The 132,256-nt window shown below is 41.0% G+C and overlaps 1 protein-coding gene, 1 long non-coding RNA gene and 1 pseudogene across 2 annotated transcripts; 2 read left to right on the forward strand and 1 right to left on the reverse strand.

Moving 5' to 3' along the window:
- Positions 1–60,342: 60,342 nt before the first annotated feature.
- LOC147002565 (uncharacterized) lies at positions 60,343–63,550 on the reverse strand. The gene is made up of 3 exons (XR_015048511.1): positions 63,458–63,550; positions 62,348–62,712; positions 60,343–60,491 (listed from the first exon to the last, which is right to left on the reverse strand). It is a non-coding gene; the product is annotated as an uncharacterized LOC147002565 (long non-coding RNA).
- Positions 63,551–65,954: 2,404 nt separating this feature from the next.
- Positions 65,955–116,833, forward strand: Txlnb (taxilin beta). Its single transcript, XM_021174748.3, has 10 exons — positions 65,955–66,099; positions 68,755–69,200; positions 76,229–76,320; positions 79,522–79,692; positions 92,004–92,198; positions 94,574–94,693; positions 97,610–97,684; positions 110,110–110,202; positions 112,581–112,676; positions 113,841–116,833. Exons 2-10 carry the CDS (start codon positions 68,768–68,770, stop codon positions 114,621–114,623), a joined length of 2,058 nt encoding a protein of 685 aa, XP_021030407.1. The 5' UTR covers positions 65,955–66,099; positions 68,755–68,767; the 3' UTR covers positions 114,624–116,833.
- LOC115032151 (chromodomain Y-like protein pseudogene) lies at positions 80,360–83,442 on the forward strand (annotated as a pseudogene).
- Positions 116,834–132,256: the final 15,423 nt, after the last annotated feature.

The raw sequence follows: 132,256 nt of genomic DNA on the forward strand, positions 1-132,256 counted from the left end.
TTCCAGAGAATTCTGCTTGGCTAGCCCAGGACCTGTGAATGGCCTATGGCAGATCACAGATGAGTGATGGGTCCTACTGCTTCCTTTTGGTACTGTTGGTTTAGGATGACCTGATCTGAGCGATTAGCAAAGCCGCTGTCCATCATGGGGTGAAGGTTGAATACCTTGAGTCACAGGTTTCTTGGCATTTTCCCAGAGTACCCCAGGCATGTTCATCACTAAAAGCCTTCCCTCTCTTCCCTTCACTGTAGAATAATTAATTGGTGACAGGGATTGCAGAACTAAGCCGGGAGGGAGTCTGTGTCTCCGGAGGCAGCAGCCAGGTAATGTTAGCTGGTACCATCACCAGTGATACAGACACAGAAGGCTCAAGGAGCTCTCTCTTGGCCTGGAAAGCTGGGTAGAAAATAAAATGTAGGCTGAGGGGAAACTCAAGCTAGTATAAAATAACAACAATGTTAATAATAAAGAAGCTAACTACAAGATGTTGATGAACGAATGAAGGACAGTCACAGCCAAGTGGGTGGGTCATGGCTACTTGAGCCCCCTCTCGTTGTGTCTGCTATGGACCTGGCGGCTGGCACCTTTAATCCCCAAACCTAAGAGGCAGAAGCAGGAAGATCTCTGAGTTTGGAGCCAGCCTAGTCTACAAGACTTTCTCAAACTTTTCTCAGATGATGGGACATGGATTTTTAAGATGGCAAGAAGCACACTGTTTAGTTTGCCTGGGGCCAAATCTAGCAAGTTCCAAGACAGTCAAGACTACACAGAGAAACCCTGTCTGAAAGCAAAACAAAACAAAATAAAACATTAGTTGTCCACAAAGATTATTTCTATCCATTCATTGGTATTGCTATTTTTTGCAACGTGTAGTTTTGGACTTGGTTTGCAACCCCCCACCACCGCCCCAATGCACACAGGATTAAGCTGTGAAGCCAAACCTTTAGGCTGCCAGGCAAGCACCACCCTACTGTAGTTATTTTGCAAAGCTCTGTGACAAAGGTTGACTGAGATGTCCCTTCCAGGGTTCTCTCTCCATGTGACTGTGCTGCCTCTCCAGTTCCTAAGATAACCATCCTGGGGTTCTGAGATCCCTGTTTTGACAGGGATCGGTTCTTAGAACCCCTCTAAGAGGTAGATCATGAAAGAAAGAAAGAAAAAAGCAGTAACATGAAAAAGAATTCCACACGGGTTATGAAAAATATTTAAATAAATAGGTTAGTAAAACAAAATCAAGGGAAGTCTCCGTTGTGGGTTTTTTTGTTTGTTTGTTTGGTTGGTTAGTTTGTTTTGGGGGTTTTTTGGTTTTTGGTTTTTGGTTTGTTTTTTGTTTTTTGTTTTGTTTTGTTTTTTGTTGTTGTTGTTTTTCAGATTTTACTCGGGCAGTGGGATGTGGGTTTTAAGAGGGCAAAAAGCACCCTGTTTAGGCTCCATAGGACCAAATCAGAGCGAACAATCATAACCGATCTCTTCCTTGACACTGAGTTTCTTGTGGCTGGCTCAGTTGAGTGCCTACTGTGCTTCAGAAATTGGAAGAAGGCGCCTCACGCGTGCACACTTCTCTAATACAGCAGTCCTGCAAAACCCGTATCATCCCAATGTATGTTAAGAATGTGGCATTCAGAAACGAAGCGAAACGGAGGCTGTGGTGGGACTTGGAGACGGTGCTTACACAGCACTCTTGAGATAAGCCAAGACGTCTTAAGATGGCACCGACGGCACAGGAGGAAAAGCTCTATATTTGCCGTTCTCAACCCGAGAGTTTCAACCCTTTCACTGGAATCACCTAAGAAAACCCTTAGAAAACGCAGATATTTACATTACAGTTCAGAATACTAGCAAAATTAAAGTTAGGAAGGAACAACAAAATCATATCAAGGTTGGGAATGACCACAACATGAGGAACTGTATGAAGAGGTCCCATTATTAGAAAGGGTGAGGACCCCTGCTTAAATGGTCCTCAGCTATAAAGCGCACGGCTATAAAACAACTACAGACGTGTCTGCCCATTCGATTACACATTTGACCTTTTAGGAGTCTCAAGATATGGCTGTACACCTTTCCAGACCCAGTCAAACTATTCTGCAAGATACATGTGACTCTGAAAGAACACGGACTGTCTAGTCTAAACCTTGTTTCACAGTTTTAACCTTGCTAGAACTTCAAGTCTGATCAAAGCAAAGTACAATAGGTTGTAATTTTGTTTCCCTTTTTACTGAATTCCATGTTGCTGAATGCGGCCTCCTTTCCCAAATTAAGCTAATGCCTTGGGTTTGCCAATTCTAGAACCGGATGAATAAAAATGTTTGTGGTTAAGTTCTCCCAGGTTGAGAAAAAAAAATGACCACTTTGTAACTTGCCCCAGTGGCTGATAACAACTATACCTGAGTATTGATTATAATTCTCAGAATGATATTGTGTAAGAAAATGAATCTCTCAAGACACAAGAAATGGCCACACCATTAATCCCAGCACTTGGTAGCAGAGGCAGGCAGATCTCTATAAATTTGAGGCCAGCCTGGTTTTCAGAGGTAGCCCCAGGACAGCCAGGACTACACAGACTCCTTGTCTTGGAAAAGAAAACTACTGGAGATGTAGCATCCGTCAGTTTACACTTACATGATCTTCTTGGACATACCCACACTGTCTGCTATTAGGGTGGGCCCACTGGCTCACTTGCTCTCGTCTGCCACAGACATGAAGGGTTCTTCTATTAATAGTTGTAGTGAAATGAATAGTAGACCAGGATTTAAAAGCATGGGCCTTACTCTGCAACTAAATAGCTGTGTAATTTAATCACTGCTGGCTTAAGTTTCTTCATCAGTGAAATGAAGATGTTTAATTAATATAAGTTGTATCCAAATTCTCATGGAAGAAGCATTGGCCTATTCCTATCGTTTTTCTTCCTGTGGAAAGATGGACTCCGAGGTGCTGCTTCAAATCCTGTTACAGCATTTCTTACTTTTCTGTTTCCAAGGTAAATGGGAGCCTGGCGATGTGCCACAGACTTGATTCAGCTGGGCTGATGCTCTGAGCGTTGAAGTCATCTGTGTAAACATTCCCTACATTGTTATAATAACATTATACTGTTGTTGTCGTCTGCTGAGATTTACTGGCCTTCAAACAAATATCCAAACCTTACCAGCCATGAAGGATTTCTTGTGCACAACGCTTTTAATGTTTTAAGTGACTACGAGACAGCCATTGCCGGTACAGTAGTTCCAATTATGTGTGCTACAATTTTTAACCAACTCTTTATTTCAAGTTCTGCCTCACGTACTCCCTTACATATTAATAATTTGGTTACTCGGGACTTAGAAATAAAAGGCATTCAATCAATATTGGGGCTCTGACTTCTTCAAACAACTCCACCTGATCCACGATTATCATCACCATCACCTTTATTGTTATTTAATTTCTCAGAAAGAAAATTCTATAATTGATGCTAACTTAGAAGAAGCAAAGCAAAACTGTGAGTTTTAAGCAGGAAAGAGCTAATAGTCTAAATCTGTTTGTCTAGTTTCTCTTATCCAACTTCCCACCAGCATAGGCCTCCATATAGCCTCAGTTACTTGGATAGATGACAGACTGATATGTTAAAACTAGTTACACAAGAGGAACTGTGTATCATGTGTGTAACTATCCAGGAAATGACTCTTGATTTTACATGCTAAAGTGATGCTTCTAGTACATGGAAGCATTTCACTAACTGGCCACCAGGTGGCGCTAAGGTCCTATCAATTTTATTAGCACTTCCTTCTGAGCAGCTACCAAGTCTAGATTGACACTTGCTTCAAGAATTTATCTCCACCCCATTTGCTTTTAGTGAACCATAACAGATTCGGTATGACCTACCATAAACTTCAAAACAGAACCAAGTCAAAGATGCCTGCACACACCCTTCCCCACCATCACTTCACCAAAATTAGAATTCACGAAAGGTGGCCTTTTCCTAGGGGTCTTCTTCCGTTTTGAAGTATTCTCTTCCTGACTTCCTTTCACTCAAGTGCCAGTGGCTCAATTTGATGGCCTGCTAGGAATATTTATATCTTAAGAAAGACTGACTGAACAGAAAGAAAGTTTGAATGGTAGGACTTAGTGTATTACTCCAAAAATAAGTATTGGAAGGCGTTTTGTGCCTCCCTCTACCTTTGTCTGATCCTAAAATCACACCTGTTTCTTCTCTCATCCTGCAAGCCAGCCAGCTCCAAGGTCAGTTTTGCTCCTTTGCTAGGTCTTAGATATGGATATTGATTCCTGTTTCACCGCCAGCCAATTCCTCCATTACTCAAGGTCAGTGATCTTCATCTGTTGTCCCTCTGCCTAAATCGAGTGCTCCAACCCAAGACTCAAGAGGCCTTGGTCAGACTTTGTCCCACAAGGGAACAGATCCTGGACACTACCGTCTTTCCCCCCATGGAGCTTAAAGCTCTTCAACCTTACTCCAGTTTGCCCCTTGGTCCTTGGTGTGTGTGTGTGTGTGTGTTGACAAATCATTTGACATTCATCTCATCAGATGATGGCATGGTATGGCTTCCACAGACTTGGGGTTTCACCCTCTTGAGCTTTCTACCACGGGACTTGCCAGGCTCACTCAGAAGAGACCGCACAGTTCCCTCCAGCTTCTCTCAGGACACACGCCTTTAGAGCCCTGAGCATACTGAATCCCACTACCTTGAGGCTGTCCGGCTGTGAGGAAGTCGGGTTACATGGAAAGGCCACGTGGAGTTGCTCCTGCCGCCAACACCCAGGGAGGTTCCCAGTCGGTGACCTGTGTGAGCCTCCGTACCTGAATGAAGATGACGGCCGGCACTTCCCGTCTCAGCTACTGAATTAGCCTCCAACGCTGCGCCTTCCCAGCTCAGACACTGTGTGGCAGAGAGAAGTGCGCATCTTTACTTCCTTCCCATTTATAATGCACAGAATTGGCGAGCATGGCAAAACCACAGTTTGAAGAATCGGTTGGTAAATACCAGGAACAACGCTCTCCATAGTTTCTCTTAAAATAAATTTTCTAATTAGAATGTGTTTTAGGTTACTGTCCTTAATTCAAAATACAAGCTCTATGAGAACAGGCCTCTTTGGTTTTGTTCATTGCACATCAGCCTAGAGAAAGCTAGCACATGGTAGATGCTTGGTAAATATTTACTGTTAAATTCACTTATTAGAAAGAATCAATGATTCCCCCCCCCCCCCCCCGTGCTCCATTTTTATTCTCTCTATGGCATCCCTGCTGTCTTTGTTCAGAAATTCCTTATTTCTCCCTAAATGTGGTCTGAACAGATACTGACCACATACGTCAGAAGGTGAGAAGGTAAGAAAAAAATGTGGTCCTTTAGCTCAGGCCAATGAAATGAATCTGATTAGCCATGCTTATACCACAGTAGAGAGAGTGAGCAGGCTGCACCACAAACCAGGGCCTCGTAGGACTTAAGAATGGAAGGTAGTCCATGACGACCAAGAAAGTTGTAGGAGAGAGAAATGATCTAAAGAAACTGTAGTTGAGCTGGGACCACAGACTCTTACTGAAGAGCAGAGGAACCGGCTGTCTGATGTCAACAGACCATGGCACTATTACCAGATCAAAGCAAAACTAAGGGTTCATACTCTAAACATTGGGAGAGAAGGCAGACAGAGGAGATGCATCTGTATTTCACGAAGCTCCATCTATTCCAATCCCCATTAGAACCACAGACCTTGTGAGGCACCCAGAGAACTTTCTTTACTAATATGAGTGGCCTTGGAACTCTGTTTGAGAATGCTGCTTTGATTAGACACTCTTCGCTCTGCCCAATAGGCATGGCCCACCCTCAACCCCGTAGTTGAAGAACCCTTCATCAAAGACTTACTCTGAGAAGGCTTCTCCCATAATTTCCTCCTTCACAACACTACTCGAATTAAAAATACCTTTATCACCCATACGTTACACAGAACTTCGACTTTGTAATTCACCCTCATGATAGAAATTTTTAGCTGTAATTTATGATTATCTGATTCTGTTTATACTCACTCTTTTATCTATTCTTAGTCAATGAAAGGGCTGCCATTAATTGGTTAATTCCTAACTCATTGTTGGCAGGAACACCAATGATTTTAATCACCTCTCTATAAGGGCTCTCCTCAGTGTTGACCCAAACTTCAGCTAGTGATGGGTACAGTTAGCCGACCTTCCATGACGTGAGCCAGAGAAGAGCTTCTGTAAGCGCAACCATCCCTTCCTGTATCAGGTGACACATCCACTTCTGAATCAAGCTCTGGGGCAGGGTTATCTTAACCTACCTACAACAGAACAGTCAAGAGTAGACAATCTCTTTCTGAAAGTTTGGCTTGAAAGCATAGATTCCTTTATTTTAAAACCCAAAACTGAATAAGAGCTATTTTTAAAACAGTTTTTATATTTTCAAAGTGTCTTCATATAAGAAAGATTTATAGTTAATAGAATTATATTATAAATCATTTAATGTACATTTATTTGAAAAAATTAAAGTGTCTTTCTATAAAACGACATTTGTTAATATAAATAAATATCCTCTTTAAAAGAAGAATATGGTCATTATGTCTTCATTTTAAAACCCTTCAAAAAGTCCCTTGTTAAGATGATTAATAAATAATTTCTCTGAACTAAGGAAATCATGTATGCATTGGCAGGTGATTAATCTCAGTGCAACGTGAACAGAATCTAGTATTTATATCCTGTATTTATGAGTAAATTACCAGTAGCTATATGTTCTATTTCCTTGGTAAAGCACATTGGTAAATACAGCAAAGCAAAAATAGATGATGAAGTCAGACAAGATCGCAATAGGAGAAATAAGAAATACCTACGATGTGGTCACCTTATATATCCAAGACATAGCTCTGTCTAGACTTTGACTGGCCTACTTCAACATTAAACACTCTTTCTCTACTGTAATCATGCATCCATGTGTGAAGAGTCTTATAATCATATCTGAGAATCCTCATGAGTGTATCTGGCCCTTCTCCTCCCCACTGTGGCAATGGGCCCAACTAAGGTGGTCAGAATAACTTCCAATATGGTGATTGGTCCATTGATAGTGCATCATGCTAGAAGCACCTGTCCCTCTAAGTATTCGACTTGAGAGCAGATTATCAATAAACTAATCTGAAACTAAAGATGATGGGAAGACAGAAGAGCTCAGTGGGACACAGGCGACTCTACAGGAGCACCCTGGCTCCAGAGCCTCTCATGGTGAGGACGGAGGACTTCTGAGGCTGCACTGAAATCCACAGGCTTCGCTCCAAAGCAATGTTACTCCTCAGCAGTCTGCCCTCCATGTCAGGGCTTGCTTCTGAGAAACTTCCAAGAAGAAAGACAACACCTATTAGAATATGCAAATTGGGACAATATAATGGGGACCTACAAGAAAAACCCACTAAATACTTAATGCCACTTGAAAACTTGCCAGCATTATGATTTTCTGTCAGGCATTGTGGAGAACTTAGTGGAAAATAAGCTTTATTCTTAAGCAGCTCTCAGATTCACTGGAGACAAACAGCTTAAATGTTGTCTTCATGCAGCTTAGTGATATATCAGATGAGGAAGGCTAAATGGAAGACAAATTGTTAGGAGCTCAGTGACTCATAAACATTGAATAAATGAATGGACACTATATATATATATATATATATATATATACACATGCATATACATATACATACACATACACATATACATATGAGTTGGGTTAGCCACTTGAGACTAAGTCACATTTACCATAGCCATTTCTTTTGTTCCGTATTTCTCCCTGGAGCCCTGGAGATAGCCACTTGTCCCACGCTGTCACAACTACCTCTCAAGACTGGCTGTAGAGTGCACTGGGAATGGGGCATCCTGAGGTAGAGGAAATGAACTGAAAAAGCTACTCCTATTCCCACCACAGAATAGGATGTTCTTCCATGTTTTGATGGGCAATTAGTATCCCTCTGGGGGTAAGAAACCCAATGAGGCTGCTCTTCAGAATCATCAGATGTGGCATATGTGGACATGTGTAGGCAAGTCTGCACATACTCTGGGTATTTCTGCGAGCCCTAGGGAACCTCATCCCGAGTCCTAGGCTTTGCCATTCCTCTCTGAGGCCTATGTGTCAGCCCTAAACTCACTTCATGTATGTGCCTGATCTGCCTCACCAAGTTCAGCCTCATAGTGAGAGTGCAGCCCAAATGCGATGAGCTGAAGTGACCACAGGCAACAACATGCCTCTCATACACTTAACCATAGCCTACCCTTCACAGCAAAACATGGGATGCTCAGCATAGACAAACACAGCTGGGGTTGTTCCAAGGGAGCAGCTCTTTCTCCATGCGCCACAATGTAACCGGTCTTACACCCACAGAGTTGCTGAAGTGGACTGGACAAGCCCCCACCTCACAGGTGACTTGTCAAGAAAGAGCGCTAACCTACTAGCTGCAGAAACTATAAACTGACACTTCCTTCACTAAGTTTCCATCCATCCAGTGTCTCGTTGTCCCTAAATGTACCTTACTTTATCTTCAGGTCATTCTGGGAGGTAGGGAAAAAAATAGATATCACTAAATCTTGCATTTCCAGATCAAAAGACTGATGTTTCAACGATTTACATGTTAGGAATAAGAGTAAAATTGAAATCTTACTCGAGTTTGCAGCCCTGTTGTTTTTTACATACACGATTTATGGAAGTCTCGTCTATACTGGCAGTTAGGACAATTCTTTTTCCCATCAATTTCTACCCCACCCCCTTTATTGTGTCAACAATAAAGGAAAACACACTTTTAGTTATAGTAGCACATTAATTCAATAATGGTTAAATCAAGATGAACGAACAGAATGAGTCAGATTGCCTAGGTCACTCAAAAATGGTGATTTGCATATAAATCTTGATTTAGAAAGCAGAAATGAGTGCAATTGACTGTACTCATTTTTAAAAATATATCTATTCTCTGATGCATTACACCCTGGCTGCAATTTCCCTTCCCTCCTCTCCTCCCAGGCTCTCCCTCTCCCCTTCCCTCGCCCTTCAATCCCTCTGCCCTTCAGAAAAGGGCAGACCTCCCATGGCTATCAACCAAACATGGCATATCAGGTTGTAACAGGACTAGGCACTTCCCTTCTTATTAAGGCTAGAAGAGGCAACCTAGTAGAAGGAACAGGATTCTAAAAGCAGGCAACAGAGTCAGAGGAGTCCCACAAGACCGAGCTACACAACTGGAACATATGTGACAGCATTCATTTTGAACAAGTATGTACTTTGTATGTTAAATAGCAAATATCTCTCATGCCTTCCCTTAGAGTACTGTTGGCAATCCTACAGTCAGTCCTCCGGATTACAAACTAGATTCTACCGGAAGCTCTTTTCCTTTTCTGCTCTGCTGTCCTACATGGCACTCTATTCTTTCCTGAGATGCTCCATTTATGATGTCTCTATCAGCCTGTCCTTTGTAGGATGGAGATGAGGGTGGCATGAAAATTGATGGGAAAAGGAATTGGGCTGTCAGTTCCCACAATGTACCTTCAGCTCAAATGTGCTGTTTCCTCCACGTCTTCTGCCAGCATTTGGCAAACACCGTTTTGTTTTCTCTCCCAGTTACCAGTGAACTGAGGTCATCCCTGCACAGACATGATTTGTAAGGATTGTCCTGCTGGATAACTTGGTTTTCTATTCTCTTGTCTACTCTTGTTTCTACCTATTTACATCTCATTGATTCTCAGGAATAACATCTGACTCAGCTGCACTCCAGCTGTTCAGGCAATGAAGGTTCTGTTTCTTACGCATCCTATTCCTGAACCTGAGATCCATCTCGGCAGCCTCACTTATGGACAATATGACCTTGGCCAAGGCAAGTATCTGTGCACTGGCTTTATCTTCCTCCTCTACACAGAGGGGATAATTATAATTAATTGCCCTGCTTCTCTTTATACTTTGAAAAATCACTGTGGCTCCGTAGGCTGAATGGTACAATTCCTGGTGATGTATTTACACATAGTACCTAGAGGGTTTTGATATATATATAGTTTGTCATCTAAATTTGCAGATGTTTGACAATGAGACCTGAGATGGTCACTTAGTTGGACCCTCATCTCTTGTGCTGTCCAATGATTGTATCAGAGCCAAATTTCTCACTGGTGACGACTCATGCCAAAGGACAAGAATGTTGTTGCTTCACTAGGACCTCCAAAGCCAGCCAGCTGTTTGTAATGCTGGAAAAGATGATGAGAAAATAGCAAAAGAAGATGGTCATTATCACTTAGAAATGTTCAGCGATGAATAGCAAGTAGAATGTTGGATTGAGTAGCGTCTAGACTCTATTATGAGCAGGGTCCTGCCATATTTGCTCAATATGGGGGGGGGGCGACTGAAGCAATCATTTCAGCAAGCGCTTCAGCAACACAAATATGGAAATGTGCAGGGGAAAACGATGAACTAAAGCAGTTTTGCAACTTGCAGGGTTCCAGATGGGTTCAGATGTTCCTCTCTCGAATGTTAAGCACCTGCTACACAAAGCAGTGTGTTAAGGCTGATCATGCTATTTTTGTCCCATCCACTGAGGTTGTATTGAGCATATCAGAGTTAGTTTTTAAATTTTTTTATTGCTACATAAAAGACTAAGTACTTTTAACACTCTGGGGTTCAGACTTCATAGTTTTAACTGGGAAATGGTAAACAGATTGGATTATTTTGAAGGATCTAACATATCTGCCTAGTGTGGTATTATGACTCTAGGAATGTCTACAACCTTTAATTTTCCCCATTTATGGATGTGCCCTAAGAAAATAGCCTATAATATAAAAAATATTTCTACATTAGAATATTTAAGTACAGCGGTTTTTAGGTTTTCAAAAAAAAAAAAAAAAAAACAAATCCTGTCTCCTACTTAACAATTTAAGAGTTGTTTGGTAAACTGATTTTAAACATAGCAAGGAAAAGTATATAACCATTTAAAATGATGTGTTCATACACGCTCCTACATGTGCACATATATGCGCATGGTAGAGACAGAGTCTCTCAAAGAATCCAGAGCTCACAGTGATTGGCTGGACAGGCCAGACAGCAAGCTCCAGGAATCCTCCTGTCTCTACTTCCCCAGTATCGAGATTGTAGGTATGTAACGCCACGCCTGTGGGTTCTGAGAACCATCCATTATGCTTATGGCAAGGACTTACCTACTTGAGCCATCTGTCTAGCCCCTCAAAATGATATTTTTTAAAAATCTAATGAAATGCTGTAACAAACATTTTTAAAGAGGTTCAAGGTTAAAATGTATTATGCTGTTTCAGATCAGTTATATAGACACACACACACACACACACACACATATGCATGTGCTAGCAAAAGCTTAAAAATAAATATTCTACAATATTTTGAGCATTGAATTAGTTCTTAAATGACAGTGTTTGAACACTTGCATTAAAATGTTATGGTTAATATATTTTCCATTAAAATAGCACATGGATTCTATATTTAGAATGACTTATGAAATTCTCAAAGAGTGAAAATATTTTTAAAAGAAAAAAAATGAAAAAAATCGAAATATCCTATTATTTGTAAGACTCTGTCTTTCTAACAATATTCCTGGCAGATGAATATGTTCCAAATAAAGTAGTTAATAACTCAGTTTCAGAAAATAGGTGTTGGCTACCTACTGCACCATGCTCTACAGCCACACAAGCAATGTCTTTCACCCTTTTGTCTGCTACCTGTAATATCTGTTTACAACTTTGGATTTTTTTCGTAATGATTCAAACAAAAACTGACATAATGACAACAGGAAAATTCCCAGATGCTGTCTTTTATTACCTAAGGTAGGTGTTCATTTACAAATAAGTACGTCTTTAATTAGATACTGGCTACTTTGTATGTCAGGAAACAAGTGTCTAGTATCACCATTAGCCACTGCCCCTTCTGCCCACTCACAGAGTCCTCTAGTAACTAGCCTCCTTCCACATGGGCAAGGTCATGTGACTACCTCTGTCCACTAAAATGCCAGCAAGGCCAGCATGTGCACTTCCAATCTGAGAAAGCGCTGCTTTACTAATCTCTAACTGGGGCGGGAGTTGGGGGGGGGCGATAGAGCGGGGGGTGGGGGCGAGAGGGCGGGGTTGAGTATCACAGCTAGGTCACTGGGTCACCATATGGATAACAGTTGCTCTGAAAAGTTTCCTGCGCCTGCAGCAAACACTGCATGGACAATGAATAAATCTTTGTTGTGTTTATCCATAGAGGATTTGGGGTTATTTATTATGTGTGGCAGTGTTAACCACGTTAGTCAAGGCTGCTACCATTATGGCACAGTCCCAGAGAGATGCACTCCCTAGCACTATATGTTGGCTTGCACCATCTTCTTCTCAAATGGCCACATGACATGCATGCCTCTGAATGTCTTTCTCAATCTTATTTGTTCAACGTCTGGCCATTCTTCTCGGGATGTTAATATAGGCATCTTTCACTTTCTATCAGACCACAATCTGCTTATTTCTACATCTCTGTCTTATAAGACTCCCCTACTTCATGTAAAAATTGCAGTCTCCTGTCCAACATGAAGGTTTTTTTTTTTTTTGCTTCTCTTAAACCCATCATCAAATCTAGTTTCCAAGCATTAAATAAAGAATATCAAAAGAAGCCACACACACACAAAGAGACCTATCATGTTACAGCACAAAGTCAACCAGTTCCAGAACAGTGCCAGAGGAGAAGACGTGGGCATTCCACACGAATATTCACAGCTATGTGTGCACAGACCACAGTCTGTTCAGATGTTCCTCACTATCCGCATCCATAATCCATATGTTCATAGGTTAGGACCGGAACAGCCACCCTCCTCCAACAACCATGCAGCCCCAAGATCCAGCAATATTTCCAACCTCAATGAGATATCAGGACCTACACAACCTTTCCTTCTTCGTATGGAGCATCCTAGTACTTGCATCAGTCCTTAAGAAACCAACCAACCCAAAGGCTTTCCCAATTTCCCATCTCCCAAGCCCAGCCAACAAAAGATGAGACAGTCATTTATCTGCACTGTTTCCTTTTGTGTCTGTGAGTGTATAAAGTCCATTTTTATATTATAACAGGTTTTATTTATTGAAGAGGATTTCCACTTTGAAAAACCCATCAGCATTCAGCTCTTACTGTTCTATCATGGACGGGACCTTTGAAACAGACAATTTTTGACTACTTTGTTCAAAGCTGTGTAGCTCTTCTGATCAAGATTCCTGGCCATTTTGGAAAGTTAAGTCACATACTGTGGTTGAGTTAATTTTTTTCTGATATTGCTAAGCATTAAAATTGATATCTTTCTAAGAAAATCATATTTTGTTTATTGCTATCCTAGAATTTCCAGTGATACTTACGTTACTAAAGTTCTTGGTGATTTTGTGCCTCCGACCCGTGCTCTCACCCCATGCAAAAGCAAGAAGTTTATTTTCCGGTGCATTGGGGTCAACCCTCAACAGTCCCTCAAGGTGAGTGACTAGAAGGTGACCCTGAATGGCTATATCAAGCAGTTTGTATATTTTTAAGGGGCACAGGTTACATCAGCAAAGTTACAGTTCAAACTTATTGGCTAAGCATAATGACCTTTAAATCTATTGGCTAGCAAGCATGACACGAATTTGAACTCTGTCTGGGACTTTCCATAGAGTTAGGTGACTATCAGTCAGTACATTCTTCGGTTTTCCTAAGAATTTTTACTCAAGAATGCTCCTGTGGGTGGAGAATGGAACTTGCCCTAGCCTTGACCCCAGGTGGGAGGGGGAAGCTGTAAGGAGGGTGTGGGACTGGAAAAAAGCCCTTTAGGGTCCCTCATTCCCCTCTTTTTCTTGTACAAGCTCCTGGAGTCAGGGGTCTTGGGTAACTCATATTCTTCAGGTCCTGTCCTCAGAGTCTCTTATTGTTGGCACAGGACCATCAGCTGCCCTGCTCCTATTCTCTCTTTTATGAAGGCTCTAAGCTTGTTCAATATGCAGGGTCCAAAGGTCAAAAATATCAGGAGACCAATTAGGGGTCCTAGCAAGGTGGATATGAGGGTGGTTAAACAAGGGGAGTTAAACCAAGACTCGAACCTGCCCTGACTGTTCTCGTTCTCTCTTCCACTTGGCTAGCCCTGGTCTCATCTTGGCCATGCAATCCTTAACTATCCTGGAGTGGTCTCCAGTATGTGCTTCTTGATATTTCACACCCCAGGTAGCACAGAAAAAAATGGTTGCCCCGCCCCAACATACACTGATGAGCCTGCTGCCGGCTTCTCCCATCTCAAGAACACACATATATTGTGGTTTCTCTCAGAACACTCCTCAACTACAGGTGTCTGCACCCTAAGCCCCACTCTCCAAGGCCAATTCTGGGACACGGTTTAGATTCGCAAGCCCCTCGTCCCACACATTCGAGTAATCCCTCCCCCAGCATCTCTAGGGTGGGGATATCCCAGGAGTCAAGGCCTGCTGCTAACTTACAGAGATCAAAGACAAGGTCTGGACCCCAGGTATAAAGCAGGTGTCCCTCTGTAGTGGACCAAGCTACATCCCCAGTGGCTGAGAGTACTTGCCAAGTCACTTTACTAGTATTGTGGGGGATGCTGAGGCTCAGCGCCTGAAAGAAGATATACCATAGCCATCTCATGGTTTCTCTGGCCTTGGAGAAGGGCAGGTGATCTTGAACTTGAGGGCATTGCTCGGGTGTCTAGCTGCTATCCAGTTGGCATCAGTCACAGGTGCTGGTTTGACGTGAGTTGCATGAGCCCAGGCAGTTACTCCATCCACTTTAACAGAGGTTGAGGTAATCAACAACACCAGGAATGGCCCTTTCCACCTGCATTATACAGGGCACTAAGTTTAGGCTACAATTCCTGGTGGCTGATCAGTGGGAGCCGACTGAGTCTTGCTATAACCTGGTTTCTGTGCTCATGGCAGAGGCAAACTGTCTGTGTGTTGATTGTCTTTCTCTGCGTTCTTGGACTTGGACTGACATTATTTTTGAACATGGACAGACTGAATCTACCCCATTAAATGTCCTAGTTACCCACTGCAGGAAAGTGAGGGAAAGAGAAGAAAACTTGTCAGTAGTAAAGAAGGGCAAGTTAGTTACTCTCTGCTTCACCCATCTTCGGAGAAGGGTGGCCACCTGTAGGGACCTTTGACCTGCAGGTGACCAAAGCAGTAGAGGAAAGAGGCTTTAGACCGGGATCCTTGGGCACCCAGACCAAGTGCTCTGGAAAGATCTAGTGGAGGACCCCACCTTTTGGATGAAAACCTTTTTGTCTCCGAGACTCTTGCAGGTCCTGGCCATGAAGGAGAAGAACCCCGCCATAGAGACCAACGAGTCTGTAAGATTTTGTGTTCTTTAAGTGCATCCTAGAGTTGTTTTTTTCATAAGCATTACTTACCAATAATGGGGAAGAGAATGTTGAATGATCAACCAATGGAGTTTGAGGAAGCCTATCCATGAGAAGACCTAAGGACTTCCAACTATAGCCAAGATGGAGTAAGAGAGATAGTCAAAATTAATGGATAAAATACATTAAATAATGGATTCCTAGTTACTAGGTATCTAACAGTAAAGATGGGGAACAATCAGATAAAATGCTATGATTGCCTCAGTTTCCACTCTTGGGACTTTTTAGGCCAAAGCACAAGGAAGGGAGCCAGGGATGTTATTGCAAACTCCCTATGCTGGGATATGAAACCAAGGTTTGAAAGGGGAGCAGCTATGGCTAGAATTCACAGGTCAGACGACTGGAGATTGCTGTTTGGAAAAAGCTGTCCAAAAGATTGGTGTTAACAACAGCAGGGGCTCACTTACAGAAACTTAAACTTACAGAAATCTGTCTGCTTGCCCCTGCCTCACAAGTGCTAGAATTAAAGACATGTACCACCACATGACTATTAAAATATTTCATACCAAATTAAAAAAACTACAATGATTAGCATCCAAGGTGTGCAGAAAGGCAAGAGTCTTAATGAAGAAAGTTAATCAACTGAAAATAGGAGTCATTTGTTGCTTTTCTATCTGATTAAAAGTTAAGATGTGAATGTCATAGACCTAACTCAAACTTCAAGTGATGAAAACTTTAGGGATAAGACAAAAACCACACTGAATTAAGATAAAAATCAGATATATCACAACAGTGTCAATGTACTCAACAGTACTGAGCTACACACTGCAAATGGTGAAGCTGGGAAATTCTGTTATATGATTTTTTTTACCACGATGCAAAATTAAATAATAAATTAGAAATTACAGCAAAAAAAAAAAAAAAAACAAAACACTGTACTTGAAGCCATGGCAACAGAAACCATCCAAACTAAAAACAGGAAGAAAAAAAAAAGAGACGATTGTGTCAGCCAGCAACGTCAAAATAGTCTGAACGTGATGAGAAGAGAGGGTAACAGAATTTTCAAGGGGAAAATAATACCCAAATGTTTTCCAAATTCAGCAAAGACTATGAACCCACATATCCAAGACCCAAAAACCCAACACAGGAAATATCAGAAAATATAGCATGTTATACCATAGTCAGATTTTTATAAGCCACTGATAAAAAAACATAAAAGCAAAGAAAAATGTCACATTATATAATGTGATAAAGCTAGCATAGTAGGTTTCTTGTAAGGAAAAAATACAAGTAAGAAGACAGTAAGGTAATATGTTTCATATACAGAGAGAAAAGAGCTATCAACCTAGAGTTTTATATCAAAGACAGCTTTCAAGAACTGAGGTGACATAAAAACCTTTTCACACAATGTGTAGAACAAAAGAAAAATTGCTAACAGCTTTGCTTTACAGGAAACTGTTCAATCAAGAGAGCAAGGGAAGGGGAGAAGACAATGGGAAAAATAAGATAAATGACAAGATAGCAGACTTACCCAATTGTATTGTAATAAATTAAGTGTAAATTTTCATAATACAAATGGAAATTGATGAAACTACTCAAAAGAGAGAGACCAAGTAAAAAAATTACAAGTTCCAGCTATATGCTGCGTGTAAGAAATGTTCTCCATGTATAAGCCTAAATATACATACATGTATATTGATTTACAAATGTATATACAAAAGGGTAAATATATATCATAAAACCCCAATTAAAAGAAACATGCCTATATTAATGTCAGATACAATAAATTTCAAAGCAAGGAGTATTTTAAGGAAATTTTTCCTATTTCACAAGATTGAATGATAGGATTAAGAAAATCAAATATTTATGTCTCTATTAAGAAAATACATGGCACAAAAATAGATAAACAATAAGAAATGTAGACACATCAAATTTTGGTTAGAGATTTAAATATTCAGCACTTCATTGAAAAGGAAGATACCGCATCTATGAAGACAAAGTTTGTAAAGACAGAAACACAATATATTCAACTTGACTACACTGAGATTTACACAATGCTCCACATTGCAATAGCAGAATGCAGATGTTTATCAAGTGTACACAACGCACCTATCAGTCAGGATACGCTATAAACATTTATTTATTTATTTTAAAGAATTCAAATCATATGCAAGAGGATATTTGACTTTAGAATTAAATTTTAATGTTCAAAAGATCTCTACAATACCTTCATATATTTGGAGACCAAATAATATTTTTTCTAGAACAAAACTATGAATAGTAGGGAAAGCCTGCAGCCCCAGCAACAAGAGGACTGTGGGTTCAAGGCAATCCTAAACTACACAGGTAGACTCTGTCTCAAAAAGGGACGAACGAATGGACGATCAAACGAATGAAGAGACAAATAGTGAATTAGAAGAGAAACTGAAAGTCATTTGGAAAGAAACTGAAAATTGAATAGTTTTAAGTGTGTGAGATAGCTTGAAGCAAGGCATGGAGGAATTGAGAGCATCAGAGACCACTAACCTATGCACAGGCAGTAGGACTCAGTGGCAGAGCCCTAGACAGCATTAGGCAGGCTCTAGACTTCACGAGAAAAAAAAAGGGGGGGGGGGACTTAAGTAACAGAAAATGGGAAGTTTATATCAAGATGCAGTTAAGTAGAAATATAAAATCCACAAGTAAATCAATAAAAATCTAAATTTGCTTCTTTGACTAGATCAGTGAATGTGCCAAGCCTTTAGCTATACCCATGGGTAAGAGAAAGAGAGAAATCAATAAATGAAATAGCCTCATACCTATAAACATTTAAATCCGCAGTATAAAAAGCCCTTCCCTGTGCCCATGTTTTTACTAAGGAAAATCTGCCAAACATCTAAGAAAGAGATAATACCAAAGCTCTATGATACTATTAGAGAAAATTGAAAAAGAAATAATTCTACTAGCACTAACAAGTGACTTAGCAAAATTACGGAAGCCAAATCAGTATAGAAAACCTACTGGTGTTCTAGATACTAGAAACAATCACAAATTTTACAAAATAATATGGTTTTTTTGTTTGTTTGTTTGTTTTTTTTTGGGCATCAGCAGAAAAGCTAACACAACATGCGAGAAAAGTCTAAATGCAGACAGAGGCAAAGATGTGAGGAGAGCAGGGAGTGCTGGCAGGGGCTAGCTGAACTGAAGCCAAGTCTATTGGAATGTAATACTTTGTAGGCTAATTAAATAACACAGTTTTTGAAAAAGAAATTTGATGCACAGTATGCTGTATTATGGATAATGATGCTTCCATAGGCTATAGATCATGAAATAAAAATCCCAATGCCAGGCTTGGATACCTATCTGTGAAGCGTTGATCAGGAAGGCCCCAGAGGACCACTGAAGACATGAGGCTATTGCCATAGATCTTGGCTGTGCACCTGAGCAAGAGGGCGAAATGCTATTGCTAAGGACACCACACACTGTGGTTAAGGGACATACAGAAATCAACATGGAACTGATCTGAGAACGTCCTCCTCCTGACAGCTTTACAGTGCTGGAAGAAGCTTTGCAAGTCACTGAGGAGAGAAAAGTGACAGTAAGTGGTCTGACCCAGTGCTGCATGCCAAGCAAAACGTGCCCACTGTGCAACGGTGGTGTGAACAGTATGGGGTAACCAATCACTTTCCAGATGAATTCCAGGCCCATACTATCTGAGGGATTTCATCTCTAGTACTTTAAACAAACAAACAAACAAACAAGGTGTCCAAGTGAGAAGCCTACACATAGGCTGCTTTCAATCTTGGTCAGAGAAGCTCATTTTAGCAGTGGTTGGTTATTAATACAACTTATAACTAGTCAAAATGTTCAGAATAACTGACCACTGAGTTGTGGAGCCTGAGTAGGACATCTATATCACCTCCTCCTCTCAAGGCTCAGGGACTATCATGGAAGAAGGGGCAAAAACAACTACAAGAGCCAGAGAACAGGAAGGAGTGCTGGGAACCATGTCTTCTAGACCTGGCATGGCTAGTCCACTCAGACTCGCAGCAGACTGGTCACCTATATAAGGTCTGCACAAGATAGTGTCTTGCCAACATTCCAGCATGGATGGGAAAGAGCACACATGGCCCTACTCTAGGTGAGGAGCTATTGGTAGTTAATGGCTCCTGGAAGAGAGGTGGCCATTTTTCTTCAGGGCTTCAGCCACTGTTAATATGTCCAAGATCTTGTTGACACACCCATGCACATGAAAGTAACCTTCATTAAACCACCATGTCAATGTGTGCATGTGTGTGTGTGTGTGTGTGTGTGTTTGGACTTTTAAATAAAAAGACAGGATGGGCTATAACCTTAATTAAATCAGCATGTATACATGCTACACACACACACACACACACACACTCACACTTTTTAATAAAAAGGTGGCTCAACAAGTATTGATGTCTGCCTTGCAGGCCTGGTACCTCATCTCTCTCTCTCTCTCTCTCTCTCTCTCTCTCTCTCTCTCTCTCTCTCTCCCCCCCCCCCATGCAAAAATACAAACTTCAACCCATACTTCTCACCATATTTAGTCCATATTTAGAAATTTAATTCAAGTGGATCATAAGTGTCAAATATAAGCCTCACAACTACGTGGCTTCTAAGAGAAAATGTGAAAATATAGGGGAACAATTTGGTGACCTTAGGCTAGGCAGAGCCAGACCCTCAAGCTAGGAATCAAAGCCAAGGCCTTACACATGCAAAGCCATTGCCCCAGCTCCTGATTTTATTGTTTTACTTCTTAATATTTGTTCTTGTTGTGAAGTCCAGGCTCATGGTCAACCCACCTTTACCTCCCCAGTGCTGGGATTTCAGGGACGTGTCACTGTAACTGCCAGCCCTTAATTAAAACAAACAACAATAACAAAGCAAAAACAACAACAACAACAACAGGAAAAAATCTCCCAGCTTTCTAAAGTTTACCAATCTGATGTTTACTAGTAGATAGTTTGCTTTGAACCACCAACCTAAACCTCACAAGGTCTGTTTTGCTTTGGCTTTGTGTTTGTACCACCAAGGGATAAAATGGAGACAGACTCATTAGCAGTTCAGTAAGGCCAAACTCTTTGATTAACAAACCTTAGAAGTGTCCTTCTCTTTAAAACCATTTAGAACAAGAAAGCTAAACTTTCCTGTCTCGGTGGCATTACTACCCACCATGCTTAAGACACAAGACAAGCATGGCCAGAACCATTTGTCTTTCCCTCGGGAACAAACCTGTGCATGCGCAGTAATGTACACTTGAAATGAGCATGCTCGGGATTCCTGAACAAAGTCCCGGCGGTTCCTTTGTTCACAGGCATTGCTTTAGAAATAATTCCTACCTTCTGTAGCTGATAACCCTGTCTCCACATTATTGTGTGTTGTAAGGTATGGCCACCCACTGGTTAGGGCTCTGCACATGAAATGGGCAGTCGACACCTTCACCTCACCTGATCACGATCTGATTTCTCCAAGGCCATCTCAGGCTGTTTATAGTATTATCATCTGCTCCTCCGCTGTACTCACGTCTTTGCACGTCTCCCAGAATGACATAATGCCATCAATGATAATTTGGAATTCTAGCACCAACTTTGAGAAAACTATAGATGTTTTCAAAACCGTCCCCCTTCAATATTCCTATAGCAAGCAGTGAACACCAGTGTGCAATGTGTTGGCCTTTTGGCTAGTGTATAGAAGATTCTAAACAAAATTCCAGTTCTGTAATAGTGCTTTAATTACAAAGAAATCTCTCGAAGCCCCATAGCGTATTGCAGTCTCTCTTTTGATCCTAATGGCAACGACTTACCTTGCCTTTAGGCAATCGCAACCGCTGCCAACTTTGTGGCTCTTCTACCCACTCCATGTCACTGGGTTTTATTGTTGTTGTTTGTTTTTTGTGGGTTTTTTTGTTTGTTTTTATTTTGATTTGTTTGTTTGTTTTGTTTTGTTCTTTACTAACGCTATGTAAGTTGGGACTTAGCAAAGAATATGCAACATTTCCTGCAAGCTGCCTCAATCCTGTGTGACAGTCTTACTTAATTCTTTGCAAATCCCTAGCCATTGTTCTAACACCTTACCACTTGCTTTTTCTATTCCCTGAAAAAGAAATGCATCCTATCTTGGCTTACATGGTTCACAATGCCTTGGTGACGTTAGATGCCATTTGGAAAAACTTGAAGTCCAGGCAAAGAAGATTACACTTAATGCGCTCAGCCAAGAAAGCTATCCAGATACTAAATGAACAGTTTTCTGGCTAGAGAGAATTTTGAATTGGCAAGAGAAAAGCAATAGGATTTTTGAACTGCCTGGATATGCTGAGGTGGAAATCCGAGGGAGCCAAGAGGGTGTCTAAACTTGCTTCTCGGCTTCTCTGTTCAGTGTCATTCCCTACAGAAACCCAGCAGGGCTCTGTTCAGACTGGTTCTAAGAGTGCAGAAGTATGGCCCTGCCTCCAGAACATCACTTCATCTGCTTTTGTTGGGAGATGAGCCCCTTAAGCTTCTTTTTCCGTTTTGTGGACAGGGGCTGTGTCTCAGCTCCCATTCAGGAGGCCCTGGGTGCTCTCCTCGGCCCTATACAAAACAGAGCGCTTCTAGTTAAAACATTTACTCATTTTCCCTGTAGTGAGATTCAGTTTCTTTTCATACTTACCAATATTCAATAATTTTTCATTATTTCTTCTTTTTACCTTGACTAATTCTTCCCAGCCTTTCCCCCCAGACCATACTCCTTCTGTCCTAACAAAACAGAGTGACAAGATCAATACAATATATCCAAGGAAAGCATTTTGAGAATATTTTTCTAGGTTCCAACCTTACCTATGTGCTACAGTATAAGATTATAAAATCAATACTAGTATTTTTCGTTTGAGACAGATTTCCTCATCACAGCGAAGAAAAAACATCAGGTGGTTTTAGTGTTGGTTTTGTGAAGCCGGGGAGGCCTTGGAGAGGTCTGATGGGTGAAACATGAGTCACTTTTGGCAAAGGTTTAAATGAAACAGTGAGTCTGATGAAGCTGTCCAAGGTGGAAGAATATTCTGACACCTCTGGGTCCCCAGAAAATCCCCACAGACTTCCCCAGGGACAAAGGCCTCTCTGCCATGGCTCCAAATGATTCCCACATAACTTCCTACAGATGCCACTGAAGGGATTTCTTTCCTCTTAGTAAGACGATTAGGTAGCTCGCCAGATTTTTCAGCATAACAAAATTATAGGTCATTTCTCTCTTGGGCATGCTGAAGTGGCGAAATTGCCCAGAGAAAATTGAAACCCTGATAATTGATTTTCTTGCTGTTTTCAAAAAAGTCAAACCTTTCCATGATTAAATTGAAACTCTCAGGACAAGCACAGTCCAAACCACGGGGAATGTCCCCCGCACACTTAGAGCAGGTTTCCAGCTAAGATCCACATGAGGCGTTTCTTCACACAAGATTTAGAATTAAACTATTTTTCTAAAGTAGAGCTTTCCTTTTGAGCTCATGCAGAATCCACTAATTGGACTGTGTGACTCATTCTGTCCTTGTTACCTGGGGTCTTGAAACTGAAGATGGGAGGAGGGGAAACCACAGGGAAATCCAGCCTGTGAAGCAAATGCACCATGCCACAAACTTGCTAATAAAAAAACTGTTCTCATTTCTGTCTTCATCATTGACTTAAGATAAAGACATGGTTGACAACAATGACTGAGTTGTAAGACTTCTAACTTCTGCATGAAGTATGTGACTAAATGATTCTATTTCCAAGATGTGTGCTGCATATATTTCCAAGTCAAAAAGTCAGCGCAAAAGAAACAGGTCCAGCAGCAGGGCTAGGCAGATAGGTGTGGACAGCTGAAGGGTTATTTCACAGCTGAAAGCTGTTCTCACAAAAGCACTTGGCGACCTTTTTCCAGAATAACTCCTTGTACTCTCCCAAAATAGTTGAGCTGTTAAGATTAGCTTTTTGAACCATTTATTTCTCCATAAGATTTAATTACTCTGCTGAGGATACTGTAATAAAACACAAAGTAGGTGTCTTAAACTAAAGATGTTTGTTTCCTACTGTTCTGGAACCAGGAGAGTCCAAGGACAAAGTGTTCATGCATTCAGTACCTAGATACGATCAGCCTAACTTAGTCAACCTCCTTCTTCCTGCCCCTGAGAACTCCCATTAAACTCATCATGAAGGGATTTATCTCAGGGCCACATCTAAACCTATTAAAAATCTCCTCTCCAAATTTTATCACCTTGGGGCTCTAGCTTCACATAGGAATTAAGGAACACAGTTTAATCTGTGTCAATGACACAACAGCATCAAAATATCTCAATTCATCTTCATGTCCTTCGTTCCTGAAGTTCTAGATTAAAAAGAAGGACTTCATAAAGAGGCCTACGGAGTCACAGGTTTTTAAACTCTACCATGGGAACATTTTTGTTCTACTTCTAAGTGGATACACATTCTTTCTTGCCAGAGCATCTGCTCCCTCTTAGATGCACCTCAGCTGACTGACTGCACCCCTGGCATCCTCCACTCCCCTTTGTGATGTTAATAGGTTCTAATTTTTCATGTTTTAATTTTTTATTAAGTTTTTCATATACTATGTTATGATCATGTTCCCCTCCCCACCCCCTAATTTCTCCCAGATCCTCTCAACCTCTCTACGCACACAACTTTATTTTCTCTCTCTCTTTCTGTTTCTCTCAAAAATGACAAAAACAAAATTACTAGAAATGAAAACAGCAACAACAACAAACAAAGCATCTCACAAAAACAAAAAACAAACAAACAAAAAAAAAATCCACCAAAAATGCCAGCATGGGCTCAGCTCTGGGGTGGGGTTGATATACCCAGAGTCACTTCCTTGGAGACAACTGATTTTCCCTTTGCCAGTGGGTATTGGTTATAGATAGATTCTTGGTTAATGGGGGGATACCATGTCCACTTCCCCCTCCTATTCTGTGACTCCATTCTGCCTTGAACCTGTGCAAGCCTTGTATATACTGCTGCAAACTCTGTGGGTTTGTGGACACATCTGTCCTGTTTTGTCCACGTGTCGCCCAGCGCTCAGACTCTTACAATCTTTTTACCTCCTTTTCCATGTAAAACTATGAGCTTTGTTAGATGGATTTTGATAAGAATCTCATTTAGGACTGAGTACTCCCAAGTCTCTCACTCTCTGCATATTGAACAGTTGTGGGTCTCTGTGGTAGTTCCCATCTACTGCAAGAAGTTTCTCTAGTAAGGGTTGAGCAAGGGATTAATTTATGAATATAGCAGAATGTCATTAGGAGTCTTATTTATTTATTTATTTATTTATTTATTCATGTCGTCTTAGCAGGATAATAACATTAGGTCTACCTCTGTGTTCACGACCTATCTAGTCTCAGGTTCTTTTCCTTGTTAGTCTAGGTCTGAACTCCATCTCACAGAGTGGAACTTAAATCCAATTTTTAAAAGTGGTTGGTTACTCCTGTAGCCACTGTGCCACTATAACTTCAATATATCTGGTAGGCAAGTCTCTGTTGTAGGTCACAGGGTTTGTAGCTGGGTGACATTGATGAATATTTTTCTCCTCTGACAGTATACAGAGTATCTTCCCATACAAGGAATGCTAGTCAGTGAAGTGAAGTTTCCAGTTAGGCCCCAGTTTGACTTTTCTATGTTCAATGAAATGAGTAAGTATTGTCTTCAATAGAACACTACCACTAGGTTGTAGAGAACAGCCAATAGCCTTGGGCAGTAGCTTGTGTTGTTTGCAGGGTTCCATGGGACCCTTTTAGCCAATGACAGCAGAATTCAAATTTTACACTGGGTAAACAGCTCTAGTTTCATCCCTGATCCTCTCATGTCTGAAGTTACTTGATTCAGTAGTAAGCTGTAAGCTAATGTGCTGATTTCAGCAGCGTCTTTCACAGTCTCAGGCAACAGCTACAGTGATTGGTTAGAGAAATGGATGAACACATGGACCCAACTGAGAGAGTGTGCATGTAAAACCAAGAATTTTCAGGAAGCTACAGAAATCGAATCTATCCCTGCAAAATTTGAAAATACCTCAGAACGTGATATGACCTTAGTGCAGAGCCTGGGAGTAGAGACTGTGACATTGTTGAAGTAAACTTCTTACAACTAGGTCTATTACTGGATGACTTTACTGCAAGAACAAATACAAAGGCAGAGTTTTATTTTAAAAAAAAGCGTTAGCAATAAAAAACTTAGATGATATTGATCATCTCATTTATTCATGAGGTAACATATGCATCCAATTTTTAAAACAGACTTATTTTTCTTTATTTAATGTATGAGTTCTCTATCTGCATGTGCACCTATATGCCAGAAGAGAGCATTAAATCCCATAACATGGTTGTGAGCCACCAGGTGGTTGCTGTGAATTGAACTCAGGACCTCTGGAAGAGCAGTCAGTAGTGCTCATAACCACTGAGCCATCTCTCCAGCCCCATAGCCATCCAATTTGATAATTCTTAGTGCTACCTTTTCAAAAGACACTCACTAAAAGGAAAAAAGTATGATTTATAATCTGATGACTATATTTGTAACTTATAAAGCATATACATGCCTACCAATTTTGTAGTTAAACTGAAATGTATTGAATTTTAATATTTAATCTTCTAAAGGAAGATGCAAGAACTTGACTATAGTGAACAGGCTCAACAAGTGCACATCTGAAGTTATGGTTGCCGAGAAACAGCATTGTGAGATCTCACAATCCAATTTTGGCCTACCTAGCCTATTCTGAACTTCACAGAACTCTCTCTTCATTCTATAGCTCCAAGCAATCCTCTCTCTCTCTCTCTCTCTTTCCTTTCTTTCTTTCTTTCTCTTAAGATTTATTCATTTTATTTATCTGAGAACACTGTAGCTGTCTTCAAACACACCAGAAGAGGGCTTCAGATCCCATTACAGATAGTTGTGAGCCACCATGTGGTTGCTGAGAAATGAACTCAGGACCTCTGAAAGAGCAGTCAATGTTCTTAACCTCTGAGCCATCTCTCAGTCCCAGCAATCTTATTTTTCAATAATTCAGCATATAGGTTAATATTTTCAGTTAAATGATGGTGTCCATTAGTCATTTCCAGAGGGACAGAGACTCAAGAAACAATGTTTCCCCTGTAGCGTCCTTTCAAAATGGTCCTAAAACCATTTGTTTAGAGGAGCACTTAGGAACAACAAAAAGCTTCAGTTGCAGTCAACCATTCTCTCTCATTGGTACCTCAGTAACCGTCTCCACAGATAGGGTTAGTGTGCAGTCAATCTTATGCTGAAAAGCTACCATAGTGTATATCACTTCCTTTAAGAGTCTAGGACAGATTTCATATTCAGGATTTGGTTCCTCAATTGGTAGAGGGGAAGGAAAATCCAAACACAACCATCTGACTACCAAACTCCTTTTTTCTTTCCAGTCTATTGAAGTAATTTGGTAAATATCAATTATATAGGTGTGCATTAAACAGCTTTACTGGATTTCTTTCCTCACGCCGTTCCTTAATGTAGAAGCCAGCCTTTGACTTCTATCCCTGCCAGTAGACAATATTCTGACAGAATTAAAATAGGTAGCAGTGGCATTTGGATAGAATTATCTGTATAATATTTTAGAAGTTGTATATATTTTAGCTCTTTCAACATGAGGGGGTAAAGCAAACACAGAAATCCTACCTCATGGTCAGGAGAGACATCCAGAACAGCCAGTGGAGGTTCAAAACTTTCAATAGTACTACACCCCACAACACTGTTTCTTTCCTACACAGAGACCAATGATGAAGTTTGATTTAAAAATTACAGTAAGTGTGGTGGTTTGAATATGCTTGGCCCATGGGAAACAGCACTATTAGGAGGTGTGGCTTTGTTGGAGTGGGTGTGGCCTTGTTGGAGGAAGTACATCACTGTGGGGGTGGGCTTTCAAGTCCTATACTCAAATCCCACCCAGTTCAGAAGAAAGCATCACCCTAGCTGCCTGTGGAAGACTGTCCCGTTCTGCTCTCTGAGAATGAAGATGTAGAGTGTTCAGCTCCTCTAGCACCATGTCAACCTGCATGATGCCATGCTTCCTGCCATGATGATAAACCTCTGAAACTGTAAGCCATCCCCAATTAAATGTTGTTCTTTATAAGAGTTGCCTTGGTCATGGTGTCTGTTCACAACAATAAAACCCAAACCCAAACTAAGACAGAAAGAGGTGAACAGAGACAACTAAGAGCAAAACAGAACCACTATAATCATGTTCTTTCTCCCCCCATCCCACCCCCAGTCCAATCTTGGCCTGGGAACCAATTTCCAGACTTGACTCAGTTTGCAGACAACACTTTCAGATTACAGATGATCATGGGTACCTGAGGTAGTAGCTAAGGGAGAACTACTATGGTGAGATTTTAGGACTCTGAGAGTGTAAAACAGACTTCAGGGCTAAGTTTCTATTCATATTTTACCCTTCTGATGAGGAAACTATTTTGGTTAAATGTTTTTGGTTATAAGAAAAATGAACCCAAGTTGGGCTAAACAAAAGACTGCTTTTTTTGTCTCATTTGAGGTTAGAAAGTTGTCCCTAAGCCATTCTCTCTTTAATTTTATATTGTCCAGTCTATTGTCTTTGGATCTTCTTGGTAGCAAGATAAGATACAACTCTGAGCCCTTCATTCCATGAGGCTTTGTGAGAACCTTAGAAATGTAAGTTTCCTCTAGAAATCAGCACATGTCGCCATTCTTCCTTGACTCATATTGGTTGACTAGGAAAAAAAATCTCTGAACCAATTAAAGGATGAGTTGTGCACAAGTTTCTGTTGCACACACAGTTAACGGATGGCAGGAAGCCAAACACTACCTTCTATGAAAACTCCATTACAGGTAATAAAAGATTATCTTTCATTTTTAAATCAGTGCAGAGCCATCTGAGTATAGCTGAAAAACAGCTGAATTCACAACTCAACCAGGGTCAGAAGAATCAGCTCAGAATCAACGACATATGCAAAATATGTTTCATGCTGAAAAATGGTTCACATCAAATTGGACAAGATGAAAAAAAAAAAAAACACTTTCACATGTTAGTTGATTGGCACAGCCATGAGTAGTGAGGACAGAGAGAGCCCTGAAGCCAGCACAGCAACGCTAAGCGAATACTGTGTGCACCCCTGCCTTGTCTTTCACTTGGGCTTTCTGGTCTCTATGGCTTGCATTTGTGGGGGACATTTTACATTATGATTCATTTGTGTCTTTACCCAGAAAATTATTTATGCTCTCAAAGAAGTAACCTTATCCGGCCTTATCCAGCATCTTCCTTGCCACGAATATTATGAAAAACACACAAAAAAGTTCCACAGCCCCAGAGTTCTCTCAGCACACCTGCCCCTAAGCAAACTCAGATACAATAAATTTGGCAACAGCTCAGATTACAGGCTTCTTCCTATACGTAGTCTACAGGACATTGCCCACAAAAACAAAAACCCAATAACAGAGTTAGCTTGCCTAAAATAATCTTTGAAAATATATAGAAATAATATAAAATTAATATAAAAGAAATATAAAACTTTGGCAATCATAAGGAGACTGGCTCACCTTGTTACAGTGAGGCCTTTTAACTAAAAAAACAAAGTTAAAACAAGGATAAAACAGTGCAGCCTGGGAGAGAGAGAGCTTTCAGACTTTTAGCCAGGCTATCTCATAAGTTGTCCTTCAACCACTGTGCATTGTTCAAGCCTTGGGAACCTGCCTAGACTGACTCACATATTTTTCTATCTGTTTAATGTCTCACTTTCGCAAAGAACAGAATGTCACATGTCAGAAATGCTTACGTAGTCTAAAGTGATTGGAGAGTGATAACACCTTTTCTCTCTGTACTTGTGACACTTGTCCAGGGACAAAATGGTATGATTTGTATTTCTTTTAAAATCACAAGTTTGCCTCTTTTGTGGAATCTGTATAAATAAAGGAATATCCTGGTGGCTAGTCAGTCAGAGATGCAAGATTCTCCAGCCACAGTCTCTGACTCATTCATCCATCACTTCCCTTCTGCCTGCTCCTTATCTCCTCTGCTGAGACCTGTCTGACTGCTGGGGCTAGATCCCCGCAGGGCTTCATTTGAGTGTTTGTGTCACATAGGACAAGTAACATGGCCAAGTTCCTCCCTCTTTGCAACTTCATCTTTCAGGTGGCCATTCAGACTTCAGTGCATGTCCACAGAAGCAAGAAAGGCTCTTATGTGCAAAGTGTATATATCAGGCTTCTTACATTACACCTTGGTGTTCCATTGGTTAAAACCAATCACAGAGCCATGTTGAGAGTCAGTGACAGAGAGAACAACTCAAGAGCGGGTACTAGGGAACGAGGCTGAAATTGTAAGTCCGCAGCCCAAATAGGGAGTTTTACAGATCTACTAACCCAAGAATACTTTCTGTTAGTTTATTGACCTCTGTGTCCCTTAAGTGGGAGGTCCTCCAAGGTCAAACTCTGATCATCTTTGGAGATCGTGAAGCCATCTGTGGTGCTGCCATCTTCAGGGAGTCCAGGCAGTAGACAAGCAACTGGGTCCCCGGCCCTCCTGTCCTGGGCTCCAGGCTTTCCACTTGGCCTGCCCTAACCAGACGTAGAGAAATGACAACTTCCCGAGACTAAGACCATCCTTCATTAGAGTCATACTCCTTTCCACAGAACAACCTTTACCATTGCACAGCGTGCTTAAGGCTCTCAGTCTGAGTTATTTGCATCCAGTTGCTGCCGTCATACCCAGAGCTGTCTTGAGTCGGAAGCTATTTTACCCTAAACTTAAATTCCTTTTCCCGTGATTCATTTCATCAGAAGTAAGTTCTGACCTGTGAGCAGACACAGTCTACCTCTTTTCCCAGTTATGAAGATGTCAGTGTAAAGCCCAACCAACTCTGGTTTTGAAGAAACTCCATTTCATTTTGTGTGAGACCAGGGGCTGAACTCCAATTCCAGGAAGAAAATCACAAAGTCCTCGAGCAAACATCCAATGGCACTCCCCACCCCCTTAACAACAGCCAGTCGGACTACAAAGGCAGGGTCAAGGTACACAGAGATAACCTAAGACATCCTGCAGAGAATAGATAACCTAGCCATCCTGTTTGTCAGATGTTTTTGCCCCACCCCCACCCCATGTTTGGTTCCTGCAGATTAAGCCAGAAATGCAGATTTTAAAATATTAACTTGCAGACCATATGAAAATTCCCCAAGCTTGCTGTAAGCACAATAAATTCCCTGCACCCCTAGATTAGGGGCTCTCACTCCAAGTAGACGGTGATGGTGAGAGTCCTTGCTTGAGAGCTCTTAATAAAGACCCTTATGTGTTTGCATTAGAATTGGCTCATATGGTGTGTTTGTGTGTGTGTGTTACATGCATGTCAGTGCACAAGTGTGTGTACGTATGTATGTAAAGGATAAAGCAAGAGGTTGCTTAATTTCCTCCACTGCTATCTGCTTTGAGACATCGCCTCTCAGCTGGAAACTTGCCCTGTTTTTAAAGCCTGGTTGGATTGTTACTGAACTCCAAGATCCCCTTGTTTTAATTATTGAAAAGGACTTTCAATATTATTGTTATTGACTATAAAACATTATTCTATTTTAATGTCATACAGTTGTTAAATCCTGTTCTATTTATATATAAGTACTAATACATTGTGACTGAAGAAATAATCATGGATTATCCTGAAACTGGAGTAAACTTTGTAAGGTTTCCAGCCTGCGGACGAGTTGGCCGTCTGCTATCCATTTGTCTCTGCTGTTTCTTATGTCACCAAGTGAACAGAAAAATGAATAAATAAAAAGCAAGAACATGGCTGGTATCGTAGAGGAGGAGGTTTTTTTGTAGATCAAAAGAAAGGCCCTGTACTGGGGCATATAAAGTTTTCAAGACCAAAGGGCCTCTATTCTCAATGATGGCCAACTAGGCCATCTTCTGATACATACGCAACCAGGGCCAAGAAGTGGGAGTGGGTGGGTAGGGGAGCAGGGGGTGAGGGTATAGGGGACTTTCGGGATAGCATTTGAAATGTAAATTTAAAATAATACCTAATAAAAAATGGAAAAAGAAACAAAAGAAAATGTAAATTAAATTAATTAATTAATTAATTAAATTAAAAAAGAAGAAGGAGGAGGAGAAAGAAGAAGAAGAAGAAGAAGAAGAAGAAGAAGAAGAAGAAGAAGAAGAAGAAGAAGAAGAAGAAGAAAGAAGAAGGGCCCTGACAGAGGTGGAACATTTGGAAGAGTCCACAGTAAATAGCCGACAACTAGGTAAGGAGAGGAGGGTGGGGAGAAGGGAAATGCAGAACAAGAGGAGAAATGTAAAACAGAAACAAACAAAATTACAGGGCAACCAAAATGGCTGTATTAAATAGGCAAGGAGTGCTGTGGGGAGGGCAGCCCAGGCCCTGGGCTGGAGAAGTTTAGAGTAGGTGGTAGGGTACCCTGAAATAGGTAGGGAATAGGGGATGCTGGGAGAACCTGATAGTATACTTTGATATGTTAAACAGTCACCTCAGTTAACCTAGCTTGTCTTGGGTTTTAGATCTAACACCAGGAATGCTGACAGACTAGATTCTGATTTTTTATTTTTAACTTTTTATTGGTTCTTTGTGAATTTTACATCATGCACCCCAACCCCACTCACCTCCCGCTCCATGCATACCCGCCCTCCACTTTGGCAACCTCCCCTCTGAGGGGATAAAAAAACCTCTTGGAAGTTGTAGTGCAGCACAGTGTGTTCCACAGTACACCCTTTTGTCCATCCACACTTCTCTTCTTGGCAAATGTTCATTGCAGTGACTCGTTGCTCTGGTAGGAGGCCTTTGACTTCCATTTGTTACTCCATCAATACTGGATCCTCACTGGGACTCCTCTTGGATATTTTGTTGCCCTGCATCATGGAGATCCTATAGTTTTGGATCTGTAGGACTCACCCCTGCATGTGTTCCAGCAAGTCATCATCAATGGAGCCAAAGTTGAGCTGGGCCAATCCTGGATCTGGGCCTGAGAGGTATCTGAGCTGGCTCTTACAATCTCATGCGCTTTGGGTCAGTTCACCAGCACACACACATTCCCCACAACCAGGGTCAGCTCTATCTACTGTGTTACCCAGACAAAGGACAGGGCCAACTCCCATGCTCTCATGACCCCAGGTCCAGCTCGCCCTCCTGCTATAGGTGTCGAAGGGTGAGGGCAGAGGAGAGTATCTCTTGTCCATGCTACACCACAGACAGCTGACAAACTTTGGGCCAGGTCTTCCAAGCACACACCCTCGTGTCTGACTCACACGTGCCTCAGTCTCAGGTTTTAGAATATGCAATTCTGAAGTATGCAACCACGAACTTTGTAACACATGTTGTAAGTTAAGGGAAGAATCCAAGCTGGTTGAGATGGAGTAGGTCTGTATGCCTAATTACTCAACAAGCTAAGGCAGGAAGATTACTTGAGACTATGAGTTAAGGCTAACCTAAGTTATATAGAAACACCCCTTGTAAAAATATGTCTGTCTGTATGCCTGTCTATCTATCTATCCATCTATTCTGAATAATTCAAGATTATTGACACTACTCTATTGTTTTTGGGTGTCATCATTTAGATGGTTTAAAATCAAGATACACTTCTGTAAGATAATATTTTTTTAATGAAAAAGATATTTCTATATAAAGTACTCACTATAAGAACCATTAGACTAACAAAAATCACCGTACCAGCCACAAGAAACCTCCTTTCCAATGATTGGTCAGGGTAATCCAAGTGATGCCCAAAACAATATAGATTATTAACATAGCCCTTGGTTGCCTCTCAGGGTTGATGGTGGGTCCCTATTACTGAAGACACCACACATTTAGGACCACACATTTCAAATGACTTGACTTGGATCTGACCTGAAAGCCTCTTTCCTGTGGTCTAGCATCTATAGTTCCAGAGAATACTATGTAAACTGCCAAGGGAGAGACACAATTAAACAGTTCTATCAGCTTCAACACCTATGACCCACTACAATTAACACCATGGCAAGATATGCATAGAGGTGCAAAAAGCCACTGGACAGGCAGAAAATCATGCTTAGTACTGAAAACCTTCTCAGGGCCACGTAGGTCATGGGTCTTCGCAAAGAAGCTACTATGGCCTCTTTGCCAGGCCATCATAATTCTTTACTCCATTCTAAATCTTATCCTTGTACCCACACATAAGACTGTCTGCCACCCTCATCAAAGATGCCTCTCTATAGCAAATGGAGGTTACCACAGAAACTCCCAACTGGATACAATGCAGAGATGAATGGATTGTGGGAAGCTCAGCCCCAATGAATATATCTGCATCATAGTCTCTGCATCTTTGGCTCAGGGGATGTTATGGAAGAGGTGTCAGGAAGATTGTAAATGCCAGAATACCAGGAAGTCTGTTGCGAAAGCATCTCTCATGGAAATGGCTGTGTGAGTGAGACTGGAACAACAATTCAATGGATGTGTTAATATGGAATCAGGGAATTTCACAGGGTGCCACCCCTAGACAAGCAACTACAAGCAACTGTTGATTGCAGGAGGAAGCAGAATTGCTCTCTTCCAGGGATAAGCCCTTTGATTGGTTATCCAATGCAGGGCCATCAGCCTTGAACGTATCCATATATACACTAGCAACAAAATGGACCCAGCATATTGTCTTCATATTCACACACACACACACACACACACACACAGAGAGAGAGAGAGAGAGAGAGAGATTATACAAATATAAGAGAAAAAGAGGGCTAGCAACTTGAAAGAAGGGGACAAGAGGTTAGAGGGGACATGAGGTTAGAGGGAGGATAGCTGGAAGATGCTGGAGTGGGGCAAGGGAGAGGAGAGATATGTTGTAATTCTATTTCATTTACAAATATTTTTAAATAAAGAATAAAAATGTAAATTAAAACAATTAAGAAGTAAAGGAGGCGATTGAAGGAGCTGAAGAAGGAGACGTCAAACCTCTCTCACCCTTCAGCATGCAGTGAACTCCTCCGGGGTAAAATACCAAGTCTGTCCATGCTGGAGAGTGAATCCTGGATCCTAACAAAATGCCAGTATTGTATTTAAGTCACCTCTGTGGCAGGCAGCACTACTACTCATTTGTAAGACTTTCTTTGAAGAAATGAGATTTTTAGGTATTATAGCACTTTCTGCCTTACCCAATGCTAAGTAATTTCCCAATACATTTACTGACATAAATGATCTTCAAGTTTGAGAAAAATTTATGAGCTCAGTAGGTTTTTAAGAAGAGACCCATACCGTGTAACTGTTACACATCTTTCTGAGACTACTATATGAAAAAGATAATAAATAACCTAATATTAATTTCATAAAAATAAAATATTATAGCTTCCTAGAAGACTCAGCCTCAGATTATCTGTAAAAGTAGAATGTGTTATGATATTGTGAAAGGGAAGAGTAGGTATTCAGGGCTTACATTTCTCCAGGAAAATAAAACTCAATAGAAAAAAATAATGTAAACTGAATAAAATGTATGTGATAAAATTACTAAAAGTCATAATTATTTTGTTGAACTTTTATAAATAAGTCACTAAATCAAGAGAGTTTCTGAGGGAGTTATTTTGGACATGGAATTTACAGAGAATCTGGGTTCTGAGCTTGATTATAAACTAAAAAGAAATGGAGCTTATAAACATAAAGTTAAATATAATGAAATGTATGGGTTTAATTATACAATGTTATAAATGTAACAAATTTAAATTAAGTTTAAATAATAAGTGAAATGATATAAAGTATTTAAAAAGACAAAAATATCTCTTTTAGTCATTTCACCATAGGTTATAGTAAACTAATTCCTGTCCACTGACTGGAGGCAAAAGTTCTTTGCTTAGTTGAACCTTCATCAGGGTCCTGACGTTTTCTTGTAAAATCTAATCTTAACAAAGAACTCTGCTCAATTAGTTGGCTGATGCCCTTCACCCTTAATATCCAACACCTGCCACCAGGATATGTGGTAGCTCCTTATCCCCCACCGCCCACCAGGTGACATCAGATGACTGTCTTTAGTGAGAGTCCTATTCAACCAGAATTTTCCCAACCCTTGCTGTTTTCTCTTAGCAGATTTTTAACCACAGATTCCTCCCTGGCTCCTTGACCATAACTTTCTATTTATCCACGTTACATTTGACCTTAAGTCCGATGTCTTATTACAAGACCCCATGTAGTAGCTCCTGCATCGATTGTGATGGTCCTGATCAGACTGCTTAAGGGTGCAGCAAGTGTCATTGAATACATTTTTTCTTTAGAACAAAAACAATGGTGATAAAAAATCTGGTCAAGTATACATATATTTTTAAATTGTTTTATGTTTATATGTTTTTGAGTGTGTGTGTATGTGTGTGTCACAGTGTGCACGTGGAGATCAATGGACAACTTGGGGGAGTTGGTTCTCTCCTACCATGTGGGTCCCAGGATTAAATTTAGTTCATCATTGGAAGCACGTGCTTTTACTCCTGAGCTGGCTCACTGGACCCAGGTCAGTAGACTTTAAAAACAAACAAACAAACAAACAAACCAGCTTTTGGAACCTTCAGAGAACAACTAAGACTGTTAGAGTTAATGGGACAAACCCTGAAAGCCAGAGAATTGCATTGACATGAGCCAGTGTTCTTTACTGGCGGATCTGTCACCCAGTTCCCTAAAGTCACTCTATGACTTCATAGAGTGAGAGGACAGCAGTGGGGAAGCTTGAGAACTTCCTGATGTCCCTTAATGAAGTATGGAAGGGTTAGAACTTCCTGATGCCCCCTGTGATGGTTTGTATATCCTTGGACCAGGGAGTGGCACCATCTGGAGGTGTGGCCTTGTTGGAATAGGTGTGACCTGGTTGGAATGGGTGTGTCACTGTGGGTGTGGGCATAAGATTCTTACCCTAGTTGCCTGGAAGTCAGTCTTCCACTAGAAGCCTTTGGATGAAGACATAGAACTCTCAGCGCCTCCTGCGCCATGCCTGCCTGGATACTGCCATGCTCCCACCTTGATGATAATGGACTGAACCTCTGAACCTGTAAGCCAGCCCCAAGTAAATGTTGTTTTTTTTTATCAGACTTGCCTTGGTCATGGTATCTGTTCATAGCAGTAAAACCCTAACTAAGACACCCCCTAACTTGCAGTTGGAGACACAGGCTACCCAATGTCATTATTTACTGCGATTTCACTATTACTGCGAGGCATGTGTTTAGGAACAAGGATTCAGTACAGAGACAGAGTGGTCTTCAGCTTTGTCCCTCGAGATGATTTTTCTGCTGACAGTGTAAAAATATACGCAATAAATAACGTAGAAAGTGGAAGCCCAGAGGTAAGAAAAGAAAGCCAACTTCCAGTAGTTTCACACTGCTTGAAAGATTTAAAAAGTAGTTTCAACATCCAAGAACCTTGCGAATTGCACAAGGTTATTTTAACCCTGGATTGGATGGCATGTAACTCCTCTTACCCTCCAAGGACACAACTTGCTTCCTAAGGAAGACATCATCCCAAGCCCTTTAATTCATCATACGCAATAACTGATGTTTAATGGAAAATTACCATGCACCCCAGGAAGTAGGAAAAAGCCAAAAGCAAAACAAATATAATGATTTGTACATTGGAGCTACCAAAGCTCTAGAGTGATAGATTTTTTTTAAATCTGAAATGTATAAAATAGTCCCTTGGAAATTATGGTTGAAAATACAAACAAAATTAACTCCACCAAGTTTAACAGCAGGGCACAGTAGCTATGCTTATTGAGCTGCTGACTGAACAGTAGAAGCTAGAAAGATGGAAAACACAAATGAACAAGAGATTGTGGTAAGTGGTACAAAGTTCTTGCATATGTGGTAAGTAGAGCCCCGGAAGAAATGTAGGAGAGAGTGGAGGATAGTAATGCCTGAAAAAGTACTGGCTGGAAGCCTTGCAAAGTGATATAAACCATTAAGACAAAGAGTGACTGTCTAAAAAACCCTAACACATCTGCACATTGCAGCAAAACTACTTAAAATGAAGATAAAGATGTAAAAAAACCCAATTATTATCATACATTATTTCCAAGAGAAAACACTTTTAGTATGATTAAGAAAATGCTTGCCAACTTACAGTTTTGTAAACGGTCAAAATTACCCTTCAAAACTCAAGGAAAAGCTATAACTTTCTCAGGTAAACAAAATGAGTGTATTTGCTGTCAGTGAAACAACATTAAAATGGATGGATATTGATATACACAAATATAAATTTATATAAATTAATAGCTAAAATGATGAATTCACAAATAATATTCCACTTTTGCACTCGGGAGGCAGAGGCAGGCAGATTTCTGAGTTCGAGGCCAGCCTGGTCTACAAAGTGAGTGCCAGGACAGCCAGGGCTACACAGAGAAACCCTGTCTTAAAAAAAACCAAAAAAAAAAAAAATATTCCACTTTTATTGTTGAGGGTTGGTCTTTTGCTCCGTATTGTTATGCTAAATATTGACCCCCAAGGATGAGAGAATCCACATGTAGACTCAAGTGGCACTATGTAAACTTCCCGCCCCCCACCCCAGGTTATCCCTGATTGGTGAATAAAGATGCCAACAGCCTATAGCTGGGCAGGAGATAGGCAGGGTATTGACAGGGATCATGGAGGGAGGACACTGTGGCCATGAGAGCTGACCAATATAAGTGAAGAGCTGCCCACACGGAATACAGCAAATTAGAATGCAGGGCTATAGATACAAAAGCATAGAGGGTAGATATCTGCCCAGCTCTAGTGCTGATTAGGCTTATTATAAATAAATATAAAGGGTGTGTGTGTGTTTGTCCAGGAACTGAATGGTCAAAGGTGGGATACAAACTCTGATTAAGAGTGAATATTTCTACAGCATTGGTTTTTTAAAATTTGAGTTAATTTATTTTTAATATATTTACTTTACATCTTTCTTATGGTTCCCTTCCTGGTCACTCCCTTTCCACAATTCTTTACCCCTCTCACTCCCCTTCGCCTCTGAGTGTGTGGGGTTTCCCCTGGATATATCCCCACATTGCCACATCAAGTCTCTGTGAGGCTAGGCACATCTCTCCCACTGAGGCCAGACAAGGCAGCCCAGCTAGAAGAACATAAGCCATGTACAGGCAACACCTTTAGGGACAGCCTCTGCTACAGTTGTTCTAGACCTACACAATGACCAAGCTGCACATCTGCTACACATGTGCGGGGAGGCCTAGATCCAGCCTGCTCTACAATATTTTTTAAGCTTACAAAAGTAAAATCTTTGTTTAAGATTTATTAGGATGCCTTTCTCCCCTTTGAAAAGTTCAACACGCAGACAAAACTTTATGGATAAGTATTTTGCACTAACTCATTAGTTTGAAGTCCACCTAAAGCATTGGGCTACCAATTGTAATGGGAAATGACAGGATAGATTTAGAAAGACTAAGCAATAAACAGCATACTAAGAAGGGTAACAGGTCAAAACGTTATCATTTAACAATGTATTTCTTTATAACTATTTTCTTCATACTTAAAATACCTTATACATTGTAGTAGTTGTTGAATATAATGTTTTGTGTCCTTGGTTTTAAATTAAAATGGTACTAAATTGTTAACTCTTTACCTGCCTAGTATTAACTTCCTTCTCTTTAAAGACAAAAAACCTGCCTGAATAAGCCAGGCACAGTGGCACATACCTTTAATTCCAGCACTTCACAGGCAGAGGCCAGCCGAGTCCAAATAGTGAGGTCCAGGACAGCTCAAGCTACACAGAAAGATACCAGGTCTCAAAAACAAAACAGCAGCAACAGCAACAACAAAATGTTGCCTAAATAATACCTTTTGGCTAGTGAGTGAGTCCCTGTGTCCTCTGAAACACACGCATGACACACATGTTGGAATTCGTAAACGCTAGAGTTTAAAATTAGATCACCAGTTTTCTTAATTATTACCAGTTTTCAGCACCAACTCAGTCTCCATTTAGGTTTTTGCTTTTCAACAAGTTCTGGAACCACAAAGACTGTTTCCACAACGAACAAAACCATTGCTTCTACAGTTATGCCAATTTCAGTTGAAGCGCAACTGTGGCCTATGAGCTCAGCTCTCCTTCCCTAAAATGCTGCTATCCTGAAACCGTGTTGTTGTTATTTTCTGAAGACTAATCTGTAACAGACACTCATCGGCTGGCTCACAGCCGTGAGTTAGTAGAGACATGCTCCTTTGTGTTCTATTTACAATGCTATTTGAGTTTTTTGCCATGCCTAGTGTGTTGGATCTTTCCTTTTCCTTTTTTTTCTTTTCCTTTTTTTTTCTTTTTCTTTTTCTTATTCTTTTTCTTTTCCTCTTTTTCTTATTCTTTTTCTTATTCTTATTCTTATTCTTTTTCTTTTTTCTTCTGTTTAATCTTCTTTGTTTTGTGTTTGAGACAGGATATCACCATGTATCTCTGACTGGCCTGGAATTCTCTATATAAACCAAACTGTCTTTCAACTCACAGATACTGGCTCTGCCTCCTGAGTCCTGGGGTTAAAGGTAACCTTCCCCAGCATGGGTTGGGACTTAATACAGAAGCAAGGGAGTTGTTGACCTGCCTGTGGTGGTTTGAATATGCTTGGCCCAGGGAGTGGCACTTCTCATTGGAGTAGGTGTGGCCATGTGGAGGAAGTGTGTCACTGATGGGTGTGGGCTTTGAGACCCCCCTCCTAGCTGCCTGGAAGTTACTCTTCTCCTGTTTGCCTTTGGAACAGGATGTAAAACTCTCAGTGCTTCCAGTACTACATCTGCCTTGATGCTACCATGTTTCTTGCCATGATGATAATGGACTGAACCTCTGAACCTGTAAACCAGACGCAATTAAATGTTCTCTGTTACAAGAGTTGCCTTGGTCATGTTGTCTCTCCACAGCAAAGGAAATCCTAACGAAGACACCACCTGTGATCTGAGTGTTTCTATGTTCTCTTCACTGCCCTAAAAGTGCATGTCAAGTGGGGGTGGCATTGGAAGGTGGACTTTCTGGAGGCGACCGAGTCATGAAAATGGTGTCCTTTGGCAGGTCAGCACCCATATGAGAGAGCTATCTGACTTCTGCTCACATAGGAGAACGCCGAGAAGGCATGGCCACAGAGTCAGAAACAGGTCCTTACCAGGTACTGACCTAACTTTCTCGTCTTCTGAGAAGCTGATTCCATTGTTTATCGGTCTCCCGGGCTATGTTGCCACATTACAGCAGCTCAATTGGACTGAAATAGATTTCTTTTAAACTATATGGACTCCATTAGCATGCTGCAGACTTTTACATTGATATATTTTAAGTCCAGACTATTCATTCAACTTTAGATTCATAATTCAACTACTTAATGACCCTTTTACTCAGGCTTATAAAACTTTACCTGTCCAAAACATATCCCTCCTTTATGTTCTTCCTAATATTCTCTACTTTAAAAAAAAAAAGGAAGAAAGAAAGAAAAAGAAGGAAAGGAATTTCAGCCAGGCATGGTGACACATGTCTTTCATTCCACACCCAGGAAGCAGAGGCAGGCAGATTTCTGAGAATTCCAGGCTAGTCTGATATACATAGCAAGTTGCAGTCAGCCAAGGCTACATAAAGAGACCTTGTCTCAAACACACTGGAGTTTTGTCCAATTCTTCTTTTCCTTTATGATGCCACATCCAATACAAAGTCTTTTTTTATTTTAATAACTTTTTTTATAAGATGTGTTTATTTTATGTATGTGAGTACACTGCATCTGTCTTCACACACACCAGAAGAGGGCAGCAGATCCCATTACAGATGGTTGTGAGCCACTGTGTGGTTGCTGTGAATTGAACTCAGGACCTCTGGAAGGGCAGTCAGTGCCCTTAACCACCGAGCCATCTCTCCAGCCCTGATACATAGTCTTGTTTTGTATTTAATACTGATGCAGAATTCAATCACTTAGCATGTTCATGACTACCATGCTGGGCCAATCTTCCAGGATTAGTCAAATTTCTTTTGGTTGCTCATATTAAAGTTGCATTAGCAACTGCTTCCCTGGCTATCCCTTAGCCGTGCCCATGGCATTGCCTCCAGTGAAACGTCATACTCCACTTGTTAGACTTTGCTCTTTAAGAAAAGAAGAATAGTTCATGTTTTACCTAATTGCTTTGTTTGTTCTGGTTTTTTTCTGGGCAGTATGCTCTGTTGGGACGGTCATTTAGTTAGGTTCACTTTCTTCTTCTTCTTCTTCTTCTTCTTCTTCTTCTTCTTCTTCTTCTTCTTCTTCTTCTTCTTCTTCTTCTTCTTCTTCTTCTTCTCCTTCTCCTTCTCCTTCTCCTTCTCCTTCTCCTTCTCCTTCTCCTTCTCCTTCTCCTTCTCCTTCTCCTTCTCCTTCTCCTTCTCCTTCTCCTTCTCCTTCTCCTCCTCCTCCTCCTCCTCCTCCTCCTCCTCCTCCTCCTCCTCCTTCTTCTTCTTCTTCTTCTTCTTTTCTTGTCTGTCTGTTGAATCTCCCAGGAATCTTTACTCACTGAGTGGTGATGGCCCCAAGATCGTGTTCCCTGAGATGATTATCTCTGAACGTCCAGTTTCCTTATATTTCTTTCATCTACTTCGTCTAGATCTTTCTGCATTTTCAGCTGCTGAATCAAGACTTCAGTGAGAGGCCAGCCAGACTTTTAACTGTCATCTCAATAAGAAGCTCCGTCTTGGGGCCAGTCCCTAAGAGTGAGCTGTCTTAGACACAGAGGAAGTCATCATTCTGTGCTGATGATTCGTCCCAAGATGAGGCTGAGCTCCAGACTGCTGTGGTTAAGGACAGCCTGTTTACAGGGAGACAAGTGTTCATCTCTTCATTTACTTGGATAGCTGGGATGAGGAGGAAGGCCGCTCAGCGCCATGCGCCATGTGCCACAGCCTGTCTGTCTCGGGATCTTTGCACAGCTGCATGTTTTCCTCTGGGTACTCGCTTACTGACTTCCGCTGCTGACTCATAATTTCTGTTTCCTGCTCAGTTTGCCACTGCTATGGCAAGTCTCGGGGCTTCCTTTTGAGTCAGTTCCCATCCTCTAAACTTCTGAATGGTTCAGCTTCTCTCAAAAATTTGGCCAGCATTGATTTCCCATGGGGCAAGCATCCACAGGGAGATCTATCTAGTGTGCAACCCATTTTTACCCGGTGCAGTCAGAGCTTGTAGAGTGTCTTGCAAAGCAAGACCTGTCACAAAAGATGTGAGCGGGGCAGGTAGGTGGGGGTTGTCCTTGATTGTCATCTTAGGGCAAACTAGTCCCAGTTCACTTATTCTATGGTTTATTTAACTCACTGGGGCATGAACACTGATTGAAAAACCCCATCTTTGTAGTTGCACACACCTTTAATCCCAGCACTCAAGAGGCAAAGGCAAAAGGATTTGTGTGAGTTTGAGGCCAAGCTGGTTTACAAACAAGCTCAAGGACAGCCAGGACTACAGAGCGAGAGATGCTGTCACAACAAACTAACTACAATGTTAATTAAAATAAAACTGCCATCCTTGATTGCCTTATTCTAGTGCCAAGTGGTGAATGAGTGGCCTTAGCACGTAAGTATAACTTTGTGTTCAGAAACCCAAAGCTTGTTCTAGGTTCCTTCAGGCTTCCTATGATGAACAGAAGCCAATGGCTTGAGCTGTGTCAGTAATTTTCTTCTTTTCTTTTCTTCTCTTTTCTTTCTTTCTTTTTTTTTCATTGTTATTCCAGTTCAGGACCACATTTTATAACATACCTTGCTCTGTGTATTATCATTTCAGGAAAGAAGATTTCTATCAAACTGCTTTATTTTGAATGTGGAGTTTGATGGGGACTTGGGCTCATCCCCAGCCCTCACATGGCAACTGATAGCTAACTACAACTGCAGATCCAGGGGATCCAATGTCCTCTTCTAGCCTGTGTGGGCACCAGACATACCTGTGGTTCCCAGACATTCATGTAGGCAAAACACATGAATGCATAAAATAATATAAAGCCCTAATTTCTAACTCAAACCTATGCTAGTATTTTCCAGAGTCAGGTGACACTACCTCAATGAGATGGCACAGAGAAACTTCTAGAATATCGTGATATGGATGGACCCTTGCTCACATCTGGGCTCAGGAAACAACGTGCCATGGTATGGGGGCTCTGAGGTCTGGTGTTGAGGTTGAACTGAAGGGCTTTGAAAGGCCTTAGGAGCCATCGCAGAGGGATGCTTCATTGACCTCCTGCCTTCCCGGCTGTCACTCTCACTGCCCCCGCCCCTGAAGTAAATCAGAGTAGCAGCAATTCCTGTCCCTAATCTAGGCCATTGAAACCAGAACCCCTTCCCTCACCCCAAAGCAATCCTACAGTCTAAAAACATTACCATAGCCTTCCTCTATCTTTAGGCATAACAACTGATCATAAAGAAATTCTCAAAACTATTCTATCTAATAAGAGATGCTTCCAAAGTAGCCTGTCCCATCCCCAGGAGATGGGATGCTATTCAGACATGCCCAGGAGAATCAGAGCAGGAAACATGCTGGGATTCCCCACTGGAGTCTACTGCATCAGCACAGACCTTTGGCCGGTCTCATTTCTAGTGGCATCATCAAATTTGATTACAAAAGTAATGGCTTTTTCAGGGTCTTTGCAGCCTTCAGTCTCAAGTCTTCTCTGCCACATCAATTGTTGGTTTGAGCCTAGAGAGGTGGCTCAGTGGTTAGGAGCACTTGAGTTTTTTTTTTTCCTCCCAGAGGTTTGATGCCCAGTACCCACATGTACTGGCTAGTTTTGTGTCAACTTGACACAGCTGGAGTTATCACAGAGAAAGGAGCTTCAGTTGAGGAAATGCCTCCATGAGATACAACTGTAAGGCATTTTCTCAATTAGTGATCAAGGAGGGAAGTCCCCTTGTGGGTGGGACCATCTCTGGTCTGGTAGTCTTGGTTCTATAAGAGAGCAGGCTGAGCAAGCCAGGGGAGGCAAGCCAGTGAAGAACATCCCTCCATGGCCTCTGCATCAGCTCCTGCTTTCTGACCTGCTTGAGTTCCAGTCCTGACTTCCTTTGGTGATGAACAGCATTATGGAAGTGTAAGCTGAATAAACCCTTTCCTCCCCAATTTGCTTCTTGGTCATGATGTTTGTGCTGGAATAGAAACCCTGACTAAGGCACCACATAACAATTATTCCTGACTGCAGTGCCAGGGGATCCAGCATCCTCTTCTGTCCTCTTCACATCCCTACAAGCAGGCACAACACTAATTCCTGTAGATAAGATAACAAACCTTTTAAAAAATGATTTAATAAATCTGTTATGCTTTTATTAATCTTTGGTAGTGGGACATTGCCTGTGCCTCTGCTCTATGAAGCCCCGTCTTCTGATGTCATGTAGAGATAAACATGAAAAAAATTATGGAAAAGAGGCGAGCTGTACACACACTTGACTTCTGTCAGCCATGTGCCATTTTGATTCTGAACACTTTTTTGTAACTTGAGGATAAAAACAAATTCATTTTTATATACTTTCAAGCTACTGCTTGGGCCCCAATGTTCTTAAAAACGCTGAGTTTCTCACACAATGAGAACCAAAATGTATCTCCTTTAAGAAAACAACAGGCTGAGCCTAACTGCAAAAATGATATTTACTTTGTAAATCAAATCTGTCGTCAACCTGTTTCTGTGGTTAGTGTGCTGACTAACTGCAGGCCTCACTCCCTCATCCTTCAGAGGATGTGTGCTTTGTGCATGCTTACAACCGCAGTTTCTCCCACATGCAAACACCCAGACTCAAATAATTGGACAGTCGCTTGTCAAGTATTTTGTCTTGCACTTATAAAACGTTTAATTGTTTTCCTTAAAATATAAGTTGTTTTTTAAGACATAGTGAAACAAACAAACAAACAAAAAGACTTCCCCAAACTCTAAACTGCATGAATCTCAAGGACAGAAATACTCCCATTTCCTGAGCGGAAGAAAACCACCTGCTTGTAGAGGCTGAGAACCACGGTAGGATTTTCTTCTGCCCAGTGCTGATGTAGTGTTACCACAGCAGTCCCTGACTCCAGCTAACCAGTCTGGGTTTATGGCTTGTGGGTGGGGAGTCTTTTCTTTGCTAATAGAACCTATTTGTGTCCCACATTCTCAGTTGCTTTCCCAACCCCTTGGTGGCCCTGTTCACCACAGTTTCTGCTCTGTGGAATGGCCCCTGCTATGGAAAGGTCACCTCCCTGCCCCAGTTCTGATCCCTCATGCTTGTGTGTTTGCCTTCTTTTTCCCAGACACATGAGTTGCGTGAGGGATGGGGAGGTATATACTTTGTTTGTGCTTGGGTACTAAGACATAACACAATGCAGGGCTCAATAACTATTGCTGACCAGTGAGAGAAGAACATGGGTTAGAGGTGAGCAGTCTAATTTTTAATAGATCGGTTCTGTACAATCATATATTAATCTTTAATTCAATAGTTAACGATGAGAGGAACTTACTCACAATATCTACTGTTCTTTGTCCTGCTCTTGGCTGCATTTGAATTCTCTGGCAGTTTAAACAGGTATTCATTTCTGCGTCAGGCCTCAGCCACCTTCCTCCCCCTTCAACCTACAGCACATTAGATTTTTCAGTTCCTCAATGCAACAGGCTCTCTTGTCTCTAGCTCTACACACCACTTGCTTGCTATTGTTGATGTCGCCAAATGGATCTCATTCCTTAGTATCCACTCTTGAGCTGTCCTCTCTGTCACTGACTCTCAACATGGCTCTGTGATTGTTCTTAACCGATGGACTATCAAGGAATGATGTAAGAAGCCTGATATATACACTTTGCACATAAGAACCTTTCTTGCTTCTGTGGACATGCACTGAAGTCTGAATGGCCACCTGAAAGATGAAGCTGCAAAGAGGGAGAAACTCAGCCATGTTACTTGTCCTATGTGACACAAACACTCAAATGAAGCCTTGCGGGGATCTAGCCCCAGCAGTCAGACAGGTCTCAGCAGAAGAGATAAGGAACAGGCAGAAGGGGAGTGATGGATGAGTGAGTCAGAGACTGTGGCTGGAGAATCTTACATCTCTGACTGACTAGCCACCAGGATGTTCCTTTATTTATACAGATTCCACAAAAGAGGCAAACTTGTGATTTTAAAAGAAATACAGATCATGCCATTTTGTCCCTGGACAAGTGTCACAAGTACAGAGAGAAGAGGTGTTATCACTCTGCAATCACTTTAGACTACGTAAGCATTTCTGACATGTGACATTCTGTTCTTTGGGAAAGTGAGACATTAAACAGATAGAAAAATGTGTGAGTCAGTCTAGGCAGGTTCCCAAGCCTTGAACAATGCACAGTGCTTGAAGGACAACTTTTGAGATAGCCTGGCTAAAAGTCTGAAAGCTCTCTCTCTCCCAGGCTGCAGGCTGCATTGTTTTAACTTTGTTTTTTAGTTAAAAGGCCTCACTGTAACAATGTGAGCCAGTCTCCTATGATTGGCAAATTTTTATATTATATTGATAACATTTTTATATATGATCAGAGGTTGTTTTAGGCAAGCTAACTCTGTTATTAGGTTTTTGTTTTCTGGGGGCAATGTCCTGTAGACTACATATAGGAGGAAGCCTGTAATCTGGCTGTTGGCAAATCTATTGTTTCTGAGTTTGCTTAGGGTCAGGTGTGCCGAGAGAACTCTGGGGCTGTGGAACTTCTTTGTGTGCTTTTCACAATATCTGTGGCAAGGAAGACTCTGGATAAGGCTGAATACGGTTGCTTCTTTGAGAGCAAAGATAATTTTTCTGGGGTATTGGGGTTACGTTGTGTGAAGGTATGCCTCTGTATATTCAATTGTTAATTCTGTACCAGCAAAGAGCTAAATAGTAGCTAGATCTTGGTATTGTTATTTCTGTGGTCCACCACTGGTTTCACAGTTTGTAAAAATTTGTTCCTTTCTCAATTGCTTAAGGCAATATAGAATTGTATCTGATTGGTTTTAATACAAATCTGACGGCCAATAGCTGGATAGGACGTAGAAGACCGAACTTTTGGGCAGAGATAGGGACTCTGGGAGAAGAAATCAGAAGCCCATGCGATTCTAAGAGGACTACTGACTAAACTGTCATAAATAGGTTGTCAGTGTTTTAAGGCTCTTAGGTTTTGTTCCAGGTTGTGATGGGGGTGACTCCGTTGGTAATGTGCTTGCCCCACAAGCATGAGAAACTGAGTTTGAATCCCCATCCCCACCCCAAAGCCATGCATGACAGTCCATGCCTGTTTAAGTCCTAGGTTAGAATAAGTAAGAAACAGGAAGATACCTATGGCCTGCTGGTCAGCAAGCATGCCAACAGGGAGGCTCCAGGTTCAGTGAGTGACTCTACCGAAACACAAGGTGGAGAGCAAATGGGACAGACATCAGTTTCTGGCTTCCACACTCACATATATATGTTTCAGGAGTTACCCTGCATCAGATGATTGATAAAATTATTGTGTGATATTAGTATTATGTTCTGTGTTGCAAAAAATGAGAAAAATCTAGGAGGCTGAGACAGATCACTATGAGTTTGAGGCCAGCCTGGTCTGCATAGCAAGCTTTAGGTCAGCCAAGGCTATGTAGTGAGACCCTGGGTGAGCCAAGGCTTTGTAGTGAGACCCTAGTCTAGCCAAGGCTATGTAGTAAGACCCTGTCTCAAAAACTAACTAAAAAAATGAATAGAGCATTTTAAGAATGGTCTAAGGCTTCTTTAGAAAAACTTAGAAAGTCAAGATAGTTGTTTCATGAAAGAGAATATTATTTCCTGTGGGGTGACTGAGAAAGCACAGGCTCTCTTCCACAGGGTAGCACAGACAAAGATTATCAAGTCAAGATAGTTGTTTCATGAAAGAGAATATTATTTCCTGTGGGGTGACTGAGAAAGCACAGGCTCTCTTCCACAGGGTAGCACAGACAAAGATTATCAAGTCAAGATAGTTGTTTCATGAAAGAGAATATTATTTCCTGTGGGGTGACTGAGAAAGCACAGGCTCTCTTCCACAGGGTAGCACAGACAAAGATTACAATCTGTTCTTTTCCCTCAGTCAGATTCACAACAATTCACAGGCTTAAAATATTGAGCCCTAGTAACTTTCCATGGGCTTCTCACTCAACCTGTCTTGATTGATAGTTTTATCTATGTTTGGATATAGATGTGGCTTAAGTTTATCAACAGCTCAGGATTTAAAATACTGAGTGCTAAATCATGATTCCAAAATGTTCAGGTAGTTTGGAAAAATGGTCCAAATCCATCATTTTAATACAAGCACAAGCTAAATCCTTAGGCTTACAATACGGACTTGGAGAATCATGCCTTACAAATCTGACACTGTAAAGCAATGTGGAACGCTCAGATACTCATGGGGCTGACGTGGAAAAACATGAATTAAGGCTAAGGTGGCTAACATAGTGAAAATCCATCTTAAAGAAAAGGAGGACAATAAAAAAAGGAGGAGGAGGAAGAGAAGGAAGAGGGGAAGGAGGAGGGAAGAGGAGAAGCAGGGGACCAAGAACTACCACTAATACTTTTTAAAAAATCTAAACTAGAGTGCTAGCTAAGTGGCTCAGCAGATAAAAGAGCTTGACACACAAGGCTAAGGACTGGAGTTTGATCCCAGGAGCCCATGTAAAAAAGGTGGACTCAGTAACATGCATCTGGAATCCCAGTAGCTCTATGTCAAGACAGAAAGCAGAGACATGAGCATCAAACAGTAGCTTACAGGCCAGCCATCTTGGAGTACAGAGAGTGACAGAAACCAGAAAAGAGGACCTCTTTCCAAAAGGCCGAAGGGGAGAACAGATTCCTGAAAGCAGTCTCTGACCACAATAACATCATTCATACTTACACATGGAAACACACACACACTCACAAACACACACAGACTCACACACACACACACACAGAAGCAAAAATAAAATGAAAAGTTCTACACAAGGACAGCATGAAACAAAGCCTAAGAACCTGAGGTGGTTGCCAAGTACAGTGTGAGCTAAGAACATGATTGTGATTCCAGCCCCAGTGATATCATCTCAGCTGCAGTGGAAATACCCTGCCCCGAGGATTTACAATTTAGTCAGGCTACCACCACATTCTATGCTCATTTCTTGTCTTACTTTGGATTTCATCACTGTGAGAAGACACCATGACCAACACAACTCTTATAAAGAACAACATTTAATTGGAGCTGGCTTAGAGGTTCAGTTCATTGTCATCATGGTGGGAAGCATGGCAGCATGCAGGCAGACATGGTGCTGGAGACGGAGCTGAGAGTTCTATGTCTTGACCTGAAGGCAGCAGAAGGAGACTGTGTTCTACACTGGGTGGGACTTTAGCTTAGGGTACCTCAAAGCCTGCGCTGACAGTGGCATACTTATTCCTACAAGGCCACACCTACTCCAATAAGACCACACCTTCTACTAGTGCCACTCCCTATGGACCAGGCACTCAATGTGGTATTCAGGATACCACATGTCTTGTATCCACAACAATATTGTTGTAGATTAAACATATATAACCCAGAGGAAGAAAGACAGGTTGTAGCAAGGTATGGAGACTATAGGTCATTACAAACTGCCTTTTCCAGTAGTGACCAAAGCCCTCACAAAAGCAATTTAAGGTCTAGAGAGATGGCTCAGTGGTTAAAAGCACTAGCTGCTCTTCCAGAGATCCTGAGTTCAATTCCCAGCAACTATATGGCGGCTCACAACCATCTGTAATGGGATCCAATGCCCTCTTCTGGAGTGTCTGAAGACAGTGACAGTGTACTCACATATATAAAATAAACAAATCTTTTTTTTTTTAAAGAATGCAATTTAAACAAGAAATTACTTAGCCAGGCATGGTGGCGCACACCTTTAATCCCAGCACGTTGGGAGACAGAGGCAGGCAGATTTCTGAGTTTGAAGCCAGCCTGATCTACAAAGTGAGTTCCAGGACAGCCAGGGCTATACAGAGAAACCCTGTCTCTAAAAACCAAAAAAAAAAAAAAAAAAAAAAAAAAGAAAGAAAGAAAGAAGAGACAGAGAGAGAGAGAGAGAAGGAAAGGAAGAAAGAAAAAGGAAAGAAAGAAAGGAAGGAAGGAAGAAAGAAAGGAAGAAAGGAAGGAAGGAAGGAAGATAGAGAGAGAAAGGAAAAGAAAGAAAGAAAGGAAGAAGGAAAGAGAAAGAGAGAAAGAAAGGAAAGAGAGAGAGAAAGAGAGAAAGAGAGAAAGAAAGAAAGAAAGAAAGAAAGAAAGAAAGAAAGAAAGAAAGAAAGAAAGAAAGAAAGATTACTTATTTTGCCTCACATCTGCCTTGTCAAGGCAAGTTCATCGAGGCAGTGACTGGGCAGCTCAGATTACGACAGCCGTACATGGCACACACTGTTCCCATCAAAGAGGACTAGAAAACAGAGCAGAAGGCCAGCTATGCTGGCTTTCTCCTTTTTTCCTTCCTGTTTGTATCCTGATCCCCTGACCAGGGCATAGCACCACCCACATTTGGGATTTTGCCCCTTAATAATCATCTCCAGCACCTCATGTGTACAAACAAGGGCGTGTCTTGATCTTCTTGGGGATTCTATATTTAGTCAAGTTGACATTGAGGATGGACCGCACAGGCATAAGTGAACAAAGGGAATGATTGAATAGAAGAAGCTGATGTGACTTTAAAATATCAGAAAGCCTGGCATGAAGAGACAGCTTGTTATAATGTGGCTGCTGATAACAAGTAGTTAGCCAGGGTCTGTGAAGAAAACTATCTCCAAATTGAGTCCTGTTGCTGCCAGGCACATTTTATACAGTGCATCCTTTTGCATAAAACATTGAGGGCTGTGTCTTTGGAGTATACCAGCAATTTGACCTATTACATCTGTAAGCATGACCTAAACCAGACACTTAAAAAAAAATCAGAGGAAGCCTAAGACACGCTGAGATGCCTGCAGGATAAAGGTTCAGAGAGCTGCTCAGGGGTACTGGGAAGAGACAGACTTTCTCTGATCTCCTCAGAAGGAGAGACTGGTAAGAACCAAATCACTACAACTTTAAAGACCTCATCCATCCCTTCATTATTCTTTACAGATCACTGACTCAGGACAGGGACTGTAGTAAGAATGCTGAGTTAAGAAGATCATTATTGTCTTTTTAAAAGAACTTAGTCTCTGTGGTTGTTCAAATATACATGGCCCGTAGGGAGTAATACTGTTAGGTGTGGCCTTGTTAGAGGAAATGAATCACTGTGGGGTGGGCTTTGGAAGTCTCCTCCTATGTTCAGGCTCCACCCAGTATGGAAGAAAGCCTCCTTCTAGCTTCCTGAGGATATCAGTCGTCTCCTGGTTGCCTTCAAAACAAGATGTAGAACTCTCAGCTCTTTCTCCAGCACCATGCCTGACTGAGTGCTGCCATGATAGAAATGGACTGAACCTCTGATCCTGTAGGCCAGTCCCAATGAAATGTTCTTTGTAAGAGTTGCCTTGGACATAGTGTCTCTTCACAGCAATGCAAACACTAACTAAGACAGTCTCAAAGGGAGACAGAGACAATAGATCCTATAACTGAAACTGATGGAACACTTGTGGGGGTGTTCACCGAAGTAGATTGTATTATTCCCTATTTGACACAAATATCAGTAGATTGCTTTTCATTCTTGAACATTTATCTATACTTAATTCTAAATCCTCCGGGGTTTAAAAGATGCATACTTATTAAGAAGATGGATGCCTTTCTAATTAATTGGGATTATTTACTATCAGAGACAGATGGAGGCTCTGGATGTTTTCCCAGCTCTGATGATACGTACAAAGCTCTACTTACAGGAACTATATTAATAATCTACAACTCTGGGAGAAGTTATCCTGTATCCGCTTTCTTGAGTTAAGCGTTATATATAATGCTTAATTACTCCTCCTTCCTATAGAAAGCCATACCTTCTACCCAGGATTAGTCACTCAGTGTGACTGGGATTGCCACATACGAAATATTTTTTCACTCTAAGCATTAATAACATAATAAAATATGCAGATGAGTTTAAATTTAACTGCTTCAGTTATTTTTCATACTTGAGCTTTTCTAATGTGCAGTCCATACTATTCAACTATTTATGAAACATTCAAAATATTAGAAAAATTGAATATATATTTTCAACTGCAAATTTTCTAATGACTTTCTCTCTTAGTGTTTGTTACCACATTTTCATTAACCATGTCCTATATAGAGATTTAAAATACTGATATTACCTATAATCTCTCTCCAATTTATTATAAAATATATGCATATCACATGTTAAAATTTTATTGAATAATTTTATTTTCACACAATGTATTTTAATCACATTTTCCCTTCTCCCAACACTTCCAAGATTATCTCCACCTCCGTACCTACCCAATTCCATTCCTTTTCTTTTTTTCTCTCTCTCTAAAAAAAAAAAAACAAATAAATCACACAGAGGAAAAAACACTTCTTAAGAACAAAAATATCAGAAACCAAAATATACAAGCAAAAGACAAGTAAGACAAAAACAATGCCCAAATAAAGTAAATGGGGTGAAAAGTCTATAAAAATGTCCCAGACCTTATTTATGTTGACCATCTCCTGCTTGGGCATGGATCCTACCCTGAAGTGTGGTTAATATACTCAGTAAGATTCCACTGGCGAAGATTTAATTTTCCATTGCAAGTGGGTGACAATTACACATAGCTTCTTGGTTAGAGGTGGACTGAATGACCACTTTCCACTCTCAGTGCTTGGACCCTGTCTGCCACAGTCTCTGTAGTTTCACATGTGTGTTAGTAATAGTGTGTCTGGAGGATACCAGTTCCTTGGAGTCATCTATCATGGCTCTCACAATCTTTCTGACTACTTTTCTGCTTAGCTTCCTGAGCCCTCAGGAGAGAGATCTCATGGACTTTGATGAAGTCATCCCGTTTAGAACTGAGTGCGCCTATATCTCTAATCTTCTGCACATTATCCAATTGTGGATCTTTGTGTTAGCTACCATCCACTGCAAGAAGAATCTTCTCTGATGAGGGCTGATAGAGGCATTGATCTATTGGTATACAAGTATGACATTAGGGGTCATTTCATTTCTATGTTCATATTTGTAAACAACAATATTTAGCTTTCCCTTACGCCCATGGCCTATCCAGTCTTAGGTCTTGGATACTCTTACAGTGTCAGGCATTGTTCTATCTCATGGAATGGAACTTAAATATAATCAGAGAGTGGTTGGTGATGCCTACAATGTCTGTGCCATGATTACACCAGTATATCTCACAAGCAAGTCATCATTGTAGGTCACAGGGTTTGTAGCTGGGTTGATGACTACCATTTTCTTCTGGGAGTGTGCAGAGCATCTTCCAGCACCAAGAATGCTAGTAAGTAGAGAAAGCCTCTATTTAGGCACCAGCTCAACTCCTTTATGTTTGATGAGATTATATTCAGCAATAAAGCCTTACCATCAATTTGTGGAAGACAACCACTACTCTTAGGGATAGCTTGAGATGTTTAGGAGTTTCCATGGTGACCCACTGGCCACCAACTCTATTAGATGTAACTAATTCCTGGCACTGCTCTTTTTATTTGATGGCATAAATGTCCAATTGTGGCTTTGCTAACATATTTAACTTTCTTTTAAAATTTGTAGTTGGGGAAAAAGCTAAGTTGATATAGTGCATGTCCAGCATACATGAAAACTTGAGTTCAGTCCTTAAATATGTGCACACACACACACACACACACACACATACACACACACTTTATAAAATCAAGTCTTTTATTACACAGCAATAAATAAGAAAAATCAGATTGCCATTTCCAAAAGCAGGATTGCAATGGTTAGTTCTACTTAACAGTGAGTGCAAGAATATACATTCAAATACTTACATTCTCAGGAATAAGTGTCACAACTTTACATAATAACTATGTTCTTATTCATGATTTTAATGTTCGTGATGTCTTTTGGGTCTCTGTGAGAAAGCAACTAGGAGTATGTGATTCCATTTGGCTACAGTTTATAGAATCAAGGTTCCAGGTCAAGTCTAGAACTGCCATGTTATCTAAATTTAGAATGAGTAACACCTATTCTGCTTAAATAAATAACAACCCATGGAGTTAGGCAAAAACTAACTCCTCCATAGTTCAGCTATACTTTGGAACCACAACTGAATTAATTTCAATTTTATATGGAATTAGAACCATAGAATGGTTTGGTGAAGATTAGAAGTGATATATCCTTCCAAGTCTGTGAACTCAAAAAAAAAAAAAAAAAAAAAAAGGAACAACATGATAAGTTAATCTAGTCTAGAGATGAACCCATCGCAGAAGAGATAGTAGGGGCAGGAAAGTTCCTCAAAGCAGACAGGGAGACAGAATGAATGCTAATGATTTTCTCCTAAGACAACAGAAACTACCAATGGACAACATTAGCCTAAGCATGTCTTCATGATGGGGGAAAGGCAAGTAAAGGAAATAATGAGGAGGTAGGATATGAGGGTATAAATATTTGCTCACATAGTCCCCATCCTGTTGACCACCTGTTGCATACATTGTCAGGGCCTATCTTGTTTGGGTATATCAAGACAACAAAATAATTGTATAGTAAAAACCATCCTCTCAGATTTAAAAAAATAAATTAGTGATCTTTAATCTATGCATTGCCATAATGAGATTTTTAACACATCATAGCAATAGGCCTTCCTTGAAACATAAATGCAACAGACTCCTTTGGAGAATTCCCTTGTGAGCAGTAGAGGAGCAAGTGGCCCATGAAGTCCTCCAGGAGGGGATAGAAGAACTTGTGATCCTTGTAGAAGAAAACCAGAAGAACTATAATGCCAGATAGAGAAATCTTTCAAGCCGTTAGAAATCCTCAAAATTCCTATTTGTATCCTTGGAAAGAAACCCTGAATCTTGTATGGGACAACACAGTGCCTGGTTTAGTTTCAGACACGTTACTCCGTTACCTCACTCCCCTAAGTGTACTATTTCACTGGGGAGGGATGACTTCTTCCCGCTAAGTATCATCTGCCCAGAATGGATCAGGTATCTGTGGACAGAACCGTAGGACTATGTTAAGAATGTACAAATTCCAGAAGGTCTTCCCTACCATCTGCATAAACAAGCAGATCCCTGCCCAGAGACACAGCCAGGAACATTCCTGGATAAGCCACTAATATATGTTTCTAAAAGGACCAAGAAGAGAAGTTTCTCCATCCTTCCGTCCTGTAGCCTTAGAGTCCTCTTATATGCAGCAGTTATGATAGGGGATGTCAGCACCGTAGCACACAACACCTATCAAAAGTCAGTGGCTTAGCTGGGTATGGTGGCCCATATGTTTAACCTCAGCACACGAGAGGCAGATTCGGAAGGATCTCTGAGAGTTCAAGGCCAGCCTGCTCTACAGAGTGAGTTCTGGGAGAGCGAGGCAACAGACAAAGAAACCCTGTCACGAAGAAACAAAAACCAAAACCAAACGAACAACAAAAACCAGTGGCTAGACAGCACTGACCACAGTGCAGCGCTCGCAGATCTCCATAGCATCCAGCAATGGAATCACCAAGGGGTCTTTAAAATTGAGGAGAAGCAGTCTTGCTGCAGTATTACAGATTTCATTCTGTTCTGCAAGAAAATATTTACATGTGCATACCCTCCCATGGAGAATACTAGCAGCAAATTCTTCTTAATTCTGATTAAGCAACAAATCAATCAAAAAGAGCTTAAACCAAAGCTTACCTGCATTATTTATCAGATGTCCATAATTAATTTGTTTCCATGAAAAAGTTTAAGTGTAATTTAATAAGGCTGTAATTTAAAAAGTAGAGATCTTTCCAGGTACATGCAATTACAGAGCCCAATATTTATGAAATTTTCAATTTATTTTACTCATGAAAGCTAGTCCACTTTACCGTTTATTAGAAATAATCTTTGTTTGCATAATTGCAGCTTAAAAGTAATAGAACTAAATTCTTTTCACATCTGGAAATTGACTGCACATAACTAGTAGCAATTAAATAGCTATAATCATAGGAAACGGATATTATAATTCAGAGCATGGTTTATATTTAAGCCTAGTTAGCCCCATTTTAGAAAAAAACAGAGATGCTGTTTGCCAAGTAGGTACAAAGTATTCAAAGATTCGCATTCCTGGGCCAAATTAGACATAAGAGGACTGTTTGATGGCTGCCGGTTTGTTTATTTTAATAACAAGAAGAAATGTTATACTGCTAAAGTGGCCAAGAACCAGAAACTAGATAGTCAGTGGGCCTATGGGAAACCTAATATTATTATTCTGTTAAAGGACCATAGCTATACACATATATCAAGGCCCTGCTCCCACATCATCAGAGAAGCCTCTCCTTTCAGAAGATAGCAATTACACAGAGACCCACAAATAGACAATGTACAGGGAATGAAAGAGTTTGGAATACTCAGACCCAAATGGGACAATGCTCAACAAGTCTCTTCCCTCAAGGCTCAGGGTTCGCTCTGGAAGAAGAGGCAGAGAGATTGTAAGAGCCAGAGGTGGTGATGATCCCAAGAGAACAGTGTCCCTCAGACACAATAGTACTACTGCACATATGAGCACACAGAGACAGTGGCAATGTGCATAAGCCTACACAGGGTCCCAGCACTGTGGGAAAAGTTATTGAAAGTTAAGAAAAAAAAAAAAAACCCACAGAAACAAAAAACAAAAATCAAAGATGGGAAAGTAGCCACGAGGTCCCATCCCTAGCCAAAAAGCTATTTACAAGTCATGCCCACCAGCAAAAGGAAAATCAGCTTTCTCTCATAGAGTGTCATTGGGTCTATCAACCACACACCAGAGGAGGCCTTATGTCCAGGAGTAGTTGACCAACACAAATGAACTCAATTGGTTTTTTTTGTGTGTGTACCTTTTGTTTCTTCTTGGTTTGGCCTCCCCCTACCCCATTGTAGTATTGGTCTTTTGCTGGTTTGTTTTGATTTTTGTTTTTTGTTTCTGTGGGTTTTTTTTTTTCTTAACTTTCAATATTTTTGAGAAAGTAAAGTTGTGTGGGTAGGATCTTGGAGGGATAGGGAAAGAGAGAAATGGTCAAAATGTATTGTATGAGAGTAAATTTTTTAATTAAAAAAAGAAATATTGGAAACTAGGCATCAAGGCCCACAATTCCATCTCACAAAAAGAAGTCCCTTTTTAGGGTGGTTCTCGATGGCAGCATCTCTGCAGAGTGTCCCAGAAGACAACTATGGAGTATAATGACAAAGGGAAATTGCAAGATGAGACTCTAGATGAGCAATATACAAATTAGTCACAAGTCTCTTTCATTCTTCTACCTCTGAGGCCCTCAGTGCTGAAATGAAAAACAAAATTGCATCTTAGACAAAATGAATCACAGACGTTTCACATCAAATCCTATTATTGTGCAACTCCAGAAAGTCAGACAGAAGAAAGGTTCCTAAAGGGTTCAGAAAGAGGGAAGGAAATAAGACCATGTGCAAAAGAACAAGAATAAAATTGACCTCACACTTCTAAGAGAAAAGGGGGGGGGGGAAACAAAGAAACTGACATTTTCACTTTTTTTTTTATTGGAGAAATAATTTCCAACCTAAAAGTTATTATGGAGGCAAGGAATCAGTCAAGTCCGAGGCAAGAAACTGGCACTTCGGATGCAAAGTCTCAGACAAATGCCATCGCAAGAAGCTGCTACACCAATGGTTCTCAGCTTTCTTAATGCCCCTTGATAGTTCCTCATGTTGTGGTGACTCCCAACCAGAACAGTATTTTCATTGCTACTTCAGAACTGTGATTTTGCTACTATTACCAGTCATAACATAAATATCTGTGCTTTTTGCTGGTCTTGGGCAACCCCTATGAAAGGGTAATTTGGGACCAACAGGTTGAGAACCTCTGCAATAGAGGCTGTGCTTTGCAGAATAAGAAAGTAAAATCAACAAAAAGAGGAAGAAGGGAAAACCCATAAATGAGACAAGAGAGGGAATTCCTAGAATGGCAGCAGGGGAAAGCCAGCCCAGTTGTGCACCAGGTCCAGGAGCAACCTGACCAGCAGCCAGATCAGTCCTATTTGGGTATGGAGATGTAATCACCACAGAAATGCTAGGATCGGTGAATTATCTAATAGTTTTTATCTTGAGAGAGATAATATAGAGACATACTTCACAGGGTTCTTGTGCAGTTTGAGAAGATAGAGAAGTTCCAATATCAAATCGTTGAAAATAGCCAGGTATGGTGGTACATGCATGGTCACAACCCCAGTTAGCAGAAAATAAAATTTCTTTTTATTGAAAATACTTTTTTTGTATACACTATATTCTGATCATGATTTTCCTTCCCCCAACTCCTCCCAGATCCTACCAACCCAACTCCATCCTTTGTGTCTCCCTAGCTGTCCTGGAATGCACTCCAGAGACCCAGCCAGCCTCAAACTCAGAAATTTGCCTGCCTCTGCTTCTGCCTTTTGAGTGCTGAGATTAATCCTCTCTCTTGTAGAGAAATTTAATCCAGCAATATGGCTACTCTGTCAAGGGATCATATCCAAAGGCCTTCTGGGTCTGTGTGAGCTGACTGAAAAATAGACAAGGCTTTGGTACACACCTTGAATTCCTCTGGCTAGAATACAGACACACCTTTAGTGCAAGCTTCCAAACCCAAACAATGACTTCTAATTGAGAGGCAGCCAAGCTGACTGCAGAGAGAGAATTGACAGAATGAGTCAGAGGTAGGATAATACCAACTCACATGGGATCAGCATAGGAAAAAGAGGCTATTTAAGAGCAGAGATAGAGATAGAGAGATGAAAGAGATAAAGAGATATAGATAGAGGTATGGTGTGTGTGTGTGTGTGTGTGTGAGAGAGACAGAGAGAGAGAGAGAGAGAGAGAGAGAGAGAGAGAGAGAGAGTTTTACCAGGACAGTTTTACAGAGACATACTGCAGAAAGAACAAGCTAGGCTCAGGTGAAGACAAAAGGAACCAGAGAATGAGAAGGAGACAGAAGATTAGAATATATTGCTAAAGTTAGTATGAGGCCAAGCAGAGCAATTTAGTCAGAAGCCAGACTGAAACAGTCAGCTTGGAGAGGAGTTTTGAGCCAGAACAGCTGAGTTGAACCATCCAGCCAGAGTTCAGAAAAAGGAACGTTATTCAGCAGTAAGTCTCCAATATGACAATTACTTCTGGCAAATAAAAGTTACATTTATACACTCTCTCTTTAGAAAATAAGCAGGCAATTAAAAACCTTCAAACAAACCATCAAACTCACACATGCTCACAAGCATACACACTCAAACACACACACAATTTATAAAATCACAGAATTGGAATATGATATATAATAATATACAAGCAAAGGCCAGTAAGACACAGGAGGGGAAGAAGAGGATGAGGAGGACGAGGTGAAGGAGGAAGAGGAGGAAGAGGAGGAGGAGACCAAACAAAGCAACAAGAGACAACGGTTCTATAAAAACATCTCTGAGTTTCTCTTGTGTTGGTCATCTGTTGATGGGCATGGAACTTGCCCTTATGCGTGGTTTGTACACCCATTGAGACTCCATTGGAGAAAACTGGTTTTCCTTTGAAACCAAAGTCAATCGCAGATAGCTTCTTGCTTAGGGAGGGAAGCCTGTGTCTTCTTCCCCATCTCAGCACTGGAAACATAGAATATGACTGAAGAACTGAGATTCGATTTTGTTGTAAAAATGAGCAAGAAGGGAGTGCAAATAACAAACACCTTTATTATTATGGGAACACAATAGATAGTGTCAAAAATTGACAGCAATACAGCTAATGTTCTGTCTTTGCCAATTCCAGACCCTCAGATTCAATCCATTACAGATCAAAGACATTTAAGTGAGCCTGATGGCTGAGGTGTAGATTATGGTGAAGTACTTACACAACGCTTTGGGTTTTATCTGTAACACTTAACGGGGGAAAGTACCTGTTGAACATGTATTATTTGATTTTTTTTCCTTTGTCTTTAATCCCTAGACAACATGCTATAACAACCATTTTCATGCCATGTGTACTCTACTAGGTATGATAAAAAACCCAGAAATGATTTAAAGCAAACAAGAGACCATAGCTATAATATATGTAAACAATGTCCCATTTTACATAATAGGTTGGAAACATCTGCAGAGTTTGGTAGGGGAGGAAGTGTTCAGAAACCAAGCATACTAGGATGTCAATGAGTGAATGTGTGAGCATTTCACTTACAGATCACAAAGTAAGTCCCACAGAAAACATCTACCATTTGGTATCTGTGCCTCTGGAGGGCTATGATCAGGCTGGAGGGAGAGAATGAGAACAAGAAATCACTGTTACTTGTAACAAACCTTAACATTGACTTCATAACTTATTTACCTATATTTACATAAAAATTAAAATGATATTTTTGAAAACTTTGAAGGTGTAGACTTATATTTTGTGTATTCTCAAGGCGTATTTTACAATAAACAGAGATGTATTAAGTTTTCTTCATTTGTTAGCCTAATCAAAATTCTGGGCCATGGGTGGATTCTTATGAGCTGCATCTTTATGAAGACATGTGACCCCATTCTGGATGTTTTGGGTAGCTATCATGTAGCTGTTATTTTTTCCCCTTGTTGATTTAACTCACACTAATAAGATACCGTAAGTTCCTACACATTAGTAGTCTTGGAAGTCCAAGATCAAAGTGTAGGCAGATTCCATGTCTCATGAGGACTTAAAGATAGCCAGTATATCTTACCAGTATAACCTCATAAGAGGAGGGAGGGCGTTTCCTCCAACCCTCTGCAGAAAGGCATTCCCAACTGAAATTATACGATGTGCATCCAAATTGCCTAATGACTTCCCAAAGGCCTAATCTCTCAACATCACTCTGGAGGAAATATAAACACTCAGAAGAAAGAGAGCAGGAGCATGTATCTGTGCAATTAAATCATGGCAAGCTGTATGAACAAAACATATGTAATAATTTGAACGGATCAAATGTGGAGGAAATTGAACCATTTCCCACTATGCATTGCAGAAAAATAGGAGGTACTCAGACTGACTAGCAGCTGACACTATATTCATGTTCCACATTACAATTTGGGTTTAGCAACTATTATCTGTCATGTAGATCAACACTGACAATTTGAATAATATTTATTGGTTTTGTCAATAAGCCAATAACTGGAGATTTGTTTCCTCTATCTAGATAAAGAGAGCAATGGAACAGTTCCTTTAGCTGAGTTTCTAACACTCACAAACTGGACTTTAAAACCCAAGACAGAAGGCCCCAAGTCTTGAATACTAGAGACTTACGATGCAAGAGAATTCTGAGACAGGACACACTGAAGTTTTTGAGCAGAAAATAGTATTTTTTTCATGCCAGCACTGGTGAAGTCGGCTCATGTCTAAAGGCTGAGCTCCAAGTCCAGCTGTTTCATTAGTTCCCTCTTTATCTCCCTTACATGGTAAGGTATGTTCTGATTGTGTGGTCTATATTACAGAGTTGCGACAGAATCGCACATGCACAGCTAGACACTGATCGTGGTATGCTGCCTTCCCTTTGGACTGGGAGAGCCCTCTCCTCAATGATTTCAAGTCGTCTGAGCCGAAGGTTATCACTCTAACTACTCAAGACGAAATGCCAGCTGCTCTTAAAGGACCAACACAGCACGGGTGACATCTCCTAAATTTTGGTGTCGGCAGTCTCAGCTCCTTACCATCAGAAGTTGTTTCAAACTCTTCCAGCAACCGTGGCTCACAATCCTTATAATCTTGGCTCCTGCCTCTGCTCTTCAGAGTCTCTTTTCCTTTGTCTTCCATAGTCTTGGCTTCCCTGCTGTCCCCTGTACCCTCAATGTCCTTAATCTCTTACAGATTCTGTCCTTGGTAGTACTCTGACCTCTTTCAGCTGACTCTTATAGATATAGCTTGGAGCCTTGGGTATCGGGGCTCATAGCTCAGGAATTCTTGGCAGCCTCCATCCATACCAGCATTGCTAAAGCCACAGTTAGAATACCTGAGGACTTGACATTCCTAACCATCCCAACCTATCCTACTTGTGATAAAAATCCCAATCAGCCAAAGACACCACTCAAGAGAAGTCTTTATTAGAGCCTAATGTTGTAATACCAGGGAACAGAGCATGGTGGAAGTTACCCAGACTCACCTGAAAAGAGTAGTCTGTTTAAACAGCCAGAAGAGGGGCCCAGATGCACATGTTCAGTCTAATTCCACCACTCCTAGTTCCACATATGCAGCTCCCGATTCCACCTGACTCAAGCCCTACACAAAGACCAATGATCGGTTCCCCTTCCACCAATCACTGTACTTTTTTTTTTTTTCTGAGTCACAGCAGGAGGAGCTGCTGAGTTCACCAAGGTTTGTCTAGACTTGTTATCTAGAATCTCCCAAATCTTAGACAGATTGTGTGAGAAGAGGTCCCAGCTGGAACATGGTCTCCCAAAGCAGACCTTGTTGGCGTCAGTTCCAATCCTGATCACAGTTGTTAGTGAAGCTGAAGTTACGCGATTCCTGGAGGGCCAGAGAAGTTTGTTTGTTCGTTTTGTTTTGTTTTATTTTGTTTTGTGTTTAAGAGTTGAGATGCCTCTTACTCCACACAGCCACGTTAAGGTAGAGAATATGTCAGCTGTCAATCGGTCAAGCAGCTGACTGAACCACACCTGACATTTAAAATATCATAGGATGTTTATAACAACAGCAACAAAAACCCTAGGGAACTAGCATTAATGATGTTTAGCAACACACAACTCCTATGCAAATATCTTTAGAGAGAGTTGGTTCATTCTGTGATTCAGTTTTGTGGAATTTTAAAGTGATACATATATGAAAATGTATATTTTATAATAACTTGAAGAAAGGTTAGCCAGGTGGTGGTGGCACACGCCTTTAATCCCTGCACTTGAGAGGCTAGTCTTGTCTAAAAAGTGGGCACTCACTTTGAAACTCACAGAGAAACCCTATGGAGTGGCAGGGAGAAAAGAAAAGGACAGGTATAAGAAAGCTATGCCTGTTTTCATGTTAGTACATATTGTATGTTGTAGCCTCCCCTCCCCCAGCCTTAATGGTTCCACTGTTTACACCTGGATGGAGCTTGCCACTCCATCGTTCTGCCACGCCCACTGCTGGAGCCCCACCCCTTTGCTGTTCCGAAGCCATCACGTGTTCACCTGCAACCTTACTCCAAGATTATTTGGCGGGATTTGGGTCCCTCCCCCTCCTTCATAACTGAGTGTCGGAAATAAAAAATTGAGCTTACCTGCTTTGACTTAGCTACATTTCTTTCTCTCGTCGCCTAGTCCCTCTTCTCTTCCAGGTTTCCAAAATGCCTTTCCAGGCTCGAACCCAGACCTGTGATCTGCTGGCCCGACACAACAGTATGTATGTATGTATGTATGTATGCATACACACAATAACATAATAAGACAGTCCAGTCATTAGATTTCCTCTTCCATTAGTTTCAATGGAAACTATTTTACTAAAAGGGCCTGTACCTCTAAGTGGGACTTTTCATGGACCCCACCCCCAGCTGTATAAATAATGACATGGAGTCATTAATATTTTAATGCCTCAGCTTGGCAGTCTCCCAACTACTCTAGCTGACTAATTCTGGCCTACGTCTTGTCACATGGCCAGGTCTACCTCTCTGCTCCGTCCTGAATCATCCCTTCTGTGATCCCTGGTGAACCTCCTGCATTTGATTGCTTCTCCCTATCTCTGCCTGGAAGTCCCGCCTTCTAGTCCCTGCTCAGCTATTGGCCATCAGTTCTTTATTACATCCAATAGGCCAGGAAGGAAGGATGAATGTTTGCAAAAATATGAGGCTGGCGATGGGCCACGGAAATAACAATACCAAGATGCTACGAGTACTTAGCTCTCTGCAGGTACCCGTTAAACAATTGATGACACAGAAACACACCTTCACAAAATGAACCCTAACAGTACCTTATTTAAAATTGATTAGAACTGATTTGCACTTGGAGATCTGAATGAGCTGATTGCTCCAATCCAGGATGTGCTGTCTTCTGATTTGTGGTTTTGACCGAACATTCACTATGTGAGGATTAAGGAGAAAATATTATTTTCCTTCACCAGCTTCATTGTGTTTGCCATGAAATGCCCGAAATTAACCTGTAAACCCCAGTTGCCCAAGGACTAGGTAACTTCCTGGAATGCTGGGAGTTGTAGTTCTTAGAAAATAACAAAGCCTCATAGGAAACTATGATGGCCTATAGGTTTGTCCTTATAAATCCCTGCTACACAGGCTCAAGGCCATTCCAGCTGAGAAACTCCAGGGAATGGTCCTGATTAAAGTCGAGGATTTGGTGGTCAGTATTTAATATTTAATAAAGCTAGCTTTAATTTGCCCGGAGCTGGTGGACTTGGGGGTTTTTTCTCTGGCAAATCCCAGGATTAATAGTCACTGCAGTGTCTCTGTCAGAGTTTCTCCTTCTCAGACTGATTCTTCCCATCATGCCTTTCCTGCACCCCTTTTCAGCCCTTTCTGTGATTGTGACTTACAGCACCCCGAGCTCAGGGAGTAGGGAAGCACTTGGGAGTGGGGTGCACGTTAGCGTCCTTTTCATTCCTTTTAATAATCTGAAACTGAGGTAGAGGCTTTTAAAAAACATGAACTTACTCCTTTACAGTGCTGGAGGTAAAAGTCCAAAATGAGTTCCATGGGGTCTGAGGTGAAGCTGTTGGTGTGGCTGCATCCCTCTGGCGGCTTGAGAGAAGAGTGTTTTGTTGCCTTCCCAGCTTCCAAGGCTTCTTATGCTCCTCGACGCAGGACCTTACTCCATGACACACCCCACTTAGATCAACAGATGTCCTGATCTGATTCTCAGCCTGCTTGCCTCATTTATAAGGACTCTGTGATTAGTGGTCACCCTCAGATCATTCTAGATGACTCTCCACCCCACAATCCTTGACCACTTCTGCAAGTCCCCTCTACATGTAAAGTGCCAGATTCAAGGGCTGCCCCAGGAGGACATGGATGTCTCAGAGATGCTGTGCCAAGACTAAATCTGTTTTGGTAAGACATGGAAATACATTCCCCAGAAAGCTTAAGACACCGTGAGTGGCTATGAGTTAGGAGGAAGGCTTGTTTCTTTTGCACAGGATATTAAGCCGTTTCTCTGACTGTCCTGGAACTCACCATATTGACCAGGCTGGCCTTGAAGTCACAGAGAGCCACCTACCTCTGCCTCTAGGCCCTAGGAAGGCATTTTTAGGATGAGCGAGCTGATGAGATGTCAGCTCTGGACACACCACACATGCAAAGACTACCTAAACCACAGTTCCAAAAGCCACCTAAATGTGCATTTCAAACTTTGCAAAAACAATAGTAACAACCACAAGAAAGCAGTGTCCTCAGAATTAGTGTCTCTGCCACCTCTCCTGTGCTGTGCCACACCGCATCTTTGGTGGTTCCTAAAAGAAACCTGATACTAACTAATCCAGGGCTGAATCATAAACCCCAGGGAGATAAACCAAGAAATAAAAACACTCCTGATGTATTCGAAAGTAACAACAATGTCAGAAAACCGCACCAGGAGGCCATTCATCTGGGTTTGAATTTTAAAGAGGGCTAAACATGGAGAGTCTTACAATTCACCAGCTGCTTTTCTTTCAAAGGATACTCCCCTGGCACCTACTGAAGCACAGGCAGACTTCTTTCTTGCTGCGTCACGGGGTGTTTCCTTCCCCGCCCCCTCCCTTTGTGGGCGTGTATGTGTGTGTGTGTGTGTGTGTGTGTGTGTGTGTGTGCAGTTTCTCCCTCCTTGTAAGAACTCAGCCCTGCTGCCTGTTCCTGCTGCTGCTGCTGCTGCTGCTGCTGCTGCTCTGACTCTACCACCTCTTTCCTCTCTTTTCTCTTCCTGCTTAGCTCCCTTCCTTCTGGTAAGTATGACAAACACTTCCCAAAGCCCTGCGAGGGGCAGCCTGTAGTCTGTAGTGTTCAAAAGTTACAGACGCCAGCAAATGGTAGAAGGGCTTTCCATTGTTCAACTTCACAAGACAACGGGTGGCTCAGGAAGGGATGGTGTGTGCGTGTATGAGCAGCCACAGGAACTGCTAGCACAAGGGAAAGAAACACTCCTCCTTCCCCGAGGGGCACAGAGCCAATAAAGTTTGTAAAAGACAGATTTTAGAGTTTCTTTGTAAGAAGAAACTTTACTACAAAAGGGACTATTTTAAGGTTCTTTGGCTTTGTTTATATTTGGCTTTCCTTCTTGTTTGTTTGTTCTGAGGTGTCTTAAAGAAGTAAATTGTCCTGTAAATAAAATAGGTTACTGTTTTAAAAGAAGGTTGGAGTTTGGAGATACTGGACATCAGTGGAGCATTTGAGGTGCTGAGACTGATACATGCACACGCATGCACACATCAACTAATATGGAACAGGAGTTTAAAGAGTATCCATAGACCTAAGCTTGAATAGATCACGTGAACGTTTTCATGTAGCCTAACCACAGTAAAATGCCCATGGATTGTTTGAATAGCTGCTTTGAACTTTGATTGACTTCAGATCTCACCCAATGATAATCTCCCCTACACTTAAAAGTTCACATATGGATTCAAACCAGTAAATGGTCACAATTTTTAGTCTGACTGAGAGCCTATTCTCTTGACTTCAGGGATGAAGGGCTAAATGTCAGAACTCATTTTAGAAGAACTTAAAATAACTTCTGGCAGGGCAGCAGGTGACACGTGTCTCTGTGTGCTTGGGGGAGGCAGGAGTTATATATAGCAGAGAGCATGGCGAGCAGAGGTCAGGCTCTAGATTGCAGTGGTGGAGACACTGCCACATTGTGTGATAACCAAGTGATTGGATTAAAAGGAGTGACCTTCCTTCTAAGTCCTGGGTGAGCCACAGGTGGGTGGGGACTGTCTCCACACTGTGTCTTCCACTCTCGGGTTGGTAGTCAAGTGTTCAACACCTACTACATTCAAGTGCTTGACACCTGCCCTAAAAATGAGCCAAGGAAGCTATGCAGTTTATAACACAGCATGTTTTTGTTTCCACTGACATGCCAACACAACCGCAAAACCCGTGAAGCTAGGGAATGCTGCCATATTTTTATGCTATTAATTAGCAGCATAACTATTGAGTTATATTTGTAAACAAAAGGCACCAGAACTTAAAAACCTAAGCCAAATCTCTCCGCCCCTCAGCATGGTAGGAGCAAAGCCTGGAGTCGTCTTTAATGCAATGTGCTGTGTTGTTCCATATTTCCCAGAGGCTCTATATTATGTGGGTGTTGTTGTTGATGTTGTTGCTGCTGGGAGACAGGATTATATAGCAGAGGCAGGCTAGGGACTCTGTGTAGCTGACGATGACCTTGAACGCCTGACTTGCCTTCCTTTCACAAAGAATAAGAAGTAGACATGCCCCAGCATGCCTGGTTTGAGTCCATATTGCATTTGAATTATTTTTCTAGCTTAAGATATACATTGCTATGTCTTAAAATTCTTATACTTTCCTGGAACTTTTTGAGTTAGAAAATTACCATCTTTTTACTTCAAAGATAAAGTCAGTTTCTAGGGTAAAAGACTGTTATAGAAATTTAAGGAGTTAGTATTATATGTGGGCTGGAGAGATGGCTCAGTGAGTAAAATTGCTTGCTATACAAGCGTAAGGATTAGAGTTCTGATCCTGACAACCATGTGGAAACTTGGATGCAGTCAAATGAGCCTGTAATTACAGTGCTATTAGGGACAGAGGCAGGAGGATAACTGGGGCTTGCTGACTGCCACCCTAGTGCCAGGTTCAGTGAGAGGCTCTTGTTTTAAAGGTAGAAGATGGATGGGACACCAGACATCCTTCACTGGCCTCCGCATGCACACACACACACACACACACACACACACACACATGTGTGTGAAAACACTCATACACATATATACACATGAAAATACATTTCTAAGGATCACCATCATTCATTCATATTACTGGCTTATTTATACATTTCTCTTTCCCTGTTTTAATTAAAAAACATTAGTCTGAAGCTCAAAACCCTCTTTTTTCTGATTGATAATTGCATGTTGCATATTATCAGGGAGAAAACACTAGAAAAGCAATTTTACCTAGTAATGTAGTAAAATACACAAGTTAAACTTTTTTACCTAAAGGTTGAAAAATAGCTTATGGATGTAACTGTTATGAATTATTTTTAGTAATCAGAATGGTTCCTGTATTAAATATTAAATTAAAAATTAAATAAAAATTAAACTTTGCATGAAAATGTCTATGTGCAAGCACTTTTAAAGTCTGTGAGGTCTACACCTGAAAATCCTAACACAAATTGACAAATATATTCATAAAACAATACCATAAATTAACTCAAACAATTTCAACAAAAAGGGATAGTGCTAAAATGTGAAGATTACACTCAAGATAGGACAGTAATACGACCTGAGTTTTAGTGTCGATGGTATGTGAAAGTTCATTTATTCTATGGCAGATCCCTAAATTAGGTGGCGCCTCTCTGAGAGATATCCTTATCATTAGTATGTAAGTGAAATTGTTAGGTGAAATATGACTGTGCTTCCCACCAGATCCCACTCCCATATGGAGATTAATCATCCTGATCAGGTCTCAGTGGAGCACCCAAATCCTCCAGGGGACAGCTCATCACTCAATCAAAACGGCAGGGGAAAGCAAGATGGCGAGCGGTCCTCAACCTCAGGCCAAGCGCCAGAGCAAGAGGGAAGCCTGCATCCCGAGAAGGGAGCCCATGATGTCGCCGAAGAGTTGAGCCGGCAACTGGAAGACATCATAAGCACGTATGGGTCTGCCGCCAGTCCCAGAGGGAAGGAGGGCACCTCTGAAACTAAGGAGCAGCCCCCAAACACAGAGGCACCAAACAATGAGGATGCTGACTATGAAGAAACCACTGAAGAGATAGACAGAGAACCCACTGCTCCTGAAGAGCCAGCCACAGCCAAAGAGCCTGTCAGCAATAAAGAGCAAAAGCTGGAAAAGAAAATCTTAAAAGGATTAGGCAAGTATTATGTTCTAATGTCTCTATCTGACATACCCTGTCCCCAACCTTGCTCAAGGGCTGGGACGCCCTCCCCGCCCCTGCCACTCCCACCCTGGCCTTTCCCTATACAATGCAGACATTCTCTCTCTCTCTCTCTTTCGCTCTCTCTGGCTCTGGCTCTGGCTCTGGCTCTCGCTCTCGCTCTCGCTCTCCCCCCCCCCCACTAGCCCCCCAGCCTGCCATTTCTCTATTCTTGGAGCCTGTGAACTCGCCTGAGAGCAGACTCCCAATAAACCTGCCTCTAATATATTCTAATCTGGTTTGAATTGGTTCCTTTCACTGGCAGAGAAATAACCTATCAGCCATACAAATATATTTGGATTAATTTCATATCATCCTTTTGTAATTTTCTAAATTTTCTATTTCTGTATTTTTCTCTAGCCCATCCCTTTTCATATTACTAAAGTGAAGGTTTTTTTACATGATGCCAATCAATTTGGCTCACATGCCTACCCATGGCTCTTAGAATTCCAAACCAAAATTCTTAAGATATTTTTTGGTCCTGTGGTCTAACCCTGACAGGCTCAAGCTTGATCTCATTTTACCGTATTCCCCTGAATCTCTTTCTTTTCCATGCCATCCCTGACCCCAGCACTACCCTAGCCATTCTCATCTTCTCTTTTAGTTCTTTGAACTTCCATGCTCTGTTCTCCAAAGGCCTGCACACATTCTACCTAAAAACATCTGCACCCTTCCAGTCCTTTGAGCATAGAACTTCTGCTTGCCATTTAGCTCATAACCAAAAGGTATTTTCTTAGCCACATCCTAACGTTGTAATCTCCTTGGGTCTACATTATGCCATGAGTCATTCTTTAGTAGTACTAACAAGCATTTCGAATCATACATTTTGGGGGAGAGTATTTGGTTAATGTAACTAATTCCCAATTGGATTTTTTTTCTATCTCAAGAACAGTGTGTGTGTGTGTGTGTGTGTGTGTGTGTGTGTGTGTGCGCGCGTGTGTGTGTTGGATATCATTGGATGTCTATGGTATAAGATAAGAGATGACAAATTAAAGACTCAATAGTAATTTGCTATAAAAATGAAGGAATGGAACATTTAAAGCAGCCTTAACAAATAAGCAAAATATGATAAATAGGGGTAAGTTTATTGATAAAATAATTGTCAATTAGATGACTTATTGTAAAATATTTTTGATTAAGGATATATCACAAAAAACTGTGGTTATATCTGCCAAGAACTGCAGAAGACATATACCTGAGCTGTTCTTCCATTCATTAATTTCATGACTATTTGTTAATGCCTGGTTATAAGGTACTATGTTGGGAGAACAAAAAGAAGAGATGACCCTTTGGTTAAGGAGCTCTTGGTACAGAGAGAAAAGCAAACACATGAACTATTACTCAGCAGAAATATGCAGAGGAGGAAATGTTCTTGAAGAGCATGGGGACCGGTAGCACCAACAGTAACTGTGGATGACGGGAAAGAATGCTAATTTTGCATACCCTGCATCCTATGACTGGAAACACACTACTGCACCTAGTGCAGCCCCCCAGTCTGTCCCCACTCATGACTGCAGCACAGCACTCCCTTCAAAGACAATTTCCCACATACGACTTGGTTAGTTTCACCTTTCTCACTTCTCCCTTACGTTTTCTTCAGCTTCTGTGATAGATGGGTAAGTTCTCAAGGGTAGTAACCACTTCTTGTTCATTTGTATGGCCTGATAGAATGAAATGCCAAGGAGACTGTGTGAGAACTGTGCTCAGACATGAGTAACAGATTTCTGTCTGTAAACCCAAGTAACCTCCACGTGGGTAGAGTACTGCTATGTACATAAAACTCTTACAAAGGCTTCTGGGAAGGAGGGTTCAGTGATACCTTCTAGTAATACACCTGACCCCTCTGCCTCTGCAACATAAAGATCACAATGACATTTAATATATTTTCGTATTCCAACAACGCAAAGTTGACTCACTCTAGAACACTGGGGGGCATAATAGTGTCCCTCTGTGTTACAGAGCAATTTTTTTTTCTCTTCTCCAATCAAATCACATCTTGGATGTTCCCCTTAGCACTGTCATGTTAAAGATCCAGAATATTTCTGAACCACTGTGTATATCATCTTAAACCTGGACATATAATATCTACAGGAGTCTTAGTGTATCTGCTGTACTGAGGGACAAAATATGAAGAAAATAAGAGAAAATTAAAGACAACCATTTGGAGGTTTCATACTCTCTTCCATGAGTTGTTTTATAAATCTGTATAATACTTACAATTACCAAATCCTTAGGACAGTTTTTCAGGATGAGAAAGTAATTACATGTTTTTCCCCTGCCACTCTCTACAAATTACTCAGCTCCAGCCCAATGTGTTTGTCTAGAACTTCTGTTTGTGCACCAGAGGCCCACTTTAGGCATGTGTGGGCCAGTGGCCTTTCTGTGCCATCCCACTCAACATCATTAGCATGTTCTTCCACACACAGTGCTGTCTCAGCTACACTCAGAGTTATAACAACATTTTCAGGCAAGCCTACACATAAACCCACCACTTCCAACTTAGATGCCTGTAAGTGGCTTTCGCCTTTCTTGGCTACTTGTAAATTAAATGGTGCTGCAATATTGTCTACAAACTTAACTGTGTGTTTAAATCCAACTCAGAATTTGTCAAAACTATGAAATGCACAGAGATTCAGAACTGGTCGACAAAAATCAGGCCAAGGAACTATGACAGTTTAGCAGAAAGCAAGTTGTGGAAAAAAAGCTTGCTAATGGCTTTGAAAACTGTTCCTTCCAACCTTAGAGTTAAAACATTCTGGCTGTGGGCTTCCCTGGGCAGATGGAGATTACCAGATGAGATATGGCTCTGCCTGAAGATGCCTGTAATTCTCTTATTATAAAAGAAAGCATGTTATAGGCAGCCCTACAACTGCAGAGGTCTGACATTTCTCTAAAGAGTAATACTAAATATGCCAGAGAAGGAGACTTGTTGTGGGATAATTTATTGACCATCACTGACTACAGGTAAGTTTCTATTTATACACCAGGACACTTTGGACTCCATGATATCTTCAGATACCCATTTACCTCTTCTCATCTTCCTTAGAACACACACACAGGTCTGATAAAAATTCAAAGTGTTCTTGAGGAAAAGATAAGAGACCAAAGGACCTCAAGGAAAAGAGTTCCTTGGTGGGACTCAAGGATAAACGAATTGGTTCACAGAGAATTTGAATCAATTAGGGCAGAATAGAGACATGTGAAAGAAACAGTCAAGCAAGTTTTGAGTGAAGTACCCCATCCTCTCCTCTGAGCACAAGAGGCAGTGAACACGTCAACACCTTACTACGCTCTCTGATTTCCTTTTTTCATGATTACTAGTAGTATAAACACATCATGAGAAGCCCAGGTCTCTTCTCTGAGTGAGAGACTGAAGTTCCAAGTGCAACTGTAATAAAGCCACTGAAATTCCAGACGCACAAAATGTCAACTTAATGGAGGATGCCATGACAGGAAAGCACGGGAGGGTAGAACTTTAAACATTAATGGTAGTATTAAAACCAAGAGAAGTGATCAGACACTGTGACCATGAGAGGTAAGAGAATACGAATTTAAAAGGTAGATCAGCATTTAAAATCCTAGGATGACAAATATCTCATCCAAACAATATGGTTATTTTCCTTTTAGTACTATTAATTGCAGGCTATAAATGGTTAAAGTGATTTTGTTTGTGGAGTCACTAAACCTTAAAGACTGAATTCAGAATCCATTTAGTCAACTCACTAATTTAATTCAATATGCAAAGAAACTGAAGCTGCAAAGTGGCTCACCTTACTGACAGCCATTGAGTTCTAGAACTTAGGTCTCCTAGCTATTGAAAACTTTCCTGAAAACACCTAATGATGTTCAAAATTGTTTTTAACACTTACTGGTGTTCAATTTTATTAGTAAGAGAACAAAAATTAACATTAAAATATGAATCTGGTTGTAACATTTGAAGTATTGTCGAATACTCTTTGACCATAAGTGGACCAGAAGAAGGAAACACAGAATTGTGCAAGTGAGTACAAGAACCAATGTTGTCCCCTTGACCAAAATTAAAATAAAAGAAACCCTTTGAAAGAGAAAAGGTGTAAGTTTAGGGATACTTTAAGTCTACACAAGTAATTAGGGCATTTAACAGAAGCAAGCATCGCTTTGCTAATAGCTTGGGAAAATTCCTGTTTCACATTTCTATGACTAATTATCTAAAATTTAAAGTTTTCAATTTCTTCTCTGAATGATTGACCAGGAAAAAAAAAGGACTTTTAAAATGTCTTTGACATAAAAATGGCTCCTTTGTATTCCAATCCAATTATGCCAATGGCCACAGTCAAATATCACAGCATTGTCCTCATTGCACGGGTGTTTCAACTTTGATATAGTTTCCAATGCATAACACTTTGCTTTGTGGCAGTCACATACCCACTGCATCAGCTTCATCAGCATTTGCAGGAAGAAATGAGGCTAACTTGGAAATGGTACATTCAGGACAGAGCAAATGATGCCCACCTGATAAAATGCCATGGAGAAAAGTCAGATTCTCCTGTTGTGTCTGATTCATCAGCACACTGCCCTGGTTCTATAGGAATGCAACAGCTTTGTTAGAAATTCAGCATGTCTCTGTTCTTCTCCTCCACAAATGTAGTGCCCTAGCCCGACAGAACCTATACAAGTTTAAAACCTACCATCTCTAATGAGTTCTGCACACGCCTCTCTCTAACTTCTTGAATTTTCTGTTGAGGCTGAGTTTTGAAGGTGTATCGATACAATTCACCATAGATAAGCATCAGTACAAAATAGCAAACTACTAGAGTAGAGCAATATGGGATTTCAATTAACATTAAGATTATACCATAAGAATAACAAAATGCCCTCTGTACAGCTACAGAAAGTATAACCTAAGGAGACCAGCCCTTAATTTGAGAAGAAGAAAGCACTAGAGTCTCTCATTTCTTTGCCCTTCCAATAATACATACAATGACTTCATATGTTAGTGTCCACCATGAGAGGTGTCCCAAGACATTAAAGCACCAGGTGAGAAAAAATGCTCACCTTCTTCTACTTAATTAGAACAGTATCATTTGATTTGCCTGATATGGCTGGCTTCGTTTCACTATATTATTAGAGGTACTGAACATTTAACATGAACCAAATGCTACATAGACCCTGGCCCTAACCTATGTACAAGAGCATTTCTTTGTTTCTAATAGCTGAAAATATCCTAGGAGAGCAGTCTTCCCATGCCTACATTCCTGCCTCTGAAGTCAAGGGTGAAAGAATGGTCTGGCCCATGCAGATCACCCAAGCTTCCAGAAGTGCTCAGCTGGAAGTACATACCCAGCAGGAGCAGATCATGGTCAGCCCCAGAGGGCAACCAATCATCTAGGGCTTTGGCGGAGCTAGGAGCTGGTGGAGCCTCACTCACAGCCAGTCTTAGGCCAGTCTCAGGTCTGAGCTGACTCACTGAGCCAACATAGACCAAACATTAGGGATGACATCATTTTCTTCTAAAGACATTCCACCTTTGATTCCCTATCTTTTTCTGCTACTAAAATTTTTCTCAGTTAAGCTTAGAGGAAGTCACCTTGGATTAAAGTCTTTACAACTTCAGTGGTAATTATGTAATGTTGGTGTTTTCTGGGCCTTTGATATTTCATCTAGAAAATTTAAACTGGCTAGCCTGAATGTCTTTAAAGATCCTGTTAGACCCAGAATTTCACAATCCTATGTAGGCTTGCCATATTTAATAGAAGAATAAAAATGTCCTCTAGAACTGAGTGTCAAGTAAAAAATGAATATAAGAGTATACAAGTATGTCTCATGCCCTGTCTTTAAAGGCAACCCTAATTTCTGACACATATGCCTCTCCAGGATAAAAGCAAGTATTCTAGCCCAGGGGATATGTTGGTTCTTAGGGAAAGGTTGCAAATTTGCTCACATTCTTTGGCAAGTTTATATCAGGAAACTCAGGCTCTCCTCAGTGGCCTGGCCTCCTTACTGTGAGTAAATAGAACAGTTTTCACGGATAGGTGAGAATGGGAAGACTTCTCCACTGTGGCAGCATGGCTTACAGATGTAATCAATGGTCAATGTGGGTCTAAGCATCCCAGACATTCCTCCTGACACTGGCCAGATGGTTAACAAGCAGTGCAGAGAAAGCAAAGCTAAAGGAGACAAAAGGAAGAAGTCAGCAAGATCCTAAATCTCTCTGGTAAACTATCAGGAACATATGAGTTTTAAAATATAGCTTGATGTCCAACTGGAGAGGGAAAAAAAAAGTCTGCTGTCAGCAGAGATTAAGACCTGGGTAGAAGAAATGACTACCTGAAAAGGCTGAGCTCAAATTCAGAGAACACATAGACACAGACACATAGGAAATATCTCCCAGGCTTAGATCTTTTCCCCTTATATATTAACTTTTATTCTCTGGTACTCAATATGATTAGAGTTACTCCCACCCAAACAGAGAGGAGGGAATTGGCTCAAAGGGGAAAAACCAAGCCCACTGGATTGTCAAGGCTCTGACTTGGGCGAAAGTACCATCAATGTCATCTACCAACACTGTTGTCTCCTGCTTCTCAGAAACTTTGATTAGCTGTTCTCTCTCTATTACTATTATTTAATATAGGATGTGGATAATCTATCATTTCATAAAGTCGGTGCTGTGACACGCTTACCTTTAGAATATTAAGAGTACACAAGGGGAAGTAATGAGAATGATGAAGACAATTTGGGGACTACTGCTTTAGCAAGCTTTTATTGAAACTCTACCATGGATTTGACTCTGCACCACGTGAGCTAATCCTTACTCTGAAAGCCAGAGTAAGGATTCTTAAACGAAGAGAGAACTTGCTGAGGCTCGGGAAGGTTCTGAGGTTTGATCCTAATTTTCGAGGAATTGATCCAATATAACAGTCCCTATCACCTGATCATATATGCTCAACCCTCATTTTTAATTTTATTTATTTATTTATTTATTTTAGGTAAAGAAGCTAACTTGCTCATGCAAAACCTGAACAAGCTGCAAGCACCTGAAGAAAAGCTTGATTTTTTATTCAAGAAGTATACTGAATTGGTAAGTGTTTTTCTGTCAGAAAGCCCCCAGCTCTAGTCAGTGCTGAGAAGAAAACATGGCTTTTCATGAACATCATTATAGAGCACAGCTACTTATCACGAACAAGCAAGCCATCACCAGATTCACAGAATGCTAGGAGGAAAGTAAAGGACAAAGAAGGCAATGCTCTCCCTGTTCAACTGTGTGTATAATTTGGGGGAGAGGGCAAGAAGGAGTACAGATAACAGAAATGAGTGGACATTTCATAAAGTTCCTGTTAGCTTTAAAAACAAAATTATCTTCTCTCTAAAGATGAATGAATATCAAACTTTCATTCAGCTTCTACATCTGTGCTTCTCGAGGGCTACACAGGGAAATTCAAAGTGGAGTTTCTGCCACCCCACAGTTTGCAGTGCACTTCCGTCTGGCCTGACCCGTTTCTTCAGGTCTCTTTTTGGGGCCCTATTCTTTCCCTTCCCTACAATGATGAAGTTGTCCATGTGAGTTGCTTAGTCCCCGGCTCCATGTCCTCCACACACAGCCTTGCTCTCCTTACTTAGGCTTCTGGGGGCAAGGGAAGCCACTTCAAACCATCCAAGAATTCCAGAAAGTCACTGTCTTCTGTGTTGTCAACTTGGCCAGAAAAGGCAAGGGCTTTGTGAACACAGTACTCTGGTATCAAGGAAGCCTCATGAAAACCTGCTGGGATACATGGGTAGAAAAAGGCAGCCGAAACATCTGAGGTCTATGGACCACTCCCCCTTTACCCGAACAAATGAGACATCTCGAGCTTCGTTTTACTTATTTTTTCTGTGTATGCTCTTTAAGAAAGCCACTGACTTGTTTCTTCTGAAGAAGCAGCAACAGGCAAATGAAGTGTGAGAAGCACAGAACTTCCTCTGGGCAGGAGTTGAACCACCTCCCCTCCAATTGGTAGATGCATTTTACAGCTAAGGATGCGCCCGGGATGCTCCAGGTGGCAACATCCCCCATCTTGGATCTGGCCCACAAGTGGCCTTTCCTTGGGAGAGTATCCCTTACTGAGTAAAGAAAGCATCAGGCCCACAAACTCCATGCCTGTTAGTGGTTTGTTTTTCACTGACTGCCGTCCTGTAATCCCCGTGTCCTTTCCTTCCATCTGCCTTGACACATTCCTGTTATGTGCAGTCATGGTGTCATGTACACAATGCAATTCTGGAATCCTGAGTGTCTGGCCAACGACTTAGCTTTCAGTTATTTTTAATCACACAAACCGCATCACAATGACACAAGAGCTCCGAATACACAAAGCAATATCTCTAATCCGTCATCTGAAACACTCTGTTTGATACGTGCTCCTTCCCAGCTCCGTGCAGCCAGAAATGGAGGAGCTTCTACCATATGCATGAGTTGCTGTTTTGTTTTTTTGGTTCATGTGGCATTTTCTCATGTAATTCTGTCTGGATAAGCATATATTGCTAGAGTTGTGTCATATTCCATTCAGTGGCCCTATGTGCTATAAAATTGATAATATTCTGTATATATTAATTGACACTGGAAATTGATATGGCTGTGGTTATTCCTTAACTAGCCTTTCCCAAAATAACCACCCAGAGACCTTTCAGAGACCTTTAACTATTTCAAAGCCTAGGCCTTAGCTGGGCAGACGACTCTCAACTAGCTCCTCTAAGTTAACCTGGCCATCTAGCCTCATCCAGCCACATGGCTAGCTAGATCTTCAAGGCCCATAATTATTTCCATCTCCTCTTATCCCACCTGGAGAAAGGGCCTTCCCCTTTCTTCTTTCCAGATTCCCCTTTCCCCTCCCAGGAAGTCCCACCTATCTCTCTATACTGCCCAACCACAGGCTTTGGCCTTTTTTGACTAATTAACTTGGGGAGCAAGGTCTGCCCAACAAAAGCTGGTATACAGGAGAATTCCCTTGTCTTGGAGCAAGCAGATCTAGGAGTAGAGAACTTAGCATTTGAATACAGCCCCAGCATTGTGCTGATTCAAGAGATAGCCATCCTCCTGCTTCAGAAGCTAAGGCTGTTGTGAACGCCATCATTTGTTAGATTTGCCCCTTCTTCTTTATGATTTTTAAGAAAAAAGTTCTAGAAATAGGGTTACTAGATCAAGCAGGATAAATGTTTGCTTTCCAGTTTTATGGGCCATGTGGCTTGCTAAAGTAAGAGTAGAAAATTACAAAGCAGTTTAACATTGTCTATTAGCAATTTAAACTAGCATAACGTAAGTTGGAGCTCAGGGATATTTTTTCCCCAAATCTGAACCACATTTTCATGTGCAAGTCACATCACTCTGATTTGTACACCTGTGTACAATAATCTTCTTTCAATGTTTTCTGTACTGTCTGTCCGGCATCCCTTCAACTGAACTACTACACACCAAGGCCATTACTGATCATTTTCTAGCACCATTCGCTGTACTTGGCAGGAAGGAGGAAGTATTCTTGACTGCCACCTGGTGCCATTTACACTGCTACCTTGCCTGGCGAAGAATTGCCTCTCCGGTCTGAGGGAGATTACTCCAAGAGCCAGGGCTACTTCCCCTGGTCCCTGGAAATTCCCTGTGCCTACTTACCGTGCTAGACAAACAGTCAAGACAGTACAAGTCTTATTACAGTTGGCATTTGTCTTATCACCTATAACAAACTAAGACCTCAGAAACCGACCCACCCAAAGACCAATTACCTTTCCATTTCAGGGAAGAAAATTCATGAAAAAATTTAATTAGTTACTTGTACATAAAAGTCTAGTTCCTTGCTCATCGATTAGGATATTAACACAGAAAGTGTCTGAAATATGGAATGAACTGTCAACTCCAATACTATAAATCTACCCACCACTCAAGTTCACTCATGTTTATGAAGCCTGAAGCCTGTAATATTATCTGGCATTGTGTTCATCAATAAATAAGGATATGTTCATTAATAAGTAAGGATACTTCCTGACTACATTCAGAAATGGCCTTAGAAAAATATTTTCCAGAATTTTCCGCAACTTCTATATACTTAGAAGGAATCACAAATACAGTTATAATGTAGCCATTGACATTAATTGTGCTTTTATTTTTTTAATTTAATGAAGAAGAAAAAGAAAGAAAATTCAGATAAAATCCTTTATGCCTATTACACATTTCCAGACCTGTGGCTATGTGAATCTTTTCTGTAAGTTGCAAAGATATCCCTGCCAAATTCCTTGCTGCTTGTACCCCCACATCTAGCTGGATGAACATCGCACTGAGCAAAAGAAGCTGAAGCTCCTACTGAAACAGCAGGCACAGACTCAGAGAGAGAAGGACCAGTTGCAGAGTGAGCACAACAGAGCCATCCTTGCTCGAAGCAAACTCGAGAGTCTGTGTCGGGAGCTACAGAGGCACAACAAGACGCTGAAGGTATGTGGCACCCCGGCTTGGAAACACGCGTTTCTTAGCGAGCTACATAGACACAATCCCTGCTATCTGACACAGTCTCACAGCTTACAACCAGAAAGCAGTGAAGTCAAATACTAGTTCTGCCACACCCTCACTTGTGATCAAATTATTTTACCTCCATGAATGGTTGCCCATCTTCTGACTATGCTCAGAAGGGGAAAGCTAAATGAGCTGTCTCATGCAAGGAGCATATACAATGACAACAGTGCAGACCCAGAGTGAGGTGTCTCTCTTGCTAGGTTGAGTTTTTTGTTTTGGTTTTAATGAATTGATTGTTTTCGATATCCCTAAGTTAAGTATCTAATTATTTTTATTTTTTACTTTATGTGTTTGAGTGTATGACCAGCATGAATGTCTGCGCATTTCATGTGTGCTTCGTGCCCAAGGAAGCCAGAAGAAGTCATAGGAACTAGCTTTACAGATGGTTGTGCTCTGCCATGTGGGTGCTGGGAATCGAACCCAGATCCTCTAGAAGAGCAGTCAACTGTCTTAGCCTCTGGACCATCTCCCTATACCTTAGTTTTCTCTTAATGATTTTTGTAAAACTTCAACATTTTATATTTATAATGAAGTCTACATGACACACATGTAGCTACAAGATAATTCTACAATTAGATAATTGACATGATAAAGGGAGGTAGAGAATCAAAGTACCAATAGTTGTCTGAGAAAAGAAGCTACTTAAATAAAAACCACAAAAGAGCACTTCAAGACTTAATTATTCAACCTAAAAATAATAGACTGATCTGTTCTCTTTTCTATGTATGTATGTATGTATGTATGTATGTATGTATGTATGTATTTTTGGTTTTTCGAGACAGGGTTTCTCTGGAACTCACTTTGTAGACCAGGCTGGCCTCAAACTCAGAAATCCACCTGCCTCTGCCTCCCGAGTGCTGGGATTAAAGGTGTACACCACCACTGCCTGGCTTGATCTCTTCTTTTATATATATATAATATATTTCATTACACCTAACACAATTTTAAAGTTTGCATATACTTTGATCATGTCCATTCCCTCCCCCATGTCTATCCAGGTCCTCTTCCCCCTCTCAGTTGTACTGTCAAGCTGCTAGTGTATGCTCTCTCCAGTTTCTTTTTGGAGGCATTCAGAGCTATGAGTTTTCCTTTTAACACTGCTTTCTTTGTGTCCCATATGTTTGGGAATGATGTGCCTTCATTTTCATTGAATTCAAAAAAGTCTTTAATTTATGTCTTTATTTCTTCCTTGACCAAGTTATCATTGCCTAGAGTGTTGTTCAGCTTCCATGTGTATGTGGATTTTCTGATGTTTTTGTTGTTATTGAAGACCAGCCTTAGTCCTTGGTGACCTGATAGGATGCATGGGAGTATATCAATCTTCTTGTATCTGTTGAGGCCTGTTTTGTGACCAATTATATGGTCAGTTTTGGAAAGGGTACCATGAGGTGCTGAGAAGAAGGTGTATTCTTTTGCTTTAGGGAGACATGTTCTATAAATATCTGTCAGATCCATTTGGTTCATAACTTCTGTTAGTTTCACTGTCTCTGTTTAGTTTCTGTTTCCATGATCCATTGCTGAGAGTGGGGTGTTGAAGTCTCCCACTATTATTGTGTGAGGTACAATGTGTGCTTTGAGTTTTAGTAAAGTTTCTTTTATGAATGTGGGTGCCTTTGCATTTGGAGCATAGATATTCAGAATTGAGAGTACTTCTTGGAAGATTTTTTCCTTTGATGTGTATGAAGTGTCCTTCCTTATCCTTTTTGATAACTTTTGGTTGAAAGTTGATTTTATCCAGTATTAGAATGGCTATTCCAGCTTCTTTCTTGGGACCATTTGCTTGGAAAATTGTTTTCAGAGTGTTTGCCACGGGATTTGCCAGGAGGACACATGTGGCCAGTGCAAGACTCAAACTGCAGGTACATCTCCATTCATGGATGCGCTAGCAGCCAACAGAACAGTCACCATACAGACATCCATAACAGGAGTGACAGTCGGAAAAAGGAAATTTATTGACGACAGAAGAGACCAACCTTTTGACAAGCGGTTGCATTTCAGTTTGAGGCAGACAGAGAGTACCTACAGATACAGAGATATTGTCGTCAGGAAGCAAGATGGCTTCACCCATGTCTTGTTATCCACAAAATCATCAGAGAATAACTCACTAAACCCAGAGGTGATGAAAGAAGTGCAGGGCACCCTGAGCACAGCTGAAGCCGACAGCAGCAAGCTGGTTCTGCTCAGCGCCGTGGGCAGCGTCTTCTGCTGTGTTCTGGACTTTATTTATTTTATTCGGAGCCTCACAGATGACCGAAAGAGAGAAAGCACTAAAATGGCAGACGCTATCAGAAACTTTGTGAATACTTTCATTCAGTTTAAGAAGCCTATTATTGTAGCTGTTAATGGCCCAGCAATTGGACTAGGAGCATCCATGTTGCCTCTTTGTGATGTGGTTTGGGCCAACGAAAAGGCTTAGTTTCAAATATCCTATACCACCTTCGGACAGAGTCCAGATGGCTGCTCTACCGTTATGTTTCTCAAGACTATGGGAGGAGCTTCTGCGAATGAAATGCTGTTCAGTGGGTGGAAGTTGACGGCACAGGAGGCCTGTGGCAAGGGTCTGGTCTCCCAGATGTTTTGGCCAGGAACCTTCACATAGGAAGTCATGGTTTGAATCAAGGAGCTGGCTTCATGTAACCCAGGTGTCCTGGAAGAATCCAAAACCCTGGTGCGCTGCAATATGAAGATGGAGCTAGAGCAGGCCAATGAGAGAGAATGTACTTGAAGTGCTGAAGATCTGGGGCTCTGCCCAGGGCATGGACTCCATGTTAAAGTACTTACAGAGGAAAATCGATGAGTTCTGATGGGCAGGCTGAGCGGGACATGGCTCCCACTTGCTACTTCATCCTGCTCATGCTTGGAGGCAGAACTGGAAACATCCAAGCTATTTATTGCTGCAGAGTTTTTAAGTACTGTAACTTTAAAATAACTACAAAGGAAAAAAAAAAAAGAAAATTGTTTTCCAGCCTTTACTCTGAGGTAGTGTCTGTCTTTGTCACTGAGGTGCATTTCCTGTATGCAACAAATGCTGGGTCTCGTTTATGCATCCAGTCTGTTAATTTATGTCTTTTTGTTGGGGAATTGAGTCTACTGATATTAAGAGATATTAAGGAATAGTGATTGTTGCTTCCTAGTGGTGTTATTTTTATGTTTATGTGGCTATCTTCTTTTGAGTTTGTTGAAAGAAGATCACTTTCTTGCCTTTTCTAGGGTGTAGCTTCCCTCCTTGTATTGGAGTTTTCCATCTATTATCTTTTGTAGGGCTGGATATGTGGAAAGATATTGTGTAAATTTGGTTTTTTTATGGAATATTTTGTTTTCTCCATCTATGGTAATTGAGAGTTTTGCTGGGTATAGAAACCTGGGCTGCATTTGTGTTCTCCTAGGGTCTGTATAACATCTACCCAGGATCTTCTGGCTTTCACAGTCTCTAGTGAGAAGTCTGGTGTCATTCTGAAAGGTCTGCTTTTATATGTTACTTGACCTTTTTCCCTTACTGCTTTTAAGATTCTTTCTTTGTTTTGTGCATTTGATGTTTTGATTATTATGTGATGGTAGGAATTTCTTTTCTGGTCCAATCTATTTGGAGTTCTGTAGGCATCTTGTATGTTCATGGGCATTTCTTTCTTTAGGTTAGGGAAGTTTACTTCTATAATTTTGTTGAAGATATTTACTGGCTCTCTAAATTGGGAATCTTCTCTTTCTTCTATACATATTTTCTTTAGGTTTGGTCTTCTCATTGTGTCCTGGATTTCCTGGATGTTTTGGGTTGGCAGCTTTTTGCCTTTTGCATTTTCTTTGACTTTTGTGTCAATGTTTTCTATATTATCTTCTGTGCCTGAGATTCTCTCTTCTATCTCTTGCATTCTGTTGGTGATGATTGCATCTATGACTCATGATGTCTTCTCTAGTTTTTTTAACTCCAGGGTTGTCTCCCTTTGTGATTTCTTTATTGTTTCTATTTGAATTTTTAGATCCTGGATGGTTTTGTTCAATTCCTTCACCTGTTTGCTTGTATTTTCCTGTAATTCTTTAAGGGATTTTTGTGTTTCCTCTTAAGGACTTCTAGCTGTTTACCTATGTTCTCCTGTATTTCTTTAAGGGAGTTATTTAAGTCCTTCTTAAAGTCCTCTATCATCATAATGAGATGTGATTTTAAATCAGAGTCTTGCCTTTCCGGTGTGTTGGAGTATCCTGGGCTTGCTGTGGTGGGAGAACTGGATACTGGTGATGCCAAGTAGCCTTGGTTTCTGTTGCTTATGTTCTTGCCCTTGCCTCTCGCCATCTGGTTATCTGTGGTGTTAGCTGGTCTTGCTGTCCCTGACTTGCTGTCCCTCCTGCAAGCCTGTGTGTCGGTACTCCTGGGAGACCAGTTCTCTCTGGGAGGAATTTGGGTATGGAGAGCTGTGGCACAGGCTCACTAATGGTCACAGAAGGAAACCAGAAGAATCCTGTCCCTGGCTGTTTCTTGGTTCCTGTGTCCTTATGGCTCTGAGCAGGTCCCTCTTGGGTCAGGTATTTTAGTAGAAGTGGTGATCTCACCTGTGCTCTCAGGTGTGTCAGCACTGGAGACCAGACTCTCTCGGTGGGATTTGGGCATGGAGAGCTGTGGCACATAGTCAGCTCTGGGGTGCAGATGGAAACTGGAAGGCAACTGATCACTTCTTTATGTCTACATGGATTTCATTAATTGCGGCATAGGTCCTCAGCAGTTTATTTAATCTGATTACCAGCTCCATTCAAAAGTAAGATGCAGGACTCGTTGAATAAGTCTGTTATTTGCATCCCCAGTTGCCGCAGACCCTTTTTGGTCCCTTGTCTGCGTAGAACGGGTTTCTGGTTACAGGTGGACAAGGAGTCAGCAAATGAATGACAGACAGACGCAACACAGGAGATTGTGTAGAATCTGAATGTAATTTGTCAAGTTGAGGATCGAACTTTTTATACAGAAGAATAACAAGAAACCAGGTGAGATACATCCGCTGAGTTACAGTGACACAATACATAAGGAATGTCTACATCAAAAGAAGGCAGGGACCAAGCCGCTGCCACTAAGAAGGGAGCCAAGCGTAATGCTAGTCTATTGTTAAGCCCACCACCAGGGGTTCTTAGTAAATGCCTGATTATGCTGTTTCTTTGGGCCTAGTGAAGAAACCTATCTCAGGGGGATTCCCTAACTCTTACATGGTAAACCCACCTATTTGCTAGGCCATTGTGAATTCCCTTGTCTGGGTAAGACTGGCTATTGTCTCAAGTAAACACTCTGCAGACCAGCCCTGAGCTATTCTGGCTCCATTCTTTGTAATGCCTAATTAGTTTCACCCTCTCTACTAGAAGTAAATTTGAATGTTACTGAATAGGTAACCTTCTTACTGAATTCCTACTGAATTCCAAGTTTGTCGCTTCAAGGATTTTCTGGGATGTTGGAACACTGGTGAAGGCTTAGCTATGTCAGAATTTGATCTTTAAAGGCACTTATAATAAAATAATACTAAAAGAGAGCACGTGGATCCATACACCAGACTAACTCGGGGATAGGTATGAGTACGCCAAGGTTCCAGGAGGTGAGTTTCTCTGAAACTCTTTGCCTCATGAGTGCTTCCAGGCTTCTTGGCTTGTCAAGCAAACGTCACTGGAGTGTGCATAGCACCCAGTCTTCTTTCAAGTGGTAGACCCCAAAGCTTCAGAAATACAGAAAGGAATCAGACAGTATTCCTACAAGGATGTTTGGGAAATGGGAAGCCAGTGTGCTGAACTATGACTCTCACATTGCAAGCTGAAGAGGAAGGGAATCTGGGATTTTTGCATTGAGTGTAGTAGAACCACCAGAAATCCTGGTTAGATGAAGACCTGGAGACAAGTGCTCCATCTTTAACTCAAGAGTTAGTGTTCTGAGTTTACAAAAGACTCCTGTCTTTCTACAGTGTCCTACAGTGAAGAAGTGATGGGTGGGAATGTGTCACTGGAAAGACTGAAAGGGAGAGGAGTGTGGCTTTGACTCCTTAGGACTGAGCACGCTATGTCATTTGTGCTGACAAATGACCTCATAAGAGTTCCTATCCTTATGGACAAGGAAACTCAAGGATTCTACTCAGTCACTTTATAGCCATGAATATTTGACATGTCAGAATAATTCAAACCCAAAATTCTAATTTATCTTTGACTATTTGCCCATGGGCTGGGTGTATTGGCTAGTTTTGTGCCAACTTGACACAGCTGGAGTTATCACAGAGAAAGGAGCTTCAGTTGAGGAAATGCCTCCAGGAGATACAGCTGTAAGGCATTTTCTCAATTAGTGATCAAGGGGGAAAGGCCTCTTGTGGGTGGGATCATCTCTGGGCTGGTAGTCTTGGGTTCTATAAGAGAGCAGGCTGAGCAAGCCAGGTGAAGCAAGCCAGTAAAGAACATCCCTCCATGGCCTCCACATCAGCTCCTGCTCCGTGACCTGCTTGAGTTCCAGTCCTGACTTCCTTGGTGATGAACAGCAGTATGGAAGTGTAAGCCCAATAAACCCTTTCCTCCCCAACTTGCTTCTTGGTCATGATGTTTGTGCAGGAATAGAAACCCTGACTAAGACAGCTGGGGAATGTTCAATTTGTCTAGCTAACCATAGATATAAGCTCTTGATGAAGAACCAGTGTGTGCTTGGAACAAACGCTGTTCAGGAGTTGTTCATACAGTATTCCATAGGCAACAATTAGCTTTGGAGCCACCAGTACAAGCCCAGTATTAACTATAGAACAGACTACTTCTTTCAAATACATCAAGCTTTGCTTCTTGAAGCACTGATGTCGGATTTATTCAGATTCACCTTCTGTCTTTTTAAAAAGCTGATGATTTTATCATTATGAACATCTGATAATATTTATCTTGAAATTTATATTATATGACATCAACATGGCCTCTTAATTTTTTTTTAACTTTGTCTGTCTCTTTTCATCTGCTCATTTTCTACCTGAGACTACAAAATATAACTCACCAAGACAGGATAAAACTACAGATTGGTTCCTTTCATATATAGAGTATCTGCCTTTAACTGGTTTGCCAATGCATTAACACATAAGGCAATGATTGATATGACTGCATTAAATATTAGACACAATGTTTACTTGTTTACAGCACACTTTCCACTGCGTGCTCTCTCTCTCTCTCTCTCTCTCTCTCTCTCTCTCTCTTTCTTTCTCTCTCTCTGTTCCTTTTATTATTTTCCTGACTCCCAACTCAAAGATTCCTTAAATTATATTTTTAACTTATCTCTTGGATTTTCAAATTATATCTCACAACATTACTTACAGTGGTTAATCTGTGGTTGCAATCAACATTCCTAACTGTTCTTAGTCTATTAGAGGTAACATTATAGCACACCACATTGTGGAAACACTGTAGCTAAATAAACTCCTTTATTTCTCCTGTCCTTAAGTTAGAATTTTCTATGTATACAATCCTAGGCATTTGTGATGCCCATTAGATGACAAGATTGTGTTTTTGTCTTTACCGTCACCTGTATTCCTTGAAGAAATGAAAAGAAAAATTCTGGTTTTCTCTCTGCTCAGATTTTAGAAATTCCTGGTGCTTTTCTTACCTGGTCTAAAGCTTCAGTGTCTGACATGATTTCCTCTCAACCTAAAGATCTCCCCGTTAGGGTCTGTTGGGCTCCCGTTTTGCTGCCAGTCAGTTCTCTGGTTGTCCTTTATCTTTAAGATGTCTCTTGCTTATTTATTCATTTGCAGTTCCTATTAAGAACTGTAATTATTGGTTGTCCAAGTTGTCCACTGATAGGATCTTCTTCCATTTTATTCTGGCCTCCATTATGGTGAGAGCAGCCATAACTTGAGCTGTCACTCCCCCTCACATGTCATGTCATTTTTCTATAACTATTTCCAAGATATTTCTAGTGATTTCTTATTTTTTGTACCTTTGTATCTAATAATGGTCTTCTTTATTTTTAATTTTTAAGACATGTGTATAAGTGTTTTGCCTGTACACATTTAAGCATGCCACATATGTGTGGTAGCCATGAAGGTTAGAAAAGGGTGATGGATGCCTGAAGCTGGAATTCCAGATAGTTATGAACTGCCCTATGGGTGCTGGGAAGCAAACCGAGGAACTCTGCAAGGGAGCCAGTCCTCTCAACCACTGAGCCTTCTTTCCAGTCCCTCAAGGTTTGTTTGTTTAACATTTATCCTAGTTGGTATTTGCTGAGCTTTCTGTATTTGTATGTTTTTCAGCAAACTTGGAATTTTTTCAAGAGGTTTTTTTTTTTTTTCAAATATATTCACTAATTCATGCTCTCCGCCTTCATCTCTCTTCAGATTCTAGCTGAGTGTGTATTGGCCTTGTGACACTGTCACTTAGCTCTCCGCATGCTTTTCCTCAGTCTTCTGACCAGGAAATTTTGTAGCCTCTTCATGCTTTTTAAAAATCCGAGTGATTTTTTAAAATTTCTATTTACACAGTTTTAAATTCCAGGATTCCCACTTATTTAATGAATTGTTTCTCTTCCCTAAGACATCCTGGTTTTAGTTTGTTGGGACATCATCTTCCTTCACGTCACTGAGCAGAATTATAATGCCTCTTTTATGACTCGTCCCTGCTGGTTTTGCATTTAGACCCTTGTAAAACTATTTATTTACTGACTTTCTTTTAATAATGTGCCATTTCTGTTGGGTTTTCATTGACAATTATATCCTGGATGTTGTGACAGTGTAGAGGCTCTGGATCCTATTTTTATGTTAGTTGACCTTCCCATGCTGTAATAAAATATGTTACAGAAAGCAACTTAAAGGACAAAAAAGATTAATTTGGCTCCTATCTCTGGGGACTCCAGTCCATGGTTACTTGATTCTTATTTCTCGGCCATGGTGAAGAAGAACAGAGTTGATGGGAGCACACAGTAGAGAAAGTTGTTCACCTTAAGGTGTCACGGAAGCAGAAAGGCCCAGAAAGAGGCTCAGGAGACAAGAAAGAGACTTCAAAAGCATACACTGTGAGCTGTCTTCCTCCACACAAACTCCACTTCTGAACAAGGGGTTCCGATATGAAGCCATCAGTGGATTAATCCATTGATGAAATTAGCACATCATGGTAGAATCATCTCTCAAAAAACCAATCATCTAAGGGATCTAACCTTCAACACACAAGCTTTGGAGTCTACACTACACATCTAAACCATAGCTCTACCCTTCTAAAAATACTGACTGGTTTTAAAATTCAACTCATATGGTTAGCTTCAAACTATAAATGTTGTTTTGAATTCAAAAAATTTAAATGTCCATTGAATTTCTTTTTCCTTAGCTGGACTGCGAGAGTAGATCAGTGTCACGCAGAGATTGGAGCGGTTTCCCCACAGTTAAGGATTTTCTCCCTGTCTGACTTCTCTTGAAACCTCTCTCTCATCTTTCAGTGGTTATACAGTTTCCCAAATTTTCACACTCTTGTTCTTCTCTGAAAGTCAGAAGATTTTCTAGGGAAATTTAAGACTTGCTATTCCCAAGTCTTCCTACACGCTGAGATCTATTTAAAAGGGGGAAAGGTGAGAAACTTATGTATCACACCAAGTGCCAATTGGCTCCCAGAGTCTATGGATGTTACATGTAGAAGACAACACTCAATGACCTCCTATGTCTATGCTAGTAGGCATAGCCTGAGCATAACATACAAAGATACTGCATAATCAGGTCCCTCCACCACCATACATTCTAACTTTTTCATTCCTTATAATTTTTTTTCTTTAGTGTGTTAAACAGAAATACAAACCTTAATAATTTAGATAAAGGCCAGTGAAGGTTTGAGGCATATATTTGTCTCAGGGACTCCTACAGATACATGAAGGAATAAATTTGAGCCTGAAATCGTATCGAAAAAGAAATTTCTAATACAATGTGGGTAGTAGCTTAAGGTACATGACTTTGATAAAGAAATGGGTAGATTTGTTATTAGAATGTCACAGAAACTTAAAGTGCAAAGAACTATAGAAATCATCTAGTCCAAGCTAGTTGTGTATCTGTACACGAGTTAATAATGCATTAATAATTACATAAGCATTTCGAGTACCTATGGATTCTGTACCAGGCATGGCATGCAGATGATGCCTGCAAACTTGTTTTCAGCTTTGCCCTCTCAGTCTTGTTTGTATTAGTAATTTTCACTTTGCACAATACACTTGATTAATTTTTAAAGTTGTCTCAGACGTTGTCCAAGAGATGGCACATTCTTTATCAATGAACTCAACTGAAAAAACATTTTGCAAGACTTCTTTTTGTCTAGCTGAAAAAACAACATAGAACATTGGTATTTGGGAGGATGAGGCAGGAGGATCACAAATTCAAGATAGTTTGGGCTTCCTCACAAGACCTTGTACTGTTCCTTTTACAAAAGGGGGACAGTATACCAAAGAACTCAAGCTGCCATTTAATAAGCCGGAACTGAGTGGTTTGACATATATTTAATAGCGTATGCTCAGATCTGGAAAATATCAGACTTTCTCAGAGGCACAGTATAACTTTTTCATTCAGATATGGAATATTTATAAATAAAAATTAAATTAAGATCATAGGCTATAGTCATATGGTTCATAATTTGGGGACTTCTAAGTATACCAGGAGCAATGAGATGACAATCACTATCACAGATATATCTGGTTACTCTTTAGCTAATACTTGTGATCATTTTTAGTGATATATGTAATAAGTATTGGTATATGAAGATAAATGTTATCTGAAATAATCTTTAGATTAAAGCAGTCTATCTCTAAGAAGTTACAATATGATGCAAATATAATTCTGATGGCCAACAATTTAGGCAATGTGTTAAAATTATATAGGAAAACTAGAAATGAGTGATAAATTAAAATACTTCCAGAGCATATATTTTTCAGATCAGTTCTTGTTTTGATCACATTATTCTATCCTAATAAAGACTTGCACAATTAGTTCTGCTAAGATAATTCTCTCTTTCTAAGTCCTGTTCCATAATATGAAGTTGGTATGCAACTAAATGTGGTGTAATTCCACTTGCCAATAATGAAGAGCACGTTCCCATTAACAACTAACCAGGACTGAATGGAATCTGAAAGTGTGTATCATCTGTCACCATGTAAATGCGTCTACATTTGGGATAACATAGGGAGTGCAAACCCTTTATTCTAAAAGAATAAAAAGAACAGCTATAACACAGATAATTCCCGATGTAGATAGAGGGATGTGGGCACAGTATTAGTGGCTAGTGATGAATGTGGAGTTTTGTTGTCAGAGAAGGAGAACAGAAGAAATGTAAAACTTTCAGTTCCTTGATGGTAAGAAATGGTAGTGGAGGTGGAGAGGCTGGTAAGTGTCTCCCTGTTTCTTTTGAGACTTAAGGAGATTTCAACCTTACTACCTTCTAATTCAAAATTTATATTGCAAATATTTTATTTATAACAGAAAATGATTGTTCTGTCCAGGAATGAAATATCCAGTGTATTTGGAAAGATTTCTTTTTCTATGTTTGAATAGCTTCCTGATAATATATCTTTCTTAGAGAGAACCACTTGCTGCTCTTGCAGAGGGCCCAAGTTCAGTTCCCAGCATCCACGTGAAGTAGTTCACAATCACCTGTAACTCCCTTTTCAAGGGATCTGATGTTTTCTTCTGGCTTCTCTGGGTACCCACACAATTCTACATATATTCATTCACACAGAGACATAAACATAAATAAAAATAAAACCTAAAAAAAAGGACTTTATACTATGATCTCACTTATAAAAATCTGGGTGATACAACTCTGTGGTTAGTATTCCATGGTTTTATAGAATAACATTACATTTATTTGTCTCTGCTGCATACCACTACCACCCCCCTGCCGCGCCCCTAAACACAAAAACAACTCATGATCCGCTTCCCATCTGTCAGTAAATCCCAGTGGCCATTTTTCCCCCTCACAACTAAGAGATCAAAGTCTCAACGTGACTGTTGTAACTCCCAAAAGTCACTGCAGGTCATTCACTCAGCGGGGGTCTCTTCAGTTTGAAAGGAAGGCTGCTCACCCCTGAGCCCAGCAGCTGCCGGGAGAGACTGCATTCACCGCTGAATCCCTGCTCAGACCTTTATTTGGGGATCTGACAACTTCAGCTGTAGAGAACCGACAAGAAGCACCCTGCTTACTCTGTACACTGCTGCTTTCGGTGACCTAATCCTGGGTTCTCTAAACTATGGGTACCTCTAAACCCACACAAAATGTCTTGCTGTTATCCACAGGAAGAAACCCTTCAACGGGCGCGCGAGGAAGAAGAGAAGAGGAAAGAGATTACAAGTCACTTTCAAACTACCCTGACAGATATCCAGACTCAGATCGAACAACAGAGTGAACGCAATATGAAGCTCTGCCAGGAGAACACAGAGCTTGCAGAAAAACTGAAAAGCATCATTGACCAGTACGAGCTCAGAGAGGAGGTGAGAACCACATCAAACAGCTCGCAGAACTCTACGCAGGCCCAGAGCTGCCTTCTGAAAGTGAGGGGATTGGTTAAGAAGAAATTCATGGTCAGCCCTCTCAACCGTTAATTGTTATGATTGGATTTCTTTTACTAACCAAAATAAAAATAGACAGTCCTACACAACACCTGGCTGAGCTCACATCACACTGAAGTAAACGCAGGAAACAAAGTGTTGGGCTGTGGGCACAGTAGTCCTGCATGGTCCTTGGGTTCTTTAAAAATCCTTCCCATGTAGACAAGCGAGAACTCCACTCTCTTCATTAGGCTCGCCATGTCATCTCAACTAACAAGCTGATAGTAGCATTAATAATGTAATAATTATAATATCATTTATCTAGTGCCTAACTTGTGTCAAGCAATGCATTAGGTAGTCTACTTTGCACACAGTATAAGTCACTTGTTTCAACTTTACTGTGAAGCAGAGAACACGATCTATGTAAGCCACTTTATGTGTTGTTGTGACCAGATATCTACTAAAAAGCAACCTGATGGAGGAAAGGTAGATTCTGGCTTATAGTTTTGGGGGATTATTCCATCGTGGAGCGGCAAGTATGGCCGGAGGAGAGGAAGGAATGGGAACAAGTGCAGGTAGACAGTTGGTTACACTGGTCCACAGACAGACAACAGAATAAAGGATTCTCGTACCCAGCCTAATTTCTCATCTTTATTCAGTCCAGAGTCCCAACCATGAAGTGGCGTCACTCACAGTTAAGGTGGGCCTCCCCACCTCAATTAACCTGATCAAGCTAGATGATCCCCTCACAGGCAAGCCCAGAAGCTAACCTAATGCAGACAGTCCCTCAGAGGCAAGCCCAGAGGTTTCTCCCCAGTGGCTCTGGATCTCACCAAATGATTAACATTAGCCATAGCACTCACTCTCTTTGCTGTGTTTTATGTAAGAAAGCAGTGGCCTAGAGAGGACATCATTTACAGTCACAAAGATTTTCATTTTCAATATTTTACATTAATGATATAACAAGTGGCTGGGTTGGTAATGTGCCATGATTTTATCAAGAAAACAATCTTTGAGTCTGCAGCACATGGTCATAGGAGTTAGGTAAATCAGGAAACTCCTCACAGCAAGCCATACCACCTAGCTACCATCTTCTCTTGTGAGAAGGGTTGAATCCATCCAGGGTAGAAGTAAGAGTGAAGAAGAAAGGAAAAGCTGATGGGAAAAATATCTGCTCTCCTCAGAAAGAGCTCAGAATGGCCTAGAATATTAATAATGATTAACATTAGCCATAGCACTCACTCTCTTTGCTGTGTTTTATGTAAGAAAGCAGTGGCCTAGACAGGACATCATTTACAGTCACAAAGATTTTCATTTTCAATATTTTACATTAATGATATAACAAGTTTCACACTCCCAGCACAGGTTCTGTTTAAACCCCAACACAACATTCCATGTGTCCTATTTCTGATGAGACCTCTTAACCACTCAGCCATCCTTCAAACAGAGGTAGTCCAGAGGTCAAGGTGTGAGGACAATGAATGACTGCCAGTTCACAGAAGAGGCTGGGCCATGTCGCCTCTACATGTTGGTCAGCTTTCCTCTCCTGTAAGAACTACTGACAGAGACTCAGCTTATTGAAAGAAAAGGTAGTCTTGGCTCACAGATTTGAAGGTCTCAGACCATAAGCAAGTGGCTCCATGATTTTGGAACCTATGTCAAAGCAACACATAAACAGGGTAAGAAAGGTGTGGCTGGACTGAGATGCTCACTTCCTGGGAACTGGGAATGGGGGTGGGGGTGGGCACTAACTGCCGAAGACCAGAAGATCTCCTAGCAAACCCCACCTCTTCAATTTTCTACCACATCCCAATAGTGTCAAGCTGGAAGCCAAGTATTTAACATTTGGGCAGTATCAGAGCATTCAGGGTCTGAACCTCAGTCGCACACATCTAGGGATCATGTGCTGGTACTCTGATGAAAATTCTCTATGATAAATTATAGTCGTCTTATTGTTAAAAGTAGTCCTACAATTATGAAAAGGGCTATAATACCAAGCCAGAGTACAGTGGAACATTGTCTGAGAGGTTTAGCATAATGAATAGCATCATATTAACTGGCTTCCAAATTGAGAAAAATCATGTTTGTAACCTCTAGGCATTAATGTGGCTGACCTCTGGCATCTCCACCATTTGAAGCTATCTCTGGATAGTGGAAAGTTGGGGACTCTCATCGATTTATGGCCTTCACTGAGGCCAGAGTGTCTATTTCTTAGAAACTTAAAAACTAGGAAATGTGTATTCATGTGAATTGTTTCCTATTTTTGCATTTCTATGCACTGATCACAGGCCTGGCTCTTATGTGTTCTTTTTCCTTAGCATCTGGACAAAATATTCAAACATCGAGAACTGCAGCAGAAGCTGGTGGATGCGAAACTTGAAGAGGCTCAAGAACTGATGCAGGAGGCAGAGGAGCGGCACAGACGGGAGAAGGAATATGTATTTATCCTTTTAGTCAGTGTGCATATGCAATGTATCTCTTCCTCAGAGGCTCTCTAGGAAAGCTGTCTGACAGTGGCAGAAGATCACTTGACTCATCTAAAAGCCCGCGCATCTACGGAGAAGTAAATGGGTTAGCCCAGTAGGAAATACTGGGCCTGTACCATTATTCACACAAAATAGTCATTCAACATACTCAACAAGTGTTTTTCAAGTGCCTATTATCTGCTGAGAGCATTTTAGGTGCTAGATTATAGCTGTGAATAAGACAGAGAAGAGCCACCTCCTACCAGGCAGATTAGAGACTGTGTGGAAAGAGATGCTCAGTAGTGAGCAAAGCAGGAGGGTTATTTAGAAAATAGTAAGTTATCAGGCAAACAAGGAGGACCTGAGATGGCACTTGATGAGGGACTTACATCGACTGAGTGATCAGGTAGATGTGAAAATATTTAATCTGGGGTTTCTACCCTGCCTTGGATGATTCAGTTCCCAGATAAAAGACACAAGACCTTTATATTTATGATGAGCCTTTAAAGCACTGGAGCTGGGCAGATAGCTGCCCTCTATGCTACTAGCATCTACTTCCCTGTCAATAACTCCGAGTTATGACTTGCCATGTTTTGCCATGTTCACTCTTAACTCCAATTGGCCAGCCCTCATGGCCACATTTTCCTGATTCACCTAACCCATGGTGTCTTCTCCTCTTTTCACCTTCTTCTCTCCTCCTTATCCTCCTCAGACCCCAAATCTGGAAACTGAAATCCCACCTACCTCCCTTCTGCCCAGCTCTAGGCTGTAGGCATCTTTATTCAACCAACAGTTAAATTAATGGGTAAGGTCACACAGCATCACTTGGTGTGTGATAGGATTCTCATTGCTGAGGCAACCAGGGCCAGTATTTAGCATCACAATACACAGCAACAGACAAATCCTCAGCAGGCGAAGCAAGTGGAGAAATGTTCAGGATGTGGGGGTAAGCAGCATCCAACTGCAGCTCTGTAGGACTTAGAGAGAAAGTTGAATTTTTTTCCAAATATAATGGGATAAAGTCATTTAGAAGAGGAGATAATGCGATTGGCTTCCCAGATGTGAAAGATTAGTGGGCTCTGGATGGAAAATGGAATAGAAAAAAAAGAAGACAGGGGGTTCCCAGAACAACGCACAGGAGATGTGATGATGACTTGGGTTAGGGAGATGACAGCTAAGAAGGAGAGACAGAAACGGGAACATTCCGTCAAGATTCTGGCATGTGTCAATTCAAAGAGAATGGCATGCATCTTTCTCTAAGCCTAAGCTCTTTGTGACACTGCATCAATTCAGAGGTGTGAGTCCGCAGGGTGAAGTGTGTACTGGTTGTAAGAGGAAGAGAGAGAGATGGAGAAAGGAGGAGAGGGGATTTTCTCTCTCTCTCTCTCTCTCTCTCTGTGTGTGAGTGTGTGTGTGTGTGTGTGTGTGTGAATACATACATACATACATATATACCATACATGCCTACATATATATTAAGATTGAGAGATCTGTAAGGCAGATAGCTGTTATGCCATTCACTCAAGTGTCATATTGACATTTGACCAGAAGCTTTTTGTTTGGCTGAAATTACACGAGAATCACTTACTTTGTTACCATAGAAAACTGCAAAATAACCCCACTTTTCAAATAAGACAGAAAAGAAGTGAATTTGGTCAACAAGCCCTAATGGCTAGTTCTTAAAACCTATTTCCCCTGACTTCTGCTCCCACTGCACCCCATTCCCAGCTTGCAGCAATGACATGTCACTTCTGTATGGATGAGATATCAAGTCCAAACTGGAGGTTTCTCCATGCAAACAGAATAACCAAAGACATCCAACAGGCCAGATCTGTCAGCTCCAAAAGCAGATACCAGCAGCCCTCCACCACACCCTCAGATGGCCAGCGGGCCTACAGGTCTGGTACTCCACAGTGCTGTGCCTGGGCCTCTCCTAGGACCAGTAGTGTAAACGTTACTCCTGTCTCTGGGTTACTGCATAATCATCTGGAAATCAACAACTGGCATCCTTTCTCTTGGCACACTGTAGGCATGGTTTTTATTTAAAAAACAAAACAGAACAAAACAACCTTCTGAGCTCTGACCAGAAGTTGCAAACCTAAACCAAAGACTATAGCTGTGCATCAATACTGATTAACAGGTATTCATCCATCTTAAGTTGGCTCCCAGCTCAGCCGTGTCTAACTGCAGTGGCTACATTCTTTGTGGCAGTGGGAATGAGGTCTCTTGGCACCAGAGGGCAGAGTTCAGAGCAACTCATCAAATATCTCCATTTCTCAAATGTGCTGCATGGGTCACTGACAGCCAACCCTCTCAGGTATTAGAAAAGCATAGATTTCAACTCACGCTCTATACACCCTAGATTATATTGTCCAAAGGGGATCTTCCCTTTAGTGATCCCCCGAGGAAAGTCAGACGCATGTTTGAAGTACTGTGTCAGGAACCAGGGATTAAAAGAAGGAACGTGTATTTCTTAAGGCATCGTGTGCTCTGTAATGGAGAATCACTAGGTGCTAATAGAATGGACCAGTTGCAGGCAGCCATGCCCAGGTGGGGAAGTCTGGAGATGTCCAGCCTAAGGTTGATGGTAAAGAGGATTGTTTGGGAAGCTTCTAACCAGTGGGATTGGTAAGAGGTAAGATTTTGTGTGATTCATACTTGATTTGAATACTTAAAATTTTTTATTAAAGCCACTAGTTTCCTTGGGGATCAGATATGTTAATTGTTTTCTTTAACTTTGTCAACTTGTACTTTGCAAAAGTCCCTCCCCTAAAAAAAATACTTAAGGGAGAGGGGCATAAGAAGAAAGTTGGGTTATATGTATATGGTAAGCAAAGGGCAACTTAAACACAACTAAACTTTCTTCCTATGCATCCTATCTTCTCACAGTTGCTGAACCAGGCGGCAGAGTGGAAACTTCAGGCCAAAGTGCTGAAGGAGCAGGAGACTGTGCTGCAGGCTCAGGTGAAGTGAAGAGGCCAACACATGGAGGGTTGGGGTAGCCTCCTTCTGTAACCAAGGGTCTGGGACCCAAGATTCTCTGCACAAAGCTTCACAGGTGACAAGGGATGGGGCCTGAGAAGGAAACAACTTCACACTGATTACATTTAAGAGAATATTGTGTCTATGCAAAAGAAATGATGTGAACCGGCATGACGTAGCCAAGAGGTCCACAGACAGACAATGTCTTTAAAGTGGTTGGGAACAGCACGCGATTTCCAGCTTCCCACTTCTCTAACCTATTTCTTCTCTGTCACCTGGTCCACTGCCCAGCTAAGGCGAGAGGAAATGTAAAATTGCTCAGAAGCACCATTTATAACTGTCCATCCTAAACAGTCCTCACATTTTGATACTATCTATAATATAAAGAAAATGAGAAAAATGGAGACCCAGATATTGATCAAGACTGACATAGTCAGTGATGAACGGCTGGGAGTGGTGGGGAAGTCAGGAGTCCTTCTGATTTGGCTTCATGTGTCACTGACTTTGTTTTTATCAGACTACTAGAGTTCACGTTTCAGGCTCAAAAATATAGTCTCCTGCCACAACTGGCTGTATGCAGAAGCCAGGCCTATTTATCTTCCCTATTGACATCGGGCTCTGGCCCTCCAGGGAAACATTCTCTGTCATCGGCCACAGAGGGACTTTGGCCCCACTGTTGGGAGGAATGCCCAAGCCCTAAAGAGATGGTGAGTTCACAGAGGAAACTCATAGAAAGCAAGGACGTCAGAAGCTGTCCACATCAGGCAGCATTAACACTCTATAAGTGTTTATGTGCTGACTATAAAATCTTATTTACTGTAAAAAAAAAAAAGAGGTACATACTTATTGAATGAATAAGTGCAGTAAATACTTTTTAAATACTGTAAAATACATCAAGAATAAACTTAAGCTCCTGATCTCTTGCTCTTGCTCTGTCCTTTTGCTTCTTATCCCCTCTCTCTCATTCCCCTCCCCCTCCCTCATGGCCAGCCTCTACTCCTCTTCTCTCTCTCTCTCTCTCTCTCTCTCTCTCTCTCTCTCTCTCTCTCTCTCTCTCTCTCTCTCTCCCTTTCTCTGTCTCTACTTCCTCAACTCCCCTTCCCATGCTTTGAATGAACTCTACTCTATACAAAAAACGAATAAACTTAAAATAAGAAATTATAGCAAGCAAGCATACATACAGGTGAACTTGTCACAGATTAACTGTTCTAAAGCATATTTATGCAATGTGTACAGAGACTGCAATGGAAAATTGTGTTCCCAGATATAATCTATTCTTTGAGAACATTCAAACAAGTTTTCAAACTAATTAGATAGAGGTCTGAAACGTAATGTTTCTGGATTTTCACAGAGTCACAGAGTTCAGAGGTGCAAACTCAGGGCCAACTTTTGAGTCAGCTTCAGAAAGCATCATATCATGGTGTCAGAAGCAGCAAGCCATGGTCCACAGCAGCTATCCTGTGCACAGTAGGAAAGAGTTGTGATTCTACTGTCTAGGAATAGAGAAAGCCCAGAAAAACAAACTGGAGCTTCTGGGCTGTCTGCTCACTAACAACACAAAGCCTGAGAGAAGCAAAGGGCACTACTTGGCACTAGGCATTATTCGAATTGTCTACTTCATTTATCACTTAGCTAAGTGAAGATAATGACGTTGAAAAGAGTAGGTTAATATTAGATTCTAGCCTAGAGAATGATTTACGCAGCCTCCACTGGAGTCCAGAGTGTGTCTATGTCGCTCTTCCATGTCCATGTGTGTGTAAGTGTACACATTTGCTCATGTGCATTTGGAGGCCAAAAGTATCTTTCTCACTCACCGCCCACTTATAGTTTGAGACCTGTTTCCAAATAAATCCAGAGCTCAGTAACTCAACCAGACTAGCTGACCAGCAAGCCCCACCCAGGATCCTCCTGTTTCCCGTTCATCTGGTGCTTGGATCACAGAAGCACATTGCTACGCCTCACTTTTTGAACATGGGTGCACTGGATCTAAAGTCAGATCCTCATGTTGGCATAGCAAGCATTTTACAGACTGAACCATCTCATAGAACCAAGGATCTAGGAGCTTAAAAGTGAAGAAAATAAAAACGAACAAATGTGATCCAGTTTCTCACCTCTGCCCATTTCAATTCCAGAAGTATTTACAGGGTACTCCTGCTTCTCTGCTCACCCCCTGATCCTGGAATGAGTTCAGGTATTTCAGGTATTAAGATCAGAGTGCCAGCTCTTCACACTGAGAGGTGCGACCCTGTCCAACTTACATAAATTTGAAAACGGAATTTTACTCACATCCTTCCTTTGTTTCTAATTGCCCTTAAAGGAGTAGGAACAGCAGGAAGTTAAGGCCTCGATACTAATTTCTAAGATTAGAGTAAGAAAAATGCCATGGGCAGTCTGCATATTTTCCTAGAACAGTGGTTCTCAGCCTTCCTAATATTGAGAACTTTTAATACAGTTCTTTATGTTGTGATGACCTCCAGCTGTGAAAGTATCTCATTGCTATTTCATACCTGTAATTATTTTAGTGTTATGAATTATAATGTAGATATCTGATATGTGATTCCCCAAAGGGGTCACAACCAACAGGTTGAGACTGCTGTCCTATGCTGAAGTCACTTTTAAACATAGAACATAGGGACTTGGGAATGTGTTTCTCACTAGGAAAGCAGGGTTTGGCTTTCAGTTCTATAAACTGAGGCAGGGCAGTAGAGCAGCTGTCATAGATAATCAGTTGAGATACAACTGTCATGACTAACCGATTGCCACAAGATCAGGAAGAATGAGGACAGTGGCAAACATGGAATGTCAGCAGTATCTGACAGCACAGACACAAAACACTACTCAGGGTGTAAATTGTCTTAAAAGTATAATCATAGTCTCTAGACTCAGATATCACCTTCTTATCTTTTGATGAAGGGGAGCCCTCTGAAAGGACTTTAGGAACAGGCCTTACCTCCACATCAAGTCCCACAGTCTTATTAAGACAATTTCTAGACACAGTTCCTTCTGCCTCCTATTCCAATCTGGACTTAGTGGTCAGTTGGGACCCAATGTATGAGGACCCACTTGATATGGCTCAGTGAGTACAGGCACTTGCTGCCAAGCTTGGTGATTCCCCGGATCCCATATGGTAGAAAGAACTGACTTACAACTATAGAAAGCTATACTCTGCCCACCACACACCCACATGACATGCATGAACCTCCAAATACAAGCAACTAGAAGCAAAAACAAAAAGTGAGCGTTTAGACCCATTTCAAGGTGATAGATGACAGCAGTTTTTTACTTTTAACCATGCAGTGGTTTGTTTCCATTTCTGTCCCTGGCAGGAAAACTACTGTGCATGACTTCTGGATAGTCTTTCTATGTTTTCTGCAGTCCCACAATGAAAGAGGGACTAGCCCCTGTCGAATCAAACATGCACAGAGTCAGAATGCTAATCAGAGGCCAACTCTATAGTATAAATACATACTAATAAAATGAGAAGTACAGAATTTCAGTTAGAATAAGATAATGTTGGTGATGGTTACCTAAGCAAGGGATAAGCCACACAAATTGTACTGTCTATGTCTAACAGGAAGAAAAAAGGAGTATTAAAACCCGACCACTTGAGGGAGGGAGGACCTGAGAAGCTGTTTGATGCACGTGGAGTTGTTTAATGAGCACAGCGTTTCTATTTTGCTACATGAAAGCATTCTAGAGATTGTACAATAATGTGGGATGGTAGTACTGTACTTCGAATGGGGGGGGAGGTTAACTTCATGTGTATTTTACCACATCTTACTTTTAAACATAGCAAAACAAAAATGGTCAATGGGAATAATCTAGTAAAAATAAAGGAGATGATAAAACAATACCCAATTCTTGGCACAAGTGTGCCAACCTGATTTTGATCGATAGCACCCTTTCCACACAGATTAGGAGAGGAACAACTCCTCAGAGTCTTTATTCTGACTTCCACATGCACCATACACACACAGAGAGAGAGAGAGAGAGAGAGAGAGAGAGAGAGAGAGAGAGAGAGAGAGAGAGAGAGAACATGATACATATATTTAAAATATTTGTTTTACTACTGTCTCTAAGTACATTGGTTTGGACACATGAATAATAAATTCGGAGTTAATAATAATGTTGGACTAGTGTCACATGGAGGAAAGAAATCAAAGCAATTCCCCTTGCTATTTTGAACCAAGAGTGAGGCCAGATTGGACGGTTTGGTTGGGATGCTAAGCCTTTAGCCTCTGAACTATCACCCCAGCCCAATAAGCTCAGATTTGAGTTCTCCACTGCACTCGCCCTATGTCTCCTGTCATGCTTTGTCTATTGTGAGCCTGAATATGAAGTTGGTCTTACTAATCTGCCAGGGTGTCTGTGTCTGTCTCTAATAAAGAGCTTGGCATTGTCTTTATCGAACTGCACGGAAAGCATTCCATGGGGAAGGAATAGAGGACTTTAAGGAAATCCTTAGCAGAGTCTTACAAGGGATTGAGTCACTGACTCCAACTGACCCCAACAGATGACAAACTAGCAAATGCTATCAAGCAATATCCAAATTCCCCTTTCAACATTTATAGGAGATATTTATAAGATTGCCTTTGAGCTCTGTTTGCTGTTTTCAGCAAATGTGTGTCATAATACGTGTACAAACACACATGCATTACTTTTGGGTCAGAGGCATAATTTAAGATTACAGCTATTCATTAGCTTAGGTTGTAAACATTGATTACAGAGAAAATCCAAGGCAAGTAAGGTTCTGACTTAGTAATCTGTATTAATTATCTCATAGTCAAGTGGTCATTGCGTTTCTTTTTTTTTTTAACTTTTTTTTATTTATTTATTTATTTATTTTAATATTTTTATTACATATTTTCCTCAATTACGTTTCCAATGCTATCCCAAAAGTCCCCCATAGCGCCCCCCACTTCCCTACCCACCCATTCCCATTCTTTTGGCCCTGGCATTCCCCTATATTGGGGCATATAAAGTTTGCAAGTCCAATGGGCCTCTCTTTCCATTGATGGCCTACAAGGTCATCTTTCGATACATATGCAGCTAGAGACAAGAGCTCCGGGGTTCTGGTTAGTACACCATGTTGTTCCAACAATAGGGTTGCAGATCCCTTTAGCTCCTTGGGTACTTTCTCTAGCTTCTCCATTGGGAGCCCTGTGATACATCCAATAGCTGACTGTGAACATCCACTCCTGTGTTTGCTAGGCCCCAGCATCGTCTCACAAGAGACAGCTATATTTGGGTCCTTTCAGCAAAATCTTGCTAGTGTATGCAATGGTGTCAGCGTTTAGAAGTTGATTATGGGATGGATCCCTGGATACGGCAGTCTCTAAATGGTCCATCCTTTCATCACAGCTACGAACTTTGTCTCTGTAACTCCTTCCCTTGGTGTTTTGTTCCCAATTCTAAGAAGGTGCACAGTGTCCACACTTTGGTCTTCATTCTTCTTGAGTTTCATGCGTTTAGCAAATTGTATCTTAAATCTTGGGTATCCTAAGTTTTGGGCTAATATTCACTTATCAGTGAATACATATTGTGTGAGTTCTTTTGTGATTGTGTTACTTCACTCAAGATGATGCCCTCCAGGTCCATCCATTTGGCTAGGAATTTCATAAATTCATTCTTTTTAATAGCTGAGTAGTACTCCATTGTGTAAATGTACCATAATTTCTGTATCCATTCCTCTGTTGAGGGACATCTGGATTCTTTCCAGCTTCTGGCTATTATAAATAGGGCTGCTATGAACATAGTGGAACATGTGTCCTTTTTACTGGTTGGGACATCTTCTGGATATATGCCCAGGAGAGGTATTGCTGGATCCTCCGGTAGTACTATGTCCAATTTTCTGAGGAACCGCCAGACTGATTTCCAGAGTGGTTGTACAAGCTTGCAATCCCACCAACAATGGAGGAGTGTTCCTCTTTCTCCACATCCTCGCCAGCAACTGCTGTCACCTGAATTTTTGATCTTAGCCATTCTGACTGGTGTGAGGTGGAATCTCAGGGTTGTTTTGATTTGCATTTCCCTGATGATTAAGGATGTTGAACATTTTTTCAGGTGTTTCTCTGCCATTCGGTATTCCTCCGGTGAGAATTCTTTGTTCAGTTCTGAGCCCCATTTTTTAATGGGGTTATTTGACTTTCTGGAGTCCACCTTCTTGAGTTCTTTATATATATTGGATATTAGTCCCTTATCTGATTTAGGATAGGTGAAGATCCTTTCCCAATCTGTTGGTGGTTTTTTTGTCTTATTGATGGTGTCTTTAGCCTTGCAGAAGCTTTGTAGTTTCATGAGGTCCCACTTGTCAATTCTCGATCTTACAGCACAAGCCATTACTGTTCTATTCAGGAATTTTTCCCCTGTGCCCATATCTTCAAGGCTTTTCCCCACTTTCTCCTCTATAAGTTTCAGTGTCTCTGGTTTTATGTGAAGTTCCTTGATCCACTTAGACTTGACCTTAGTACAAGGAGATAGGAATGGATCGATTCGCATTCTTCTACATGTTAACAACCAGTTGTGCCAGCACCATTTGTTGAAAATGCTGTCTTTCTTCCAAAGGATGTTTTTAGCTCCCTTGTCGAAGATCAAGTGACCGTAGGTGTGTGGGTTCATTTCTGGGTCTTCAATTCTATTCCATTGGTCTATTTGTCTGTCACTATACCAGTACCATGCAGTTTTTATCACAATTGCTCTGTAGTAGAGCTTTAGGTCCGGCATGGTGATTCCACCAGAGGTTCTTTTATCCTTGAGAAGAGTTTTTGCTATCCTAGGTTTTTTGTTATTCCAGATGAATTTGCAGATTGCACTTTCTAATTCGTTGAAGAATTCATTTGGAATTTTGATGGGGATTGCATTGAATCTGTAGATTGCTTTTGGCAAGATAGCCATTTTTACAATGTTGATCCTGCCAATCCATGAGCATGGGAGATCTTTCCATCTTCTGAGATCTTCTATAATTTCTTTCTTCAGAGACTTGAAGTTTTTATCATACAGATCTTTCACTTCCTTAGTTAGAGTCACGCCAAGATATTTTATATTATTTGTGACTATTGAGAAGGGTGTTGTTTCCCTAATTTCTTTCTCAGCCTGTTTATTCTTTGTGTAGAGAAAGGCCATTGATTTGTTTGAATTAATTTTATATCCAGCTACTTCACCGAAGCTGTTTATCAGGCTTAGGAGTTCTCTGGTGGAATTTTTAGGGTCACGTATATATACTATCATATCATCTGCAAAAAGTGATATTTTTACTTCATCTTTTCCAATTTGTATCCCTTTGATCTCCTTTTGTTGTCGAATTGCTCTGGCTAGGACTTCAAGTACAATGTTGAATAGGTATGGAGAAAGTGGAGAGCCTTGTCTAGTCCCTGATTTTAGAGGGATTGCTTCAAGCTTTTGACCATTTACTTTGATGTTGGCTACTGGTTTGCTGTAGATTGCTTTTATCATGTTTAGGTATGGGCCTTGAATTCCTGATCTTTCCAAGACTTTTATCATGAATGGGTGTTGGATCTTGTCAAATGCTTTTTCCGCATCTAACGAGATGACCATGTGGTTTTTGTCTTTGAGTTTGTTTATATACTGGATTACGTTGATGGATTTCCGTATATTGAACCATCCCTGCATCCCTGGGATGAAACCTACTTGGTCAGGATGGATGATTGTTTTGATGTGTTCTTGGATTCGGTTAGCAAGAATTTTATTGAGGATTTTTGCATCAATATTCATAAGGGATATTGGTCTGAAGTTTTCTATCTTTGTTGGGTCTTTTTGTGGTTTCGGTATCAGAGTAATTGTGGCTTCATAGAATGAGTTGGGTAGAGTACCTTCTGTTTCTATTTTGTGGAATAGTTTGTGAAGAACTGGAATTAGATCTTCTTTGAAGGTCTGATAGAACTCTGCACTAAACCCATCTGGTCCTGGGCTTTTTTTGGTTGGGAGACTATTAATGACTGCTTCTATTTTTTGGGGGATATAGGGCTGTTTAGATCATTAACCTGATCTTGATTCAACTTTGGTACCTGGTATCTGTCTAGGAACTTCTCCATTTCATCCAGGTTCTCCAGTTTTGTTGAGTATAGCCTTTGGTAGAAGGATCTGATGGTGTTTTGGATGTCTTCAGGATCTGTTGTTATGTCTCCTTTTTCATTTCTGATTTTGTTAATTAGGATGCTTTCCCTGTGCCCTCTAGTGAGTCTGGCTAAGGGTTTATCTATCTTGTTGATTTTCTCAAAGAACCAGCTCCTTGATTGGTTGATTCTTTGAATAGTTTTTCTTGTTTCCACTTGGTTGATTTCACCCCTGAGTTTGATTATTTCCTGCCGTCTACTCCTCTTGGGTGAATTTGCTTCCTTTTGTTCTAGTGCTTTTAGGTGTGTTGTCAAGCTGCTAATGTGTGCTCTTTCTAGTTTCCTTTTGGAGGCACTCAGAGCTATGAGTTTTCCTCTTAGAAATGCTTTCATTGCGTCCCATAAGTTTGGGTATGTTGTGGCTTCATTTTCATTGAACTCTAAAAAGTCCTTAATTTCTTTCTTTATTCCTTCCTTGACCAAGGTATCATTGAGAAGAGTGTTGTTCAGTTTCCACGTGAAGGTTGGCTTTCTATTATTTATTTTGTTATTGAAGATCAGCTTTTGTCCATGGTGATCTGATAGGATGCATTGGACAATTTCAATGTTTTTGTATCTGTTGAGTCCTGTTTTGTGCCCAATTACGTGGTCAATTTTGGAGAAGGTACCATGAGGTGCTGAGAAGAAGGTGTATCCTTTTGTTTTAGGGTAAAATGTTCTGTAGATATCTGCCAGATCCATTTGATCCATAACTTCTGTTAGTTTCACTGTGTCCCTGTTTAGTTTCTGTTTCCATGATCTGTCCATTGGTGAAAGTGGTGTGTTGAAGTCTCCCACTATTATTGTATGAGGTGCAATGTGTGCTTTGAGCTTTACTAAAGTTTCTTTAATGAATGTGGCTGCCTTTGTATTTGGAGCATAGATATTCAGGATTGATAGTTCCTCTTGGAGGATTTTACCTTTGATGAGTATGAAATGCCCCTCCCTGTCTTTTTTGATGACTTTGGGTTGGAAGTCAATCTTATCAGATATTAGAATGGCTACTCCAGCTTGTTTCTTCAGACCATTTGCTTGGAAAATTGTTTTCCAGCCTTTCATTCTGAGGTAGTGTCTATCTTTTTCTCTGAGATGAGTTTCTTGTAAGCAGCAAAATGTTGGGTCTTGTTTGTTTAGCCAGTTTGTTAGTCTATGTCTTTTTATCGGGGAGTTGAGTCCATTGATATTAAGAGATATTAAGGAAAAGTAATTGTTGTTTCCTGTTATTTTTGTTGTTAAAGTTGGCATTCTGTTCTTGTGGCTGTCTTCTTTTAGGTTTGTTGAGGGATTACCTTCTTGTTGTTTCTAGGGCGTGGTTCCTGTCCTTGTATTGGTTTTTTTCTGTTATTATCCTTTGAAGGGCTGGATTCGTGGAGAGATAATGTGTGAATTTAGTTTTGTCGTGGAATACTTTGGTTTCTTCATCTATGTTAATTGAGAGTTTGGCTGGGTATAGTAGCCTGGGCTGGAATTTGTGTTCTTTTAGTGTCTGTATAACCTCTGTCCAGGATCTTCTGGCTTTCATAGTCTCTGGTGAAAAATCTGGTGTAATTCTGATAGGCTTGCCTTTATATGTTACTTGGCCTTTTTCTCTTACTGCTTTTAGTATTCTATCTTTATTTAGTGCATTTGTTGTTCTGATTATTATGTGTCGGGAGGTATTTCTTTTCTGGTCCAGCCTATTTGGAGTTCTGTAGGCTTCTTGTATGTTCATGGGCATCTCTTTCTTTAGATTTGGGAAGTTTTCTTCTATAATTTTGTTGAAGATGTTTGCTGGTCCTTTGAGTTGAAAATCTTCATTCTCATCCACTCCTATTATCCGTAGGTTTGGTCTTCTCATTGTGTCCTGTATTTCCTGGATGTTTTGAGTTAGGATCTTTTTGCATTTTCCATTTTCCTTGATTGTTGTGCCCATGTTCTCTATGGAATCTTCTGCACCTGAGATTCTCTCTTCCATCTCTTGTATTCTGTTGCTGATGCTGGTATCTATGGTTCCAGATTTCTTTCCTAGGGTTTCTATCTCCAGTGTTGCCTCATTTTGGGTTTTCTTTATTGTGTCTACTTCCCTTTTTATGTCTAGTATGGTTTTGTTCATTTCCATCATCTGATTGGATGTGTTTTCCTGTTTCTCTTTAAGGACTTCTACCAGTTTGGTTGTGTTTTCCTGTTTTTCTTTAAGGACTTGTAACTCTTTAGCCATGTTCTCCTGTAGTTCTTTAAAGTCCTTCTTGATGTCCTCTACCATCATCATGAGATATGCTTTTAAATCCAGGTCTAGTTTTTCAGGTGTGTTGGGGTGCCCTGGACTGGGCGAAGTGGGAGTGCTGGGTCCTGATGATGGTGAGTGGTCTTGGTTTCTGTTAGTAAGATTCTTACCTTTACCTCTCGCCATCTGGTAATCTCTGGAGTTGTTATAGTTGTCTCTGTTCAGAGGTTGTTCTTCTGGGGATTCTGAGTATCCTCTGTCAGCAGACCTGGGAGACAGGCTCTCTCCTCTGAGTTTCAGTGGTTAGAGCACTCCCTGCTGACAAGCTTTCCTCTTAAAGGGAAGGTGTACAGATATCTGGGGTTTGGACCTCCTCCTGGCCGAAGAAGAAGGCGGAAAACAGGACCTTTCCCAGATGCTGTGTTGCTTTGGCAGGTCACAGAAGCTGTAGGCTTCTGTGGTACACACTCTCAGCTGTGCAGACTAAGTTCCTAAGTTCAGTGGAGTCCTGGATCCAAGATGTGCTCCCTGCTCCTGAGGCAGAGGGCTCCTGTGCAGGGCAGACCACTGTCTTCCAGCTAGGAGGGTGCTGGATGTCTGTGTCCCCAAAAGGGTGCTGCCTCAGCGGCTCTGTGGCTCCCGCCTGTCCCAGAAGCTGTCTGCCTCTGTGGTCCTCAGTCTTACCTGTACAGACTAAGTTCGGCGGAGTCTCGGAGCCAAGATGGCGCTCCCTGCAGGGCAGGTCACTGTCCTCCGGCTGGGAGGGTGTCGGATGTCTGCGGCCCCAAAAGGGTGCTGCCTCAGCGGCTCTGTGGCTCCCGCCTGTCCCAGAAGCTGTCTGCCTCTGTGGTCCCCACTCTGACCTGTACAGACTAAGTTCGGCGGAGTCCCGGAGCCAAGATGGCGCTCCCTGCAGGGCAGGTCACTGTCCTCCGACTGGGAGGGTGCCGGATGTCTGCGGCCCCTAAAGGGTGCTGCCTCAGCAGCTCTGTGGCTCCCGCCTGTCCCAGAAGCCGTCTGCCCCCGTGGTCCCCACTCTGACCTGTACAGACTAAGCTCGGCGGAGTCCCGGAGCCAAGATGGCGCTCCCTGCAGGGCAGGTCACTGTCCTCCGACTGGGAGGGTGCCGGATGTCTGCGGCCCCAAAAGGGTGCTGCCTCAGCGGCTCTGTGGCTCCCGCCTGTCCCAGAAGCTGTCTGCCTCTGGTCATTGCGTTTCTCTTCCCATTAGGCATACAAGTCCCTCAAAAGCAGGACCCACGTATTAAAGAAATATCTTTATATAAGTGGTGTACACATATATGTTCAGTGACCAATAAATAATTATTAAAAAGTATGATATAATAAAGCTGTAATTGTATGTTTTATAATTTTATTTTCCTTTAAAAACATTTTAGGAAACACTAAGTGGACCCAAGAGGTTTTTAAGAAAAGACAGAGCAGAGGAAGTTTAAAGAGAAAAGCTGTGGAAAGAACTAAGAGAGAAACTGGAGGAGAAAAAATGGCGGGGGATTTGATCAGAACACATTAGATACATGTATGAAATTCCCGGGGAGCGGGAGAGGAGAAGGAAGAAAAGAAACAGGAAACATGTTGGGGTACAAACATGGTTGGATGAGCAGTGTATGCCCTAAAAGCCTGAGGGCCTGAGGACCTCCGTTCGAATTCGTAGCACCGAGGTAAAAGACAGGTGTCCTGACACACGCCTTTAACTGTAGCACAAAGGGCCAGAAAGAGACAGGCAGGTCCCTGGACTTTACTGGCCAGCCACGGCAGCTGGAATGTCAAGTTTTATGTTCACCGAAGACCTTCTTTCGAATGGTAAGGTGGAGAGCTATAGAAGACAGACAGATAGACATAATTTCTTTAAATGAAGAATTTTAATCATGCTCACCAACCTAGGTTGACCTGGTAGTATATAAAATAGCTAAACATGTGACTAATCCTGTACTAACAATATCTTTAATTCATTTTCCTTCTCAAATAATGAACAGTGACTTGGGTTTTGTTTTGTTTTGTTTTGTTTTGTTTTGTTTTTCTGGAAGCAATCTGAAAGCAGCCCCAAAATCGATGTACTTTCTCCTCTGCTTACAGCTCACTCTCTACTCAGGAAGGTTTGAGGAGTTCCAGAGTACACTGACAAAAAGCAATGAAGTGTTTGCCACTTTCAAGCAGGAAATGGATAAGGTGAGTATTTCCTGTCCATGAATACTGACCGGTTTTGTTTGACAGTCAGGTCTTTGCATGCACTTTTCTCTGGCTAAGATACTCCAGTGCATTTCATAATGCAGGAATGAGACTTTCAATGGAATTTTGTCTTTTTAAAAAGTTTCCAGTAAATAGATCTGATCAATGGCCTCAAAATACTAGGATACATTTTCACTAAGACGAACAATATTTTTTTCTTGATAGCTAGCTTATTTTAGTTTAAAAAGCCTAAGTTTTCTCTGGTTTAAAAAATATTTAAACCAAAAAATATAACATTAGAGTTGATAGACTCCTTCTCATGCAATACAATTGATGGAGCCCTGCATACGAAGACGGAAGAGTAAGCTCAAATTCTGCGTTTGTAACTATCCACCAAGGACTCTTGGGTCATTTATGTACCTCTCTCAGGTTTTATTTTTCTTATTTATAAACTGATAATTTTTTTTTCATAACTCACAAAACTATAAAGTTCAAATAAATTAACGCATTAAAAGTTTTGCTGGTCTTTCATAAATAAAAGGTACAAATAATATCAACAGAGATAACATTAACATTTTATTCAGTCCAGTATGTTCCTAGTAGAAAATCAGCATCAACATTCTGCCTCTGTGGCAGAGGGTAAGAGGACTTACCACAGCGGCCCTGAGGACCTGAGTTGAGATCCCTGGGACCCTGTGAAAGGCTGTATGAGAATGGGGTACATCTGTGGTCTTAGAACTCCTCTGGCGACATGGGAAGAAGAAGTGATAGAATAGTCTGGGAGCTCCTGGGCCAGTTGGCCTAACATAGGAAGCCCACCGACGGGCTGAAAGGGACCCCGCCTCAAAACAAGGTAGACAAAGATTCCTAAATGTTGTCTTCTGACTTCCACAAGTACAGCACAGCATAGGCATGTCCACATGCACATCTATGCACACACATACACACACGCACACGCATGCATATTGTGTTTCTGAACAGGCACTGGCATTAATTATGTGTAAGAAGCATCTTTCAAATTATATTTTAGTGAGACAATGTAACTTTTATACTAATATTTGTTAAGTTTCTTGGTTCTGAATTGTTATTTTTTGAATTTTATCTCAAAATTGAGACTGGGATATTAAGTCAAGTGTTCTTCATCTGAAATTTGTTTACAGATGCTGGTGAGCCCAAGAGTTCCATTGTTGATAGACAACAACAATAAACTGGAATGCATGTTTGTGTAACTCTGACTACAGTCCTACATCTTGTATAAAATTATTAACATTAATCTCTTAAACTTTACAAAGCTACTAAACAACAACATCTATTCAAGGCCTGCCCATCTAACTCCTTTTAGAGCAAGAAATGAAAGTCTGGGCTCAGCCTCTGGCCTTGGTGTGCACCTCAGAGAGCTTTGCTCAAGAAACAAGCACATAGGCAGGCATGGAGGAGGCCCAGGCCTTTAATCCCGGCACTCAGGAAGCAGAGGCAAGCAGACCTCTGTGGGTTCCAGGACAGCCTGGTCCACATAGCAAGCTCCGGCTGGCCAGGGCTACAGAATGAAACTTTGCCTCAAAATACCTGAAATAAAAAATAAAAAAGAAGCAAGTACCTAGGTGTGGCTCATGAAAGGACATAATAGCTGACTAAGAGTCTTACCCTTCAATTTACACAATAAGAGAAGAGATCCTACAATAAATAATATCCATTAATCTTCTACTCAAAACAGAGTATGAATGTAACCCACATTCGTGCGAGGGTCTGGTGACTAAGAGGCACTATTTTTGGTAGAAAATGAGATATGTCTAGCCTGACTCTTTGGTAAATCAACTTAGATATTAACACATGTTCTTGACCCTCAGTTTCATGATTTATAAAATAGGGATGAAAACGGAGCTTTTCTCGTGGGGCTGTTTCAGAGATGACATGAATGTGTAACCATCACCTTCTGTGAGCTCACCCTCACCCTACAAACATGAGCAAAGAAAAGGTGCCGAGCAGCTTTCGTGAGCACACAAATTATCTGCAGCTTAATTCCCAAAAGCAATGTCAGCTCTCTCACGACGATATCCTTCTATTCGATAAAGTAAATTACCTAAATTGCAAGCTTACTTATGAGTCTCAGTAAGGATTTGTTTTTATTATTTTAAATGAAAGAAAAGTCAAGAACAACACAATGTGCTCCTGAGTAGCTTCCTTCTCCATGACTTGGCTCCGGTGCAAACAAGTTCGTTCGTTTGCAATCATCCCTCTTCCTCAGTCTTCATTGTTGACATTGAACATTTGTTTGCTTCAGCAGTTGGTAGCAAGAGGATTGCCCTTGGTGTCACATGTGGCTCTCATTGCTTCCTTTGTGCCTCAGGATTATCACTAAAACACTCTAATTTCTGTAGACAACTAAGAAAATGAAGAAGCTGGAGAAGGACACTGCCACGTGGAAAGCCCGATTTGAGAATTGTAACAAAGCCCTGTTGGACATGATTGAAGAGGTGAGGACGCTCTTCTTTCCCTAACCCTGTCAAAAGTCATCACCAGAACCTAATAGTATAAGTGATTATGTTTGAAAAATAGGCTGAATTTCAAGGGAGACATAACATATTAAAATATAAGATCAGGAATAAGATCAAGAGTCATTGAGAAATCTAAGGAAGAGTCAAAGATCTTTGTAAACCTTAGTCACAGAATTGTTAGGTAGAAAACTGACCCCAGAATGGCACTGTGCCTGCTGGACTAGAAAGGTTTTGATGAAGGTCTTACTTGATCTTGAACTTCTACTGTTTGGCCCCCAGCAAGTGCACTTAATGCATTGGTTTGACTGTGCTGATAGAAGATGCCAGCACCTTTAGGGTATTTTACAGACAGATATGAAGAAATCTTTTTAAAACCTCCTCCAACAGGTATTTGGTAGCTGATGTTCTGCCAGGGCCTACAGGCTTTACAACTCTAAAGGCAAAGGTTTATGAGCTCCAATTTGAGTGGCAGGACCTACAAGTGACGATCCCTTCATGGTAACAAGTTAAAAGGGTCTTACAGATCCAGGGTAGCCAGGGTGGGAATCAGCAGTGAGATGATTAGGTGCAGTTCTCTGCTCACTCTCACACCACTGTTACCAGAGAAAAGAAGAACTGAACAGTTTAAGCAGCCAACATCATGAACTGGTATGTGGTGCATTTCTGTGGTTATAATTACCACTTTAACGATTCATTCCAAGTTGCAACCAGTTCCCAAGATGTATGTATGACTCATCAACACTCATCAGATGGCTGCTGGAATTAGCATATAGCAGTTCTAGCAAGAAGACATATTTCCTAGAATACAAAACACCCCACTGAGAGTGAAGCCCAGGCCATCTTACTTATTTCACAGAAGATGTTGCCTATACCCTCCAGTTTTTAAGGAACAGAAGATTCATGTAGGTTAAGATGTTTATTGGAGTAGAAAGAAGACTTAACAGGTTTATTTCCCAAAGAACAGGCAATAGTAATTAAAAGTCTTTTAGTCTAATAATCAAAACATCAGAAAAACAAAGAGATGTTCCGAAATGTTTGTTCAAACGTAGTAGGCAACTTCTAGTTTTGTTTCTGGAGAGCATCCTGAGAAATTCACTGCTCATGTCGTGTGTGTCTGTGTGTGTGTATGCATTTATGTCACAGAAAGCCCTGCGAGCTAAAGAATACGAGTGTTTCGTGATGAAAATCCAAAGGCTGGAGAACCTGTGTCGTGCTTTACAAGAAGAGAGAAAGGAACTCTACAAGAAAATCAGAGAAGCAAAAATGTCCGAAAAGGAAGACCAGGTTCAGCACACCTCTGACGAAGAGCCAGAGCCAAGCGTCTCTGAAAATAAAGAGGTGGATGCAGAGGAAGCCAACAGTTTTCAAAATGCTGTGGAAAACCTGGCCACAGCTTTTACCATCCTTCATCATCCAGAGTTCACCCCAGACCAACCAACGGAAAGACAGCTGGCAGTGAATGGTCCTCAAAGTGGAAGTGAGCTCACCCACCAGCATCCCGAAACTGCCCATTTAAACCATCCCAGCCTTCCCGCTGATTCAGGGAGTCCTCAGCCCCCTGTAGGTTCTCAGGCTGTGGCAGGGGGGGTCTGTGAGGCCACACCTGCCCCTACAGCCTCCTGTACCCCTGCAGAGGCAGAGCTACAAAGTCAGGGTCTCCCTGCAGAAAATACCCCGGGTCCAAAGCCCCATAAACCAGAGGCAAACGCTTCTGGTCAGGCCCCACTGTCCCCAGCTCAGGGCTCCCTATCTGTAGTAGAGGCAAAATATGATATTTCACCATCTCCAGAGAGTGAAGGAGATTCTGCTGTGGTGCCCGGCTGTGAGTCTAGGGAGCAGCCCCCACCAGAAGTCACAGACATCCCCCTAGGCCCTTCCACTGGACTCCCCAGAGAGCCTGATGCTTGTATGAATGGAGTAGACTAAGCCTCATTGATTCTTCTGGCTGCTCACCTGACTGCATCTTCCTCACAGAAGAAAGTCTGTGAAAGAAACTTCTAGGACTAGGAAGAGTTAGAGTCAAGACATTTTTAAAGTTGTACAGAACACTTCGAGTCTTTGCTGCTGTTTGCAATTTATAACTAATATGGAAATTCTCTGCGATTGTATAATTTTCCCATTGGCAGCCAAACACATCAATAGCAAATATACATTACATTGGTGCCTTAATCCAGTTTGTTAGCAGTAAGATTTTGTATTTAAGGACTCCCACTATAACATATAAATACACTGAGATATTACATTTATTTCCACAAATAACCCAATAAGATCTATAATGGATATCCAGGTTCCATTTAAATAGCATAATATACAGGATACTTATGTGTATACACAATACATATAAATACATTTATGTATACACATACACATGTATTTTCATATGTGCATATAAAGTCATTGCTCAAGTATATTTTGCTCCTTACAGATTTTTCTCTATTGCAAGATATGCTTGTAAAAATTTTCTAACTTACTTACACTCTGGACTACAGTAGACTAAAGCTCTATGGGTTAGAAATAGCACGTGTGCTACAATGCCTGGACACAAAGAGGACCACAAGAGGCTTTTAACAGAAAGGGAGGAAAAAAAAAAACAAACAGGTGCTTCTGATCTTCTCAGCCAACTTCCTCCCAACTTAGTTCCCAGCATCACCTCCTGGGTTGAAGCCGCCTCCTCCTGGCTACCTGTAAGAAGGTGGTTGGAAATAGAGAAAGCATCTAAGTGAGATTTGAGAGGTTGAGTATCCTCTGCTTAGAGGTCTCAGCCTCTTTGACTACTGATATCTCAAGAAAACACTTTTTGTTGTCTCCAACATTGCCTTTATCTCAAAGCATCTATTCCTTCCAAATTCCCTCCTTTGCATCAATGTGTGTGCCTGGCCCACATCTCAATTAATGTTAAGTAAAATGTATTTTTCCAAAATGGAAATACATATGAGCTCTCAATAGGAGTAACAAGGCTTACAAAGCTAACACATTTCCTGCTTTAAGAATTCTTGAACAGGCAGAAGTACAGAATTTTAAAAAGGGGGAGGAGGTTCCTACTCATAATTAAAAAATAACAGGCAAGGACTCCATAGATGTCAAAAGCAAGAAGCACTTGGGATTACCCAAACAAGTTTTATACTTTCATTGTTGGCAAAAACCTCTAAGAACACTGACAGCATAAAATAATCTGCCTAGGCTCAAAGAAAACTGTACTAACAGAACAGGGAGAGGTGGGAAGGAGGGAGACAGAAGGCACATAAAGAGAGGACGGTCTAATCTAACTCTATGTTAAGAAGTTGAACACAGGTAGAAATGTGGATAAAGGAGGGTTCTTGAAAACTCATCCAGGAAATCATTCTTCAGTGGTGCACGTGGCTGCTTGCCAATGCACACGAGGAGCTGGGAGGCAGTAGCCATATGTTGAAGGAATTATAAAACTGTATAAAATTTGTTTGAAGTAGACAGTAAGGGAAAGAACAAAAATACCGTTTGTGGAAAAAAATCAGGGGAAAAAGCATGCCATTATTTGAGAACCCATGTGTTTTCAGAGGCTTTGCATATTATAACCACACGGGTATCCAGCCAAGTTCAACACCACTGGAAATTAGACATTCAATTAACTCAAAGCCAAATATTCACTATACTAATCCCTTCTCTCTGTTTACAGGAGCGGAGCTTCAAAGAACAGAGTAGGATCATCATAGTTAGGTCTCAATCCAAGAGCTTAGGAAGACAAACAGGCAGGAGGCACTGACATCCAATAAATTAAGTGTTCTAATATCCAAAGTTTGTTATGTGCATCCAAGAGGGTTTCACAGCAACATATCACTCACAACTGTGTGTACCTTTGGCACAGTTTCACAGACTACACCTTCCCTGAAATCTGTAAAGCTTTAATATAGACTTTGGGAGAATTATTTTAATAGCAAAAGAATATTTTATTATAGTTCCTTGTGTTCAAACTTGGCTGTACTAATCATAACAACTCATAAGATCTGAAAGCAGAAAATACATCTCTTTTTATGAAGTTCATATAACTATTTTTAGAGATGCCAAGTCTTTCTAGAAACACTGGAATTATTGCTCTCTAAATGTAATAACATAATGTTTATACCAATTAAAAAGGCATTTCTTCCAAGTTTTCTAGTAGGTTTTTTTAAATTATTTTTTTATTGGATATTTTCTTTATTTACATTTCAAATGTTATCCCCTTTCCTGGTTTCCCTCCCTCCCAGAAACACTCTATCACATCCTCTCTCCCACTGCTTCTATGAGGGTGTTCCTCCACCCACCCACCCACCCACTCCCACCTCCCTGCTCTTGATTCCCCTATACCGGGGCATCTATCGAGCCTTCATAAGACCAAGGACCTCTCCTCCCATTGATTCATGACAAGGCCAACCTCTGCTACATATACAGCTGGAGCCATGTGGACTCCTTTGTTGATGGCTTAGTCCCTGGGAGTTCTGGGGGATCTGGTTGGTTGATATTGTTGTTCTTCCTATAGGGTTGCAAACCCCTTCAACTCCTTCAGTCCCTTCTCTAACTCCTCTATTAGGGACCCCATGCTCAGTCCAATGGTTGACTGCTAACATCCGCCTCTGTATTTGTAAGGCTCTGGCAGGGCCTCTCAGGAGACAACCATATCAGGCTCCTTTCAGCATGCACTTCTTGGCATCCACAATAGTGTCTGGGTTTGGTAACTGTATACAGGATGAATCCCCAGGTGGGACAGTCTCTGGGTGGCCTTTCCTTCAGTCTCTGCTCTACACTTTATCTCCATATTTGTTCCTGTGAGTATTTTGTTCACCTATATCTTATAGAGGGCTAATATCCAATTATACAAAGAACTCAAGAAGTTAGACTTCAGAGAACCACATAACTATTTTAAAGATCAAAAACTCAAGTGACAGCAGATGCTGGAGAGGATGTGAAGAAAGAGGAACACTTCTCCATTGTTGGTGGGATTACAAGCTGGTACAACTACTCTGGAAATCAGTTTGGTGGTTCCTCAGAAAATTGGACATAGTATTACCTGGGGATGTATACAAAAAATATGGTACATTTATACTCAACTATTAAAAACAATGAATTCATGAAATTTTTGACAAATGGATAGAACTAGAAAATATCATCCTGAGTGAGTTAACACAATTGCAAAAGAAAACACAGGGTATGCACTCACTGATAAGTGGATACTAGCCCAAAAGCTCCAAATAACCAGGATACAAATCACAGACCACTTGAAGCTCAATAGGAAGGAAGACCAAAGTATGGGATTTTTTAATTCTTTTTTTTTTTTTGCTATATTTTCCTATGATTTAAGAATACCTAATTAAAATATGGCATTATTCTGTTTTTGGTTGAGTTTGGGCTTTCTAAATAAAATGTATATGTAGTAAATCCTTTGAGGATTTACATATGCATGCTATGAAGGGGGAGGGGTTAAGGAGTAGAGGGAGGGGGAGAAATCAAAGCAATAAGGCTGTAGCAAAAACCCCTGAGATCTGTGAAAGAAGAGGTCCAAACAGGATGCCCACATGCATAGCTTGACATCATTTCTTGCAAGCACAATTGCTAGAAGCTTAATCTCCAAAGTCACATGGGTTTGTAGGTAGGGCCTTTAGAAAGTAAGATTAGAAGTTGTAGCAGGATGTGGTGGCCCATGCCTTTAATCCCAGAACTCAGAAGGCAGAGACAGGCAGATCCCTGTGAGATTGAGGCTAGCCTGGTCTACAGTTAGGTCTCGACAGCCTGGACTGTTACACAGAGAAACCCTGTTTCGAAAAACAACAGGAGCAAAAACAAATATTAGAAGTTGTGACTAGGACATTCATCATGATATTAGTGGCTTCTGTAGGGGAAAAGAGACCTGAGCTAGCATCTTTTGGTACATTCGGTCATGCCACAATGCAGCAAATAATCCCTCTTCATTGCTGAGCAGATATGCCCTGTTCTTTTCACTAAATTACATTTATTTATTTATGTGGGAGTCAGGTGTATGCCATGCCATGCCATCATCTTTTTTTTTCTGTTTGGTTATGTATTAAGAATTATATGTTATATTTTTTAATCTCTTTATTCATGGATTATTTTTTTCTTTTAATTTATTTATGTATTTATATCTCAAATGCTCTCCCTGTCCCGGGCCCCCCTCACAAAGTTCCTCCCCCCATAACCATTCCCCTTTGCCTCTAAGAGGGTGCCCTCCACACACACCCCTACTCTGGTGCACAAGTCTCTACAGGATTAGGCACATCTCCCACTGAGGCCAGACAAGGCACTTTTCTGCTGCATATGTGTTGGGGGGTACATGGGTAGGGGAGGGCTCAGACCAGCCTGTGTATGCTCTTTGATGTAGCTTAGTCCCTGGGAACCCCCAGGGATCCAGGTTAGTTGACACTGTTAGTCTTCCTATGGGGTTGCCATCACCTTCACAGCCTTTAATCCTTCCCCTAACTCTTTCATAGGGGTCCTCGACCTCTATTCAATGCTTGCCTGTGGGTATCTGCATCTGTCTCAGTCAGCTGGTAGGTAAACCCTCTCAGGGGACAGCCATGCTATGCTCCTGTCTGCAAGCACAACATAGCATTACTAATAGTGTCAGTGATTGGTGGCACTATCTTTTTATCCCTTAAGAACTGTAAACCAAATAAACCTCTACTCTGTAAATTACCCAGTCTCAACTGTTTTATTATAGCAACAGAAAAGTGTCTTAAAACACCATAGTCAATGAAAGAAACAAAACAAACAAACAAACAATAACAAAATCAACAGACTCCACTGCCTGACCACCCAGCTGCTGATGGACAAGTCTCATGAGGCTAAGCATGGTTTTCTTCAGAACTTGTCTCCCAAAAAAATCATGTTTCCAAATTTCTCTGGCAAATGTTTTCTCAGAAATCTTCTTGGAGATTTTATTTGAGGGCAAATAAAAGATACCTGTTTTCCTGTCTACAGTCCTCGTGACTGCTCTACACATTCTCTAAAAAGCTTTGAAAAGGCTGAGCTATTCTGCCTCTTGATTATTTTTTGCCTACTCTGATTCAAAGGGGACTTTTCAAGCCCAGTGTTCCCTGGCATAGTTTGAAAAGATTGATTATCAAGGGTTCGATTTATCCTTGTTGATCTTGTAGATCTCTCTCCTTCTCTGTCACTGTGTCTGTCTGTTTTACTGAGTATTGTACCATCACTGAGTTTTATCCAGAGTCCCTAGTTTAAGACATGTTTTCACTATATAAACCTAACTGACCTGGAACTCACAAAGATCCACATACCTGGGATTCCTGAGTACTGGAATCAAAGCGTGTACTACCATGCCTAGCTGACATTTTTACATGTTTAGGTCTCTCTCTCTCTCTCTCTCTCTCTCTCTCTCTCTCTCTCTCTCTCTCTCAGATTATATAACTAGCATGTTCTAATTTCAAAATTGGGGTCAGCAAGACTAAGAAGAATAAGAAGAAAGAGCCCTTGCTACAAAACGTCCTCAATCTATCCTTTTGTAATCGATATTTTATCTAATACTTAAGAAAATAAAATAATTTAAAATGTAAATAATTTGCTAAAAGATGATGCCTCTAGCTTCTAAAATTTGTTCCCAAAATGAAATGAAAAGATGGCTTATGAGAGAAGTAGTGGATTCAAATTATGTTTTCAAAAGGCCTCAGATAGTTCCATTTTTGTATATCTGAATGCAAATAAGAGTTATCAAACATTAGGATACTCCATTACAATACAAGCAAATTTTTGAGACAGGGTTTCAGGCTTGACCTCAAACTCTGTATAGATCTTGCTGGCCTTGAACTCACAGAGATCCTCCTGTCTCTATCCCTCAAATCCTAGGATTTTTGTTTTGGTTGTTAATTTTATTTTATTTTTGTTTGTTACTGTTGTGCTTGTATATGACATTTATGTGTGTGTGCCATAACATACATGTGAAGGTCAGAAGACAACTTTATAAAGTTAGTTTTCTTCCTTTATATAGTTCTAAGATCAAACTCAGGTCATCAACTTACACAGCAAGTGGTTTTCCCATTGAGCCATCTCACTGGCTCTTCCCCTTATTTTCTAAAATCATGTCTCTCATTGAATGTTGAGTTTCCCATAACAAGGCTGCAGGAGCCTCTTGTTCCTGTCCCCCAGCCTTGGGGCTGCAGACACATTCCACTGTGCTCAGCTTTTTTTATATGGGGACTGGAGATCTGAACTCAGATCCAATGCTTGTATTGTGCGCTGACTGGTTTTATGTCAACTTGACACAACCTATAGTCACCTGAGAGGAGGACACCTCTGCTGAAAAAAAAATGCCTCCATAAGATCAGGCTGTGGGCCAGCCTGTAGAGCATTTTCTTAACTAGTGATTGATGGGGGAGGGCCTTGTGGGTGGAGCCATCCCTGGGCTGGCGATCGATCCTGGAGTCTAGAAGCACTCTGAACAAGCCACGTGGAGCAAGCCAGTAAGCAGCACCCCTCCCACCCATGGCTTCTCCATCAGCTTCTGCATCGGCTTCTGCCTCCAGGCTTCTGGCCTGCTTTGAGTTCCTGTCCTGGTTTCTCTCAGTGACAGATCGTGATGGGGATGGTGTAAGCCAAAGAACCCCTTTCCTCCCTATGTTGCTTTAGTCATGATGTTTTATCACAGCCATCATAATCCTAAGACACACAGCAAATACTTTCCCGTTTCCCACGGAGCCATCTATCCAGCCCAGGATGTTTTTATGTGATGGCAATGATGACTTATGCCAACCACATTGTTCTATGGTTAACATCTGAAGTCATCTCCTTATGTTCTATGAATGTGAGGTGCTGTTGTTATTCAAGCACACACACACACATACAAGTGTGTAAAATTTGAGGCTTACTTTTTCCCAGAAGATAAGGATTTCTAGCTGGCCTGTTTTGTTTCCAGTTTGCTAGGCTTCACTTTACTACTAAGCTATGTCACCAGCTCATACTGCTCTTGTCAAAGGGCATTCGGAATGATCCTTCCCATCAAAGACAAACTAGAAAACATGATTACTTCCTGTATGAATAAAGACATCTGAAATGTAGAAATTCTTTGATCCTGATGGCACAGAAAGTACTTCACTCTACCATGGATAACAAATAAATCATTTCAATCACACACTGAGGCTAAGCGAGATCCCAATCACATCATGTCTCATGCTGAATTTTGTACTCTGAGATTTCTGTGAACATCAGTGACTTTCTCACTTTAACTTCGGTTTATTTAAATGTTTATTGTGGTGTGTAATTACAGCATACCACAGCTAAAATGTAACTACATGTAAATCCTCTTTTTTTTCAGAATACTTAAGTGATGATATACGATGAAAACACACATATGAGCAGTACCAGGAAGAAGGCTTTATATAAACAGGAAAGAAAATTAATGGTTGATATTCATCATATTAAGTACATCAACCTATAAAGATAAAACTTTGAGAATCTTAAAAGAAAACTACACATAAACTGGTAGAGCCTTTTATAAAAGCCAGCTGACTGGCCAGGATAAGAGCAATCACAACACTCTTTCCTTCCTTCCACACTTTGTCTCCCAGGCTGGGGAGTTTCCCCACGCATGTTTTCCCTGTCACTACCTTATAGTCCTCATTCTTGCTTCCTTCCCTTTATTTTTTTATTTTTTATTTTTTTAGTTCAGAAATGACAGAAACTCAGTGCCTGGGTGCAGCAACTAAAATCTTCCTCTTATAAGCCTTATTAAATCTAAATCCTCTGGTGGCGAATCCTGATGGATCTGCCATTTAAACTGGGAGACACTGGTAGCTACGTCTTGTCCTCACACTATCCCTGTCCAAAAGGACCTAACCCTCTTCTGCTTCCTCTCTTCCTCTGTCCAACCCGGAAGTCCTTCCTACTCGCCCAGTGATTGGCCCCTTTAGTTATTAGGGGACTGGTTCACAAGAAGTCACCTGGGAGTGTGACTCATTGTGAGACTATGCCGGGGCCTAGCAAACACAGAAATGGATGCTTACAGTCAGCTATTGGATGTATCACAGGGCCCCCAATGGAGGAGCTAGAGAAAGTACCCAAGGAGCTAAAGAGATTCACAAACCTATAGGTGGAACAACAATATGAACTAGCCAGTACCCCCCGGAGCTCGTGTCTCTAGCTGCATATGAATCAGAAGATGGCCTAGTCGGCCATCAGTGGAAAGAGAGGCCCACTGGTCGTGCAAACTTTATCTGCCTCAGTACAGGGGAACGACAGGGCCAAGAAGTGGGAGTGGGTGGGGGAGCGTGTGGAGGACTTTTGAGATAACATTGGAAATGTAAAGAAATAAATACCCAATAAAATTAAAAATGTAAAAAAAAAAAAAAAAAAAAAAAAGAACATTGTCATCTACCCTAAGTTAAAAGACTTATGATTCTATCCTGACTGATGGCCTGGCTTTAGATTGTGTGCCATCTGAAAACCATCCTCTCAAATCTGTTCTCTCAAAGTAAATAGCCTGGGTTGGCTATGAGACTATAAGTAGTTTTTCAACACTGTCAGAAACCCAAGAATGACCAACATTAACTGAAAATATATAGGAAGCCTAATACGGCTTCCAAAACTGAGGCAAATTGTAGAGACAGCTGCCTACCTATACAGACCCAGTAAGTCATGAAGATGGAGCATGTTTTCAGCCTTCTGGGCTAGGATCAAATGACAGACCTTAGAAATACAGGAATATTAAGGACTAGCCTATTCTGTCTTGGCATAACTAAGCTGTCCTAACCTGTAACTTGTGTCCTTTCAAGAACAGTACAGGTCTGCAGGAGAGAGAGGCAATTTTCTGCCCAGTGGCCACCTAGCCACAGTGTACAGCCTCACCTGGAGGTAAGATGCTCAGTTGCTTCTTTGAATCCATGAATGGGAAGCTGTTAGGAGCAGATTTGTCTCAACAACAGGTAAATAAATAACTTTAAATGCCATATTCTGTGGATTTCTGATGTTTTTGAAAACCAACTATCTATGTAAAGTAATCTGGATTGTTGTCTGCTAACTATCCCCAGCTATTTCTAATTAAAATATCTGAAAACACCCTAACAGTAAACTCAGAGCCATGAACTTGCTATTTGGCCCTTAACTCACAGGCTTAAAGATCTCAGATCAGTTTATAATGGCATATACAGAAGGATTGGGTCCAAGCTTTGTACTTCTAAAATTTGTGTATCAATATAAGAAATTTATACTAATGAAAGCCTTGATTTTGCATCAAAACAAATTCTGTACCAAAACAAAATTAATGACTACAACTTAGTAACAATTAAAAAGATTTCTTCCAAGTGAGATTATAGCTATACAGTCAATTCTAGCTATTTCTTCCCTGTTCCAATTATGACCATTTCTACATTCCCTAGAAGATAACCTATAATAACCCCCTCAAGCCCCAAAGCCCAGGGAACTGAGTTGAAGACTCTTAATATGGGCGTTAAGATATTTTGAATGGGGTGGGGGAAGGGTAGGTAAAACAGGATTGATTAGTCTCTGATGTCTGCGTCTTGACTGGATCTGACTGAAAGTCCAGGATATTAGGAGTTCAAGCAAGTCAATTCAGCATATCTGATGATGCTATTCACCAACGCTGTATATGCTGTAATATACAAATATCAAAACAAAATGTTAGTATCATCAAGATATATTTTTTGTTTGATTCTCTGGAACGTAGTCCTCTGGGGTCTCCCTTCATCGTATCTGATCCAACTATGGAAGTTGTAAAGACCCTAATCACCTTTCTAAACACGCAAAGATAAAACCTTTTCCCCAAAATAGCATATCCTTCAGTCGACAACCAGGAAAGTGTGTATCCTGCCCTCTCTTCCAGAGGAATAATAAAACCACAAAACTCAAATCACACCCATTTTTAAAGTTAAAACGATCTAAAACAAATGAAGTAAACTAAAATACTGTATGTGCCCATTCTTAGGCCTTGTCTATTTTGCCAAACAGGATAAAAAAAATAAAAAACAAAACAAAACAAAAAAACCCCAAGATTCCTGTGGAGCCCACCTTAGACAGAATTTGAGTATTCTGTGAGGATATAAAGCAATCTTCATACCGTCTTACTGTTCGGCTCTCTGCCTAGAGCAGCCATCTTGTTACACCATTTATCTGTTTGGCTTGGTGCCTGGAGCCACAGACATATTTTATTAATATCTGTATAATATCTATCTGTTGATCTCTCTATCTGGAGCCACAGACATTAATAATTAATACCTGATCAAAGCAGGTAATGTTGATCACTGCACTCTCTACTCTGGAATCAGTGACTAACTTTCCCTATCCTAGTTCCAACCCACAGGTGAAATTCCCACATGTTTCGAACAGAATCTGTATACAAATCTATCCTAAAAACAAATAATCCCAATTTTAAATTCACAGTTCAATCCCTCTGCCCTAAAAAGTAGGCAACTTCATTCTCCTTGTGACTCTGAGCAGCCTGCAATTCCCCCCACAACAGGGGACCATAGGGTCTGCTTTGTTTCAGATTCCATGCTTGAGTCATGTGACTGGTATAGCACTACCTTCCTCTCACTTAGAAAATGAAACTTTAACTCTTAGGCTACTGATCTTAAATTTCTCGTGGATTCGTGGCCAACACGTTGGTTTGCCACCTGTTGCGGGAAATTTTTAAAAAATGAACTGGCATGTTCCAGCACTTGAGCCGGCAGCTCTCTGGCCCAGCAGCCTGGCCGGCCATGCACTGCTGGGCAATGACTGACCTATTTTTATCTTGTGGAGACTGACTCAGAACTCTACAATCTCTCCATCCAGCTTGCAAAGTTCCCACTGACAGGTGGTTACCAACCCAGCCCCATGCTTCAAAGTTCCCACAGCCTTTGTGGTGCACATTAGGCAAACCCACATATTGCAGCTGTATCTTTCTCTCTCGAACCCATTCAAATCATTGTGAGAAGAAATACACCACACGAACTTAGCTCAGAAACAATGGTAACCCAATCGGTTTATTTATCCATAAAATGAGGACCTTGGTGTTAAGGTTTGAAGAAATACCTTTATATCAAGCTTCCTTTGTAAAGTGGAGGGTTTGTGATGGCTAATCTTGCCTGTCATCTTGACTAAGTGGAGATGCATCAAGTGGGTCAGTGAAGCACGCCTGGCTGAGACTGGGGCAGCCTTTTCAGGGAGGATTAACTAAAGCAGGAAGAAGCCCTAAACACCTGTGGCACTATTTTAGAGGTCAGAGGCCTGGAAGAAATAAGAAGGGAAAAGAGAGAAGGCAAGGCAGCGAAGGCATTGGCTCTCTGTCTGATTCCTGGCCACCATGATCTGAGTCCTTCTATCATCCTACCTGGCTGTGATGGACTGACACCTCTGAAACTATGGCTAAGCAAGTCTCCCTTCCCTTAACACCTCAGGTGTCTGTACACAGCAGCGGTTGACTAACGTGTTTGCACTGGGTGATCTTTGAGGAACTGGGTATTTCCGGTAAAATCTTCAAGAACATGGAACTAGGTCAAGTTTCCTAGTCTCTTAAGGAGTGTTTCCCTCTAAGAGATAGAGGCAGGGCTTTGGCACATCTATCATAGGCCAGACAAGGAAAAGGAGACAAGAAATCCCAAACCTTTTAATTTTAAAACCCAGACAAGAGAAAAATGTAAGGATTTTCCTTGATAGATCAAGGTTCTCCTACACATGAGGTTCTGTGCCCTCACTGTGGTGAGAGCAGAAACAAGACTAAAAGAAATATTTCAGGCCTTGCAAGGCCACTTGCCTTGCAAGCTTGGTACAAAAGGAAGGACTTGAAGCCTAGCCAGTCTTTAGAGTGTTCAGCAATGAAACAACACATAGATAAACTTTTAAAACACTTTTGTTACAAATGGAATCCCCAAATCTCCAAGTAGAGAGCACTCTCCTGAAAATGAATGCTCCCTAAGAGTACGTGGCTATTTTTGTGTGTGCAGAAGTCTATGCATGAGTGTGTATTATATGTGCTGCTGCATATGTGTAGTTCTGTGTAATGTGCATGTAGTTATTCGTGAATGTTTATGGCCAGATGTGGCCCTATATATGCATAAAAATTAACATTTATGTAAGTATGTATAGCTATACTTTTTTATACAGTGTGTCTGTGAGTGTGTGTGTGTCAGAGTATATGTGTGAGTGTGTGTTTGTGTGTGTGTGGACATGAATACGTGTTGGGGAATGGGGACTGAAAGCTCGCCTTTGAAGGTGTGATTTGGATCATGTGGTTAATGGGTTGTTTTCAGAGGATCACATCTTGCTGTGCTTTGATTTGCTCAATAAATCCTCCTTGGCTTACAGCTTCACAAAGCTTACTGGGTCTGTTTGGTTTGGTTGCTTTTCTTTCTTGTGTTGTTGGCTATCTACCTTCTGAACAAACAGGCAGCTGGGTGAGGCCGCAAGTACAGTGGAGCTGTTTGTTACATCATTGCACATGCCACCAGCCCACAGTGACAACTACCACAGACGCACAGCTCTCGTCCCCAGGAAGGCACAGAGTATGTCTTGAGAAATTCTCTATGCCATTCCTCACAGAGACCTACAGCTGGAGCAAGGAGCAGGGGGCTTCTGGCAAGCAAGCTATCTTCATGTCTGTCTTCCTTGGGGAGGGAGAAGCTCAGCCTTGGTTACAGTCTCTTACCGTAGTGACAGTGTTAAAGTCCAAATTACAGTCTCTTCAATCTCTCTGCCTCACTACCCTGCAGTTATAACCAAATCCCTGAATAGTAACAATGTTTCCCTAAACTAAGAGCCAAAGAGAAATGATTTTAATCCATTTATGCTTTAATCAGTGAGTCAGAAAGTGGCAAGCCAGAGTTTATTGCAAATCGTACCAGCAATCTGTCATCTTCATGACTCATTCTTTCTGTGGGGAGATTTTTTGCTGTGATACAATTCATCTCCTAAAAATATCTAGTATTGACTGGCTGTATTTTCACAGCTGGATCTGGCTGCTTCTCTGACATTATTAAGGGACAGATATAAGAATCTTCTAACTCAATCAGGGAGTAATTTAAAGCAATGTCTCTAGCCCGCCATTCAAGGAATTGATCATCTTCTAAAGATATAGGGAGAACATCTAAATAAACAATAAACAAAATGAAAATACAATAACAAAGATTGAAAAAACATCGGTGTCCAGAATGCACATAGAAATATTACAGAGTGTTAAACAATGCAAACCAGTCAGAGGAGAGTGTGCAGACAGTGGATCCACGCACAGGAGATGTGTTGTCTGTAGACAGTGAAAGCATTAATAAAACAGACTACCGGGCTGACTGCTTATTTCTCTTTACTTCAATCCTAAATAACGCCAGTGGTAAAGCTGCCTTCTTAACAGAGACCATCATATTTGATTTGCAGGTGCCCTCAATACCATTTGTAAGATCTCTGCCACATAGGACAAAGTGTAGAAGAAATATCACTTTTGTTCATTAGACTAAAGAAATTTCAAATGTTGATAACATCTAATATCAGCGAGGATGATGGCAAATGTTGGTAATGGCATAGAGTGTTGGTGAGAGTCGGGGTTTCTCTCTACTGCTTGTCCAGTTGTAGTTTATTCAAGAAGTGGGCAATTTGACCAAGTCTCTAGTATGCAAAATTGAAAATTACTTAGCACACAGTACACATATGGTATCTGCATCCCATCCTCAAAGGAAGTTTTTTTTTTTGCCCAGGTTCCCTTCAATGTGAATGGGGCTGTCAATCATAGAGCACCTCTGCTACTCTCAGTTCTGTCTCAGGGCTCAAATACTACAGCAGGACACCTGATAAGGTATTTCACTCAGAGACAGTGGCAGCTGCAGAATTCCCACAGAAAATGTTCTTAAAAACTCAACTCAGAAGGGTGGAGAGATGGTGCTGTGGTTAAGCGCACTTGCTGATCATGCAGAGGATAAGGATGTGGGGGGATTGTAGTGGGGGGATGATAGTGGGAGGAGTAAAAGATCCACCTAGCATCTCAGGTTTCTCTTCCTCTTCTCCAGAGGGACTCTCCTTCATGAATGCTTTCTTTGCCTATATATGCATGTATGTGGTAGTAGGTGTGTTTTATATTTTGTAAAAGCATTTTGTGTCTGACCTCTTTTGCTAACAAATATATATATGTCACCTATATTTTGTCTTACAGGAGTAGTTTGTCCATTTTCATTGTCACATACAAATCTATGCCACAATTTATCCATTATTTATCCAGTATTGATGTTTAAATTCATTCCAACAACTGTCTATTTAAGCTGTTTCCAAAGAAAAGGAGTCAATGGGCTACAGAAGGTCTCTCTGCAACTACACTAGATGATAGCAGTTTCCCAAGGAAATTGTGTCAATCTGTCCAGATATTAGTGTGCAAGAATGCCAGTTGCTTCCTGTCTTCCCCAGCATTTGATGCCATCTTTTGCATTTATCTTAGACTTTGGACAGATGTAGTAATGCTTACTGCAGTTTCAATTTGCCTTTCCCTCGACTAGTGGGGTTGGTTTTATGTCTGGCCATATAGAGATCCTGTCACTGGCATGCACTTCAAGGTCTGTCCCTTCATCACCTGCAGGGCAGTGTGCTTCTTTTTAACTTGAAGGAACATTTTCTATTTCTGGAAAGTATACTTTATTTTTGATACAGTTGTCAATAAATTCTGTGGTTTACTCTTTTTAGCTTCCCAATGACAATTTGATAAACAGAACTTTTCGATTTTAATATTATCCAGTCTGCTAACCTTTTGACACGTACTTCTGTGGCCCTTTTAAGAAATCTTTGAACCCTTCAAAATTGTGAAGATCTCATCTTTGTTATTTTCTGGAAGTCCTATCATTTTCTTTTACATTTAGACCTCTGATCTCCATGGAGGTGACTTGGGGGTTAATGTGAGACAGGACTGATCATCAAATTAATTTCTTATATGATGAGGCAACTGATCAAGTACCATCTGTTTAGACAAAATGTTTTCCTCTGTTACTTTTTAGTAGAATCTCATGAATTGTCTGTCGTATGTGGGCAGGTCTTTGTCCAGGCTCCATTATGTTTGACTGGTTTGTTTGTTCTTATAGTTATTGCTACTTTATAAAATCTATAGCTGATATTATATGTCTTCTTATTGTAGCATGTTATTCCATTTTAAATGCTGTTTTTCTCTATAAAGTATTAACTATCTTCAATATCTTTAAGGTAGTACTACTATGCTTAATTTCTTTATTTCCAAGTGTTACTTAGAATCAACTGCCAGTTTACATATGCATACAATGGGGCTTTCATGAAAAATGGACTTAACCTACAAACCAATTTGAGAAGAGTTCATATTTTGCAACAATGAGTTTTTCAATCATACATTTGATAATATATCAATTTATTTCATTGTACTGTTTCAGAAGCCTTTTGGTTAGGTTTCACTAAAATTGTTTGCTATTTTGTGATGTCATTAAAATGATGTAACTAAGTTTCACTTTCAAATTGTTGCTAACATATAGACATGGAGTTGAATATTTTATAGCTAGCAATCTTGTCAAATTCACTAACAAATTCTAATGGCTACCCATGGATGTTTTGAGATTTGCTAGACAACCATGTTACCAACAAACAATAACACTATTTCTTGTATTTAAAAGCAATTCTTCTCTAATACAATACATCTCAACTGCAATTTCCTCTCCCAACATGCCCCCCTTCTCCCCAAACCCACTCCTCCTCCATTTCCTTTCAGAATAGAGCAGGTCCCCAGGCATATCAACTGAACACAGCATAAAAAGTTACAATAAGACTAAGCACATGGCTCATATCAAGGCTGGAAGAAGAAGGCCCTAAGAACAGGCAAAAGAGTCAGAGACACATCCACTCCCACTGTTAGGATGCACATCCACTCCCACAAGAACATATAGCTATGCAACTATAATATACATGCAGAGGACCTAGCTCAGACCTGTGCAGGTTCTATAATTGCCTCTTCAGTCTCTGTAAGTCCATATGAGCCCTGTTTATTGGTTCTGTGGGTCATGTTCTCTTGGTGTCCTCAACTACTCTGACTCCTGGAATCATCTATCCTCCTCTTCCAAGGGTTCCTCAAACTCCACCTCTCCTTATCTTTTAAAGCCTGTCCTGCATAAGATAAGGATCTTTGATGAAAATCTGATAACATAGGTGATGGTCTCTCCTTATTGTTAATTTCAAGTGAAATTTTGTATTTTACTATTAGATGGAATGTTAGAATGTTTGCTATACAATTTCTATAAATATTTTCTATCAGATTAAGGATATAACTTCCTGGTCCCAGTATTTTTCATGATTTAATATAATTTTTTAAATAAATACTTTCTGTTTCTCTTCAGTCATTTTTTTTCTACTTTTATTCTGTGATATATTGCAGTTATTGATATTCAATCACTATCCATCTAATTTTACATCTTTGGAATGCAGTCAACTTGGTCGTAAAGTAGTGACCCTTTTATACAGCTAGTATATATAATTTTGCTTAGCAACCTTGTGTCTATATTCACAGGAGCTTACCTATAACTTTCTTTTCTTAGGATGCTTCTGTTATTGCAAGTAGAAAGCATATCTTGTTTTTGTATTTTAGAAGGAGGTTTGTTTATGCAAGAGTTCCTTTCCCCCTAAATATTTGGAAGAATTCTTTAGTTATGCTATCTGGGCCTGGAGTACTGTAGAAAGGATTTAAATTAGGGAATTAGGTTTCTAAAGTAAGCTTTCCAGGTTTTGTGTATGGCCCTTGTTGTTTGCTATATTTCTACGTAAATTAATCCATTGCGTTTCAACTTTTATGTTTATTTGCATGAATGGCTTATGCTATGCTCTTATTTTTTAAAATTCAATGTATCTATATTTGCTCCCATTTCATGCAGCAATGTTTGCCTCTTCCTGGCCTCTTATCATTATCAAGGATCACCAGGCCTTGTACATTGCTCCCTAAACCAAGTACTAACCGTTAGTTTTCTCTTTTCCATATCATCTGTTGTGCACTTGTTTTCTATCTCATCAATGTGTGTTCATATACTGATGTGGAACTTTGGTTTTTTGCTTGTTTCTCAGTGCTATGGACAGAACCCAAGGTTTTCTACAAGATAGATACAGGCAAGGTGATAAGATACTATGACCAAAACAACTTACAGAAGGAAGGAGTTTATTGGGAGTTTACAGTTTCAGAGAGTAAATCCATGACCATCAAGGCAGGGATCATGAAAGGAGGTAGCCAGGCATGAAGCTGTGACAGTAGCTATGAGCTTACATCTTGATCCACAAGCACTAGGCAGAGAAAGTCACACTGGGAATGATATAGGATTTTTGAAACTTCAAAGGCCACCCCTAGGGACACACCTCCTCCAACAAGGCCACACCTCCTAATCCTTCCCAAACAGTTCTAACAACCAGGGACTAAGCATTCAAATCTACAGGCCTATGGAGGCCATGCTCATTCAATCTGCCACACTAGTCTTCTCTCACAGCACTAAATCCTCATTTCTGGTTTTTCAACTTCATTGATTTTTTCCCCCTCTCTCTTTTTTTTTTTTTTCCTAGCTCAGGCATTTAATACTCTTAAAGAATGGTTTTAAGTATAACCCAGCACTTTTAATCAAAAT

This window comes from Mus caroli, unplaced genomic scaffold, assembly GCF_978045245.1.
Source record: "Mus caroli unplaced genomic scaffold, Mus_caroli_1 scaffold_9, whole genome shotgun sequence".
NCBI lineage: Eukaryota > Metazoa > Chordata > Mammalia > Rodentia > Muridae > Mus > Mus caroli.

Excerpts from the sequence above, each read along its gene's own strand:
- Txlnb (XM_021174748.3), top strand. The coding sequence starts at position 68,768 with ATGGAGATTAATCATCCTGATCAGGTCTCAGTGGAGCACCCAAATCCT. Across the intron at positions 76,321-79,521 it reads TCAAGAAGTATACTGAATTG|CTGGATGAACATCGCACTGA; the intron begins GTAAGTGTTTTT and ends CCCCACATCTAG. Across the intron at positions 79,693-92,003 it reads GGCACAACAAGACGCTGAAG|GAAGAAACCCTTCAACGGGC; the intron begins GTATGTGGCACC and ends TGTTATCCACAG.